Consider the following 144,179-nt stretch of genomic DNA (forward strand, 5'->3'; position numbering starts at 1 on the left):
AAAAAACAAAAGCTCAGGGCTAAGTCAATAAATAAAAAGATGAAAAGAAAAAAAGCCCAGTCCCTGGATTCACATAGGTAATGGAATGGGCAGGCTCTACCCTTCTGTCTAAGGCTGAGAAAAGTTGAAACTACAGTCAGATAGAAGGGGTTTGTCTTGGCTTCTCTTCTGAGTAATTTCTAAGGGAACTCCCACCCAAGTTTTTTTTCCCCCTATTTTCTTGTCTCTTGAAAGTCCTCCAACTGAAGAAAGCAAGCCTTGCCTACACTAAAATACACCAGATTGTTTGTTCTTCTGGTCAAAATGCCTTTGAAACATTTTAGGAGAAAGTGGTTCATAAGAAACTCTCAGCTTCTTAAGGCACAAAATACCCTGTTTATGAAAAGGGACACAGGGCTTTTTGTCAGGAGACAGCAGCATTGCTGCACTGATCTGATCTGCTGCTGAGGTTGTAGCCACTCAATTTTGTAAGAGCTTCTAGTGATGTTCCTGCTAAGTTTGGCTATTGTGTACAGGTGCAAGGAGGGATGTCACTATAGAAATTTAAAGGAAGGTCCATGTAAAGCTACAGTGACAAGGGTAAGAACCTTTGCAGAGCTCTTGCAACCTGATGTGCTGACTAAGCTGCCCCAAATAATTAAAATTGCCATATGATGAGAGTCAGGAATTAAGTAGGGTTTGAAAGACCATTCAATTCACCTCTCTCAGATCAGTGAAAAAGACTGTAAAGCACTAATGTAAACAACAGATAATGCACAAATTGAAAAGGTTTTAGACATGATTTTCATTATGGCAGTCTAATAGTTAATAGAATTGGTTCAGTGAATGAGGTAGGACACATCATGTACCTTTTGTGGTGCAAGTGTCTGCATTCACCCATGCTTAGGGACACATACATGCCATCTTGCCACCCACTACACGGAAAACTCTTCCTCAGATGACCCTACAGCCAAACATAACTCTGTGCCACACAAGACACAGAACTCACTATCTGCAGATCCCTGAGAAAGAGTGCAAGAATGATTGGGCCAGAAGATGTGTCTGGTGTGTGAAGTGCAGTTTGGCTACCCTGGTGTTAACACTTCAGTTACCTAAATCACATCCTGATCTTCCTCTTCCAGCAGTAACTGCAATATACATGGAGAGAGCAGAAAAAAAGCAGATTGAAGATGCTGTACAGTTTCCTTATAAAAATCACAAAATTGCTTTTAAGTAAGTCTTCTACCTTCCCAAACAAGCCAGTAGGCTAAAAGCCAAACCAAGTCTGGTCAGGCCTTGGTTTAGTCAAGAAGGCATGTCTTAGATAAGCATGTCACAGAAAAGGTGAGAGAGACAAATTGTTCATGATCTTTTATACTACAAGAAGTAGCAGGTTCAAAATGAAGAGAGATTTCTTTACTGGAAACTGAACTCTGGATCTCTCAGCCATAGGTGACCATGGATGATAAAATGTCTACAATTCAGACAATGGAGTAACAAAGTCGTTATTACAGTGTTACACTACCATGTTCAAAGGGAAGGATGTCAGCGCACCCAGGAGTGGGTGTGGTAGGGCACACCAGAGGGCTCTCAGGCAGATCGCCCCAGGCTTCAGGACCGCCCTCAGCACTTGGAGCTGGGAGGGTGCTGTGGGAACTTAAGTTTCACCTACGCTGGCTGAGGAGCTCTTCTCCTCCAAACACTAGAGGGACATACTGAATATGCAGAGAACTACATGTCAGTGGCAGGCGCCCCACTGTCTGCAGCAGTTTTGCAGCATCGACTCACTTCTTGTCAGGTGTCCTTTGCTGATGTTCCCAGACAACCAGAAGAAACCACTCACTCAGGCTACTGCTTTGTCCTTTTACCTTGTCTGGTCCTGTCATCAGAAGCAGTCTCTGATGCTACAAAACAGGAATTTTGGCTTCTTTGCTTCTACCTGGAGCCTTCTCTTCCTCCTTCAAGAGTCTCACTGCTAAAGCCTGCTTTCTTTTGCCTTTTCCTGGAGAACATGACTTCCTACCTTAGCTCCTAGCATGGTAATTGGATGAGACTAGCTTTCTTCATCTACTTAACTTGTTTGGATTGCATCTGCCCACAAGTTAGTGTCTCTTAATGACTTTTTTATATTCTTTGCTCCTCAGCATATGGATCAAAAGACAGGGTACAGCAAAAGGCACTCATAAGACATAGTGACAACTCATGCTATCATACTGTAATCTGTAACAGCTGCAGCTCTGGAAAATAATTTTTTTTAAAAAAACTCCCACAAACCAACAGTAGAATTAGACTATTAGAAACAGAGGACAAGATTGGATTTAGATAAAAAAGCAGAATAGGAAAAAATTCAAATTGAACGTTTTCCATTAAATTGTACTAGAATTATGATGACTTGATTTGGCAGAGTAGTATTCTCAGAGAAATGTTGTTTCGTTGGATTTTAAAACCAACAGCAGTGTTACCATGGAAGGGCTGTGGCCAGAAGGTTTGACTCAACAACTGTCTGATCCCTGGCTAAGGCAGAGTGACCACTGAAATTCTGTAGGCCAGTGTCTGGAGTTGTACACTCTTCAGAGCAGAGACTGGCTCTTCTGTGAAATACCTGACATGCTGTGGGCACAAGTAAATACAAATATCAATACTCTGTTGGACTACTGATAACCCAGTTCTGGAGAATGGAAAATAGAAGCAGCAGCCTGAAATTGGATTAAATTAAAAACTGAACTCAAAACTCCTGCCTTAAGACAATCTCCCTAGATTATTAATACCAGAAAGCTAACTCATGCTCATCTATATTCATAAATGTTTCTTCTGTGGCACTGTCATTGCACCTCCTCTGGGACTACTGAACTCAGATACTAGTATTTTTGCTCTAGAACCCAGAAGTAGATCATTAGGTTTACAATTTTAAAAAAACCCATCTACTTCCAGAAGTTCAAGGGACTGCTTTTTTAAGCAGTCAGCAATCTGAAAGCACTGTTCCTAAGCAATCTTGAGCTTCTCAGTACTTAAAAATGAAAAAAGTCTAAAGTACAATAACCCTCTCTCTTCATTCAGACTGTCATTCTTAACATTTTGTGTATGAAACAGGTTGCACCACTCTTGTCCAGATTCCCTAAAAAAAGTCATAAAAACAAATTGCCTTCAAGTCCACTACCTGTCCTTTTCTGGCAGTCATTGCAGGAGAATCTTCTGTTTGCTCTCACTGATGACCAGCCACCAGACCTCAGCAAGACCACCACAAACTGATAGGAAAGCTTCATAATCCTTAGTGTTCAGAGACTCAAATACCCTTTTTTGAATCAATACTGGCACACTTGAATACATTCATTAAATAAAGAGGAAAATACCCCAAGAAAACCAATCCCATAAGTGAAAGTGACAAAGCTTACTTGTCAGGGACATTTCCTTAAGAGTCTCACTGACCCAAACATGGCCAGCTGGTCCTCTAAGAAATCAAGGTAACCTGTAGCACTCCAGGAGGACACATCTAAGTGATGCTTGAGATAGGATGACCCACGTGAACCTGCTAGAGAACATGCAGTAGCTCTGGAGAAGAGGAGGATCTTGCATTTTGTGAATGCCAAGGCAAGTTCTTCTAGAGCATTTTCACTCTTTCATTGCTGATACAGACACTATTAAACTCTTCCTATTCCCCGCTTCATAGGTTTCCACATTGGTTGTGTTGCTACTATTTGTATTCTCTGGCATTGCAACTGTTTCCCATAGAAATTTATAAACAGCAATAATTCCAGCTCCAAAAAACCCCTTAGGTTCTAAAAAGACATCAGACAACATGTGGGAGGAAGAAAGGTACAGTAAGGAGGGGAAATGCCTTGCCTGAAGTCATACAAGAGGACAGCAACAAGGATAGGAACAGGTCTAAACCCAAGAGTTACTAAATTGCTAGCCAGAAACGTTCATGGCAGATACTGCAAATAGTAGGAAGAAAAAGCATCACAATACTGCAACAGATCTAATTACCATCTTTGACTATGTCATACAATTCTTAGTGAGAGGTTAGAGGTTTGTTGTTTGCTTATAATCTTTTGCCAGTAAGAGGGAGGGAGGGAAGGCAGGGAAAGAAGATTGTAAGCTGCATCAGAAACCTCTTCTGATTACCATTTTCCATCTGTTAAGAAAATTTGCCATCACAGGTGATCCAAGGTGTCCACAAGTGAACTGTTTCCATTGCATTGTAAAACCTCTTGCTTGAATGTGATCCTTTGATCACCCTGGATGCCAACACAGTATTTTGGGGTTTCCTTTTTTGGTATGGCATCAGTGCATTCCTGACTAGTAACAACTATGACATAAACAGTAAATCAAAACCAGCCACTTCATAGATAGAAGTGTCTGATTCCTGTCCTGTAGGATTTGCCCTCAAAAGCCTCCAGCTGTCAGGAGCTTTAGAGACTATCTGTGAGGATGCTGAGGATTGTGGGGATGTTATCTGTGAACAAGTGGAGACTTTTTTCACATCTGTACCTAATTTCTCAGTATGTTCTGAAAACAACTGTAAAACCCCTTTTTTGGGGGGGCTGGGGAGGAGAGAGGATTTTGCCATTTCCCTGTGATTATGTCATCCCTCAATTAGACTACTTCAGTGATATGTTTAGCAGAGCCAGTCAATGTGAAATGAGTTACCAAGCCTCATTACTAGAAATCATACTGAAGTTCAGTTTGTCGAAGATATCTCAACAGTCAGTGGAAAGGAACAGGCAGTTCAAACAGGCAATTTGTCACGCTCCACAACAGGGAGGGTAGATCACCCTCTCAAGATAATAATCTTTTCAATTTATCGAAGACAAAGCCTAGACAACTATCTTAGCTTCTTTTAAAATGGCTTAAATGGAAGGAGATGATCCTTAAATAGCCAGCTGACCCCAGAGAGAATCACCCCTTTGCTCCACAAAACTGACTGGCCTCCATTTCAGCATGCTGCCCAACTTGGCTGCTGTTTGGAAGATCAGCATAATTAGTTCCAATTGACTTACATTTGAACACAGTGAAACCACTCAAACCCACCACTTCTGGCATTTATATAGGAGGGTTGAAGGCATGGAGATGAGTGTTCCATTAGCCTTCTCCAAGGGCAGAAGCCAGCATTCCCCAACGGGTAAAATCCTTATAGCATTAGGTCAAGTTTACACTCTCAAGTAGATCTTTTTGCTTCCTCCCTTCTGTTTGATGTAGTGCTTATGCAGTACACATCTAGGACTTACCTAAAATCTCAGATAATACAGTAGAGTGAGAAGGATAGGCTATTTTAAAATCAATTTTACAGCAAAAAGATCAAACATTAGATAAATAGCAACAGAACACCTGTACATACAAATATTTTGGAACTAAGGCAGGACACATTAAAGTACTTAGCCAGGATTCGGAAAAAAATAAGTCAACTGCAGTTTTCAAGAACCATTTATACAATGCAAATTCTTTGAAAATACAGTATCATGCTATCTCCTTGATAGCAATTTATAGTATGGTCACACGGATGAAATTAGTCTTCCTACATTTTGTATGATGTCTGTATGCAGTACATCTTGCTGCATTTCTTAATGAAAAAAAAATAATAAACACTGGAGTACGGAAGATGTAAGCTGACATGTATTAATAGCCAGTTTTAAGTGCCCACCACTGTTGTCTATGAGCATAATCCTTGGTGATCCAGAAAAGGTCTATTTTAATTCCATCTTTTGTCAAAGCCATGGATGACCATCTGTGCTCCACATATTGCTGCCTTAGGGTTCTTAAGGACCAGCCTTACTTTAAACTGAAATCCTGGCATCCCCATCATCAGTGAGACAGATGCAGTAGAGTTCAGCACATGATTTGATTTGACCACGTGATACATTAGGAAACCAAGTTGTAAGGTACATCCTCTGTACCAAGGGAAGATTTTGCATACTACATTTTAAAATTAGCACATGAAATATTGACCAAATATATTTAAGTGACTGCCAAGTATTTATCAACCACTATAAAAGTAAACTACTCTAGTTAACAAAACAATAAAAGCAAGTAGCGTCTCTGCACATTGCTTTCGTTCAGGGAAAAGCCTTTGCTCCTCTGTTCTAGCTGAAATGAAAATTCTGTCCATTTACTTGCACCTGTCCATTTTCCCCTATCACAGCATTATGTGAGAAATCTTTAATTCATCATCCCTGTCCACAACCCTAATAGTGGTATAGTAGACCTTCCACAAAGTGATCTTCCTCTTGGAGTTTATATATAGATACAGCAATGCCTGTCTCGAGCCAACAACATTCAGCCTTCCAGTAGCCTTGGGAAGAGAGTAAAATTTGACATGCTGTTGGCAAAACTTTAACATATTCACCCATTTTTAATAAAAATCTACCCAACAGTAGCATTTGCTCATACCTCTGTCAAGCTTTCTAGATAAATGAAAATTACTTGCAATAAAACAGAGGTAAAATTTGCATTAGAACTGCTCATCTTCAGTCATATATAGAAATACTCAGGAATCCTTTTATGAAGTAATAAGTTACAGTATTATAAAAAATTATGTTGGTGTTCTAAGTTTCCACCACTGCCATACTTGCCTGTAATTTGCATTAATGAGAGAGAAAAAAATATTGGTGGGGGAAAAGAGTAAGTTCATAACATTTAAAAAAAGAATCATTAAGAAGCATGTTTAACAGTAAAAACTGGAGGGTAGGTTATGTGACAGACAGCTGATTTACTTAACTTCCACTTACTTTGCTCTGCCACACAGTCAGACATAGAAGTGCAGGGAATTTTCCAAAGGTATCCATGAAGTCATTGTCTAATCAGGAGTGTTAAAGGTTTTCTTGCCTCCCAGCTCTGTCTGCTCCCAAGGAAAGGCTGCAGCTCCTCTAGACTAGCCCAGACTCTTGCAAATGGCGCATGACACACACATGAGAGAAGAAGCTGTGAGTTGTTCATAAACAATTTATTTTATTTCAAATATGTGCCCTTTTTGATTCATCAATGATGTCTGGAGAATCACGTTCTCCACCAACTAAAGACAGAACTGATTCGGAAATCTTCCACCTGACTTATTTGCTGTTGATACCTTGACACTGTCTCCCTCCTCCTCCTCGGCAGCTTGAAAATATGGCTCAGAGCGAGCATAAACTTGCACCTTATTCTGAAATGGCTAGAAATACAGTGAATGAAGAATTAGTAAATCAACCACTCAGGGAGGCAGAGGGCTATGAATATATAGACAAATACAAAACATCTTATTGGGATTTTTACCAAATTTTCTTTTCTGCAAGTAAGATTAAAAACTACTTTGCCTTTAGGGTCCTGCTGTTTCCTTCTCCTCATTACCCAAAAGAAACAATTCCAAAAATGCTTGAGGTTTCTTATGTTTTTTATAAACATTTAGAAGTCTGTTCCTCTCCTTCCAAAATAGCAGGTAACGTGGTATGGAGTAAACAAGACTGAACAAAGCATGAGTTTCACATGGATGAATTGCTGATTATCTCTTCTTACTATTTGGTACAGGTACGTGCTTTGCACTTCCAGTGGCTTAGATTGTAAGACAGGAAGCAAGTTATTTTGGATGCTGATGCCAATCTGAGCATTAAGGAAAAACTAACAGTGCCTGGGTCCTGGTACAGGTGGTCATGGACTCATGGAAGTTTCTTGGTTTAATATTTACACAGATGTTTTAAAGTTATGGTCTGTGAAATATATTTTCCAAAGATGCTCCTATATTTGAGAAAAAAATAATAAAAGAACCCTTGATCCAAATCCTATCTCTTTTTAAAAGTCTTGTTAAAAATTTTGATTCCTCAATTTATCTTAGCACACTTAAAAGCAGAATAGAGAATAATGACATTTTTAAAAAAGAGAAGGATGCTGATCTCTAAGGAGACCGTCGCTCTTTTTTCGTAAGTAAGTGACACTGAATGGTGCGGATTCGATTCTTTGCTGGGGCAAACTCCGGCTGAAGTTTTAGTGTTGACTCATACCATTTCATTGCCTTTTCAAACTCTTCCTGCAAAGAAAGAAATAAGAGTGCAAAGAGTCAGATTCTAAAAACAGCAAACACATTTACTATGCCTTTCCCACCCTAAATAGTTGTGTAGTGTGATATGCACAAAAGTAATTGAATCAATCCTTGTGGTTTAGGACTTTTTTCCTGCTTTTTCCTTTTAATAGTACATCTTAGCATTGTTGCTGTAATAGTAACTTTTAAAAAAAGATTTCAGTCAGAATTTATATAGATAAAATCTTTAAAATCATGACCAGTGCAGAACCATTAACTTTTCTGAAAAGCCAACATTTTTAGAAATAACCTGAAATTATTTTAAAGATATTATTCAATGTAGAGAGTAAAAACTCAAGAAACCCTCAAAATTTAAAGAGCATACAATAGCTAGACAATTTCAATTGATAAGCTGGACTCAGATTGGTACTTAAAGGTATTCATGTGGAAATAGCATCTATTTTGATATAGCTGAAATCTCATTACCTATGCCACCCTGTTTTTTATTAACTAGGATAGCATGCCAACATCTGATAGTGCATTAGAAGAAAATGAGAGGTGAAAAGACCCAAAACATTCTGGGGTTTTCAGTCACTTTCAACACTGTTCTTGTTCTATTAGGTTCCTTTTCTCAGTAACTTTAGTTGTATGATAGAGATAATACTGATTTCTAGACGTATTACATCAAGGTGAGTTGTAAAGTCTTGATTTTTTAAAATGTATTTTAATAAAATGTATAGACAGTATGAAGAAGTTTGAGTTGAATCTGTAAATTACATTGGGCATTGATAATCCAGATACTGAAACTGAACTTCCCTTGTGTTTCTTCCATACAACTGTGAATTGGGTTTTACTTATTATTCTGAGCTTAGCTCTTCAGGATGGAGATCCCTTTTATCATTAATTTTCCAGTATTATAAGAATATCCTGTGTTTAGACGAGTAGCCCACACAAATTACCAATTGTTCGCTACTGTCTTAACAAAGCTTTGCATACAGCATTCTTAAGCCAGCTTATAAAAATGTTAGCCTTAAAGTACTAAATGAGTAATAGAAGTAAAATGAGTAATAGAAGTTTTTGTCTTTCACAGAAGATACTCCTTCTTGATGATCCTACCCCAATTTCTTGAATGCTGTTCTTCAGAATTATTTGTGAGAGTAAGATTTTTATATGCATGTAAATATTGTAACAAAGACAGACATAACTGCATGACAGCACACTCACCATTGCTACATAGACATTTGCCAGTGTGAAATGATTCACCACAAAGTGTGGCGCTATTTCCACTGCCATGGTGGCCACAATGATGGCATCATTCCAGAGTTTTGCATTGTGGAAGATGTTTGCTAGGCTTATTAGTGGTACATCCTGGAAGAGAAGAGCAAGCAACAGTGAGGTTCTTTCCACTGAAGCTGTTGGAAGACTCCACCACCAAGCCACTCACACTTGGTTCCTGCCCATTTGCCTCTCTGGAGACATTGAAAGTGATGAGGCAGACCTATTTTACTATGAAAGGGCATTTGGCACTGAGTTATAGACAAAAAACCCTTCACATCCACATCTACTCACAATAGCGACAAACACTATTGCTGGATAGAAAAACAACTCAAAAATGAGCTCACTTAAGTGTCCTAGTATGTACATTTAGTTTTTAGAAGCTCTTACACTAGTTTTCTTTCCAAAGATGAGATGCACTTGTCAGAGACAAGAGAAGCTTTTTTGTTTGAATACCCCCTCTTCAGGTCTTGCATAAAAGGAGAAGGAATATGAACAAAAGCAGGACAGTGAAAACATGGTCTAACCAGTAGTGCAACAGATGCACTATTTTTTGTCCTGCCTCTGCCACAGAATTCTTCACTGATGGTATGCTTTTATTTCCTGGATTTACAGACTGTAATCTTGTCTGACTGACAAAACTGTTTAGCCCTGGTAGCCATCACAGACTCTCTGGGAGCTGGGCTTCACACATTCAAAGGATGAAATACTGCTTAGTACCAAGTCTTAAGTGCTGTCAACATCACAATAAAACATTCTGGATGTGATCTCTGCCTCCTTGACCTCCACACGTCAAGGAGTACCTTTGGTGGATAAGTCATTCATGTGTGCAAAGCAGATATTATGCAAGTCAGAATTACAAAAGAAGATCACAGGAAAGTTAATAACCTTTTATTTACATGAGAAAAGTCAAGAGAAAGAAGCCAGACTGCATGAAAGCAAAAAGAAGGATAAAACAAAATACCAAATAGCTTTGAATTCAGTGCTAACTCTGAGTACAAGTTGCATCTTTACAAACAAGATCTGGAGGCTGCTTCAGATGGAGGACAAAAACAAGGCACAAATTCAGAGTCATCAAGTCTCAAGAAACTTTAATCATATTTTTATAAAACAGCACTACTGCACCATAATCTTGCCAAACTGTAGTTTCCAATCCATAGTCTGACCCTTACAAATCACACAGCTAAGGGCTTCATTTCTGAGGAACCATTCCCCCTTTCAAAGAAAGACAGGAAAATAAGTAAAAGCTTGATGTGTCAGATCTTGGTTCCAAACCTGTTTTAAAAGGACAATGCAAAGAAACAGACTTATTAGGAGACATAGACAGGATGTGCATGGGGATGTGCATTTCCTAGTTGAGGCATTTTTGCTGTTAATGGCTAAATCTTCCTAATAATATCCTGAAAGTGTAATTACTTTGTCTCCCAGTTTTCAGAGAAGAGTTAAAGACCAAGATTCAAAAAGGAGTACACATTTTTCAGTGCTGCACAATTTGTTGCTGAGGTCCCAAAGGAAAATTTACAATGTTGAGTAAGGAGCATTTATCAGTTTGCAAGGGGGCGCTTGGTGTGTAAGAACAGACACTATAACACTCAGCATAGCACATGGCCAAGGTGAAGGGTACAAAGCACTTCAGCCAACTGAAACATTAAACAGATGATATCCAAAATACTGCCTTTTTTTTCTGAGTGAAGTACAGAACTGCTGCACAAAGTCGAGCACTAGTGTCCAGCTGAGATTCACAGCTTAAATGCTTAAGATTTAAACATTTAAGTAATTCCTTCAGATACAGCCTCCTGTCCCCTTTAAAAGCATAACTAGAAGACATACTCCCCTCTTTAAAAGCGTAACCAGAAAATATACTCCCACATCTTAGGTTAGAGGACTTGTCCAAAGGCTGACTAAGACTCACAGTCCTGTGCAGAAAGAGGAAGTTCAAGCCCAGAGACACCAGTTCAACACCAGAAGGGTTGTCAAACACGCTGAACTGCGGGAAATACCACTGAACCTTTTGTTTTTCGGTTTGTCTTTTTTTTTTTTTAATGAAACAGTCCATACTAAACAGGTGGTGAAAGTCATGAGGTTTCACCTCAGCTAGCTAATATCTAATACGTTATAGACACTTGATATACACAGTGTTGGCCTTAAAAATAGACTATGAAAGCTCTGTTGTGACAAAGCATTATTTCATCTGTGTAGTGGGCACATGTGTACACACCTTCATGTGATGGGGTGCATAGTGCAATGCTTGCCGTAAACAATCAATTGCCTTCTTTCCTTGGCCTTTCACCCTCCAGTATAGAGCTGCCATGCTAGAGAGGACCCATGAAGTCTGATTCTGGCAAAAGAAGAACAGGAAAAATTGTCATTTAAACACCTGTCGTGAACAGTCTTCCTGTATTTCACTCTTACTATTTATTTGATACACTAAGGTAGAGGGTGATACACTTAAAAATAGCACTGAACAATTCAAAATTGGCAAAAAGTTTCTTATCTGACAACACGTATGCATTAGCCAGGTACATGAAACTGCCGAATGAAACACAATTTCTAAATGCAAGGTCATTTTCTCAGGAAAGGAATAGCAGTTAAATAGCTTTTAACAGTAACACCAGTTTGAGCAGCCACAACAGCTTCCAACCAGCTGTCTGATGCTGTGCATCTAGTTGTGTACACACATTACCCAACCTGAAGGAAAAAACTTAGTTAAATTAGCTGATTGGACTTGTAGGCTCCCTGCAGTCACTGGAAAGAGAAAGGATGCCCTGGGATGGAGCTTGGACCAGAAGCCTGACAAAGGCCCACTGATAATGTTTGGTGCCTCTAGCTGGCTGACTCCCATGTCCCCTGTTACAAAGCAAAATACTACGTGTTTGAATTCTGTGGACTCAGATACAGTAAATGAATGTTTATGCTCACATATGCAATTACATAAGCAGCCATCTTGATTTGTTTGATTAGCTCTTGTGAATACTGAATGAGACTGGTAGACAGAAAAACTGCATTTTATTTCCAACACAGCCAACACTAAGAATTCTGTTTCTAGTCTCTGCACTACATTTTCAGCTTATTTGGATAAAGCTTGGTGTCTGCAGGGGAAACATAAGAGAAAAAGCTAGTATACATCTACAGTGAAAAGAAACTTAAGTCTTTTAACATGAGGATAAGAATAACATCCTTTCTGAGAATGGACAAAGATATATTAGCTTTAGTTTCACAGCATAGTAAGGTTGGTCCTCAGATGGCTTTTGGCAGAATAGGCTAGGGGAACCAAACTGTTTTGACAGCAGCCTTCAGCCAGGAAGCTTGGGTTTCTCTAGGGAAAACAGCAAGTGCAGTCTTTCATATGGTACCACACCTCTGCCTGAACACTTCTGACACAGCCCAACACTGCATGAGGTAAAAGAAGCAGACTGAAACAGCAGAAACTTCCTGCCTATCAGGTGACTGCTGCATGCCCCAGGAGTGTCACTGAAGAGGTGACATATGGTTTAACTCAACTTTCCATAACCTTCAAATCAGTGAAGTGTAAAAAGAAAGAAGGGGGTTGAGAACTGTTGAGATAGTTTACTCTATCAATAATCAGAAATGCTGCTCACTACCATACAGGAAACACTGGGAAATTCAACAAGCCTAAATTTCAGTAGAGAGATACAGAAGACACTTGATGGCATAAGCACAGGATATACCTTGACAAAATACCTGTGAGGGCATTACAGATGCTAAATAGACACAAATCCCTAGTCCAAGTACTAATACATTCCTTGACTGGGATTTTGGACAAATGATTTGAGACCGGATTGACCACTATGTCAGTCATTAGCACTAAGCCCAGACTTCTCATTTTTATCATTTACACACATACCTTTTCCAAAGCTTTGGCTATTCGAGTACCAACTTGTTCTAGTGACTGTGGTGAGTACTGGTCTTTGCCAAGATTCTGTAACACCTGCAGAAGAGGAAATACAAGTGCTTACATGCTGGTACCTAGTAAGAGATGTCCCTTGCTTGTTGGTTGCTTTTTCTTCTTACAAATGCTGTAACCTGCTTCAACCTAAACACTATTGCCATTTTGAGTTAATACTATCTGTATCATCACACTGTAACTTCATGGCACCGAATACTAAGAATGCTGGAAATTCTGAGTATAGTGAATTGGACTTTTCATTCACTTATTCATCCATCAAGAGCTATAAATACAGACACACTACTGGTGTTTTAGGATTTCCCTCAGGCCAGACTGTAGATGGCTGGGAAAATATTCTGGTAACATTTCAGGTTGCATTGTTCTTACAGTTTTATCCAGGCACTCATTTTCTGAAAGTCGCCTCTGGAGACAGGGCACTGAACTAAATGTACCTTGAACCTGCCATGGTAGGGCCATTTTTTTGCAGCATCCTTCAACTCTGGCATACCTCTTTCAGTTGACTTTCTCCAGTGTAATGCAAGCTGGCCCGACTAGAGACACCTTGCAGGTGGTCCAAAGTATGCATACTGGCCGGTAGGTTTGGGTTACAAAGGGGTTCCATGGCTGGTTCTTGCAGCTGTGTGGCAAAATCAATGTGTTCTGTAATGCTACAAATGTAATAAAAAAGTTGAACTAGTTAAGAGAAGAAAACAGAATAGTCATTACAAAGTTCTCTAGGGAAAGTAAGCTGCCCAGAACTTGGCAGAATCTCATTTGAGTAGCTAAAGAAGCAAAAGAAACTGGATCTTCCATCTGCACTTGCACTTTTCTTTCCAAGTCTATTGATGAAATACCACTTAATGTTTCCAAACTTCTTTGAAATTCTAACAGTTCTTTCTTACTAACAAAAATCTTCAATTTATGCACACTGAAGGCCATGTAACTGTCTTGCTTTGTGTATGTAACTTATTTAAGGATCATATACAAGATACTTACTCAATGTTTTTAGCAGAAACAGCAAGCCATGTGCTGGCTACAGTTGTAAGTTCCAGCCTGCGGAGTTTCAGGCATTCATCAGGACTTGGCCAGCCAAGGCTACGATAGTCCCGCCTTTTTCCTTGAGAAAGTAAAACAAACCCAGAAAAAACTTTCTTGAAGCAGAAAGACATTCTACTTCAGTACAATGATTTATAAAATACTTTATACCAGAGGATACATTCCCTGCGTTCTAAAAGTCACCATCTTGCAGTCCGATTTCTTTAAGAACATTCCCAAACCTAAATGGACCGGACTTGCAGGATTCAAAGACAGAACTGGAGTGTATGCAAGACAGTTTAGGAGATTGAGTTTCAAAACCTGCTTTATTACACTTTTTCTGAAACTACAGATTAAAAACAACTGCCACTCTTGTTTACACTCTTGTTTACAAGTAGTATCTCTACTTAAATGCACTTAAAGAAAGTTCACAATAGAGTCATCATTTATGTTCTACAGCTACAATAAAAATGAATAAAAGTTGGTAAGTCTATCTTTTGACAGTCCCAGATGAAAGATACTGCCCTTTCTGTTCAAGGTGTAATGTTTAAGAGAGTCAGTAGCTTTTACTGCATTCTTACACTCAATATAGCAGCATTTGTGAAACTATTAAACAACTACACCTTAACTCTCCCACTTTTTCAGAGAAGTTAAGGAAGGCAGGGAGGGGTTGAATAACTTGCTTTATGTTAACAAATACATCACCAGGAGAAACAAGAACCTAATCTTCACATATGAACCAAAGTCTACTGAAATCTTACATTCTCTTACATTTGGTGGATATTGCATCAAGTCCTAGGAACTCAGCCTGTGTTAAATGTTAGGCAACATCTTTCTCTCAGTAAGAAACATCCAAACTATTTGGAACACAAAAAAAAAATTCACTGTAGCAGTAAGTTTGCACAGCAGGAAACCAAGTTCAACACCATGCCAGTCTATTGCGCCAGCCAGGTAGACAGTATTTCAGTACTTATTTCTAGTTACCTGAAATTTTGCCCATTTGGATGCAAATCCTGTTTCTCATCCAAATTATAGTAAACCACTTCACCATAATTTTGCAAAATAAGGAAGGTATCTGTAACACCATGTGTTTTGTAAAGTACTGTGATAAAAGGAAAATTAATTTCAAGATACTCTAGGAAACTTAAGAGAGAAATGATCAGTTCTCATCACTACCACTGTGAACTATGTGGTTGTGAGTTCTTATTGGCATGAAGAGCAGAAGACAGCAAGTGGTATGGAAATGCTGCAGAGATAGGCCAGTAGTCTGGGAGGCAGCCAAACACAGGACAGATACCACCCTTTCCCTGTTCTACCACGGACTCCCCAAGTGACCTTCAATATGTTACTTAAATTTTGATGATTTCGTTCTTGCAAAGAGGATGTCAGCAGACCCTCACAGGAACATCAGGAACATAACTACTTTGCAATTACTATGTAATAAATCCACAACAGTAGATCAGAGGGAAAGAAGATAAACACTGAGGAAAGGACAGATGTGTGCTCACAAATGATAGTCAGCTTTCATGCAATCCTTCCACCCTTTCAAATATGTAATTCAATAACCTACATTTGTAAGTTACTACAAAAGGAGCTTGTTAAAGTTTTCACGTAAAAGCCTTCAAAACATGAAATCACTTTCCAGGTCATCAAATCATCTAGGACTAAGACATTTTGTAGAACATACCTTTCCTTACACACAAGTCCCACGACACTGATATTAGCTCCATTTTGTCTTTAAGACAAAAAGTATGAGGGTCAATTACTTGGGTTTATTCTCTGGCACCATATTAATAGACTATTCTCCATCTCCTGTTACTCTCTCTCCAAACTCAGCTATGTGGTGCAAACTCTACTTTTCTGTAGCTCCAGTTTTCTGGAAGACAGTCTCTAAGTTTTCTTTTATAACATCACCAAACAATTACAGCAGAACACTTATTTTTTATTTCATTTTTATTAGATCAAGTTTTCTGCTTTTTGTCTTTGATAGTCAGTAATGAGTCCATGCTCTTATTCTGCACCCTGATAAATAAGCTTGTCTGCTCATTCAGTTTTTTCAAAAGAGATCATGAAACACCCCTTTGTCTTTTATTACTTCTATTCACGGCATCTATTGCTTTCATTCTCCACTCTTACCACCTCATCCCCAGAAGTTCTGGGAATTAACTACAAAGTTTTCACTCAATAGATAAAGTTATGCTACACTTCATCAAGTAGGCGCAGAGGGAGGAGATTAATTCTTTTTCCATGTACTCATCTAGAAGGTACATTTCACTATGTATTCTTTGTGATACTTATTTTTAGTAATAAACAAGTGTAATATAAAGGCTGCAAAGGAAACAAATCATAGTAGTAAAAATGATTTGCTTTCTGTAGAAGCAGCAGGTTACCTATTGGTCCAGGAGAAGGTATTTTTGGTCCACTGATCTCTAGAGCAGTTTGGTAAAAGTTTTCATTTTCTCCGTTAGTCCCTTCTTCCACATTTCTCCCAGCTGGCTCCTGGAGATCTAAGCTTTCAGCTTTTGGTTTCTTTAAACGTTTGACCTGAAAAGTGATCTACCAAAAGAACAGTATTAGCAAGGATAACAGTAAGAAACACCATGGATCTTATCAACTCCAATGCACTACTTGTTTCAGCCCAAAGATGTTACAGATGAGATTTTTGTCTCTCTCCTTCCCTCCCCATCTTGACCCATTGCCTAAGCCTGCTCCCTTTACATCCTGCCATGCAAGCAAAACACACAACTTCTGATCTCTAACACAGGAGAAAACCGATTTAATTGCTGAAGAACTGAAAGGCATTTTTCATTATGGATTTTACTTGTAACATAATGACAGCAAGGTATTTCTTTGATTTCATGCTAACCAGAACTTTTGCTTAGAATATTTTTTCCTTTTTAACAGTTTGAAGGCACCCAGTATCATTCAATGTGTAAGAAGCTCTTGCTGCTGATTTTCAGCACTTAAGATGTCCATTAGTGACAGATTGAAAACTACTTGATCATTTTATACAAGCCATCAACCACATCTGTTAGGTCCATATCCCCCAGCGTTAAACCCCCTGAACTGTCCTCATCTTTCCCTCCTTCACAATAGTAAGCTAGTACAAGACTTAAGTAAACTCATTCAAACTTACCCATTCAGCTTCATCATCATCACCACAGTCCCCAAAACAGGAGCTAGCCAAACCATCCTGAGATCCCTTCTTCAGGACTCTGATTCCCTGCAAATCCATCCGACGACCTTTTACCTCCAGTGCCCCTTCAAAAGCTTCCTGAGGCCAAGAGTTTTCAAACTCATCCACCAACGCCAGCATCTCTTCAGACATCTGATTATCTTCTAAACCCTCCACTCCTTCTGAACCATTGCTTTCTGCAGTGACAGGGTCTAAGAGGGAATACCATATAAAAATCAAAATTATTTTCCTGGTGCTTTCACAAATTGTATAAAAAGGAATCTTTTTTTCTGTGACCTGACTTTTCCACTTGCACAAACCGAGTATCACTGACTACTCACCACACACTGTAAATAGAGAGAACTAGAGAATGCAGACTTCCCCACTACAAATAACCATCCATGTCAGGCTTGGTGAAAAGCAACAGCAAACAGAAGAAAACTAGTTTATGGGTTACTTGTTACTTTGTGGACAGAGAAGGAAAACATAGGTTCTTGAAGGAAGACAGACAGCTCTTTGTAAAACCTAGCAACCAATGAATTAGCCAGCACTGATTTTCTAAGGCTGAACTTACTTTCCAGTCTCAAGAAAGAGGGATCCCTTGCTGAGCTCTGGGTAAGGACTTGTGGATCTTCTGTACCTCCCTCAGAGTGTCCTTCTGTCACTGCTGTAACTGACTCATAGTGGTCATCAAAGTATTTCTCCTTGCCATAACTGCCATCTGTACTTTTCTCATGACAGTGGCCTGAAACAGAAAAATTAATGATAAACCATGCACGAATGCTCCTCCTGGATATAAGTGCAGAAGCTGTACTGCAGAAGCAACCATCTTCTAGTTTTCTACATATGATTTAAAAGAATAATACTACAAGGTATCAAAAACTTAATTAAGTGATTAAAAAGTTGATCTGCTTCTTGACAAAGCAAATAATGTAAAACCGTTACAGGAAACTATATTATTAGGCATTTTCTGTGAACTACAAATGAAAGAAAAATCATCTGTCTTTCAAGGGAAAGTTGCATAGTATGTGAGAAATTACTGTGTACTGGTAGCCACTCCAGTGAGCACTCCAAAGATGTATTTTTAGTGACAATGTGCCGTATATGGGGGGTTGCCTGCCATATGAACTTCACTTACAACACCATAATGCTCACCATGCTTACATGCAAGTGAAAAAGGGCAAAGGCAGACTGGTCTGGGATTGCCAGACTCTGACCTTCTATATCAGTAACAGACAGTCTGTTGGCATGACCAGCTCATTAAACAGACAGACAAAAGCTATGACTATTAATATGTGCTAAAAATCAGAAGTTTATTCAACTTCAAATTAACATCTGTAATTCTGTGGTCAGGTTACAAGGTCACATTCCACCAAATGCAAATATCTAGGACTAACATTGGAAAAAATCCAAACGCAGAGTCAGCAACGAGCAAAAACAAAAAAGAGAAAAAGAGCAAACTTGCAACATTAACCTTGAAGCATCCTTCAGTGCCACATTGTTAAGTGTTCAGAGGGTTTAAAGGGTAGCCAACTGAAAATCTGGAGCAATATTTTTGATAGTAAATACATTTTAACTCCAGATCTCAGGTTTTCTAATAATAATTCCTTGCCAGTCTTCCAGGGAAAGAGGTGTTTAGGAAGCTGCTCCTGTAGTCGATCTGCACAGCTAATGACACAATTCTCCACACATGAGAGGCTGGGAGCTGCCCCAAACCCTACAGCTCAGCTATGGGGCTGAGACACAGAGTGGGGCACCTGGCACTCATCACATGGGAAGCCTGTCACCACAGAGAAAAACATATTCCATGTACAAAGCTATTACTCTCAAACCCCTTCTTCCTTTATTTAAATCACTTATGAGTGAAAATAGCATACATATATAAACGAATTAAGAAGCGCACAGCAAATAAAAGTAAACTTAAACACACGATTCTCAAGTATGTTCCCCATTCTACCCTCCTGAGTGTAAACTGTATGTCTCCATGCATATGGAAAGCATTATTTTTTTCAACAAGCAGCACAAACTATCAAGAATGTGAATAAAGTAGATCAGTGACTCCTTTCTACTTCACACAATGAACCTATTTACAAAGGAATAATTTTAGGTCTCACTCTTTTATTAGGCCAGAGGGTTGAGAGGATGGTTCTAATGCTGATGTTCCACCACTTCTCCACAAAGTGAAACGACAGCTTTTAGCTGTGTGCTCTCTGGTTTTGCATCTGGGAACACTCAGGTGGCATCTTTGGAGGAGAAAGAGACTAGTATTTTCTGGGGGCTGTGTGTGTGACCAAAATCAAACAAATTAAACTATATTCATAAACCCTCTGGGAAAACTATTTCTTGTCTTTTCTGCTGTATGGAGAAAGTCAAACAATCTCATAAGTAAATATATAGGACTCTTCTAACATCTGCCATACAGTTAAACTCAACCTTTCCTATTCTATCAGTCACCGATTCTTTCTTCAAATCCCCTTCCCATCCCTGCCATTCTGTCAGTAAAAACTAATTTCATTAAAAAAATAAATGGAACAATCACTTCAATATATGGAGATCCTCATGTTTAGTTTATGAGAAATAGTGTGCACAGAACCCTAAAGCTGAAACTAGTCTCCCTGCCTGACATTAAGCCCACTTGATTTTAATGCAGGTCAGGTGCTTCTCAGTAACACCATGACCACAATTCCCTTTGCAGATCTGCTCATTATGAATATAAAGAAAAATTTAAAGGGGCTGAAAAGCAGACAACTATTTTCAATTGAAATAAAAATGCAAAGAAGGAAAAAAAAATAAGAAAAGCTGGAAATTCCAAGCAGAAGGAAAAAAATACTGGCACTTAAAATTCTACTTAACACCAACCCTGTTAGTATTAATTTACAAACATAGACGGCTAAAAACAGACTAGATGACTGTACTGCCTTTCTTGGGATGTGGGAGCTGCTATATATAGAAACCTGAGTGACCTAATTTTTTCAAATTGCTGCTTTCAGTTGTCTGATGTTGCTGGAGAAAAAAAATTGAAGATGTCTGATGTCTGTACCACAAAGCTGCTGGTATTTAAACACTGCAGGTCAGAACTTGACCATTTGTATCAGCCAGATGCCTGAAACCCAGCCAGGAAAACCACCAGGCAAGAGCGTGGGACCAGCAAAGTAACAGCATACATAGTCCCAAACTCCAGGCACATTCACTGTCTGCAGAACATTAGTTGTATCACTGCAATACTTAGAGCACCTAACGGAGAGAAGGACAAACATGAATGCTGACCTGCAAATGCTCAGCTATGTATTATTTCACACATATTCTTGTTGCCTAAATCTGCACTGTGAATTTTAGGTTTAAAGTCCTAACACAGTGATATTGCAGCTACAAAACTTGGAAGTTTAAAACTTCTACATAGCACTTGATCAGTTCATCTTACTCCCCCCTGAAAATTTACGAGAGAAGGATCACTTCCTAGCTCATTTATTTTTCTGAGAGCAGATGTTGTCACTTTTTCTATTGATTTTGCAGAGGTAAAAAAACCTCAGAAGGAAGTGGATCAGAGTCTGTCCTACCTTGTATATTAGTAGACCTGGTTACCATGTTCCAAGCAGCGAAACAGAAAAACGATATAGTGATGATACAAAATGTCTGGGCCTTTATTTAAGTAGTCTGACTGTGCCAGGTTAACACAGAAATTGGCAGAAAAGCCTCCACAGACTCATTTCTAACTTAGAAACAAAATCCTTTGAAGAAAAAAAGCAAATACAAACTCTGAAGCATTGAGCCCTTGGAGATCAAAAGCAGAACACAGAATTACATATTAAAGGACTATTTCCCATATTGCAACTTGCAATTTTTGGGGCCATTGTCAATACACTTGTACAGCATTAGCAGAAAACAAATTTTAAATCTAGAAAAGAGCTGCAAGATAATCCATCTAATCTAATATCTAATAAACCTGCTTTGTGCTTTTCAGGTCATCTCTTGAATATCTACTGAAGCTGTAGTACCTACTGCAGTTGGTAGGGCTAAAAAAATCCTAAATAAAAAGTCAGGCTTAAGTTCTTTAAGAACTGGATGATTCCCAAGTCCTAAGCTGAAAACCACCTAGGCAAAAGGAGAGAAGCACCCAGAGTGCTGACACCTGTCACAAAGAAGGAAAAATATTAGAAAGAAGTGATGCAGTAACTGACATTGAAGACTTGCTCCATCTATGAATAGATAACAAATACTTATTCTGAACCATACTTAGTGTTGCCACATTTCTCAGAAGTCTCACTTGGAAACAATCATATACTTCCCTTAGTACATATGAACTTTTCTGGTAGTGGTTTTTTTGTTTGTTTAAGAGCAAACTTCTATCAATTTAGGTGACCCCAGATCATCACACTGAAAACCACTTACCTAAAGCAAGGAGTATGAAAAAGAGGCAAGATGAACAAACAACACCCCCAGTGTATCACATGGAAGTGCTCCACCTTGAGTAAGGTCTTGAAAGCAATCAAACCTCACCCTTGAAGTGGGCACTGATTGCTTTAAAAATGGAAATTAACTGCCACTGTGGCAGTGTGTGTCTTGTGGTACATCCTGACAGAGAGAATGAGGCCTCACTAAATATTTTTACTGTTTGACTCCTATATATCAACATAAGATACGTGATTTGGTGTCTTCAATAGCACTAGAAATAAGCACAAAGTTTTTTACTGACTTTTTGTTATTTGTCAGGGTAGAGCTTGCAAAGTATGGCATTCCTAACTCCACCATCTATGTTCCAACATACTAGGTTTATGAAAATTATGGCTCCTAACTTCTTGGGATACACAGACTAATTCCCTTAAAATGTTTTGGCACATAGTTATGGATTACAACGGCAGAATAATGCTTCAGAAATAAAAGTCAAGTAATTTAAAGTTTAGGTACTGATTCTTTCCCCTACCACTTGGAATAAGCAGACCTGGATTACCTCCTGAATGACTACGAGAGTCATGGGCTATAGCAGTAGTCAGTGACTTGTGTTAGGTTAGGTAAAATTCAACTTATCTGTAGATATGTGTCACTTAAATGATTTGCCTCTTTACAGTTAAACACAGCAAAGAGAGAACTGTACTTAATACATATGTCAGTCTAATACCTGAGTTGTGAGAGAACAGAACAAACTGAAACCAACTTGCTAACAGGAGTTATTAACTCCATATTTATTTTTTATGCATGCTTAAAACTAGTATTCCCCACAGTGAAATTCAGAAATCTAGTAAAGATATGTTTTTTTTTTTTTAACAGCTGGAATGACATATCACTGAGCTCACTGGAAATAAGTTTCAATCCCTGCATGCGGATGAACAGTCTCATTCACAGACATCTCAGGAGCAGTGCATCAATAAGCAATTTTCTTTTACTTTTGCTAATCACTGGCTACCCAGATGCAGAGACCCAAGTCGAAGGGGTGGTATATTACCACTTTACACATGAAAATGCCCAACAATTAATGTTGCTCATAGGTCATCTGAAAAATTTAGGTGTGCTCCTCTTGGGTAACACTGCATATTTACAATTAGGATAAAATACATAGCAGCACATTGTCACCCATCACTTTTATAGAACAAGTCTTGTTCAGTGCTTTATGTCACAGGCAGGATTTACAAAAATACTTTGGAATGAGTGAACTCACCTATTAGAAACCTTTTGTGCATCTAAAACTACTGGGATCTCACTCATCAAAATTTCAGCTAAACTAGTGCCTGAAGAACTGTCTTACTTTCTGCACCACAGTGACTTCACCGTAGTATGACATTAACAAGCCTGGGCAGTGTTACAGGGAAGTGCTGTTTGGGAGACCATCCTTTAGACAACATATAAAACATGAGCTTTGACTTTCATGGTAATGTTAGCACTGGTGATTAACATGCTGCACACTTTAATTACCTTGATCTTTCAAGGTGAACATGAAAATTTCCTAAAGATCTTCTGAGATATTAACAGCAACCATGTTATTTCAATCACATATGAACAGATAGATATTTGATTGCAAAACATTTGCTAAGGGAAAAAATCCAGGCCACTTATTTTGAGATGACTTTTAAAAGCGATAGGACCTATCTTTAGCAGCTATTGCTGCTCTGCTTACCTTAAACATAAATTAATGTGGTCCTACTAAGATTTTGCTCTAAAATTAATGCATTCATTTTCTTACAGTTTCCAGAAAAAATGTATTTATGTTTAAAAATGCATCTCATGATTGAACTCTGAAAGCAGAAACTGCACAACACTTATAACTGAACAGGACTGCCTTCAAGATGTTACAGAAAGGTCACCAGCCATAACTGCTGAACTGCAAGACAGCACTGTACTCCAGAAGCAATACCAAAGGAAATTTGCAGCTTTCCACACACACAAGCATAAAAAAAATACAACTAAAGAATTCTCACTTCATTTTTACTAAAAAATGATCAACAAAGTGACAAATAGAGCAGGAAAGTAAAAAAGGAAAACTACAGGTTCTTAATTACAATTACATGTCTATGCAATACCAACCTGTGAATGTTTCATAGGTCTCTGTTCAGCTGAAGAGAAACACACTAGTTCCACTATGTATTCACTGCACACTACAGGACCCAGGAAGGATACAAAGCAGATGAGCAACCCACATCTGCAGATGCACAAAACAGTTCAAAGCCCTGTTGCAGACTTGAAAAGTCAACCAGCCCACCCACTGGTCAGTCTCGCTCTCTCTGAACCCAACAGTATCACTGCTGCTTTCAACGAGGCTCACATGACTAGGGGCTCCACAACAGTAACACCAGTGTGCCTCCAGTGCCTTTTACAGTTGTAACACATTGGATAAATCACTAAAAAGATGTATCTACTATCCAAATATCATCATAGCTTTTACTCTGGAACAACAAAAGACAGACTAGTAAATTCCCTCCCTAGTCATATTATCAGTATGGTGCAGACAAAGAATGAGGAGTGCAATGCCCAAATTTAGATCAAGCTTTTGGTGTGACTTTTCCCCACACAGAAAACACTGTTCATTTTTAGCTTCTTCCTTTAATATAAACCCTCCTTTGAAAAACTGGAAGTTACAGGACAAAACCAAACATTTTCAAAGAACAGGACAACTGCTGATTCAAAAAGCTAAGTATTGGAAAACAAATAATGTAAAACAAAATGAAGTATTTTGAAAGCTGATTTCCTTAAATTCCTCCTTAGATGGTCAACAGCCCTTCTTCAAAGATGGTGAGAGTATGCTCCAAACAGAGTCAGAAAAGCGCTACATAACAAGCTTTGGTTTGATGCATAGCAAACAACAGGATGATAATTTATGTCATCAAAATTTAGGCTGAAGCACACCAAATGAAGCATACAAAGTTCTTTCTTTTTTATTATTTATTTCAACAGCAGTTTTTCAACTAAGAGGATTATAAGGTAAAATTGTTCTCACTCACAGAGGGTTTAAAAATCTGATTTGTAGCCAGAAGAAGCCTCTAAATTGGCTGAGATATAGATTAAAAGGATATCTATTTCTCTCATTACAGCAGTTCTGATTAAACCTTTAAAAACACACAAACGTCAACAATACATAACCAGATTTCTTGATCATACTGAAATACCTCACCACTGAGTAACACACCAGTCCCTGATGAACAGACACAAAAATTCTCCTTATAAAATATAAAGAAGTGATAAATAAAACATGGAGGAAAAAAAAAGAGAAAGGCAAACCTATTTAAATTAGAACACAATACAGTTTAATAAGAGACATGCATGCAAAATATCTTGAAGAATTCAGCATGCTACCACATAAAAGAGTAGAAAATAACAATCCCTCCCCCCACCAACAACAGGGAGGGGAAACTCAAAGAAACTGACTATCTAAAGCCTTCATTCTCCTCCTATACCATTCACTAAAATAGGAGCTTGCTTTTTTCATGATGCAGATCCAGAAAACAGTAACTTGATCTATGATGCCTGGGAATAGGCCTAAAACAACGAAACACCTAAAGATCTAAATTTAAACTCTCTAATCCTGTGAGTGGATAAAAGAAGACTAGAAAATGTCTCATTCAGAGGATACTGTTCCTATACAGAGAGTAGAAAAGTAAGTAACCTGCCAGTCTGAATTTCAGCCTGTGCCTCAAGAATAATGAATTTTTTTATTTGCTTTTTGGGTTTTTTTTGTTTTTTTTTTTTTTTTTTTTGGGAAAGAGGGAAAGAAAGCAAGAGAAACAAGCACATGTAAGTTCAGAGGAGAAATGCTTGTCCTCAGTGACTTCTCTATTTATCAGATTTTATTTTTTACTGTAGATAAGAAAATAGTTACTTATGAATTTCTTAACAATAAACACTCACCCACAGTAGAACACAGTATAACATATGCTATGAACATCGAATGACCAATATTTAGTTCTCTGTACACAACAGACTTCTGAAATCTGCTTAAGATTAAGCCAAGGAAATTTTTAGTTTAAGGACCATGAGTATAAACAAAGGCAACAGTGCCCTTTTTTCTCTCTAATCCTTCCTCTTTTACACGTACCTCTTATTATGCTAAACATCACATATTCTGTAGATCCTGATAGAGTCTACTGTACCTATGAACTCAAGTTTAAAAAGGACTTTAATTACAACAGTAACTTATGAGAGATGGCATCATGTAGTTGAACTCTACGACAGTTAAGTAACTCCACTATGATTTACTGTTGGCTTTTCACCTCTCTCGGTGTATGGGGGTTGACACTCTAAAGCCAACTTAAGGCCTTAAGTGTCTTTTGATTACCACTCTGCCTGAAAGGTTTATGCCATATATTGGAATTTTAAACAGTATACCACAGGGACCCAATTCCATGTTTATTTTGGGAAAGTATTTTGATAGGTTGCATTTACATTTCCTCTCCAGGGACACCCCCTTCTTGCGGGGGAGAAGCTTGCGTGCCCTCATGAGGTTGAGAGCTATGCTGGAGGTGGTTTGTGCCACCGGTAGGGTCTCCCATGCCAGACAGGTCTCAGCTGAAGGGTCAGACAAAGTGTGTCCATGGGCAGGATGGGCTCGCTAGCCGTCTGGCAACCATGCTAGGAGAAGGACAACTCCAACCCCAAACCCGGGCAGATGGAGCTCGCTTAGCCCTGTAAGGCCATCCATCTAAGAGAAGGATACTCTAACCAAACCTACGTCCTGAGGTATTCGCTGTCACCGTCCAAGCTTGCTAGGCCGTGGCAGATGAACCTCAGGAGTAAAGGGTGGGGCCAGTTCTGCGCATGCTGTGCCTCACCTAAATATCCATTGCGCAGGCTTGAAGGGTTCACCCACATTGCAAAGCCCTGTAGCAACAGGTGAGGGTCGAAAAAGGCAGGTGATAGGAAGCAGCTGGAAGCCGCAGACCCAACCCTGCATGCAGGCGGTTCAGGATATGGGTCATTAGAGACTTGACCCCAGAGATGACAGTCTCTTGCGGCAGCATCCTGAATGACCAAGCAGCCTTTTCTAGGGACAGCACTGCTTGCTCCACACAGAGAGGGGCCTACCAAAGGTGGCCTAAACAAAGCTCATCTCCACACCCGGCTGGATAACCGCGGCCAACCGGCATCTTCCATACGGTCAAACAAAAACAAAGAGATTTCAAAGGCATACACCTGCCTGCAAAGGTGTGCTAAAACTAACACTCGCATGTTGGAACATCAGAACCATGCTTGATACTGGGGATAGTGGACGTCCTGAGCGTCGTTCTGCTCTAATTGCCCACGAACTGTCATGGCTCAACATTGACATTGCTGCTCTCAGTGAAGTTCGTCTTGATGAGGAAGGCAGCCTTAAAGAACATGGTGCTGGCTACACACTCTACTGGTCAAGCAAACCCAAAACCAAAAGACAACTTTCAGGAGTTGGCTTCAGGATTAAAAACTCCATTGCCTCCAAACTTGAAAATCTGCCGATAGGTCATTCCGATCGCATTATGTCCTTACGCCTCCCTCTACACAACAAGCAACATGTTGTTCTTTTTAGCGTATATGCCCCAACTCTCCAAGCTGACCCAGCGGAAAAAGACAAATTCTACACAGACCTGCGCCGCCTCACCCAAAATGTTCCTGCACATGATAAGATCATAATCCTTGGTGACTTCAACGCCAGAGTAGGTAAGAATTCTGAAGCCTGGAAAGGAGTCCTGGGCAAGCATGGCGTTGGAAACTGCAACGACAACGGACGCCTCCTGCTAGAGTTTTGTGCAGAACGGCAGCTCACCATCACCAACACTGTCTTTCAACAGAAAGACAGCCTGAAGACAACCTGGATGCATCCTCGATCCAAGCACTGGCACCTCATTGACCATATCTTAGTACAACAGAGAAATGTCAGTGATGTCCGTCATACTCGAGTGATGCCGAGTGCAGAATGTCAAACAGACCACCGCCTTGCACGCTGCAAACTTAACCTCCCCTTCAAGCCCAAACCTAAGAGAGGCGGCATTCCAAGGAGAAGGCTCCAAATCAGCAATCTTCAAACAGCCACAGTGAGAGACAGCTTCCAGGGAAACCTTTAAACTAGACTTAAAGATAATCCCATAGATCCCTCTCCTGAAGCGCTTTGGCAACATATTAAAAGTTGCATCCTGCAGTCCTCTGAAGGGACTAGGAGAACTAGGGTTCTCCTCCAAGAAAAACAAAGACTGGTTTGATGAGAACAATCAAGAGATCCAGGAATTGCTGAAGAAGAAGAGAACTGCTCACCAAGCACACCTTGCTCAGCCATCTTGCCATATAAAAAAAGCCGCCTTTCATCTTGCATGCAGCAAGCTCCAACAGAAACTTCGAGACATCCAGAACAAATGGTGGCTCGACCTAGCAGAAAAGACACAACTATGTGCAGATTTGGGTGACCAAAGAGGATTCTATGAGGCCCTGAAAGCAGTGTACGGACCCACACACCAAGTTCAAAGTCCCCTACTCAGTGCAGATGGTCAACTGCTTCTAACAGATAAAACCTCCATCCTGAACCAATGGTCTGAGCACTTTCAGACTCTCTTCAGTGCCAACCGTGTAGTCCAAGGCTCAGCAATTCAGCACATTACACAACAACCGGTGAAACATGAATTGGATGCAGCCCCTACTATGGGAGAGATACTCAAGGCCATACAACAGGTGAAAACTGGCAAGGCAGCTGGGGTTGATGGAATTCGATCTAAAATCTGGAAGCATGGAGGTCAAGCACTCCATGCCAAATTCCACGAGCTCGCTGTGCGTTGCTGGGAACAAGGGGAACTACCACCAGATCTCCGTGGTGCAGTCATCATCACCCTGTACAAGAAGAAAGGAGAAAAATCAGACTGCTCAAATTACCGAGGTATTACTTTGCTCTCCATTGCTGGTAAAATCCTTGCAAGAATACTTCTGAACAGATTAGTACCCACTATTGCAGAAGATCTTCTACCTGAAAGCCAGTGTGGTTTCAGAGCCAATAGGAGCACCACAGACATGGTGTTTGTTCTCAGACAACTGCAAGAGAAGTGTAGGGAACAGAACAAAGGTCTCTATGTAACCTTTGTTGACCTCACCAAAGCTTTCGACACTGTGAGCAGAAAAGACCTGTGGCAGATCTTGGAACATTTAGGATGTCCCCCCAAGTTCCTCAAAATGATCATCCTGCTACATGAGGATCAGCGTGGACAAGTCAGATATGGCGATGCACTCTCTGAGCCCTTTCCAATAACCAATGGTGTGAAACAAGGTTGCGTTCTTGCACCAACTCTATTCACAATCTTCTTCAGCATAATGCTCCAAAGAGCCACAGTAGACCTTGATGAAGAAAACGGCATCTACATCTGATATCGTACCAATAGAAGCCTCTTCAACCTAAGGTGGCTGATGGCCCACACCAAGACCCTGAATCACCTTGTCCGTGAGCTGCTTTTTGCTGATGATGCCGCCCTCATTGCTCACACAGAAGCAGCTATGCAGCGCTTCACATCCTGCTTTGCAGAGGCTGCTGAGCTTTTTGGGCTGGAAGTCAGCCTGAAGAAGATGGAAGTTCTCTACCAACCTGCACCTCAAGAAGTCTTCCATCATCCACACATCACCATAGGCAATTCAGAGCTTAAGTCAGTCCAGCAGTTCACCTATCTGGGAAGTATCATTTCCTCAATGGTAAGATTGACAAAGAGATAGACAACAGGCTAGCAAAGGCATACAGAGCCTTTGGAAAACTCCATAAAAGAGTCTGGTGCAATAAACACCTGAAGAAAAGTACAAAGATTAGTGTCTACAGAGCCATTGAACTGTCTACTCTTTTATATGGGTCTGAATCCTGGGTCATCTACCGCCACCACCTGCAGCTTCTCAAACGCTTCCATCAGCGCTGCCTCCATTCAATCCTAAACATCCACTGGTCTGATTACGTGACCAATGTGTCTGTTCTTGAACAGGCAGGGATCAGCAGTATCGAGGCCATGCTGATGAGAATGCAGCTGCGCTGGGCAGGGCACATCTCCATGATGGAGGACCATCGTCTCCCGAAGATTGTGCTCTATGGTGAACTCGCCACCAGCTGCCACAAGAGACGAGCCCCGAAGAAGAGATACAAGGACTCCCTGAAACAACACCTCAGCCTTGGCCATATTGACTGCCACCAATGGTCCACTCTGGCCTCCAATCGGGACTCATGGAGACACACCATTCACGACGCTGCTGCTTCCTTTGAGAATGCACGGAGAGTCAGTCTTGAGGAGAAAAGACAACACAGAAAGAACCGTTCCTTGCCAATATCACCTAGGGAGACGTTCCGCTGTGCCTTTTGTGACCGGACCTGCCTATCCCGTATCGGCCTTTTTAGCCACGCTTGCAGCAAGCGTGGGTAGTGCCCTTCTCAAATCTTCGTTCGCGAAGCCTAGCCATGATGGTTTACATCTATCTGCGTGCTTCTTTACTAGGGTATACTGTTCGGCAAGAGCAGATTAATAGTCAGACTTGACCCATGACAACTTATAGATTTGTTTGGGATAGATATCCATGCAATTTTCATCCTAATCAGACATCAAAGCAGAGATATTGACACACTCAAACAGGAAACTAATGTGTTAACTGGTCAGGTAGGCATGTCCCTTATTAATCTAAGAGAGCTTTTAAGTGCTTGGCAGTTTGTCTGACAGGGTATGTTCTATGAAATTCCATTAAGAAGCAGAACAGTTGCTGTATATTAGATTAAAAAAAAAAAGTAAAAATCCTAGTTTTGATGGAGTGATGATCAAGAACCAGATTAGTCTTTTCTTGAGTGAGGAATATCTGCAGAAGGTTATGTTTGACAAGAATACTGCCAACTACCCCAGATTAGAATTCAACAGGAAAATATCCTCCTTACACTGACAGAACAGTACAAAGCTATAGAATAATGACTGCAGAAAGACTAGACACTTTTGGAAGAATGTCCCTGCTCCCCAAAACTGCTGCATTCAAGAACCTTCAATCTATTGGGAACTTTCAACCTTCTAGGGAAACTCTGAACTGTCCTAGTTTCAGTCACTAGTAGCCAGAACAGATGATAGATTTAAAGCTTTGAGGACAGTCAGAGCGCAACACAAACTCACATGAACCAGGCAACCAACCTTAAAAGGAAAAAGAAATCAATAAAGCAGACAGATCAGGGGTAGTTAAGTGCCTAGTACTCCATGGCTCAGTATGTAGTGCTCATTTCAATCTGAGCATGTGGCATTGCATGCTGCTTTGAGACAATCTCAACATGACTCATTACAGGCTAAGGCTACACATCACCACTTTACAAGTTCTCTGATTTAAGCCAAGTGAACACAGCCTTCAAGGTCTTGGCAAGTTGCTAATGACACCAAACTACATATTGTCAGTTCTCCCGTATGTGGGGATAACGCGTTCTTTTCTCTTCCAAACGTGTTTTAACCAACCCATTACTTCAGTCTGTACAGTTCCACTATGAAGGTGTTCGTGAAACTACATCTTCCTGGAGATGTAGTTGGGGAATTCCTAGTCCTCCTAAAAAGGTTACTGAACATATGCAGTTGTTGGACCTTTTCATAAAGTTCAGCTCTAGCCAGAGAACACTGATAAGGTTCAGTAGGAATTTTTAGCAGCTACCTGCAAGTAATTACCACTGGCAAATGCAGCCTCCTAAACACAAAGACACAGAGTCATTTTCTCTCCATTCTTGTCATAAAAAGCACCAAAAATATTGCAGAGAAACATTAATACATCTGATAACTAAAGTTTTGAAATATTTAGTTGGAAAGAACCTTTTCCCTTCCACTCAGCCCCCAACAATTGCCTCCTCCTACATGAACATATAGCTATTGCTCAAGTAACCGAAAGATCTAGACAACATATGGGAAAGAATCTTTTGCACTATAAAGGCAGATAGAAAAGGGGAATGTCATATTCTGTTTAATACTGTACTGCTTTTTCTTCATACTGCATGGTTTTCAACAGTAACCTCTCACTGAATTCCCCTACAATTCTAAATTCCTTTTCACAGTGCAATTCTCATTTCCTCAGTTACTCCTGCAGCTGAGGCCATAATTTTCTCCTTCCTCATTTGCTAGCCTGTGGCCTTCTGAGCCTGGTAAAAGACAGAATGGCTACAGAACACTAAATATTGCAGGCATGCCATTCTTAACAGAGCATGACGCAAAGCAAGACTGATGACTGTTGGGAGAAGCTGTTAGGTACATTGCCATGCAGAAAATAAGCAGACTAAGTACATAAGCTAGCAAGATAGACTTTGCATGATGAAAGAAGCTGCAGACCAAATTCACCCATTAGCATATTTAACACATGCAAAAGGGAATGACATTTGAGCAACAGAAATACACTTAAGAAAGCACGCATTGTTTACAGAAGCCTTTCAGATTCATAGTGACTTTCCAGCAAGCAACAGCTTGGAAGCAACACGCATGAGCAGTGGGTATACGGCCTTTGGATACTGGTATAGCTAAAAATGCCATGTTTAACATAGCATCACATTCGTTCATTTTAAAATTTAAGAAGGTCAACCTAAATCTGTCTTTGTACAGTTTTGAGAAGAAAAATATGTGGAGCTTGGAAAGGAAAGACAAGTTTCAAAATGAGCTTGGCATAGTGGTGTTAGGGCAGGTCCTTCATCTTCAACTTCTTCAGCCATCCAAGAAACACTAGACAGAGACTTTTCAGGGAAAGTTACGATTCATAAAGCGGTCACCAAGGAGTGAAAAGTATCAAAAAGCCTGCATCAACTATCTTTCAGATTACATCACTAATATTCTAATATTACTGGACCAAAGGTGGACTGCAGGAACTACCTCTTCCCTTACTGGGCTAGTGGTTCAGAAGCAGTAGCACAAGCCTGAAAAAATAATTGGGTCACATTATTTCCAGAGAACATTCTCACATTATTTCTTCAAGATTGCTCAGTCACAAGCACGTCTGACACTTCCCGATACCCCCACTCCCTAGGGATGTTGGCCTCCACCAGGACAAAAAGCAGTCCTCATTCTCCACTACCTCTCCACCTGCCTGCATTCAGCAAGATGTTTTCATTCTACTCAAGTACAATTTAACCTTCTTTTACTCCTTTACTATTGCAGAGCCCAAATATGGTGACCTAGATTTCACTTGTGTGCCACCCACCAACCAGATCTTTTAGGTGGCTTAACACTGTATGATCTCCACTGTCAGAGATGCTTGACTGCCAGAGGGAGAGAGAATCCAGCTTGATTTTCAGATGCTTGGTGTAACTTGCAGGTGAATAAGAGGCACATGGGTGCACTTGTGCATGTATGGTGTAGCAATAAGCAATGGAGTATTTAACTTCAAAAGGTAAACAGTGATTTTAGAACTATTGCTGCTTAAGACAGAACCCACTTTATGCTACTGTTAAATGATAACACAAACTATTGCCACAATGTGTTTCTGAGAGCTCTGACACTGTTCGTGGGCTTCATAGAATTCTGCTTGTTTAAAAACCCTTCTGGCTTTGACTATTCTGTTCATACAGATGAACGTTCCCATAAGGCAACAGACAGAGCAAAAGCAACAGAGAAAAAATGGTCACAGATCCTATACCTTCCATGAATATGATCTGATAAATAAGAGTACTAGCCTACCTGGTATTCTTACTAAGGTTCAGGATCACTTCAATTCTGCCTTTATGTGATATGCAAATCAATGAAAGAAAAAGGTGAATTTTAAACATACAGCAGTGTTCAGTTCAGAATCCCATATAACTGGTATAGATTCTGGACTTTTGTTTCAACTAAAACAAGATTAAATTCTGAACTAAGCTTGATATCCTTTACCCCAAGAGTAACATCTCTTCTCTCCATCTATTAACACTGTTTAAGTGATGAGCATTCTTTGGAGGAACAAGCTACTGCAGCTTGAGAAGGAGGAAATTACTGTTATGATATAAACATCTAAAAGGACCTCATGCTACAGGAAAAGACAACAAAACCTAGCAGTCCATTGCTGGGACTATCAAGTCAGACATAACTTGTAGAGAATAACAAAGTGGAAGTTGCACTTAAAAATGCAAAGTATTTTGCATCCCTGTGTTTGACACACCACTGTAATGAAAATTATGTGACGCTTTTGCTTAGTGTTTGTGCATCTGAAATCACTATAGGGAACTTGAGGAGATTGCAGCTGTCAAACTACAGTCAGAGGCTTAAACTGTGATGTTGATATAAGGAAGTTATTCTGTCCATAAGCCTACTATTAGAGTTTCAAGTACAGATTCTCCTTTCAGGTCAGTATCTCCTCTTTAGGTCGATTTGCTTAAAGGTCTAAGCTTAATAACTTTAACTTGTAAGAACCCAGGTGCTGGGGCATAAAGGAGAATATATACAACTTAAAAGATGAATACTTTTCCCCATGTTTTAAGAGGAAGTACGTGAAATAAACCAAGACTTTTAACTTCATGTGGTACAGAGTATTTGTACCACAAGAGGGCACTAAAACCGCACCTAAAGCCTATCCTTACGCTGCTCCTGGAAAACATTACAGAACTCAAGTCAGTTAGAAGGATGACTTGCTTACACAAACATACACAGTCCATACATAAAAGTATTCAGGTTTCTTGATGGCATGCACATACATTCAAAATGTACCCTCAATCACTCTACTACCCTGCCAAGGATGAAAGACTGAGAGACTTGAATCTGAAGCTTGAAACAACTCGTACTTCATTTTTTGAATACCATCAGTCTATTAATAAGGTTTTGAATTTTGGTCTAGTCTAAAAGACTATGAAGTGCATGAGCTCATAACAAATTGGAACTGTTAGTCAGAGGTAGATGCTTACAGTCAGATAAAAATATTTTTAAAATTACTTCTGTTTGCTCAGGCAACAATTCTGTTTGCAGCACATACAAGGAAAAGTCTTACACAACACCAACTTACAAATCAGCATGCTTTAACAGCCAGCTGAGCATCACACTAAAAATATGGTTCTAGTCTTCTGTAAGCTATTTTTAATAAGGCTTGACAACATCTGAATGTTCACATCAGACAGGGAAGTGCCATGGGAACAATCCTGTACTTAGACAGTCCTCTACAGACCTTATCAAATGACAAAAGCTACTTGCAATATTTTAAGCCATAAAAGTTGCAAGAGAAATCCCAGCAATGCGCCATTTCAGTGTCACACAAAAATGATGCTAGTTTTCTCTACTAGCTTAATAAACAGCCCAAATATTTCATTTCTGCAACTCAGATAATGGCCATGTTTTTCACATTAAGCTTTTTACAGTCATTATGCAAGTCTCTTGGTCCTGTTATTTGCATGTCAGATATGGCTTATTCTTCATGCAACAAAGTTTCTGCTACACAACATGCTTCAGGAACTGACTTGCCAGTAACATAACACTTGTTTTAACAACACTCTTAACACTGCCAAGTCATCTCTAGAAGGACCAGTACCAGGTAATTGCATAAGAATGAAGTCTTCCAACCATTTGCTCAGGTACTTGGGCTGTTGCTGTATAGCATCTATATTAGATGCAACTGACTGAACTTCTGCAGCTGTCTAAATTACACATCACAGATGATAGAGTTGTAATAATTTCACACACCTCCTCCATAAGAAAAAACCCTACAAAAAACCTCTGTAGATTTAGAAATTCTTTTACAATGAAAACAAACATTTATATAAACTTGAATATAGGAGGCAAAAGCTAAATAGAAAGTGTTGGTATGAGGTTTTTAATTCCCATTCTCATGTGCATGAAGTGACTTAGGTTTGAAATATAAATTTTTATCTAGAACAGAGGTAAGTTACTAAAAAAAGTACCAGGCAGCAGTACAGAAAGGAGCATATGAACAAGCATCCAATAAGTCAGCTTTAGTGTGTCACACTTCCAAACTCCTGTGCTATCAGCAAATGTCCCAACATGCTTGAGAAAATGCCTATTTAATCTATTTGAAATAAACACCAAGCATATACTGTGATCAAAAATCACACCATAAATTCAGATTTTTGATCCCATATTCCATCCCATGCTAGCACATAATCCCCACTGACCATCTGCTGGATTCTGCTGATGGCTCACAGCAGCAGAGCAAGGAGTTCCATGTCTTGCTAGTTAGTTCAGTTTTCATGAAGAGAGGCTTTTGACAGGCGAAGCAAAAACACAGCTATCACATGGGCCTACAACCCAGAGCACAGGCAACCCTATGGCTGTAACTTTCAGAAATACTGAATGAATGCTTATCAAAACAAAACATTAAACCAGAGAAAACATTTGACATTTCAATTTCTTGGTAAATCTTTTAGCATACCATATCCATCTCAAAGGACATAAATAGTTATGACATGCCATCAAGGGCATAATAACAAAGAGGACAAACTAATTTTCTTATCAGAGGTCCCCAGCAGCAAGATCTGTCAGGCTGTGAGAATCTCCTGAAGTAATACTTGGGATTGTCAAGCACACATTTGATCACGTAATTACAAACGTGCTTTGTTAGCTCTATAACTAAAGTCCCATTCAGAAAGATGTGTGAAAGCAGTGTTCAGTTCGCACCTTGCTACCAGAATGTGCCTTCCAGTCTGTCATGGTGTTAAACAAGCACAGATTATGTTGGTTTATGAACCTTCTATGTCTATGTGACATTAACATTTTAACAAATGCTGTAAAGTGCAACAGGTAATGTTAAATATTAGCCTCTAAATAGTTTGCATATTTTTAGGTTCCATGTAGTGTCTGAATAACTGTATATACTATTGCATTAGTATGGGAAGTCAAAATTCAAACTTACAATCTCTTTTCAATTGTTTTCTTTGGACTGAAGGATGAACAGAAGATTCCCAATATTTCAGGATACTTGTAAGTGCGAAGTGTGATTTCTGAGTACGCATTCTTGAAATAATTCTGGTTTTGGAGACTTAACCTCACTTTCATACAGCCTGTCAAGGTTCCTCTTGAGTCAGTTGAAGTTTACAGTGGGGAAAAAAAAATATTTTCCCAAACCTTATGAAAATAAGATAGGTACAGCTACCTCTCAATTTTTCAATTTTGAGTTTTGACTTAAACAATAAATAATCATCAAGTTTGAATTAACCAGTATGTTTATTTTACACTCTGCACAAGAATGTACAAAGAACATTTACACTATTTGTCAGGTTTGTACTTTCAGGTTTCTTGCACTCAGACAAAAGATGACCTAAAGGATAGTATAAATAAAAATGAAAAATAAATATTAAGACAAGTCCCAGAAAAAGGCAAAAAGATAGAGAGCAAAATACTTAACTAGTGCAATACTGAAATTCAACGAGCACATTAACATGATGAGGCATATTTAGCAGCTCATGATTTAGCAGCTTCACAGACTCTTTAACAAAAAAACCAAACCCCAATATACCAGATGAATATACTCATGCTCACTTTGTTAACCTGTGGCCAAGGTAGCAAAAAAAGGGAAAGAGAACATTTTTCTCAGAAGCACTTTTAATATGGGTTTTCCCTCACATTCACGAACCAGAAACATCCTAAGCAGCATATGCAGTAACAGCTGACCTCAAAATGAACATCCTGTAACAGGAATCAATGCAAACAGCAGCCAAGAATCAACCAAACTAACAAGTTTAAGAAAGAAAAGCATCCAAACAAAAGAAAGATGTCAAAGATCACTGAATTCAGACAGACATTGCTTGTTACCATCTCCATTCTGTAAATACACTTTTAAATTATTTTCTGCTTATCTTCAAAATAAAGTATCTATCACTAAGATTTGACTGTAATGACTTTAGCCTTGTGAATTACAGACTATTTAAAGACCTTAATTAAAAGTAAACAAATATTTTTTTTCCTAGAAACAGTGAAAGTGTCTCTTGTGGTGAAATGCGCAAGTTCCATTACTGCTTACAGTATCTACTCAGATTTTTATAAGAAGGGCAATCTGAGGTTAAGAGATTCATTGAGAGGTACCAGCACAGGAGTTGACATTATGGGCATCACTTAAGAGACCCATCAGTTGGGCCATAACACCACCTACTACAGCATTAATGTCTCAAACAACTGAAGTACTGTCAATCAGAGCAAAATGCATAAGGCTATAAAAAATATTATTCTAATGGCATAATCCTGAAATTTCACTTACAATTGCATCATCCATACTGGACCAGGAGATATGTTGCTCTCTTGTCTATGTTTAGACAGCTGTTGTAGTTTGGGATTATTATGTAAATTCTCTCCCCTGCCACTTAACTGCCCAGGCCAGCGGTTAACAAAAGAAGCAGTTAACTGTTGATCGCTGGGGTGGGGGCAGGTTTGTCTCTTTTGGTTTTTTTTTGGATATTCTCCCCAGTCTTGGCTCGGCGGAACGGGGGAGTGGGGGCTCGAAGGAGGCAGGCTGCCCTGCTGGTTACTGCTGGGGTTTTTCCTGGCTGTCTTGCCGCTGCCCACCTCGGACTACTTTTCGTGCCGTGCTGTTGCTGCTGCCTGCCTTGGATTTGCTGCTGGTTGCTCGTACCTTTCTGCTTCTTGGACGGGGAACACAGGGGGAAGAGACTGAGTCCATCTGAAAGCCCACTGCTCGTCTGTTTCGCTGGAGAGGGACTGAAACTCACTCTGCAGCCAGCCGGGCTGTGACAAGGACACTTAAGTATAACCTTTTCTCCCGGAGAAAAAAACCTGCTGGGTTTTGTTGTTGTTTTGTTTCTTTTGGTTTTGTTTTTTTTTTCCTCTCTTGTGGTGTTGGGGAAGTGGGTTGCACTAGTCTGTTTACATATATATATATAGCAGTTATCCTTCTTGTATTAAAATTCCTTTTCTTAAATTTGATAAAGAGTGGTGTGATTATCGTGGAGGAGGCCCCTCCCCTGCTTGTGGGTAAAACATATTGGTTTTTTTCCCTCAAACTAAGACAACAGCACAATTCTAGATGCTAAATCAAAGGAGGTTTCTCCATGTGTTTTCACTGGAGAGGGAATTAAAAAAAAAACTCAGAAGAAATTCTAGCAATACTAAAAATCAGAAGCATTTATCTGGTGAGATTTCCATTTAAAAATAGAGAAAAAATTAGATGGAAGGACACCTTAGTAAAAATTTGACAGGGAGGGGATTAGAAAATATATTAATAAATGTTCTTCAAGATTGCTCATGAGCAACATAGTAGCCATATGCAAGTACAGACAAAATACTGAAAATATTCAGTGGAACTGACTAAAATGAAAGAATCCATCTCCAGAAGGTATCATTTTTTTGGATAAAAGTAGCCACTAATGACAATAAAGCATTCTATGTCAAATATTTTAAAATATTTTTTCGGGAGACACTAGATTCAAAGTCATTCTTATAGATTTTTGGAGGGTTAAGAGCAGTGATTGCAGGTCACATATAAATAAAATAATGTTGACACAATATAGTCTATTTCTTAAAAATTGAACACTAGAAAATAATAACCAAAAGACTGAACACACTGAAAGCATATGAATTAAAACTAAACTGCTCTTCACCAAATTCTTCTATTTTAAGAAAACAAATCCAACTGACTGTAAAGTTTGAAGGTATGTACAAGGGGGCTGTTGGGTAGTCTAGCAATAGTAGCTGTGCATTTCCATAAATACTGAATCCAGCACTCCTCATTTACCAGTAAGAGGTATTGGAGAGGCTGTTAAGATATTACTGACACACTCAGGAAGTAATTTGCACTCTAGATATTTAGGAAGTCATCCTCAAGCAATGGTTCAATGTAACTTTTTCATTAAAAAAGTAGTGTCTAAACCCTGATCCTTAAAGGCAGAAAGCACTGTAAAGCAAAAGGATAGATCCTTGGAAAAACGGGTGCAACACCCAAAGCGAAGAGACATTATTTGACCTGTGGTCCATCTTTCAGCAGCTGCTTACCACTGCACACAGGTGAGGTGATGTTGTATAGAAAAGGATAAAACTGCAAACAGCGGATCATCTTCAGGCTGCTTTCACACTCCAAGCACTTGGTTGTCAAATTCAGTGCATGTCTGAAGGCCTGCAGGGCTCCACTAATGTTGTTCAGAGCCAGGTATGTATTTCCTAGGCTCAAAAAAGTCAGGGGCTGTAAAGAGAAAAGCAACACACCGCAGCATAAGTATGTTCACTGTATAAGACTGGAGCCAAAGCAGGAAATACTCTTGTCAATCCACACTCTCCCAAACTTGGCTGGAAAGAATTTAGAAAACTTCTGAAACAGGGACTGCATGTTCTTCACATGGAGAACTAACAGCTTAATGCATCGGTGCTAAACAGAAGTTGTTTTGACATAGGGTTGTGTTGAGAATTCCATCTTCCTACAATAAAAAACCAGCTCTTAAATACACATAAACAGAAATGTAGCATTAAATACTTACTTAGAATCATCTGTGACACAATGACTACTGCATAGAGTACCAAAAGACCAAACTGAAATGCCTGAAGACAATAATGACTAGAAGTCAGAAAAGAAGTAAAAACATTCCTATGGTGTTCTAGCAGAACAGATGCATTTCATTTGTCAAAAGTATTCACATTTACCTCAGCAAAACAACGTTATTGCAAACATCAATGTCACACTAGCTTAGGGAGACACATTTACGCCTTTCACTTCTTTATAAAACAATATTTTTGAGGACTACTTTTGGGTAGTCTTGCTAAAATATGTATTTTTTAAAAAGTAAAGATTATTAACACCTTTTTCACTGGATAGAACTTAATTAGCACTTTAGTACAGGCACAGATTAAGGCATTAGATTTTATTTGTTGGACTGAAAAGTCTTTAACTTGCATGGAGTAATTTGGTGTAATTAACAGTATAGTGCTAGAATAATGACTATAGTATTGGAATTTAGCCGTAATTTTTCCCACTGACATAGTTATACATTCATTACCTAAAAGTGTGGAGACTGATCAGTAGCTTATAATTTTTTAAACTCATTTAGTTTGTATTATTAAACAGCATTCAGAGAACACTGCAAGTTGAGCAACAGGACCATTTTTTTTAACAACTTTTGCTAATACAGCAAATCCTTCACTCCCCGAAACAATAATTCATTTTGATTTCGTTTTGACTTTCCACTGTATTTCTGGAAATACTATTCAAGTATACAGTCTCCTGCTAGTTTTTTTGGTACAATAGGCATTACAGCACTGAGTACACCTGAAAAAAAAAAGGAGCAGGCATACTGTAATGAAGTAGGTTATGCTAATATTTTTGAATAGAAGCACTACTCACACAGCATGGTCCTAAGGAGCCCTAGGCTCCTCCCCTCCAAGGCCTTGCTTTCAAGTGTTCTTCCTAAGGCACATCATTTGAGCACAGTTTTCTGTAGTTCCTTTCTGCACTCTTACCTGCCACTCAAGTGGGCTAGATTCGTTTCCAACATTTGAAAATTGGGTTTTGAATGCTATATTGAAAAATCTTATTCTGTTTTTATCTTTTTTATGTCCTAGGTGACTGCTGGCCTGGCAGGTTTTAACTCAGTTAACTACAGAGGACAGGAATAAGTGACTTGAACTTCTTACTGAAGCATCTCAAATATAAGACCAAGATTACCTGCTGGAGGAAAGCTGTACCCCACTATGCCATGCCCTTGCTCCCTTCTTTCTTACAACTGTTCTGGCCAGTCCAGTAGTTCAAACAGTTTATATAGAAATTGTCTATATGACATAGGTGACAACCTACAAAATGTTTATAATGTTACTGTTCAGAAGTACAAAAACCTGGTTTGAATCTGTAGTTGGAAGTGAAGCCCCCAAACAACTAGAACACAAGTTTCCCTCTGTGTGTATAGACAAAATCGAGGGACAAATAAAACAGTAGAGCTAAAAAGTCAAATGTCACAGAAAGATGTTATACAAAAATCTTGGGTGACACACTTGCTACTTTAAGGGTTTTAAGAATGAAGATACAATACTGACAGCATTACGGATTTCTGTTTTAGATAAAAGCGTTACCAGACATCAGGAGTAAATTCCTTGGAGATACTGCTGACAATACAGTGTTTGGGAGGCTAAAAGCTGGTCATCCATTTACAAGAACTTCTCTAGATGTATACTCTCAGCAATGAGGATTACCCCGGTGCGATCAAGAATTTAAATGAAAATTAACATCTTTTGCAAATCACAAGCTGGAAGTTAAACTGTGTGCACAGGTAAGTAAGCTCATATATTTACAAAATAATGAAAGAAAACACATTCACTTTTTAATAAACACAAACTCCGTCATCTTACCTCAGAGGCATTGATGGCCAAAGCCTTTAGCAGGAGCCTGCTGGCATCCAAATGAAGACCATAATGAGACAAGAGGTTAGCAAGATTGACCAGAGGGATGTCCCGATACTCATGTGGAGCCAAATTATATGCTTTTTGCAAACAGGTGATAGCAAAGGTGCTATTTCCAACTGCACGCCAGTACAATCCAGCTTCATTAAGTACAACCCATAGAGGATCTTCTGGCTATAAGAGAGTCAAGGAAAAGGATAAAATCACCCACAAAGAGGTGTCTCAGGAAGATAAAATTGACTGCTATTTAGTAAGCAGCAAACAGAACTCACCCTTGCATACTATCTTATAAACCGGATACAAATTAGACTTTCTTGCGTCTGCCAACAGACTATTCAGTTCCCTCTATTCTACTCAAATTGACATCACTTACAGTCTGAAGTGTAAATTAGTAGCACCTTTTGCTCACACTCTACTCCCATGACTGCCTTATATTGTGACCACAAAATCCCTTAAAATATACAAACACTAATGGTTAGTTTACCTCAGGAAGGAACATTTGAGAGCCAACTCTGAGTCTTACAACGATACTAACAAAAATCAATGTAGCAATGGTACAATTTGAAGGTCAGGCAGCTCCTAAATTTTAGTTAGATATGCTTCCAGATCCTGTATTCAACATTACCTTTCTCTGACAATTTAAGGTTTCAGAGTTGTGTTTTTCTTAGTTGTCTGTCCTGTGAAAGTTGACAACTGACCCGCATTAGATACTATGTAAAGATCATAAAATAGTAAGCAGTAAGTGAGGGAAGGTGGAAGGAAATGTCAAATACACCTTGAATGTTCCTTCCTCCTCTTTTACCTGTAACACTAAAAAACAAGCATCCTAGAGAAACAGCAGAATTTTAAAATACTGGCAGGAGGACAGAGGTAGGTAAAACATTCACTTTCAGATGCACTTTCAAATTACTCAGAAACATGTTTTAGTTCTTAGTATTTTCAGCATTATGTGTTACCAAATTCTGTACAAATTGTCAACAGCGTAAAGGCAAGAATTGAAATTGATGTCCAGCCCAAGCCATCCCCGTTTGGAGCCCAAATGCATGCATGAGTAGGAAACATGCAACTAGAATTAGGGAAGCAAAACAGATCTTTACAGCAGTATTGTATCAATACAATGCAGCTGGCACTACAGTAATACTGTGTCGAAAAGTTAGTCAGTACAGTTTTGTTCCAGGTTTTAAAAAAAACCCCTAACACAGGAGAGTTCTAACTATGGTTCGAGATGAACTGGAAGATATCAGTAAGAAATAGTATTCTTTGTTTGGAGTATCTTACATAACCTGTATTATTAAAAGTATTTATGTCCCCTATTTTGCAATGTACATACATAACATTACTTTCATGTTATTCATTCCAAACTCCTCACTGAATTACACTCCATAACACAGGTCTCAATGACCTAATTAAATCCTCAGCAAGTTGTTAGCATTTTGTCTTTCCCAATACAAAGATATCAACTGTGGCATTCCAGCACTAAGGAGTTTATCATTAGCAGAACAGGCATGACACAACACTGTTCTTACATCATCATCTAAATGACCAAGAAGTTCAGGCTCTCAGCATAACAGCAGCAGAGTACTACAGGTAAACCCAAAATACTCATGCACTGCATGGTAAGACAACTCCTACTGCCTTTTTTTTTTTTTTGGTAAAACAGATACACATAGTAAAAAGAACTGATTTCAGACTAAAAAAATATACATACGTATACTGCCTTGACACAACTTCTACAAGAAAGTTAAATTGAGAAATACCAGCTTGACAAGTCAAAAAAGAGTCAATGTCTATCTCAATGCTTCCTGTCACTTGACTTGACATGATTCTCAAAGGCCCCACGCAAGATGGAGGTGGCATTCCACAGGGTGTTATACAGATGTACATTCTTTGCCCCAGAGTGCTAATTATCCTGACAGAAGATTGACAGAGGGTTGTTTTTTATGGAGGGAGAGTAGGGGGGAAAGCGGGGTAGTGGGAAGGAAAAGGAAGAGCAAAAGGCATGCATGCAGGGAAAGGGAGACATGGAGAAGCAGTTCCAAGCTATTTCTCTCAATTAAGCAAATGGATGCCAGAATTAGCTAATATATTGCTGCTCCATTTCCTGAAGTTGCAACAAGAACAAGTAACTACAGGGCTCTTTGGTCCACGTTAAGCTAAATGAGATACTTTTCTATATGTTTGTGCTTTACTTGTAAATGTTGATTTTTAAGCTAGTTTCATCTCAGTTACAGGCAGCAAATAAACTTATTTCTTGTATGTCACTAACTGACTGACTACTTTAGAAGTATAGAAACAAGTCTCAAGTAAGAATTCTGAATTTCTCATGCAACAGCTTGACATACCTTTTTCATGGCATGATCTAGAAACACTCCTATCTTTGCCTGTGTAATAGATTCATTGTTGATACGAGAATGCAAAACCTGAAACACAAAGATTTGTTTTTTCCCCCAAGACAACTGGATAAATTTTACAGTCTATATCTACATGGGCTATTCAAATCTTACTTCCTTAAATCTTCCCTTTAGCAAAGGGAAGAAAAGGATGCTGTTCTAAACAGAGGATATGAACATGTAACACTTAAAGCAGTCAATCTCCACAATGCCATATGAAGGACTCACTGCAGCCTTAAGCTACCAATTTGGTAGAATACAGTAGTTCTTAAAATCCCCAAGAAGATGAATCACGTCAAGCAACTGCTAAAAGATTTAAAAATTTCAAATAGCAAATTTCCTATTTTGTGTGCTTTTGGTGAGCATTTGAAAGTGGTCAGACAAGTTCTCCCTTTCTTCGTTCCTATTAGAAACTGCTTGCTCACCTTTTCTTCTAAGTACTGATTACAATGTGATATCAACGAATCCCTTAAATATCAGAATCTTTCATGTTCTGAGTAAGATTTTTAAGGCAATAAAGAGGAGAATTTTAAAACAGAATAGAACCAACAAGAAAACATCTCTTACTTGTCTTGCTTGATCATCTGGCATTCTGAATTTCAAATCTAGATTAGTGTCTAGTTCCTTGACCAGTATGTTTACAGATTCATTGTTACGAGCATCAGTAATAGAAGAACAATCTGGTGCCTGTGTTTCTCCATGCTCAACAGTATCTATTGGGACACTCAGGATTGGATGGATTCTAGAAAGGAGAATGAGGACAAATTAACAGCAAGTGCTGCATGTCACTATGTATAAATGTACGAATCAACTACATATCTATTGACAAGCCTTGTACTGTAGACTGCCATGAGATACCAGCTGCAAACCAGAAGAATTCAAGGACCACCCTTCCCATGAAGTCACTAATAAAATAAGGTCTTTATTTTTAAGCATAGAATACATGGAAGAATGGACAATGCAGTTGAGATAACAAAGATAAGGTTCTTCTATTATGCTAATAAGAATTCTACAAAGTTCATGGCTAAACAGGTAAGTGAAAAAGGTTAGTTTTTTTGAACTAAAACTTGATTTCAAAAACATCAAGATGTAGCAAATTATTTATGAAGTACATTCGAAGTTGAACACTGGCTTTTTTTTTCCAAAGGAAGCTTCAGGATATTTGTGGATGGGAACCTTGAACACATGCTTAGTACCAGTAACATACAGACTAGGCAGGAGAAGACAGCTTTTTCACTACCACTATTATAATTTAAGTGACTAAGGTACTATGACATTGCGCTGATCTATGTAAGACAGCTATTGCAATATAGACACATTTATCTTACCCTATGTCATAAAAAACATTACTGACGATTATTTCACAACTAAGCTGTTTTTCCACCTCTGCCCCAATGGAACATGCCAAAGTGTTTCACTCCTAATCCTTTTTTAGTATTTTTTGGTCTTGACCATTTTCTGTTATCATAACTAAAGCTAAGAGGATGTACATAATGTACAACAGTTAATTGCAGTTATTAAATAGATGATAACCTCATTCTTTTTTTTTTAAATTCTCCACAAGACATTCAGACTTGTGCTTAAATCCTCATTCTTTTAGTAATACTGTCGATATTTCATGTATTCAGGGAAGAATCACCTTGAAATGATCTGACTATTACAGTTATAGCAAAGACAACAATTAAGTAAAATGTCTTCCTTCTGCAGAACAGCCAGAGAAAGCGGTCTGAACACATCTGAGCTGATCATTACTAATTACATCCATCCTCTCCAGAAAGAAAATACTCATTAAGGTTATTAGTGTGAAAATTCATAAATACACTTTTTAAAAATCAACACTTACCTGAATCCCCTGTTTTCTGGAGGCAAGAAGTAAGTTGGCAGTTCTTCTGGGTCAGGAATTTTGGGGAAAGATTTAATGCATTCTGATCGCTGAGGCCACAGAATATGCTGTTTGTCCTAAGGAAAAAAGGAATTATTATTATTTTCTCAGCATTTTTAATATGCTAATTAACAGGCTAATGAGAAAACAAGGAACAGTCTGAAGGAAAAAAAAACCCTAGAGATCTTTAAAACTATTATTTCTTCATTTCTTCTGGAATATCAACAGTTCAAATTTCTATCTTTACTCAGCTGTACTGCTTTACTTGCAGCAAGTATTTACAGGACAATTCCCTCTGTGCTATAATAGTTTCAAAGAATGGGAAACTAGTACAGAGAAACTAAAGATGCTTACATGTTGAAGAAATTCAGGTTGCTACATTTTTCAGCGCTGTCATATGTCAAAAGTGTAGGCTAAATGCTAAGAAGTTTCATATGAACAGGGAGAAAATTTACTTTCATCACTCCTCCTTGAAAAGGCAAAGCTTATCTGCTTTTTACTCACTCTGTTGGAGTCTACGCTCCACACTGAAACAACAGAACGAGCAACAGGGGAAGACTGCAAGGACTGGCTGTGAATGCTTTGGTTTGCATGACGATCCAAATTCATGGATGTCATACTAGAAGTAGAAGAGTCTTCTCCAAACTAGAAACAACAGAAAAACAAAATTTAATACAGAAAAGAGATGGTACATTACTGGCTGAATTTCCGCATATTACTTCCCCCCCATTCATGCAGTTAAGCCCACTGATGAGCTGAAATTTGGGTAGTGGGGGAAAAAAAAGGAAATCTAGGTCTCTTGATCTACTCACACCCTGGAAAAGTAATATTTGTGTTGTAAATAAGTCAACAATGAAAATACAAGTGCAAATCAAGGAAAAAATGCTAAAAGGTATGGTACCAAGCAAACATTTCTAACAGCCCACAAACAAAATCTACCTATCTAGGCTGCATAGCTTGAGTTACTAAGTCAGAGTTACTAAGACTCATGGCTTTCAGAATTATATTTTTATAATTACTATAATAGGAAAAACAACCAAGAAGAAAACAACAATAATTAAAAATAATTATTCCTGTTTCTTAAACTAATCAGGGGAAACTCCAGAATATATTCCACATTGCAAAGTAACTGAAACCATAATCCTTATCTGTAGTTCTAATACAGTTGAGATTGTTGGTTGGTTAGCTGTCATTCTGGATTTTCACTACTGGTATACATCTTGCTTCCAAAACTTCTCAGTACTCTTGTATCTATTTTCTTGGTGTAATCATAGGAAACTAAGACCTTGGACTACACTTTTCAAACAATACTAATAGTTCCCTTTTTTAAGTAAAACAAAGCCTTGTACAATAAGCTCTCTGTATTTTCACAATTCAGAGTCAATCTCAGCTTGTATTAATTGAAAAAAGAAACTAGCATTGAAATGCTTTATACTCTGGAAAAGAGACTAAGATTTCTCACTATAACAACACCCAAAATGTGCCCTCTTTGTCAAGCCTGAAGAACTGTTTTGCTAATAAGGCATATGGGATGCAACTTAAAGCAGTGGTATCAATTCACAGACAAACCTGAACATATTCCACATTTTCAAAAATGTCTCCACGGTGATAACGAACAGGCTGGTCCCACTGGCAGTGCAAGCTATGCTGCTGGTTGCCCAGTCTACAAATCTGATGGTTCCCTGCAGAGCACAAGACACTTTTTTATACTACATAAGTGTGGTTTTTGAGGAGATGAAGATAGCATACAGTCACCTTCTCTACCTCCAGTTAAGTCAATCCCTTTTTTTTACTTCATCAGTCCAGAGGAAACCCCAGCTTCGTAAGACTCAAAAAACCCCTGTTCAAGAGTATGTTGCAATCTCTTTTTTTATAAGCAAAACAGAAGAGCCACTCAGGGCTATCTTAATATACGCAGAAGTTACGTCCTGACAGTAATCTGAATTGTGCAATACTTCACTGCTTTAATGAGCATGAACACTAAAAAGTTGTACCTAATTGAGCTTCTTTTGCCATCTGTGTCTCATGAATGATGTTCCTCAAGATTTGTTCCTCCTGGATGAGCTTGTACTTGTCTAAAACATCTTGTTGCCTAAGGTAATGGTCATGCTGCTTCTGATATTCCTTTAATTCATTTAATGTTCGCTGAAGTGATCTTGAAAATTAAACAACAGAAAAGATTTACTCTGAATACTTTCTAGAATATCAGCTTTTCCTACACTGCTGCATATTTTCAACTTTGGGTTTCTTAAAGTATCCTTACACTTAATTCTATTGCACAGTCAAAGAAATACAGAAAGGTGAAAACAATTATTCTTCTTGAAATGCAAACAGTTGCTGCAACAGAACAGGTGTTGGATTATTGCACTGCCACTGAGACACTTCTTTGGTTACCTATGCTGGGCTTCCAATTTTTGCTCAAGTTTTTGCTGACACAGGACAGCATGCTTCCTTTTCACAGCTTGCTCAAACCCTGGTTTGGCCTGTAGAGCATGATCATAACACAGGACTGAGTGATTGTACTCTCCAAGCATCTGAAGAATGATCGAGAGAGAGAATTAGCCATTGTTCAGTCATAATTAATAAAAAATATTCAAATTTTAAAGAAGTAATTAACTTGAATTTTAATTTATGGTAACAAGCAGCCTGTCATCTCTGACACTCAAGCTACTATATATGTAAATAAAAGGCAGTAGAAGACTTTTTCTGCCATTTATTTCCAAGTGCAGGTAAAAAACTTGCTGAAAGATAGACTTTTGGATGAAACTATCTTAGCAGAATCTTAAACATTAAGCATGAAATGCATGTAGAACACAAGATACATTGTAAAAGAGTAAAGCATTACAAGTCAAGTCAAAAAGATTAAATAATAGTAAATTTTCTTCAAGTCTTGGAAAATAAAGATCATATTTACTGCGTATATATTTCCCAAAGTGTAATAGCTGGTAAAGAAGTCACTGTAATCCAGAGCTGCATGAACCACAATAGCTGCATCTGCAGAAAAGTGAGCCCGGTGCAGAATATTTGCCAGATTTACCAGTGCAATATCTTTATTTTGCCTAAAAGAATAAAAAATGGACATCAAAGGAAGGTCAAACTGTGCAAGAATCATGCATATGGATACACTCAGTTATCAGTCACACACTAAAATATATCATTGAGAAAAATGTCTCAATTTCATATATGTCTAGTACAGAACACAGAGACCAAGAACAAGCAGCATGGATTATTCCTTAGGATAGTCTTAGAAACCAAAATCTGTTTACTAATTAGGATAACTAGAAAACCAATCTGAAAAGAAATCTGTATTAGCAATTCTTACCTTGAAGAGAAATGAAGAGCACGCATGGCACATTCTACTACTTGGTATGGCTCATTCTTTATTCGCCAGTAAAAAGAAGCCATATTATAGAGTACCCACGAAGAAGAGTTCTGTAGTAAAGAGAAACACATGAGCTGTACTAACTACTAAGACATGAATTAAAAGGTTAATCAGGGCTTTAATTACTATGGTACTAAAAACTGAGAATCAAAGTTGGTGCTCAGCTGCTTTAAGTTATCCTCTTCCACTGGAAAGCTGCCATTTGGCAAAGGTTGTGACTGTTCAGGAAGAATGAATTAGCATAAAAAAGTATTAAAGAAACAGAACTTTTATCTGCTTTTCAGGCAGGTAAAAATTCTAAGTGAGATGAAATGAGAGGTGATAGCAGTTTAACTGGAGTTCAGTGAGCATTCCTAGATTTTTCAGGAAGGGATTTAATAAAAACATACACATTTCAGTACTTTGTTCTTTAAGTACCTGTATTTTTGCTTAAAAGCTCTTATTATCTTGAAAGAGCAATGAATGTGGCTTGCTAGACAACAACGTTAGTCAATAAAGATGACAGTAAATATCTATTTATTGGCTTTGCTGATGCCTTCTCTTACCTCTGTTTGCCTAGCAGAAAATGGTTTTAGTCTCCCTTTTGAAACTGAAATGTAAACCAAAAATGTATGTGCAAAACTAGTAGTGGATCTGATTGCACGTATGAGGAGTACATAATCTTCTGAGACCTTTCTAGCACTTTTTCTGTGTATTTACAATAAAATTACAGTTTCATACCTTCATTAGCCCATCATAAATACGATGACCTATTTCCTCTATACTTTTTCCCAGCCTCCGTGATAAGTATGAGAAGATTGGATCTTCTTTAGGTAACAGGGGTGCGGAAAGATTAACTCGTTCTTGGACACCCTAAAATAAAAATTGAATACAGGTATTCACTGACATTTTAACAAAGCGTAGAGAAACAAACAAAAGCATGACTCTCAAGAAAACATACAGCTTGGTTATTTTTTAATCTTATTATCCCTTCAGGATCTCTGGGTATCGACAGAATAATTTCACCTCTGACAGATGAGTAATATATATTATCACAGACAGGCAAGTATTAGAAGCAGCCAAAAGCAGCCTCTACTTGTGAGGGCTACAGGAGAAATATTCACTTCTGGTAGTACTGTGTATCCAGCAGGTACTGATTTCCCTAATGACCACTAAAGCACTTAACTCATAGTTATCAGGTTACATGCACACAGTAAAAGTATTGCTACACCTCTTCTCTTTCTTCCCTCCCCAAAAACAAATGTACTTCTTTAAAATATCCAGATCCAGGAACAGAGCTAATAAAACTTCACTTCCTGTTTTATCTGTAGGAGAACCCTTATTTGTAGATGAAAACACTTGTAATAAAATAAATATCAAGATCTAAGTACTAAAGCTGCATCTGCATTAGAAAATTTGCTCATATCATACTGTTTACAAACAATTTTTGCACCACTCTTCTAATGTAACTTTCTTAAGCAGCTGAAAGAACAATTATCTCATCCTCTGAGTTAGGGTTTGGCATTCAGATACCAAACAGATAGTCAAGTATGTTAGAAGCTACCAACAAACATGCAAACCATTTTCTGATCCTAAGTCTTCATACATTTTAACGACCCTGTTCAGCATTCTCCAATTTTCAACTGGAGAAACAATTCACAAGCTAGTAATAGTTCCAATGAAACCTACCAATTTGCTAATGAAATGTTATGTACACAAAATACTCAATTTGCAAAAAAAAATCCTCTAAAATAAGGTAAACAATGAGAAAAGAAAAACTGTATGAATCTGATGGAACTGTCCTCCTATAAGCAGGTATTTAATTGAGGCACAACTGTGGTTTAAAAAAAGTGTGAAACAGCCTTGAAAGATTGTAATATCTTTTAACCTTGGCTAAGAACTACCAGATTTTCTGTTCTCTTCCTAATAGGAAAAACCACATACTTGCATTTGTTCACTTACCCGTAAGTGCTGAAAAGCATGAATACTGTATGGAAGATCTAGAACTTTTGTACAGTCTGGCTGCTGCAGGTCTGGAGGCACTGGAGACTTTGTGTCTATATAGTCTTCAGGGCTGAGGGCATAATAACATAACACAGAGTCTCTAGATTAAAATACTGCTGAAATTCTTACAAAACCGTATTACAGTTGACAGATAGAATGCTCTGATTTAATAATTACAAAAATCCCCTGTTTGAGCACATTAGACCATTTTTGATATATTTGCAGATTTCAGTTGTATCAGGATGTCATCACTATGACAAACTAAATAATGACAAACTATGACAAACTATGATAAACTAAATAAATTTGTCAGCTTTAGAGAAAATATTAACATTTGGATAGCCTGTAAAACGTATCAGCATCAACCCAGCATATCACTACTATGATAAATGATCTATCTGCCAGGCCAATGGCAACTCATGCAGATTCGAAGACACTTTCACTGAAACAAACCAACCAACCTCAAATACCTGTAGAACTCCAAATGAAGGTATATGACCATAAAATTGATCTTTTCCCAGTTCAAGTACTCATATGACTACATTAAAAAAATAAAACTACAAAACCAAAACAATCAGTCCAGAAGATGAATTAGCAATGAAGCCAAATGTCAAGCATACTGTCTGCTCATCCTTTACACAAAATATTACCAGAAGGTTCAACAGCTTGCTAATCAATGGAATTTCATTCAAATTTAAGTCAAGACAGTTCCCACTAAAATAAGTGTATCTAGCTTAAAACACTCAAAGCACTCGAGCAAATTCAACCCCCTTCTACATGATGCATTTCACTTTAATTTACATGTCTGGTCATATCAGTACAGAGCAACAGTGGTAGAACCGGGAATAGAAATGAAAAGCTCAGGATAGGGCTAACATGGGCAGTTTGAGGGGGAAACAGCATTTGTGTTGTAACCATTCACAACCAATGGCTGATGTTTCAGTTTTATTCCACAGCAACACAAAATAAAACAACTGCCATCTACAGATCAGTCAGTGCTAGTATTGTTCTTTTTACTTGCATTTAGAGGTATTGTTTATTTTTTTCTTCATTCAGTAAAAATCTTAGAATATAAAGCATCTTATTACCGGATATCTTTGCTCTCTAAGGTGATGTATGTGCCATCGTACAGATCTAGGTCCCCCAGGGGCACCTTTGCTTTAATGCAGTCTGGATCCTCTTTGTTATGCCTTTGTTCCAGCCCTGTGTCTCTGTCCTCATTTTCCTCTATATGAATCTTTTGAGCAACCAACTGTTTCTGTAGGGAAAAAAAGGAAACAGAAGAATAGATACTGATGAAAACAAACTCAAGAGTTGCTAGGAGTTCAACAGTTCAACGTTTTCCGTTAAACAACGTTCACTTAAAAAAAAAAATCTAAAAAAATGCTCATTAAATTTTGGTAATATTTTCCAATCTTTTATAACATCTGTAGCACTTTTGTTGGATTTGCATGGAATTTAAATACTCTCATTAGAGATAATACAACTCAAACAGCCCTTATTTCTTCTGTTGTAGCTAAAAGGAGAGCTAATAAGATTCCAAATTCATGGTATGTCAACTTTTTTATATTTAGACCCTTTTCCTCCTCTGTAAGACCTCATGGAAATAATACTAGAGATTGCAAACAAAGCCATCATCTTAAGCCTTCAGGGTGCTAAGGACAACTGAGGTGGCAGGCAAATGCAAGAAGTGTGACTAATTTCCACAGATCCATTTATGATGTGTCTTAGGAGCTACCTTTTGCCCCATAAAGCTCATAGGTCCAGCTTCCATAGATTAATCATATGTTCCAGCACAGTAAGCTGCATTTACTTCTCACCTATATGTGCAAATTGAAAACACAATAAATATCTTAAGGATCTGTATGCGTGAAATGAGATGAATTGCATTTTAAGACATACACATTTGATTGCATACTACTATGCAACAATACAGATATATACACTAGTAGAAACTTGTATGAGATCTTACAAAAGATAACTTCTGCTCAGTCACTTGTATGTGCAAGTTGGACATTAGTATCTTCCAAACCCACAACTCATGTCCTGAAAAGCTTGTAAGTACTATACTATCCATAGCTGCAATGTTCACCACAAAAAAAAAGAGTCTAACTTGATGAGAAAGACTGTCTGAATATAGTCACACAGGGCACAGTCCTGCTTATTTGTTCCCTTCCACTTCTCCTATTCACCTAAAGCTTCCTTTCCAGTCAGCTTGTCATGCTAATTTGACAAAACCGAAGCTGGCACAAGAGAGAAAGGAGTGCACGGCCACAAGGTCTGTGAGCTCTTTGCTTGCCTAACTCCTCTTACATTTAAACTTCAGTTTATCAGGTCAAAGTTCATTAAAGCCCTTTTCAAAAAGGTGGTCTCAGACCCTTTTCCAATAATAAATGGGCTTGAAGAAAAACACAGGTGACCTGCTCTGTATTCTTCTGAAATACAGTACTACAATCTAGTATCTGAATCACTTTCCTTAAAAATGTTAGGATTTATAGCTAATAACAGAGAATGATGCAACTGGAGACCAGTTAAGCAGACTTGGGGCAAAAAATTCTCGAGATCTGAAGAATTCTTCATCCTTTCATTGAAGCAGAATTTTACCAATAATGAATTCTTTTCTGTATCTAAAGCAATCACTATAAAGTCTGTGGGAAAAATATTTTCAGAAATTAGTTAGTACTTAATATTATGCTTTACCTCCAGTTCTTTGAGGTAGTTAACTGTTGTTTCTTGTCTCATTAGTATTACCAAATCATGTGGGTTTCTCAAGTTCATTGGTGAATCCACCTGCAAGACAATTTAACAATCCGTCATGTAAAACATTTCCCTAATTACAGTGATTTAAAAGGTAGGCAGTTATGTTCATTTAACTAGTTTGTTCAAAGATTTTCTGTCCAGTCAGCATTCATAATATATCCATAATTAAAATCTGTACTTCAAAAAACACTGTTATTTGAGAATCCAATTCAAACCATGCTTTAATTTTAAACTATTTTAGTTTATTCAAGCATACAAGTTCTAAGCATAAGAGGCAAATAAATTTCTCACAACAAACATTACTATGAGTACCTACTGCTGAAATACCAGATACCTCAGACTGCAATCACAGAAAGTTATTTTCTTTTATAACTTTCAAATTCCTCCACCATGTCCCTCAACAGGCATTAAGTACTTCAGTTTCAACTTCTCTGTGCAACTCATTTAACACACCAGCCTAGCATTAAGTTCTATTGCCTTCAGAATTAAGTAAAGGAACAAAATCAAGAGGGAAGCAGGTGAAGACTGAAAACTATACAGAAGACCGTGCTAAACTTCCACAGGTATGCACAGGAGTTGGCAGCTCAATGAAGAGAGGCATTAGAGGTAAGTCACATCCAAGAGCAGTTACACATCAGGCTTACTCTGAGGTCTAGCAGGGCTCAGCAAGCCATGGCTCTTCTCTCCATGGCTAAAATACCCTAGGCCTTGTCCTCATGCCAAATCAATTCTGCTGTCTGACCAGGTGGGGGAAAGTCACTACAGTCAAGAACCTGGATGAGCAGCTAAGCTGATACAAAGGCTCACCACAGACAAATGGCTCACTTCCAGGCTTCCAGCCCTGTCCAATCTGTCAGTGTGATACCAGCACACTGGCTGCACACCGGCTCAGGTGCCTGCCAGGCTCTGTTGTGAGCTAACCTAAACTCGGGAGCTGAATAGGACTTAACTCCTTCATGGTTGCTTTATCTGAGCCAGTAAATTAAATTAGTTCATGAAGGATTCAATGAACATGAGCACAGAAAGAAGGAAAGGGACAGGGTGAAAAAACAAGGTGACAAAGACAGTAAGATCTCACATTTTTAATATGACTTATGGTAAGATGGTCTACACCAGGATGTTTCTGGATCTGCTCAGTTTCCATTCAACCTTTCGGAATATACAAGAAGCTACTGCACAAAGATGTGAGCACTTACCTGTATGCATGGGCTGTTCACCCCCATGACATATATGAAAACTTGGTGATATTGCAATTTAGTGGAAGTGTTTGCAATACACACATATGCAGGAGGACTCCCTGAGCTCAATCTCTTCATTTTTTGTCAACTTTCCAAACAATTTGGGATACATTTCTGAGACTCTCTCTTATTAAAGAGAATTGCATCTCCAGCAGGACAACAGCAAATTTCATGGTCACTGTAATCTGTTCTGTCAACAGATTAAGATTTGGGCTGTATTCTCTCAGCTGTAAGTCAGATAAGAAGCTCATATCTACTTTTTTTTGACTACTGTCAAGTCTACATTTGACTTCTGAGTAAGGGCCTTGTCCTCAGAGATGTAAACATTTGTTCCTTTTATTAAACCCTAAGGGTGGTTTTGATTAAATCTGGCTAAGTATGCATTTCCAAATCAAAAGCCACAGTGCTTCTTCTAGTACAGAGCTATTTTGGCAGGTGCTATCTACACAGTCCAAATACTTACATGTAACTTATTTTCTGCCTTAGCAAATTAATTCTCTTATATCACAAGACAAATAGAAAACAATAGGAGCTACTGACACCAGTCTATTTTTTCACTATGAATTTGCAGATCATGGATTCAATAGTTGCCAATAAGGGATGACCCAGTACCTGCTATGATCCAGAGAAGGACAAAAAATATTGTGTGGAAAAATTTAATGATTTTGTTAGTTGCAGTATTAAAGTCTAAAGCATTTTATTTATAGCTGTATTTCATATTTCCTCCTATGGGGCCCACCTCACTTTGAACTGGTTGCACACAAAACCAGAGCTACGCACTGAATGTAGCACTTGTTCATGCCTTATTTCTTAGAGAAACTACTTTGGTATGAGCAAATGAATGACACATGAATTTGCAAAGAAAATAAGGAAAATTTTACTGCGTTTAAAGCACTTCATCATCCATTCCAAAACAGCACTGTACATCTGACATCTAAAGGCTGCTTGCATGATACTACACAGTCACAGAGCAAAATCAACTATGAGTTCCACTTTCAGTGACAAACTGCATCTGGGGAGTGATTTTTTGCAGAAAGTTATGCAGGCATCACCAGTTAGAAAGCATTATTCTGAAAGATGAAGGATCTTGGCTTATCATTCATTCAGAAACAGAATGGTATTCAGGGACAGCTTCTGTTTTTAACTTTTGAAAAGACAGTCTCATGAGTTAGGTCTGAATTTAGTGTTTGGGATTCTGAAGTGGTATGTTACCAACATTATGTCAGTCCACCAGGAAATCCTCTCAAGTTAAGCATATTTTAATTTAGGCTTCGGATTTTCACTTCTAGATTTCACCTCAGTTTGTCACCAGCAAATAAACTCTAATAGCAGAACCTTTCAGCACGGCAGAAAGTTAACCTCACCAGTGTGCAAACACAAAGATCTTAACCCAAAACTTCAGGAGCTGTATTGGGTTTGCGTGGCAAGGTTTTCATAGGAGTCACCTCTGTTAGAAGCTGCCAGAAGCTTCTCCTGTGTCTGACAGAGCCAACTCCAGCTGGCTCCAACACAAACCTGCTGCTGGCCAAGGCTGAGCCCATCACCAACTGTGGCAGCACCTCTGGGGTAACATAGTTAAGAAGGGGAAAACAGTTACTGTACAGAAGTAATTGTGGCCAGAGAAGGGAGAATATGTGACAGAAACAGCTCTCTATAGATGCCAAGGTCAGTGTAGAAGGACTGGGAGAAGGCGCTCCAGGCATGGGAGAAGAAATTCCCCTGCAGCCTGTTGCACAGACCATGGTGAGGCAGGCTGTACCCCTGCAGCCTATTGTGGAGCAGAGATCCATCTGCAGCCTACAGAGGAACTCACACCAGAGCAGGTGGATACCCAAAGGAGGCTGTGAACCTATGGGAAGCCCACACTGGAGCAGGTTTGCTGGCATGACCTGTGGCCCCACAGGGAACACACACTGGAAAAGCCTGTTCCTGAAGGACTGCATCTTGTGGGAGGGACCCCATGCTGGAGCAGTTTGTAACAGCCCATGGGAAGAAACCACATTGGAGAAGTACATGGAGGACTGTCCCCCGTGGGAGGGACATGACATTGGAGCAGGGGAAGGAGCACTCCCCCTGAGGAGATGCAGTGGCAAAACCAGTGTGTGATGAACTCAGCGCAACCCCCAGTCCCCGTTCCACTCTGCCACTGTGGAGAGGAGGTAGAGAATCAGGATTAATGTTAAGTCTGGGAAGAAGGGACAGGAGAAGGTGTTTTTAAGATTTGGTTGTATATCTCATTACCCTACTCTGATTTGATTTGTAATAAATCAGACTAATTTCCCCAAGCTGAGTCTGTTCTGCCCATGACATTAACTGGTGAGTGATCTCTCCCTGTCCTTAACTAAATCTTTGAGCCTTCTGTTATATTTTCTCTCCTCTGTGCAGCTAATGAGGAGAGTGACAGAGTAACTTTGGTGGGCATCTGGCATCCAGCCAAAGTAAACCCACCACAGCAGTAAATACAACTTTACATTTTTTTCATTTGATCATTTTTCTGAGTCTGAAAGTTCAAGACCAATTCAAGAATTTATCAGAGTAAATACTATTATTACCTACTAAAAATCCATTTTAGGTGCAATAATCTTGGAAAAAAATAATTTGAATAAAAAAACTAAGCAGCTACACTGGACAATCATTCAAGGTTTGCAGAGGTAACTTGAACCAGTTCATCCAATGTGTTCAGAGCACTTATGGCAATTTGTAAAAGTGAGCTGAAACCAACAGTATCAGTTCTTACACTCCTCAGTTTATATATTTACAGTATGAAGGCATGACAAAACAATGACTAAGAAAATAAAAAGCATTTTTTTAGTATCTCAGTGCTACATTATAACAAAAAGAGAACAGATTCTTAATAAAAAAGCCACAGGAGATCTTATGATATCATGCCTGCAAATGAGGAAAATAATGCCAACTGGCTTTCAACACGCTGGAGGGTAATGGTGCTCAAATTTAAGAATTTTATAGAATCTAAAACACAATTTCCTCATGTGTTTAGACTGATCCAAAAAATCAGCCTGCAGCCAAGTAGGTTAATCCTCCCTTTTCTTGCTATCTGTAATCTTATAGCTCCAGTGAGAAAGAGGCCAGCCAATTCAGCTGAAAAATAAAAGACTAAACAATTAGTTTTCAGCCCAATCAGCAGAATAGTCTGAACTGGCTTCAGGTGAGCACTTCATCACTCCACTCTCTGTAGTAACAGACACATGGCTTTTGAACAGAAACTTATTCCTCTCAGACCCAACCAGCAATAGTGTCAAGACTTATGGTTCATTATTCACCTTTTTACAACATCCCTCCCTAGATAAAGCACATTTACTTTACAGTGCCAGCCATTTCTACAGCTGGAAATAGACAAAGCTGTTGTACTCCGCTGTGGAGAGCACCAATACCGTGTTTGCCACTGAGGGCAACAGAATTTAGCACAACGAGTAGGTAGAAAAGGTACAAGATGCACATAACCTGCATAGCAGAGCAGCGGCAACGGTGAAGGTAAGTGGGAAGCAGGATATGCTGAAATCAAGAGCACACACTTGGAGTGCCAAAGGACTCATTATCTGGGTGCTCACACTTTTCCGTGGTGCTGCTCGTGCTTGAGTGCTACCTACCATCTTCCTGCTTTCCTGTGCAGCCACGTCCCCAAACCAGGAAAATTATATCCTGAATAGAAACATAAAACATACCAGAACCTTCCTGTGAGGTGCTGCTTATCAAAATTCATAGAGATGATAACAAAGCCCAAAGATTTGGAAAGACCCTCAGAGCTTCACTCACCTGTCAAATAACTGTTTAGTCAAAAACACAATAGTTTAAATAAAAGGTATTAGATGGATACCCAGAGCCTGTTCTCGATTACCCCCACTTCCTTCCCACAAGAAAAACATTCTTAAGACTCTAGGTAGATTTTAAAGGATAGTGGTTTCATTCAGTCTCACATTATGCTTGTGCTCTTACAGACACTTGCTGCCTTCATCCCTTCATGCAAAGTCTGTTGTGCCTCATCATTTGATTTGGAGAGTCAGATGAGTGAAAAATAAGACATATTGTGATTTAGCCCATCTTTTGCAAAATGTAAATAAGGATCTGCTGGGATGAAACAGAACAGAACTCAACCTACAGACAGCAACAACAGCCTCATGGGCAGGAGAGGGGAGATTCCTGCACCAGAACAGATCCGTGGCTCCAGCTTACTCATTTTTAACTCAAAGAGTGTTAGGCTGATGGCAAAGTACCAAATTCATTTACTCTTCCTTCAAAGTGCTGAAACTGTGACATTCAAGATGAAATGCCTGAAATGCAAAAATCTGACTTCAATTCAAACACAGTAAACAGGGAAAAAAACAGTGCTGAAAAACTTTCTTTGAACCTTTGATGGCAACTGTAGTTACACTGCAAAAAGCCTGCCAGTAAAGCACTTTTAGAATAAGTGTTCTCTGTTCAACTTTGCCCAAAGGTGAAAGTTTCTTTAAGCACAGTTCAAATTTATTCACTGTCACAAAGTACACCAAGAACCTGATTCAGCAAGAAACAGAATTTGTGTAACAAAAAAGATATCAGAGTTGAATCAAATGCTGAAGTTATTTGCATATATCAAAATCTCTGAATAATTAGACTCAAAAGTTTTGCCAAATCTTTCAGTATACTTTTCCTGACAATCCAGTTGTATTGTACCAGAAAATAAATTTTTAAAATGAGGGTCAATGAATGCCTCAGTCAACTATTTTCAGGTAAGGCTTTTTTAAGTACCGTGGAAATCCCACTGTTAACTGAGGCACAGGCACAGCAAAATCAAAACAGCTGTTAGTGCCTCTGTACATCCTAAAGGTGTTCTACTACATGCACAGGGCAGATCACTACAGAAAGAAAGTGGAAAGCTACGTCAAATGATGGCACACAGAAAAATGGGCTTCTCATTTTTGTTTTATAGGCTTGTTTCACAGTCAGTGGATCTTTTGTCACTGTGCAAAATAAAGGGAATTCCCACTCCACCAGGCTGGAACTCCTCGCAACCTCAAATGCAAGTAAACAATCTGAAAACTGGTGCTTGTCTTTTGGTATGTTCTTGCTGTCTGGAAATACTTTACACTCCAGCATGATGCTTCATGCTATTGCGGAGGAAGCCACAAAAAAATTTCTATGGGTTTCAGTGCAAGACAAGCTACAAAACTGCAAAATAAATTCTTTGACTCATCCAAGTGATGAGTAGGCAGTGTCAGAAGATACTTGTTCCAAGGGACGTCACTGAAAAATTCACACAAAAAATTATGTGAAATGAGTTTTTATAATAAGTATTGAGCATTTTAAAGCTTGCAGCTACAGAACTGGTTAACAAACAGCACTAGGTGTTTTGACATAATTAATCCTCCCTGTGCTACAGGAAAAACAGAAGTTTTACACACTTGTAGCACTTCAAACATAAAACCTAAAAAAGTAGCAGCATTATTGAATAGCTCTGTCCAACTGAGATCACACCAGCTACGAATATCGCAGATTAACACATCTAAGTATCTAAATACATCCAAGGAAAACAGGCTTTACTTGGAACACCACATGTCTGCAATGTGTTGTTGGTCATACTTAAGGGTACAAATTTCCAACTTGTATATTTATTCTAGGTAAGGTTTATATTCCTCAGTAGCAAACCAGATGACAACCATACATTCAGGTGAATCAAAGCAAGAGATGGAGAGATCACTCATATATACATCTGTAATGAACCAGGGTTTGGTTTTTTTCATAAAGGCACACTGGTTCTCGATGCCTGCTCACTGCCAAATCCTAAACACAGTAAGTGTTCTTCTAATTGTTGAAAATACAGACAGAAAAACAAGTAGTTAGGCTTCTAAGATACCTAAAAAGGTTAAATCTGAGCAATAATTTCTTCAGCAAATGAAGAACAGAAAACCCATTAATTTTTTTTTGTTAAACTTTGAAGGATCCAGTCATGTATTTTTAAAGCAGGCAGCTATATGAACTAACAGTGGATTTCAGTCTTCCTGATTTTGTTCTTTTGGGCTTTGACAACATCTTCATGCAAACCTGTGCTTGGACCACTTCTAGGCTACCCTTTAGCTTTGAAGCTCACAATATTGGGAAGGCATGCCAGGCACCGTGCACACTTTCACCACAGAATAATCGGGTTTGAACACTGATCCATATCCTCTACTCAGTATGTCCTACCCCTATTTTAAAAGCAGCAGAAAACAGGATGAGAGGCAAAGAAATTGAAGTGTGATGATGTTAAGAAAAATGGGACCTGGAAGAACACTGTGCCTGAAGCACAAAGGCTGTAAGGAAACACCAGGAGTGGAGGAATGAGCAGAACATGCCTACACAAAGTCAGAGTCACCGCTAGGGCATTCTGGACTTACAAACTGAACAAGCTCAGCACATATTACTACGCTGGGCTAAATCCAGATGTCTTTGCACTAAAGCTTTTCTGTTAGCATTCAAAACCTGGCATAAGATTACCTGCTAGACTGCAGCAGGTTTGAAGGGCATGGACACTAACAGCTGTATTTCAGCAGCCCTTAGGACCTGTCTCTTTGCTCCTCCACCCCAGATACAAATCTTACACTACTGAGTTGAGAACAGTGGATGCTACTTCTTCTCCATCACTGCCCCGATGAATGAAAAATTTGCATTTCTGACTGCACACAACACACAGGCTACCACAAGGCCTATTTTTATCAAATTCAATTCTAGTTGTGATGTCCACAGCGACACAGAAAGATGTAGGCTGTGCTCCCCTGTGAGCAGGCAGTGCTGGTAAAGTGCAGTTCTAGGCCCCATCTGGGACAAGGGCATTAAACATCTCAGTCATTCAATACCCAAAACATTCAGGTTCAAAATTTTCTCATACACTTCTGAAAAGGTAAAAAGTTTGAAGTGAAGAGTTTTTTGTTTTTTTTTAATTTAAATTACTATTTTTCACACTAGAGGAAGGCTTAAGTCCTACAGTCCTGTTATGGGTTTAGCCAAGTAGGCCAAGAAGTTAGGCTTTAAAGTTCAGATTAGGCCTGAAATTGTACAGCTGACTTCTTCTAGCCAATAATATTGTATTCCATACCATATTGCATCATCTCAAAAGGGGTAAGAGCCAGTGTGTGGGTGTGGCTTGGTGGGTTGCTTCCCAGTTGTGGTCCCAGCAAGACACTCTGCCGTCCCAGGAGGGATGGGGAGGCCCAAGACCAGAGCACTGGCTTACCATCATGTTATCTTAGGGAAGTAAAATGTTTGTTCTTAGCTTTTCTCTCTGCTTAAGTCTGTCTCTGAAGAATTGACTTCTCTATAATGATTTGTAGTTAAAATGGTAGAATTTGTGTTTACCGGGAAGTGGGAAATTATTTCTTGTTATACATAACTTGTGTAAGTGTGTGTTATATTGTAGTTTCCTCTTAATTTTCACTTTTCTGTATAAATACATGTAGTTAGTTTCAGCATAAACCTGCTTTGAGGTTTTTTTTTTCCTCTCCCTCTTCTTTTTCCCTTGGCTGGTTGGGGGGAGGAGGAACCCTTTTCACTCTGTCCTGGACAGTTGGCGTTTTGCCAGCTCAACCCAGGACAAGTCCTTTGGTGATCAAGAAAAGTTCTAAAGCATAAAAAGCTTCTCATTTCCTGAGGACAAGCCTCAGGACCTTTGCCTCAAAACTATCCTGCTTCAGGTTGTCACCCTGGGGTTGGATGACATCTGATGAACTACAGAACACTCAAACCAACCTCCAGCAAGGCGTGCTACCTTACACACTTCAGTAAGAATAAACAGGTTAGGTTGGTGGTTTTTTGTTGGTGTTGCAGATTTTTTGTTTAGTACACAACAGACCTGGAAGGATAAGAAATTCAGTCAAGAAAGAGGTCACACAGCCAAGCAAACAAACCTTCAGAGAAAGAGTAAAGCAAATATCCACCTTTCATTTTTAAGACAGGATTGAGTGACTGCTTAATATAAGACAGAAAATGCTTTTGTAAGCAGCAAATAGCTTTTTATTTGGCTGCACTAGATTTTCCACTTCACTGGATTTTCAGCTTTCCTTGGATTTGAATGGCTGCTTCTCCCACGTGCTTGAGCATATGGACCTCTGTTCTCATCTCAGCCTGTCAGCATACAGTGCACTGAATGGCAGAGTAATGCATTAACCAACTTTGAAGCCATCCATGAATCAACTTACCTTTCTACTTGAGATACACTTGCATTCAAATCCATAACCACATAAACAACTGTTAGGCACTGTCTCCCCACTGTAGTGTGCTAAGCCAGAATTAAGCACACTACTGCACTGCAGGAAATTTAGATGTTGCATGTATTGAGCATCTGGTAGTCCTAGTCCCAGTCAGGCTAACCAGCATTGCTCATTCACTCTCCTCTCCAGGCCATTTTTATTGAACTTCAAAACACATGACAACACATTAAAACCAAAGTAACTTTATGCCAATTCAGATTTCTTGCCAGAATCTGCCAGTACACTTTCCCAATCCTGCTTTGGACTGTCTGTTTGAAAGGTTTCTTTGCTTCTTTTAATTACTCTGAAATAACTTTTTCAGCATTTACTGTAGTCCACAAAAAGACAGTGCAGTCCTTTGAGTCCCCATGAGCTTGCTCAACTTTAATCGCCTCCACTAACAGATCTCTAGAAAGATCCTACCTCAGCCCTGGTATGCCAGGTCTCTGACTCACAGTAGCAGTTGGTCCCCACCACTAAAGTAATGAATGACTACAGAAACTGTATCCTGTATTGCATTTAATCTGTCAATTGTCTGTCCTCTCTTTATGCCAAGTTTCTCTCTTCTCTTCAATACACTAGTATTTCTGTAGAGTGACTAGTTTCCCTACTGGCAGACAAGCACTGTCTAAAATCAGTTATATATTAGCCTGAACTTTATACTGTGAGTTGTGAAATGAAAAGGCTTATTAACATGTGCACTGAGCAGCTATAATCTCATTAAAGAGAGACGATTACTCAGCCTCTGGCTCTGCAGGAACATGCATTTGAAGGTAGACTCAAGACTAAAAGAAGAATATGAACTGATTCAGAGAATGATGTCTTTGATCTGAAAACCAACTACTACAGCAACAGATACGGCCTGATGGTTTTTCTCTTGATGGCTGAGACTTTGAAGTGTTATATGCACTGCTAGGATTTAATGTTTCATTGTTCAGAAATGCTTAGTAGAAACTGGAACAGCAGTGCCTACTTAGAAAGTACTCCTATTTACTAGACGGTATCTTGTTGATATATGGAAAATTATTCAGTTTGTGTCAATTTGTTGCTGCTGCCAGGTTGTTGTAACTCTGGGAAGACGAGTCTCAGCCAGGGTACTGCTAGCAGTGTTATGTCACAGAAAAGTCAATCTCACTTGAATGTAGTCTCATATTAAATGCTTGCACTCTTGCTGCACTATAAGGAGAAACATCTAAGGGAGATTTTAGGTCAATAATATTCTCACCCTTCTTCCCTCAAACATATTCCAGATATTGTATTTTGTATATATAGGTCAGGATCTGTGACTCCTGCTTTTAGCTGCTCATCCATAGTGCACACTTTGGTAACACAGAAAACAACTCTCACAGCAGCAAACTAGAAGCTACAAGGAAGTCAGTTATCATTGGTGCTCATCTGCATATCCACCATTAGTGGCTCATTTAGCAGTGGCAATGTCTGGGTCTTACTATCAATTAAGTTTTGCCTACATCTTAATTATACGGGATTCATTCAGATAAACTGTGGTAGTCCCAGAAAAGACAAAGCTTGTACCTCTGCAAAAAGTTGACAATCTTTAAGTGTTTCAGACTTTGAGAATGCTAATATTTCCAAAACGAAGTAATATAAATGTCAGTTAATACCACCACTCTTTGCCACCATTAGCCTCTTCCTGTCAGAGACTGTTGTGCTGGAAGCAACTGTGATCAGCAGTGCAAAGTCCAACAGTGCCTCACCGCCAGCAGCATCCCTTGGAGACCAGTACAAGTCTTTAACAAGACAGGCTGTCACTAATGACAGTGAAAAAAACCTCTTTACTAATGACACACACACAAAAAGGAACCTCAACAAGCTTAGTGTCCTCTGCAAATGTTGGGCGGTGAGGGTGGCCATAGTGGAAGGCAGGGCTGCAGTTATGGAAAGGGATGGAGAAAGGGATTGACAAGGACCTACCTTATGAAGTCAACAATGTCAAGCACAGGGGACGAAACAGCCCCATGCAACAGGAAAGGCTGGGGCTGAACGGAAAACAGCTTTCCAGAAAAGGCATTTGGGCTCTGGTGGGGAAAAAGCTGGGGGTGAGCCAGCAGCGCACCCTTCCTTGCAGCTGAAGTGGCCAACTGCATCCCGGGCTGCAGTAGCAAGGCTACAGTCCACAGGTGTGATGATCCTCCTCCACCAGGCACCCATGCAAAGGAACTTCCTTTGGCTTTCTTTCCTTGGTTTCAAGGCCAGCAAAACCCATCCGAGGTGGTGAGGGCTCTGGAGCACACAACATGAAGAAGCTCCCATTGCCTATGAATCATAGAGTATCTCAAGTTGGAATGGTCCAACGAGTTCTCATGATAAGTAACAAATTAATGAAGACTATTCTGAAAACTTAAAGCAAAGGGATACTCTGCAGGAAAGTTTTAGGCTCGTGTCCTGTTAGTAAGGTCTTGGTATTAGCAGAAACATAACTCAAATATTCTGGAATAGGGGTTCCACCAATGAACTCACAAATTATCAATTCTCTCAGTGCTGTCCAGATGTTGATTGAACTCCGACAGGTTTGGTGCCATGATCACTTCTCTGGGGAGCCTGTTCCAGTGACTGACCACCCTTTCTGTGAGGAACCTTTTCCTACTGTCCAATATGAAATTCCACCGGCACAGCCTCATTCCATTTCCTCATGTTCTATCACTGGTCACCAAAGAGAAATCAGCACCTCCCCATGTGCTGACCCCTTTGAGGAAGTTTTAGGCTGTGATGAGGTCTTCTCTAAGACAAACAAGCCAAGTGATGTCAGCTGCTTCTCCTAAGTCTTACCTTTGAGACCTTCCATCATCTTGGTTGCCCTCCGCCAGACACAGTCTAATGGTCTGATGTCCTTACACTGAGGCCCCCAAAACTGATGCGGTACTCAAGGTGTGACTGCACCAGTGCAGTGCAGAACGAGACAATGACAATTCCTTCCTACTGCTGGACAGTGGAGATTATCTGCAAGTTTTGCTGCTAACTATTGAACCACTACTACACTTTGGCATTTTAAGCAACATCCAAGTTCACTGCAAAACTTGTCCACCCAATTCCTCAAAACAAAAATAAGTGGAAAGAATGAAATATGTGTCATGCAAAGTTGGCAGTGGCAATAACCGCAAATTTAAGCATAATTTTCTTAGGTACAATTTAAAGAGCCAGTGAGATGACAATAATAGCTGCTGAAATACATCTTATTACAAAAAACTCACGGGACAATTAGCAGCACTACGTTCCAGCAACTGAAGAATCCAGGTCTCCCTATGCCAAATAATATAATTCAAGTTCCCTTGATCAAAATGGGTGGATTAATTTTTACCATGGTGGTAAGAAAAGTTATTCCACAGATATTGTTTAATCACCTCAGCTACAGCCCTTGTGAACTTTATATAGGGAACATGGGAATCCCCCTGCTTAGAAAGCATTTGGATCTGTAAGAGAAAAGCCTCCTGCATGGTAATGGTACAGTGGAACCTTCTACCTGTATCATCAAGTTAGCTGACACCATAAAATACCATTTCTTAAAATCAGTACTGAATTCAGCTAATCAGATTTTCAAGCCAGTTTATCTAATTAGATTTCTTTCAAGACAGAGCTGCTTTTCATGCAATAATCAAAATCAATACTTGACCCAAAGTTATGACATACAATCAGTATACACATACAGATGCTCCCAGACCATTATCACATACTTGCAACACTACCGTACTATGTTAAGTGGGGAAAGGAGATGAGAGAGTACTGGAAGTGTTGTCATTCATTATTTTATGATTAACTAGGGCGTGTGAGTGCCTGGATCTACACAGATGGCCAAAGTGCCCCAGAACCATAAAGACAGCAGGAGCTTCCTGCAGAGAAAGTCTGTTCCACCTGTCTGAGGACCTTACTGCATTTTGACAGGAGAGACGACTAAAAATCCCGCACCAAAGGAAGGTGATGTTAATGGAGGCTCATTTCTCCACTCTTTTTACGGGGGGGAAGGCCATACTACTTGCCACCGCTATAAACTCTTCCATTCCAGAGGGAAACCTATCAGACCTGACACAAAAGAGAATTACTGGTGCTGTTCCACTTCCAACAAAGAGGGAGCTTAGCAACTAAGAAAAAGCCCAAACGTGAAACACCTATCGACTCTCAAGTCGCTGAGTGAATGTGAGGCACAGCCCGCTATTGAAACAATGTATTTTGACTAAGAGTACAAGATTACCGCAACACAGGGCACGCGTGTGCTTCAGCTCCGAGCACACACGCCATCCCTTCTCCTTCCTACTTCCAGCAGGAAGGAAAAGCGGCCGGGTCGGGGCGACGGGATGTGAAAAATCGCAAACTCACTGACCCCTTGGGCTGCGCCGGGCGCGGCGAGAAGGCCGGGCCTGTGCCGGGGCGGGGGGCGCTCCCGGCCCCGCGGGGGTCGCGGTACCGTCGCTTTCGCCTCCAAAGCGGGACCCGCCTCGCGCCGGAGGCTCCCCGGGAGGCTGCACGTCAGCACCGCCGCTGCTCCCAACACAGCTCCGGCTGCAACCGTCCTCGGCCCGCCCGAACTCACCGCCCGCCGCTCCCCGCCGCCTCGCCCCGGGGCTCCGGAGGATCCGAGCCACGTTTCGCTCGCCGGGGGAGACCCCCCGTGCCGGGGCCGCCGGGAGCGACCGGCCCCGCCGCCGGCTGTGGGACAGGCAGGGCTTCGCGCCGCCCGGGGCAGGCCGGGGCTGCGGGTGTGGGCGGCACGGGCAGGAGCTCTCCGCGCCTCCCCAGCAGGTGGGCAGCGCCCCGCGCCCCCCTGGGCGCTCACCTGCTGCTGGATCTTTCCGTCCTCCGTGACCACCCAGTGCGTGGTGGCAGCGACAGGCCGCGTCCCCGAGGCCAGCAGCGAGCACAGGCCCAGGGCCCAGCCGGAGAAGACCCACGCCCGCCCCAGCCCACCCCGCCCGGACGCTCCAGCTGCCGCCATCTTCCCCAATCCCGGCCTGCTCGCGTCCCCCGGAACCGGAACGGCCGCCGCCGCCATTTTGGGAGCGGGCGGTGCCTCGCGGTGCGGCCGGGGCAGAGTCAGGGTAGTCAGGGTCGCTCCCTCAGGCAGCCCCGGGATCCCAGGCCGGAGCGCTCGCCCGACCCCGGGGCAGCACTAGGGCAGCTCCCGGGTGGAGGCACAGGGATGGAGGCGTGGCGGGGGCTCCGTGCAGCACCGCGCACCGACTACCCCGCGCGGGGAGCCGGGTCCGGCCAACGGGGCCTTCCCGGACCTGTGTCAGCCGTCGGTAACGGCGGAGCGGCCGCCCGGAGCTCAAGGCCGGCGCTAAATGCCACCAAGCGGCAGGCGGTGCACGCCGCACGCTTCCATTCAAAGACAGTAATTTCTGTCTAGTGCATACTGGGACATTGCCGCGACAGCTCGAGGAGACAACTGTACACCCAGTGCAAACCAAAGCGCACCTGCAGCTCCCCACAGGTTTTTATCAGCAGCGCCCTGAGCAGCTGGGTGAAGGGAGCCCTGGAAGACATTGCTCCTTTTCCCTTCTAATGTTTTTCAGTTACACAGAAAAGTCTGAACTTTTTCATTTCAGTTAACAGTAAATGCCAACCCAGCAGTGTGAACGTGTTTCCCAGTCCCAAGTGATACCGAGAAGCTGCTGCATTCAAATTTTGTTCTGTTCTGTTTCTGCAGTCTTGCTTGGGGACACCAAACTTCCCAAGACCCATTAAACAGTAAAATCTGCCTGTAACTCAAAACTCACTAGTAAAAACCAGTCTGCAGATGGCAAGAGATTCAGTTTCTACCAGTCTAGAGAAAATAGTGCAGCACAAGCACGACAGTTCCTCACCGCTGCCCGTTTACATATCAGGAATATTACAGATTCCACAAAAAACCCAGGCTGCCACTCCAAGCCACTCTATCATTGGACACCAACAAATTGCATCACACTGTCAACATCAAGGAGGCTGAGTAAGACAGTGACTGAGTCCTTTTCACATGATTACAAAAATAACATGTATGACATACAGCTTTTCCTATTTAAATTGCTACACAAAACTTTGCATTGAAAAGTTGAATTACTTAAAAGTTCAAACAGCTACACACAGTCTTCCTACAATCTATTCCCTAATTGCAAAAAGCTCTAGACATCTACAGCAATCTAAGAAGTCAACTGCAACCAAAGGGTACCACAGAACCCTTTTACTAAGCCAACACAAAATGTTGCAGAGTAACTGTGAAACAATGAGCCAAACAAAATTACAAAATGAATTTATTCCAAAGCTGTAAGGGAACATTTACAATTCGACAAGATGGTAAATAGGTGTTTCCACAAGAACTCACTGCATTAAAACTTGATATTAAACTAGGGAAAAAAATAATCTGCTTCTGAGGCCACAAGAACTTTGCACATCACCTCTGAAATACGGGACTCACGTAAAAAAACCTGTCAAAATTCAGTAAAAATATGCTGCTAGCACCCAGCTACTAGTCTAAATACAAGCTATGTTTAATCTTTGAGATTACATTTTTAAATCACCTCAAAACACCAATTATAGTCACAAGTGCAAACTGTTTTTTTCCTCCTTTCATCCTCCAATGGAAGCTTATTACACATCTAGTGCATTTTCAGAGTGACATTTTGATCTCACACATTTGTCCTTGAAAGCTTTTTGCCAAATTTCATGGGTTTTGTGACAAATCAAAGTTTAGCAGCTTGCTTATGATCAGAAATCTACTCAGCTCACATGTCCTGGAATGTCCAAAGTTTGCTGCCTACAGTTCCAGAGTTAAGCAAAAACAGACTTCTAATATAGCATCAACAATGTCTCTAACTTTGACACAATTTTGGTATTTTCGCTGTCTGACTGTAGTGATAAATATCAAAGTGTGTTAATGAAAACACCTGAGTCAAGATTCACAAGCAAATATGAATGGAACTAGGGTGGGGAGACATCATCTTCTGTGGATATCAAATGGCTGGACAAAAAAGAAAAAGCAGGGTAAGAAGTATTACTCACTCTTCTAAAGCCTAAGGTATTTTACATCAACATGCCCTGGAACACTTAATTAAAATTCTTTTCCCATGTCCCAATTGCTAATTCCTTTACAATGCTGAATGACCTGAGAAGTAAAAATTTTGAGTGGTGAGAATAAAAAAAAAATTATGTGCTCTTTGTATTTTCTGGGTGTACATGAGTAAATAAGAATCTCAAGTTGCTATGGAAAAAAATAGCAAGGAATTTTAAACTTTTCCTGTACTCCCTAGATCTTGCACTGAACTCCCTAGAATTTTTCAATGTTACCTAAAATACAATTTTATTCATAGATTTTTAAATGCAACTATTGGTTAAAACAAAAAAACAAACAAAAAAACCCAAACAAAAAATCAAAACAAAACCCCTCACAAAACAAGAAAAAAAACAACCCACCCTCAAGTGCCAGCTAATCCAAAATCTGCAAAACACAGAAAAGAGCCAGGGACTACTATGGTCCAGCTCCAGCCTATGAAGCTTAATCACTGCATCAGTCTTTACGCATTCCTGGAATAATTCTAGTCATTTATTGTTTTGTTTTTTTGCTGTTCATTTACTTAGATTTCACAGCATAATTATAAGCACATATTCATATTAAACATTAAAAATGAATTTGCAAAACATCACTTTTGTATTACAATGCACGGAGAAGAGTAAGAGGTGCAAACCAAAAATGCCACGTTCTCCACATCGTTAAGTAAAAGGACTGCTTCATGCTACAAGCAAAACAGATTTCCAATCATGTTGCAAACTTTAAAAAAACAGCATGTATGTCATTCAATTCAATTAAAAATGTAAATCACAGCAAATTTAGCAATGGTACTCTTCTCCACATATTGCAAAATACAGTTATAGATAAGCAAAGGATTACTTCAGCTGCTAAGCTTATCTGACATGTACCTCTGTTGTCATGCCTTTCCTATTACTTAATGCATAAACTCAATTATATAGTTTCAGTTATGCAGTAGCTGACTTTTAGGTTATTTTACAAACTGTCAAGATGCAGCTTTTGATGAAACATCTATGCTCTTTTCCAATTTTGAATCCTGAAGACACTTCAAAATTAAGAACCCAAAACTTCTGACTGTAAGCATCCAAAAATACAGTTGTAGTTTCACTATGGACAAGTTGTAGTCCGTTAGAAAAGTAGATCATACATACAAAGGTATAAAGAACATTTAATTCAGTCTTAGTGGAAGGCAGTCCTTGAAGAAGACAATGCTCCAAGCAAACTTGCTGAGTAGCACGTTCACTTTGGCCCTTCAGGGGCTTGGAAGATAAGCAGTCTTCTCAGTAGATTCTTCCTCGGCTACGATTGCCACGTCCTCCCCAGCCTCTTCCTCGGCCACCCCGGAAACCACCTCTTTGTTCTGAAATAAGAGTTGAAACTTTTCATGCATGTTTTATGCTGTATACAGATTAAAACTGAATAGCAGTATCTGGATGTACTGAAGGCTAACTTCAGTTTCTGAGGCTAATCCTAAATATATACCATTAATTGCTGAGTTATGCTTTGATGGGAAACGGACTCCAGTACTTGCAAAAAGAGGTCAGAGCAATTAGCCTGTCTAAATTAAGTGCAGTCTTTCTGCATACTAATACTGTGATACAGAATTGTGCCTGTATTTTAGAACTGTATTTGGGGCAATCCATTACCACAGAACTGAAAACTGGCTGCCCAGCTCATTTTTCCGTCCAATAACAGAATACTGATATTTAGGTATTAATCTGACTTGTTACTAGTGTTTGATAAAATGATGGAAAAGCACAACTTCTTTATTCTGTCTGGTATTGTGTCATTTTATATTTTCTATCCTTAAATTATCAACCACCATATTAATTATTTTCTTGGATTGATAACTATATTCTATTAGAATTCTTAGCTATAGTTGGATACCACACAAACTATTTGTAATCTGTAGAAAATTTTTCCATTCCCTTTTTTAAGAACAAATTTGATCACAGCAAAAAAAAAAACCCATACCACTTTATAGTTTCTTTTGATTTGTTTTCTTCATGTACAGACTTAAAATACAGGTCATATTATCTACAGAAGAGAACTGCATGCTCATTTTCAGGAGTACAGAAAGCAGATGCTGCCCTGACCAGAGGCCTAAGCATCTCGCTAACAAGAGTAGCAAGTAATGAAACATTTCTGGTTGAAAACTTCCTAATCTTTACAACTGCAGGACTAAAAGCATACTCAAAAGACACAGATGTATCACCTGAAGTCCAGAGTAAGAAATTTGCAGATGTTTTCTTTTTGCTTTATATATCTGACAGCACTTCATATCAGTTTTTCAACCTCTGAACATGGGTGATAATTTGTGGTACCATATTCTTTACTTGCCATAGGCAGGACCAATGGCCTACAAGGGTTTATTCATCCAGTCTGAAACTGCTCTTGTGCTTCACTCACAAATATGACTCGCAGAGAGACAGAATCACTGTGACTGGGAGCATGAGAATATAGCTGTCTGCATGTACAGTGACATGGCAATTCCCAGAACTTCTGGATCAGGTCTGCAACATCAGCAGTGGCTGTAATAGGAATGCAGCATAAGTCCAGTCGTAAAACAGAAGGCGACCCAGCTCTGCCACTTGCAGCAACACTGGGACATTGGTGCAAGTGCTGTGTGTCATAATAGAGAACACAACAGTTCAATTACTAACTCTAGGTATTAAAACACTACTAAAATTAACTTGCAAATGACATTGTTTATAGGCTGGTAACAGTCAAAAACTGCAATAGCTCAAGAGCTAGGGAAAGACCATTACACACAAAAATTTGTGACAGTACAATTTGATCTCCCAAGAATGTTCCCCTCATCCCAAACCCCAAGATGCAACTGTCACTAGACAAAGTTCTTCCAAGCTGCCTAACTTACCGTAAGAAAAACTACCCAGATTACTGCTGTATTTTCCACTAGGAGGATTATATATTTGCCTGGCATCCCTTTTGGGTCCTGCCGAAGGTTTCTTTGGGGGTGAACTTGAGGTCGTATCTTCACTTGCTCTTTTTTGACTGACAGAAGAAAACAAAAACATGGCATTACACCCCTGTGGGGACAAGTACAGGAATAGTAGTTCAGCCTCAAAGACTAACCACTGGAAACCAGCAGCAACTAATGAAGGTGCTCTGAATAATAATACCTCAGAAGAAGAAGTAAGCTAGTCTCCAGTTCAATCAGCCTATTGTATCCCTAAGCAAGACTAAGATATTTTTCCAAATTATTTTTGAGGTGAAACTTTTACCTCATGTGCTGTGTATATTATATATACACAGACTGGAAGTTAATTTTTACTGTTTACAACCACCACCTTTTTTTTTTAAATGAAGAACTCTTACCTTGCATCTGCCTTTTGTACTGGTTTCCAGGACAGTGTGACTGTACTTTTGTAAGAAGGAGGAATGTGGAAGAGATCCTGTGGAGACAAAATTGGACAGTTTATTCTACAGTTAAATTCATGTTAATTGCACTTCAAAACTTTAGCTACTTACTGAGACTCCAGAATAGACATTAGTTTCCAACAATTTTAAATCCTTTTTGAAATCCCATGGCACAGGGAGAAGGCAATAGCTTACTGCCTTATCCAACTGCCTTTACTAGGAAATTCAAATACCATTTAAATTATCAAAATAGTGTCTTGTACTGACCAAGTACAGAATCATACAAGAGTTTGTGTTGGAGAGGCCTTCAAATACCATCTAGTTCAACCATCCTGCAATGAGCAGGGGCATGTTCAACTAGATCAGGTTGCTCAGGCCCCTGTCCAATCCAACCTTGAATGGTTTTCTCTCCCTCTCTATGCACACCAAGCATCTTATAATGAACTACAATGGCTCCTGCAAGGAAACATCTGATATCCCTATGATAGTAGGCTTTGCAAAACCAACAGCAAAGTCTTTGGTTCATTGTGTGAGTGAGAGTGAAGAAAAAGAGAAGGTGGTTAGAAGAAATCAGAAGGGTTTCACAGGTTCCAGATGCAAGGCTCTTTCTGCAGCCCAGGTCTTCTAGACTCTTTGGAGAAAAAGGTTCTGTACAGTAGCTTTCTTTGCCTCCTCCCTTCTTCTCATATCCTTGCACCTGTATAAACTATTCCTTACCCCTCACTGCCATTGTAGGAAAAGAAAATGACAAAGAAAAAGGCTCAGCCAGAATTCAGACTCCTAAAGCAAAGTGGTCTTCTTCTGGGGCAACCAGTGCTGCAAAAAAGGGCATCAAGACCCCACCCCAACAGCAGCAGCAACAGGAGTAACATCATGCTGCTTGCATGGTCAGCAAAATCCACTTCTCTTTAGAAACAGTAAAGCACTGGAAACTCTGAACTAGGTAACACCAACTAACACAGTACATGGTAACACAATACAACTCTGTTCAAATATTTTCCTTTCCTCTGCATAGATTACTCTGCTATAGGAATTTACTCCTTCATAATGTGAGGACTTACCTTGATTAAAACATTAATGTTATTGGTTATTTTCAAAGCAACCACTTTAATCTTGTTCTGTAAAAAAACAAAACACCACTGAACACCTATTCTAGCAGTTTTATGCATTTGATGAAGTCGTAACATTAAACTGGCTGCACTTCTGTTTTGGGTTGACTGGCAAAATGCTATAGCAATAGTAACAGTGAAAGGTGTGTACACTTCTGAGTTTTCATCACAACCACTCTTAGGCTTCTTGAAGTTTTACACTAACTAGTTGCTTTGAATGTTCCAGTGTACTTCCCACTGGTGTTTTTTACACAACATATGAAAACAAAGCACAGAGCACATTTAAACCAAATACACGTGGATGCAGAGAGTAGCTACCAGTAGAAACTAAAAGATCATCTTCACTTGCAAAATGCAGCATCAGATAGGATTCACTTGCAATAATGTTAGCAGTATTATTCCCTTAATCTATTTGCATACTTACAACTGAATGCAGTCTATTAATATTATTTCAGTTGGCACAATTAGAAAAATCAGAATTCTTGAACAATATTTACCTCCTCTGTTTTCAAGGCTTCTCCTGTTTTACCTTGAAGTGCCAGACGAAGCTGCCGAATATACCCCTGCAACCCTCGAGCAAAATACTGTAGCCTAAAATATTTAAAAGCAACCTTGTTAGCAAAATTTACACAGTCCTGTAAAACTGAAAGCATAAGCAAAGGGAAGCTGTAATCTCATTTTTCTTCCCTTTATGAAAAATGCTCAAATTAAGTCTTCCATTATTAAGCTGGTGTTGCTGGTGAACTTACTGATAATGCAGTCGAACTCCTCAGCTAAATTACTGTAAAGGCCCCAGTAATGAGCCCTGGGGAACTCCACAAACACTTTCTAACGCACACTTTCCAACAGAACACTAACATTTGCCTCTAAATGATTACCTGATTTTAAAGTCTTTCAATTTTTCTGCATTCAGCTTGGCTGTGAGGAAGTCTGGAAGTTTACGACCCAGCTGATGGAAACTATACAATAAACATTCCACATGACTGAATTGTAACTTGGGCTCTTCATTGCCAGCATTTTCCCCATTCTCTGCTTCCTCCGGAGGAAGGGGCATGTACTCCTGAACGACAGAAAGAAAAAACAAACGCATGAGACACATTTATATAGACTAACTGCTCTTCTGCAGTGTTTGAACAGGACAGTGTATTTATGCTGATAATTTAAGAAGTATCCCCAATCTCTTCACTGATCTGGTAAGTTGCTGAATGAAGCCCTGGTGCAGGTGGTTTGCCTCCACTTATGTGACTTCTCACCTTAGAGGAAACACTACTGTGGCACTACTACTACAGGAAGCAACAATGTACTGCACCAGTGCTTTTGAAATAGTGCAGAATTTACTTAATATTGTCAGTGCAGATATAGCCTTTAACAAGATCAACGTGATTCTCTGATGACTTTAAAATTTAAAAAGAAGAAACCCACATGACTCTACTGGATTAAAAACATTATTCAGGTAACAGCTGACTGTATCTACAAAGGCTTTGAATTGCAAAATCATGTTTGACCTCCTACCACGCATAGAGTTATCTCTGAAAGAGCCACTTCAGAAAAAGGATAAAGACATGAATACATAAAAATAACTTGTTTTGATGAAAACTTAATTTTTAGAAGTGTTTTACATGAGTAAGAAATGAACTAGTCTTACCAGTAATTTATCAAACAGCTTCTTCAAATTTGATTCAAGCTTTTCCATATCGCCACAGAATGAACTCATTTCAGCAAGAAGCTTTAAAACCTACACATAAGGATAGCCAGGTTTTTGTGTGTTAACTGAAAAGTACACAGGCTTAACTTTAAACCTAAAATGAATTATCACATCACTATGGCTGGCACAGTAGAGGCCAGCTATTACAATTAAACCAGTCTCAAAGATCAGGAAGGAATACAAAGAAGAACACGGCTAATCTGTTTTTCATATCCTCTAACAGAAATGCAGGTTTGTGTGCCTAATACCAACAACCATTAGTCAACAAGTAAACAGAACCTCACATCCCACATCTGCAGCACAGCTCACCTTCAAAGCAAAAGCCACAGAGATCAAACTGAAGCTGCAGCACTGATTAATGTGAGCAAAATTACAGACATTAAGCCACTCCCTTAGGAGACTAAATTAGCACAAGCTGTGCAACCATCATTTCAGTAAATGCTATGTGCTTAAAAAATTTATAGTAATGTAACAACGATTATACTGATCTACTTAATTCTAGCTTGGGACAAATGATACATGCTTTAGAAGGCAATACTCAGTCGTGCCTCAATAGAGAAAACTTTTTTCCTAGTGTAGCTAATTTTCCTATGAACCAAGAAATGAAAACTGCTTAAGAAAGGAGTCTGCTTATTTTTGCTATTTGAAAGACATTTTAGCTTTGGCTTACCTCTAGCTGGATATCAACACCCTCCACTGGAGCAGTCAAAGAACTGAGGTTTGGCAGAACATGCTCACAGAAGTAAGTAACGAATTTTGTGGAATGCACATTTTTCTGAAAACAAACCATTGCATATTATTCCTGCTACTCTGAGTTTGAAGGAGCTAAATGTTTTTACCCCATCTCTCTGCTACCTTTATAAATGCCTACTGCACAGCTATACTTTAAAACTGTATTAAACTTCCCTCTAGCTCCTAAAACAGAGAGCCCCCCCCTTGCAGGTAGCTTAAATACAGAGGCTGTCTGCAACAGCAGCAGACAAGATTGGCTGCAATCCAAGAACAGGCCTTTAAAAGTGTTGTGATTGCCTGGCACTAGACTGGAAATAATCAAACTCATGCAACCTAATGTGAGAATTGTCAAAATTCAGTGTAACATTCTAAATTTGAAAAGAGAGTTAATACAAAATATTTTCATATTTGGAGGCTTTAAGGATGTTTTCCAGCATTTGAATACAGTAGAAGCTGAAGGTGGAAAAGTACTGATATGCAGTCATTCTAACATAATCATTCAGAACACCAAAGACAAGTTACAGACATTAACTTTCCACAATACTCCTTATGCAAAGCAAACAAATACATACTGAGAAGAGTGGCACTGCCTGCCGAGTGCACTGTTGAACTCTATCCACACAATCTGGATCAGATGGATTGAATGTTTGTTCCAGGTCAGCTTGTTCGGCTACCAGCTCCACTAGCTGTTGCCTCCCACTTACTGTCTGTAAGCTTTTTAATCCAGACAATATTTTCATGAACAGAACAAATTCGTCTCCTGTCACATCTTCCAGAACCTTAGCAGAAAAACAGAGAACATAGTTCTATGGTGGTAATTTTTAAACCTAGAAGTCACACCCACTAGATTCAAAAAGGTAAAGTATGCAGATATTTAGCGTTTAAATTTACACATGAAAACATATGGTATAAGTGAATGTACCTACAAATTAAAGTATCTGCCATCAAGCTGTGCTTAGGAAACATTTTTTAACTCTAAACTTAAGAACAAATTTCTATCTAACAATATCATATGCTTCAGGCAGAATAAACATTAAATGAGTATCTATTCATTATTGGTTGTCTTGATATTTTTTGGACCTTTCTCAGTTTAGGGAATGCACAGGAATCTCATAAAATTCATCAAAGACAAAAGCAAAATCCTGCACCTGGGATGAACTGCATCAGCACATGCTGGGGAAACTGCTCTGCTAAAAAGACCAAGAGCTATTGGGAACAGCATGCTAAACATAAGTGACAGTGCCATTCCTTAGGTGATGAGCAGTGTGCTGGGCTGTCACAAGGGCACAGACTAAGAGAAGCACAGGGATAGAAGATTCTTCTTGTCTGTGATTTGACCACATCTGGAGAACTGCACCTAGTACTGGGCTCTCCTGTATGAGGAAGTGGTTGATAAGCTTTAGGAAGCCCAGCAAACAAGGTGATCAGTGTCTAGAGCACATGACCTGTGAGGAGAACCTAAAGTAACTGGGCTTTTCCAGTCTAAAAGAGAGCTGTGGCAAAATATCACTAATCTTCAATACTTAATAGCAAGTCACCAAGAATACGAGTCAGGTTCTTTGCTGAGGCAGACACAGTGAGAATGAGACAATGATGCAAAACTAAAATGGGAAGTTCCAACTGGATAAAGGGAAAAAATAAATTCTATTGAAGACAATTAAACACTGAAGCTGGCTGCCCAGAGAGTAAAGAACTCTCCTTCCTTAGAGGTCTTCAAAAGTCAACTGGAAAAAGCATCCAGAAATCTGATCTGAATTTAACTGAGTATAATTCACTGAGCTGATCAGTCTCCTAAAGACCCTTTCCAATGTGAAAGATTCTGTGACTCAAAGTCATTTTGACAAAATGAGAAGAGCCTAGCATGATTTCAACATTCCCACAAAAAATTGCTGTAAACTTAACAGTGTAACAGAATAGGTTAAGTACAACATCACATTTGTACAATGCTCAGCAGTACACATGGTTTAAACAGACCTCCAAATCAACGCTAAATATAAGGGATGGTTTAATAATACTTAAGTTTGCACTGAAATAAGACAGTCACCTTCTTTGATTCAGTCAATATGAACTCTTCCACGTCCTTTGTCATCACCTCCTCAGGCAAGGTTTTCAGTTTTGTAGAGAGGAACTTAATGGCTCTCTCTCTCACAATATCTTCTCCCTGAAGAATTTGACTGAATAAGCCTCCCAAAGTCCCTGAATGGAGAATAAACCAGGTAATGCAAATTATTTTAAGTTATGAGCTGAACAGTCTATGATGAAGAAAGAAGTTTACTCCTTTGAGACTCTATGACACATTTTAAAATAACTGCTATACTAACTTTCAAGATGAAACACAATTTTCATGTATCTTGACAGAAAACACATCCTTATCTGTATACTTCAGATCCGCTATTATTAAGTTCGGTATTTTTTGCAAAACCAAACAGTTAAGTGTATGTCTCAGTTTTGCATTGTACTAAGATACAAAATTGAGTCCTGTCTCATCCTATTAGAGACTGGGAAGTATTAATAGAAGATGTATATAGAAAAATGTGGCCTTTACCTTTAGCATCCATCTTAAAAATACTAAGCAAAGCATTGTTCACCAAATTGAATTCTGCAGAATCATCTGGAGAGAGAAAAAAAATCTGATATGTATATCCTTGAAATGACAAGAGCAGAAAAATGAAGAAAGATTGCTGATATAACACAGTAAGTATTCTGTCCTCAGCATTTAGTTATAAACAAAACAACCTATATTTTTAACAGCTACTAGATAAAGTTGAAAGGCACAATTATGAAAGATGGAACCAAACCACAAAGCTACTTGTCACTTTAGCCTCCCTGCCAAAATTTTAACATTACAAACTTGATAGGATTGAAAACCTGAAGGGAAGTTATTAACCAATACATTGATTTATTTTAAGGAACAGTTGTATAAACAAGCTGACCTTCACTAAGTTAATGTAAAATAAATAGTTTTTTCAACTCTTAATCTACAATAATTTTAGGTGGCAGAAACAATTTTCGTCTTGAACTAAATGGAGAAATGCCTAAGTATCAAAAAAACACCCCTCCAAAACAACTATCTTCTGAGAATCCTAGAGACTTAACCAGACATTTTTAATAGAAGTTAAAACGCCTAATATTTAGCACTCTATAACTTACTGAGATTAAAAGTACATTAAATTCTGAATTTATGTTATACCCCAGAAATATTTATTTTGTACCAAAAATACAGTGTATGAAAGAAAATGCCTTCAGGATTTTTCAGGCTTCAGAACCTGCATTAGAAATCCAAGAACTCTTTTTCAGAAGCAATTTGCTGCAGTCCATAACAGGAAGGTTTCCCCCCCACGCATTTTCAGATGCTTTCAGAGAACTTGAATAAAATAAAAATATTCTATTTAAAAGAAAGATTTGCAGTTTAGATTGGGATAATTAGTGACCTTTCAGCAGAAGCAGCAGCCCAACTGTAGTGCACATATAAAGAAGGCAAAAAAGAACAGAAGAAGGACAGGAATGGCACTGGGATAAATTATCAATCGATGTTTTACAGAACCAATATTGTATATATTTTCAGGTGTGCCATGAGGAGATCAGCCAGGAAACTACCAATGTCTCCTACCTGACTGTAGAAGCTGGGTCAGTATGTCTGCTACCCGAGGAAGATTTTCTTCAGTGGCAAATTGAGGCAATTCCTTGATTGCTTGACGCCGGATCTGTCAAAATTGTCAGTATTGTAGAAATAAAAAAAAAAGAAAAATGTTGGTAATTACACAAAAAAAATTGCAAACAACTATTTTCATATATTTATGAAGAACACCATGTATTTTAATTAGACCTAAGAACCTCTGGAGAAAAATCAAATTCAAACAGCAACTCTGTTCACAAAATCACTCATATGACCGACAAAGTAAAGGATGGAATGTGCATCATTCTGGAGTTTTATTTGCTAACAGGAAGGACAGTTCTTCAGTTGTGCATGTGGCAGGAATAAACTCTCCCAGCACTGACAAAAATCCTTGAGTGATCTGCCTAAATCACTTAAGACCAGATAAACAATGATGCTTCAAAGGTTCAGCTTCTATCAATACCGCAGAAGCAGCATGAAGCATCACAAACTTCTGCAAGAATAATACAGCCAGAATCATATCCCCTTGGTTCTCAGGTGCAAGAGATTTTCTCGCCTCCCAGCAGGATTTATCAGAACCAATTACCAGAGAGAGCTTTTTGATAGGAAAACATGTAAATGCTATTCAAATAAACTGTAGGTTTCTTTCTACAGAGCTATGCCTTTCGTCAGTGATGGGAGTGAAAAAGACAACTGAAAACCCAAACCACCACACAATTCTTTAACTGCGGGAATACAACTACGTTTAAGTTGTCCAAAGACCAACCCTCTACTCCCAAAAGACATAACCTATTACAAAAAAGAGAAAATAATAGCAAAATATGAATTCAATGTATCAACTTGCTACAATGCTAGAAGGTTCTTATTCTTACAGAAACATCTTCATCCTCGCAGAGGTCTAACTGGGCATTGATAGCTGAATCAGCGAGGTCAGGAAAATGCTTGAAGAACTTAGGAATAAACTGGGCTGCAAGTCTCTTCTCCTTGGCACTTCCTTTCACACCATCCAAAATCACTTGGTATGCCTTCTGATGCTGAAAACAGAATACATGAATGAAAAAATCTTGTTTTATTCTCAAGGTAACAAAAGACTTTTTCTCTCCCATTCTCTTTAATTATTTAAGTGAATTATATTACCAAAGCTTCTTAAAAAGGAAGAGATTTTTCTCTCATACTGATATAACTGCCAATTTCATAAAATTTGCCTCTGCTGCCTGGCTTTTACTGTTATACTGGTTCCTGTCTGTTCAGGTGCTCACAGTTCCAACTGCTGGCCCTAAGGCTGACAGCTGTTACACACTACCTGTGATTCAATTGGAAGGAATTATATGATAAGTCACTGAATTTGGGCAGTTTTCAAGGAGTTTATGCCTTTTGTCTCTCAGAGGTTCCCTTTCCCAACAACTGTGCCACTGCAATGGATCACTAATGATTGTTTATATATGTTGTGCTAAAGCATCTCTGACATCTATTCAAGTAGTTAACTTAATCTGAGATAAAACAAAGTGCTGACAGGACTCTTAACAGAAACTAAATACAAAAAATACCCCAGAAACCTCCAGCTGATGTATAGAAATAAACACTTCAGCAAGAGTAGAATGTTCTCTAGCTGCTCCAGCTAGAATCACATAGGTGTTTCCAATTTTGTGCCTGCAGGACTGAAACATTAAAATAATTGAAGTCTTTGTTGCAGTTAGCCACGTGTTTGTGAAACAGAAGTCAGCATTATTAGAATACTAGTAATAATCAGAATCTTCTAAGATTAATTTACCTCATGGTTGTGAAAAGAATGTTTTAGAGAGCTTATCCTATTTTGAACAGCAACATTTACAATGCAGGATGCTTTTTCCCCGATAATTTTCCCAGAGGCACATCTATCATCACCCCTACTCAGAGGGAAGTTCTCCCATACTGAATACAGGTATGAATTTACAAAACTGTAATATGCTGCATTACTGTCCTCTAAAGCAACCTGCATCCTTAAGCACTCCTTTCAGCTTGTTGGTGGCTCTCCATGTTGCCAGATTCTGAACTGGGGTGGGATACAGATCTGAATGAAAAACAGCCAATGAAAAAATCGGTTGCCCATCAGCTGATCCACATCCCCACTCAGTTTACTCTGCAGCTGAGCCAGCACAGAGCACTCAAGCAAAGAGAAGAATGAGCTAGCACAAACTAGCAATGAAACTCAGATCATTACAGACACAGGTTCTCAGACTACACATTAAGAACAACTTTTATGTGGAACACATTACTTAAAACTTAATACATATGAAAAAGCATTTAATCAGGAATGAAACAGAAGAATTAATATTCCTTCATGCTAGCTACTCCTACCATTTAGGCAAAATATAGTTCATGCAGAAGATTGTTTTATCCTATACCTGTCAGCACAGAATTCTCAAGAAAAAACATAGGCAACGACAAAAGCAGCATGATCCATCAGTTTTGCACATTTCCTCCCAATCTGTAACACAGGAATATCCTAAGCCATAGACAGTGCACCGACCGAACTGTCAATTGACCAATCACCTATTCACTTCTCTAGGTTAGTTCTTAATTCATACCCCGTAATACCCTGTGACCAGTTTCACAACGTGTTATGGGGAAGCACCCGTCTTCGTCTTTATTTTAAGGCTGCTTCCTAGTAGTTTTTCTCAACTTGTCACCTTCATTCCATTCACACACTCCTCATACCTGAGCCCCTTTCTCAACTTTAACACTCTTTTACAACCTCAATACTTCCAGTCTTTTAAACTACTCCTCTTAATACTTCTGGTTGTCTCCATGCTCATGTTCAACATTTATTTTTATAAGACAGGGTGACTGTGACTTTTTATAGTGAGAGATCATGTTCATAAGGTCGTTAACAGACAACAAAGCAGTAAGTTTGATAAAACTGATGAACAAGGAACAATTACTCATGACTTCTCAGAATGCAAAAATTGGAGACATCAAATAAGATTATGAAATGACAAGTTCAAAGGCAGTAACTCCTTCACAAAGGTTAATGAAGTAATGCAGTATTTTACCAGAGAACATTTATATGCCAAAAATATAATCAGTTAAACAAAGCATCAGAAATGTTCACTTAAGAACAATCTAGCAAGCTACACATCTGCTTCCGTGTCACAGGCTGCATTTCTCAACAATGCTTGAGTTTGTTTTACTTAAGATGGCCATTCCTACCTTACAAAAGCTACTCACAATAGTCAAAATGATGGCCCCTATTTGTAAAACAACACAGTACCAGGACGTTTTACTCTTCGTCTCTTCCCGTAGTTGCCAACATTTTATTTGCACTTTGTTTTTTGTTCTGAGGTTATGTTTTTGTTGGCTGTATACAAAGATACTTTGTTTCACTATGACATAATTAAGCAAAGTGAACAGCCTTGAATTAAAATGAAAAAGAACCTTAATTCCCCCCCAACCACCGTATTATTTGTTCTCTTAGAAGAACTTTCCAAGTGACCTTGTACAGTAGCATGTAGTTTAAAATCCATGGCTAGATATGTGCAAAGTTACTTTCCTACTTATGGACATTATTATAAAAAAAAAAAGAAAGGAAAAAATGAATCTATTTCTTTTTCAGGTGGCCGTTCAGTAAAATGAGGGCCTAACGCAACTCCAAAACTAGTTTTAACTAACTATAATATTTTCTATTGGAAATATATGCTCTTTTCTTTTAGTTATTCAGTGACTGTATAAACAAATGGCAGATCTGGCCAGGATTCTACAGAAAAAAAAAATCCTCAGTCGTGACAGTCGACCTGTCATTCTTGCCTTAAGGAAGTAAAAAAATAAAGGGCTACGGGCAGTTACTGAACATAACAGACTCCACCTTCCTCCAACAACTCCTTCAGCAAGACAGCCTGCCAGAGGCTCTCCGGATCTGCAAGTGCGTTGGATCAGATCTGTACAGATCTACAGTGTCTTCTTTTTAAGGCCTGAATTCGCCAGGCGAAACTCCCTCCACTTATGCAAACAGAAGCCTGACTAGCTAAGAACTAGTTAATATCCGCGACGCCACGTTTAAAAGGAGAGCTGCCGACACGCGCCGGGAGCTGCCGCCGCCTTTGCGGATCCGCAGGCGCGATGCTCATCTCTCCCCGCTCCGCGCCGCAGCAGGTCCTGAGAAAGCACACCCCGCGCACAGCCTCAGGTGCTAGTCGGCTGAGCAGCTCCTCCGGCAGCGTCCCGGCCCGCCCGCTGCCCGCCCCGCCTCGGCCCGGAACTCCCCGCGGCAGCGCTACGCAAGCCCGAGGCCTAGCTAGGCCTTACAGGCCGCAGCCACAACGCACCTCGTTTGCTATCTCGGTGGCGTCCGCCAGGATGCCGTAGTTGCGGTAAAGTTCCTCCACGGTGGGCATGGCGCGGCGGGGAAGGGGCAGAAGCGCCGTAACACCGAGCCCACCACCGACACCACCGCTCCGACCGCCGCTCCCGCTCGGGTCGCGTCGTCAGCACCAGCGAGGCGCTGGGCCCAGAGCGGCTGCGCGGCCGCGCCCGCGCGGCGGCCCCTGGCGGCGGGCGGTGGGAGCGCAGGGCCCGGCAGCGCATCCATCGGCGGGACACCGCTGCCGCCACCGCCTGCGCAGGGAACAGCCGCCACCAGGTGGCTTTGCCCGCCTGGCCCCAGTCCCGACCCGGGGCTGTGGTACGGGATGCGTTTGTCTGGTCAGGGATGTGCACATTTCGTCGGGAATCTGCCATGGCCTTTATCTTTAGCAGCCACCCCCCCTGCCGGGCTTTTCTTCACACTCCTCCTTTCCGCGATCGCTGCCTTCCTCCAGCGCTTGCTTTCTGTTTCCTTTTTTGTCTCTCATACACAAATACGATGAAAGATGCTCGGGAAGTGCCTGTTGCATGTTGAGTTCCTGGTACGGGAAAGCGGCTGCTTTCCTGTGATTTGGTGACTTTCATCTTTTCCTGCAAATGAAAATACTCTAATTCTGTCATATAGAAGCCAAAGTACCTGCAAGTAATGACAATGGAGGCAGCACATGTGCATTAGGCTCAAATGACCAAATAAAAATTGTGGAAAAAGTTACAAGGCTGTAGCAATGTCTTCTCATATCCCAAGATGCTTTAGCATCCTGAAAATCTCTCAGGCCCTTAAAATGAAAGAGGATTGCCCTTAAATCAGTCTGAGGCTGAGCTAAACAAAGCACTGGACCTTTCTTAAATATCCCTTGCAGCAGTGACAGCATCAGTCACCTTTCTCCCCCTCCTTGAATTGAGGTGCCTTTACCTGTCCACAGGTGAATTCTTGCCTGCTGTGACAGGGTCCGAGGGTGTGGCAGCTTGTGGCTGCGGACAGGTCCAAAATGACCTCTAAGCCCTTCCTGACCCTCGATGTGTTTGTGACTATCACATTTACCCAAAGTAATCTTAAAAGAATATGCTGGTTAATCTTAGTAGTGAGAGCAAAATGTAATATCAGAGAAAAAATATTTTTAATGCAACAAAAGAACTGCATGCTTCCCTGAACTTACGGTTTTCTACGAAGGGATAACTTCCTCAGGCACCCTGGTGCATATTACGTTGTGTCAGTCTCTTGTCCTCATGCTTTTCCCAGACAACATTACATCTAAATGCAGACTTTAAGACTCTTCCTAATCTTCTTTATCAGCACTACCATGGCAAGCTTTTGCAACTTGGCCTCAAAGGAAGAAAGATGAACGTCTCATTTAACTGCATTTTACCCCCCACCTCACCCTCCCAGCTGAGGCGTTTAAATAGATGGAGCCGCCTCGTTATCTCCTTTTCTTGCTTCTTCCTCAACAGCATGCTATTAAACTGTGATTACTACTAGAGCAAACACGGATAAATAGTAGCATTTATACATTATTGTATGTTTGACAGTCGTGGATAATAATAGGCACGAATGAAGATTGGTGTGAGAGGGATTGTGTACCTTCTGGGAAAGGCTGGCTCTGCATTTCATGGCAGAGCAGAAGCAGTGCTTGAGATACTGGAGAGTGATGGGAAATGAAGATGGACTCAAATGCTCAACTTTGGCTGCACTACAGGGAGATTACTGGGTGGGATGGAATGGCAAGCAGTCTCAAAATACAATAGTAACATATTTTGTTATAGCTAACTGTTTTAATCACATTTTTGTATGTTGTATCATAATATTTTTATATGCCTTGGAATTGCCCTTTTAACCTTTTCTGGCAGTGATACATTCAGCTGTGCTCATGATCTTTCTAACACAGAACACACAAAAAGAAAAGGCATATTCAGAGCCACATTAGGAAAATGTTTTCTCTGAAGTTCATTCTGTTTCCACCCTTTGATCGGAAAATTTTTTTCCTTGACTACTTTTGCTTTACATAATTCTTTTAGTTTTTTTCTCTCCTTACAACAATTGCCATTTCCCAGTCTATAGTTTTCACTTATATATGAAATATCTTCTATAATGAACCTGTTTTAAATTAATCACAGTAAGTTTATAGCATTTATACGCAAGGAACATGAGTGATGAACTGACGGTGTGACACATTTGGGAGACCTTGTCAGGGATCTCTTTGTTTTTTAATGTTGGGATGTTTTTGAAATTGTATCTTTAGAAACTCAAAAGCTTGAAATGCACATTTGAGAATGACACATACTCATTCTCAATGACTGACACAAGTCAGACTATGCAATGCAAGTCCCCTATTTTCACAAAATACAATTAATTTGGCCATCAGTCAGGACTTCTGTCTATTCTTTCTCATCAATCTCCTCATGCTCATGTACATGGAGATAACCCTATGGTAAGTTACAGACTCATTTGATAATGAAATGCTATCATTACACATCTGACTCCCATTCCTGCACACTGCCCATAAGACAAGCACTTGCAGGTTCTCCCGAGGAAAAATAATTTATTTGTGAAATTGATAAGATTTTCTTTTATCCTCAGAGCAAAAAAGTTCCTATTACTTCCCATACCTGCCCTGGTCTTCAGTGTAGAACAGATTTCAGACAAAGCCATGGATGGGGCCATAACATCCTTCTATTATGACAGAAGGAGAAGACATGTGTAATTAAGACTTCACACTGGAACAGTGGCTTAATCACATGAATCCTCATGTACCAAACCTGGAAGGTATCTGTGGACTAGTTACCCAGTGAATATTTAAGTGGCTGAAATAGAGTCCATTTGTTGGCTTACGCTAGATGAGCAATTGATCCTGAGTTCTTCTAATCTCGCTTTTTAGAAATGGATTTGTGTCACTAACAGAGTACAGTTTTACAAATGAAGGGATATAGCAGTTATTCCCCATCCATCTTAAAAATTTTTAAGTGTTTTTCAGAAAATGGTGTCCAGGTATCACAGGGGGAATACACTGAGAGCGTTACAATGTTCACAGATGTAGAGCCTTTTATTGACACACATTAAAGGCATCCCGCACGGTTATAAGACTCTAACTGCTGTCATCGGACAAGCGGAGATTTCCTACAGATTTCTTCTGGCGTAATCGTCATTTTCTTGCAAAATTTCTCCCTGGCGAGGCCGCGCGCTTGTTTTTCCCATGGGAACGGCAATCCCTGCGCCTGCGGCGTGGATGCGGATCCCGGGCCGCGCCAGCAGGTGACGCTGCGGCCCCGCGGAGGAACAGCGAGCGCGATGGGCCGGCCGGGGGCGGTGTCGCCCTGCCGCGTTCGCAGACGTGACGCTTCGCTGTCCGGGTAAACCCCTACACCGAGTTTATTCCAAGTCGCTTCTCCAAATTCAGCCGAGAAAAGAGATTAGAGAAATAAAACTTGCTCCCCCTCCACTACCTCCATATTTTTTTCAGATTGTTGCCTTTGTACGTGCAAGGGCAGGGTACATGTACCCGTCTTACTGTTTACCAGCCGCAGTGTGTGGGAAATTTAGAACATCCTGTTAAATGGTTAACTCTCTTCCACAGTTCAGAAGCTCCCGCAGCCCCAGCAAAGCCTGTGCCTTGTGCCTTAACTGCCATTGCCCTTTGGAGCCCAGAATACTAGAATGCTGAGGTTCTTTTCACATGGGGAAATACAGCCCATTCCAGAGTCAGTTTGATTCTCTTGTTTGTGTGGAATATTCTTGCGGCAGTATTAGAAGGGAAACATCTTGAAGGATAGGAAAATGCACCTGTGAAATATAGTATTTGGCAAAAAGACATAAAAGTGGACATAGCATCTGCAAATGGTTTGACTCACAGAGCATCTATGGAAGAGGGGCAGATGACTGATTTGTACTGAGTTTATTCTACTTTGTTGAAAAGTTCCACATGTATGCAATGACAGTTAGGACAAATTAATGAGACAGATAATGAGTACTCCATCTTCAATTAAAAAATCATAAAATGATTGGGATGTTAATTTTCTATAGGCTGAAGTTTGGATGCATTGTACCTCTCTGCTAGCATGGTCATCACTGACATGCCTTGCCATGACTTCTGCTTCCTGGGGCATTTGAACATGAGCCCGCTTCTCCTCTGGACTCACTCAGGACAGGTTTCCTCTGAATTCTGGCTCCAAGCATTAGCATTTCATAACACTTCAGGGTCAGTGTACTGGAGCACTTGCAATAAATAGAAAGGCTGAGAAACATCAGAGAATTAGAGTGGGAGATAGACTGGTGGAACTGTGCTCTGGCCTCCATAAGATAGGCAAACAATTAAAGATCAAGGTGATCCTCTATCCATCTCCCAGCAAGGGGCAATACCAGTGGTGAAGCAAGAAGTGAATGGAGGGTAGTCAATACTCAGGGGGGCAAGCAACATCCTTCTTTGCCTACCTCACTGCCCTGAGGTGCCTCTGCACAACAGGTACAAGGCTTTGTATGTGGAAGCCCAGCTTAGGGATGAAGCAGATGAAGAGCTGGTCACGCCAGAGGTGCTGCCGCAATCACAATCAGTAAGGTCAACCCACTGTATTACAACTGCTTCTGAGAGGAAGAAAAGACAGGCTTTAGTTGTACAAGAGCCCCTTCTAAGGGGAAACAGAGGGCCTATTATGCAGACTGGGCTCAATCCATAGAGAGCTCTTCAGGAAGACTGTCAGTGGGGTCCCCTGGGAGACTGTTCTTGGGGACAAGGGAGCAGAACAAAACTAGTAGAAATTTAGAGAAGTCTTCCATAGAGTGCAAGAGCTAGCAATCTCCAGGAGCAAGAACTCAGGCAAGAAAGCAAGACTGGCGTGGCTGAGCAAAGAACTGCTGGTCAAACTTAAGGGCAAGAAACAAATGCATACGCAGTAGAAACTAGGACAGGTAACCTGGGAAGAGTATAGAGAAGAAGTACAATTGTATAGGGAGGGGTTGAAGAAGGCCGAGGCAAAACTGAAGCTGCCCCTGGCAAGGGATGCAAAGAATAGGAAGGACTTCTACAGGTAACATTAAGCAGAAGATTGAAGAAGGTGTACCCCCTCTGATAAACAATGCTGGAGAACAGGTAACAACAGATAAGAAGGCGGCTGAGGTACTTAATAACTTTTTTGCCTCAGTCTTCAATGACAGTCTCTCTTCCCACACCTCTTGAGTCGATGGAAAGCAGGGTGGGGACTAGGAGTGCAAAGTGTCTCTCACTGTAAGTAAAAGTCATGTTCATGACCACCGAGGAACTTGAATGTGTAAGTCTATGGGGCCTGATAAGATGCATTCCAGAATCCTGAAGGAATTGAATTACGTATTTACCAAGCCATCCTCCATGATATTCAAAAAGTTGTAGCAGTTAGGGGAAGTCCTGAGTGACTGGAAAAAGGGGAACATAGTCCCTGTCTTTAAAGAGGGAAGAAAGGATGACCCTGGGAACTACCAACCTGTCAGTTTCATCTCTGTGCCTGGGAAGATCATGGAACAGATCCTCCTAGAAACTCTGCTAAGGCACATGGAGCTGATTTCTGCCAGTCAGCACGGCTTCACCCAGAGAAAGTCCTGTCTGACCAGCCTACTGGATTTCTATGATGGAACAACTACATCAGTGGATAAGAGAAGACCTACAGTTGTTCTGTATCTAGACTTCTATAAAGCCTTTGACGTGGTACTCCACAACATTCTTCTTTCCAAATTGGTGAGTGATGGATTTGATGGGTGGACTGTTAGGTAGATTAGGAATTGGTTGGATAGTTGAATCCAAGGGGTAGTGGTCAATGGCTCAGAGTCCAAATGGGCATCAGTAACGAGTGGTGTCCCTCAAGGGCCAATATTGGAACCAGTCCTATTTAATAGTGACATTAGTGACAGTCAGAGGGACTGAGTACACCCTCAACAAAGTTGCAGATGACACCAGACTGAGTGATGCTGTTGATACACTTGAAGGATTCTATGATTTTATGAGCTTCTATGATTCTATGACCTTCCCCACCACTTGTGTCTTGCTTGATAAATTTAGAACTAGCATTTCAGCTGTGAATGCTGACCAGGTTACGAAACTGAGCAGTCTGGTGTCCTGTGCCTTGCGGTGCTCCTGAGGCTGCTGCTGCTGACACAGCTGTTGCCACTGCTTGCAAAAACATGTAAGAGCTGCTTCACAGCACAGTGACAGATTGGAAGTGCTAAAGCCACATGGCAGCAAGCTGTGAAAACTTCTCCACAGCTTCTGTGTATTTGCAGTGGCATTTGCAATGGCATGGAGCACTGTTTTCATCTCTGCTGGCTGATAAGTGTGAAAATTACACTGGCTATGCAGAAGGAACTAGACAGTGACAAAAGAGAAAGAAGAATTTTGAGGACTGAGGTTTGTTTTTGGCTGGTTCTGGCAATGTTATCCAGGCATACTTTAGAAAAATCCCAGCAGTGTGGGCTAAATACCTGGAATACTTGGAATAGAGGTTCAAGTAGCATTTAAAAATGAAAAGTCCCTGCCACCTGGATGAAATACTGTGAGCTTTAGCAGACTGTGCAAACATGGCTATGGAAACCACAGTCTGAAGGACTTGATGTGCTCCAAACTGTAGTTTGAAATAGGATGTCTAATCAGCCAATTCCTTTTGACTTGAAACTTGACTAGATTGGAATTCAATAGTATTCCTGTAGCACTTTTGAGCTACTTCAAATCACCCAAAGTAGATTCAGGCCTTTGTTACATTCAAAAACATTTGATGGCAAGTTCAATCTCCAGTTATTCTAAAAAAGAAGCAAAATATTCTTTTCCTTTCCCCCATTTTGTGAACTAGAGAAATTAGACTGCCAAAGAGGTTTTTTATGGCATAGTTCTAAGACTTTTGTTGTCATGAGGATGTCAATTAATGGGGTTGTTTTTTATGTTCTTAACCTAACTGTGCCAACTAAGCTTTTCCATGCAAACCAAGTCTTACACTAATCTGAAAACTCATAATAATAGGAGCTGGACTTTCTGTTTTATAAATTGTCTTCTGAAGACTTCACTGTACTCCTTAATGTTTTTTTTCCTCCTCCATACCATACTGTATAAAGTAAATTAATGTATAGGCATGTATTGCATACATACAAATTGAAAAATGTAGTAAACAGGGGTTTTGTTAATGAACACAAAAATAAGTAATCTGAGTTTTATTGGTATGGCTGGCTGTGTGCAGGTCCTGCAGCTGTGTGTTGTAAGGTGAAGCCTGTTCTTGTGTTTTATGTGATCTGAAAAGATACTCTTCTATAACATAATGCACACATATGTGCATATACAAAATATCTGGCATCTTGCACATGTCAAATATATAGGCATGTGTGTAGTGCATGCCTGATTACATGACTACATATTTTGTTGGGTAAATACAAAATGTTTTATACTTTGTATATTCATTTGTCATAAATGTGTAGAAGTGTATAGAATTCGGTTCTAGAAATTTTAAGAGTATGCAATGTGATGCGTACATGAGACTTAAATCTTGGAAAACATCTTTGTGATCACATCTAACTCTACTGCATAGGCGATTCTACCTTTCCCATGAAAAATATTTTTAAAATTATTTAAATATTCAGTATAGTTCTGTGCGTACCAGGGAGTTTAGGATTGCTAAAGGATTGCAAAAAATGTTGAAAAGGAATAGCTATTACAATTTCCTGGATCTTTTGCACTGGAGCTCTTCAGCTGTCTTCTTTAGCTGAAGAACCTGTGTTTCTTGGAGCACATGAATATTCTGTGCTGAGTAGAAACCCTTGCTGTCTGCCAGCAGAATGTTGGTAGTGCCCTTTGTTGGCTTCCTAGGGGAGTTCATGCAAATCACTTTGAAATACAACAAACCATAGGATCCCTAAATTCTTCCAAACAAGACCAAATTAGTAAAAGGCTTCACATTGAAAACATAATTTTCAATTAGTGTCTATTCAGTGGGAGTGAGAATGGGGTGGAGGAGAGCTGGCATGTGAGATAAGCTGGATTTGTTAACATATTTTGAAAACACTTGCTGGCCAGCATGCTTAATTTCCCTTGCAAATACCTTGCTGTAATTTGGTGACATTTCCATAGTCACTCTGCTCTTGTACTTTAGAAAGAAATTAACTCTGTCCAGCAGGAGGTACACTTGAGACAACTATAAGCTAGCTGATTGTGTTTAGGCATCATGCAGACAGATGAGTATTGCTGTACTGGCTCAAAGTTGGGTAAGTAACAAGTGATTGGTCTTCTCAGTCCATACGATTCCTATTCATGAGTGCATATATGAGGGCACCGAACAGGGAAGTGAATGACTGAATGGCAGAGACCAAAGTGATATCTCATTCCATCCAGAAGAACTCAATGTGTCTTTGGTAAAACTAATGTGGGAGGTGTTTTTATCATGGATAGAGAGTCTGCAGGAAAGGCACTGAGGACCCTTCACCGAATACATTTTGTCAGTATTTCTCCTTCCTAACAGAGGGAGATGAACAAGTTAGTTGATCCTGCAGTTGCCAACTTCTAGAAAGAGGAGGATGAAGTACAACGTAATTAGCCACTGTTTCTTTTGCCCCTTACTCATTTATTCTCCAACATGTGGCAGCACTGAGCGTTTTTCCTATTTTCCTTTGCATAAGGGTGAATGTACCTCGTCCTTTTCTTCCTGCTTTAGTTTGCTTACATTACTTTGTCTTGGACCTACTTTAGAAGACTTCCTTGCCTTATCTAATTTTCTCTTTCACTTCTCATCTTCTTTTGTTTCTTGTTGTTACTCTTGTTAGAAGTTATCCTTTTCTTGCCTTTTTTTTTTTTTTAAATCTCAGACAATACTAGCCTTGCCATGTCTTGGCATGGCTGTGTCCTGTTATCTTACACAGCATATGGAGTGGCCCATCACTGTGCTTGTTTGTATGTGCTGTGTGGGTTTTCTGCTCTCTCTCTTGCATTCCAAGGCATTATTATGCTTGAGGTGCTCTTTCATTTCTGTCTGTGTGTCCCTTGGACCACAGGTCTGACCAGTGTCTCTCAGCTTATCACTTACCCTGTTGCTTGTTCCTACTCACCTCACCACAGCCTGCCCCTGAGATGAGCAGTGGTGCCTCAGGTCCACGGCCCTTATTTACTCAACTTCATTTTCTCTTATGGCAGCAGAGACTGAGACATTGATGGTATTTATAATGATCAGGAGAATCAACACAGCACCTACTGGAATAAGACATCTAAAAATTTCTTTATCAAAGCAAAAGCCAGTAGCTTCTGGTATATCAGGTTTTTTCTGTCAGGACACGGAAGTTCTAGGGCATTCACTTTACTGGTTGCACCTGCTATGGTGAAAGTCTGAAGATTTTGTCATGCTGTGATGAAGTCTGTGCATAGGTGAGTTTCCCTGCTTATTCAAAGGGAAAGAACAAACTAAAATATGGACCTAAGCAAGTGACAGGGAATATGCACATAATGTTTATCAGGGAATGAAAGGACTTTTTTGGGGAATGTAATGAATATACTTCAATGAAGACAAAGGTCTGGCAATTTTCAATAGTGGAAATGGGAACAAGAGAACCTTATAATAAAAAAGTTTCTAAGGAAGTAATTTTAAGTTTATAAAACTTTTAAAAACTTTTGAAAAAGGACATAAAGATATATTTTAAGGATTTCTAAAAGAAATGTGAATATCTAATAGGCTTGACTGCTGACAAAGCCTTTCCTAAATTTTCCATGTGCATTTGCACTCAGGTATTCTTCCTGCAGTTAGTTTGACAAAAATTGGGATATTTTGCTTTAGAAATATTTGCCTGTGTGCTTTTTACTTCTATATTTCTTGACCTTGCTTAAAAGCATATGCTTTCTGGTTTTTGATCAGTTGTTTGGGTCATTTTTTTGTGGGTTCTGGAAACCCATAAGGGGACTGTTATCTCTCCATCCAGTTCATTCCTATGAGAAAATAAACTAAAATTTAACATTCAGAAGTAGATAGGAATGTTGCAGAAAGGGTAGTCTGCTGATGATAAATATCAAGAAAATATTGTCATACACATACCCAGAAATATCAACATTGTATGTGAGTAGAGGAGGAATTTTATGGTAAGTAAGGCCATTACTGGAATACTTCAGGTAAGTTTAGCACTAAACTTCACTTTTCTTATGTCTTTTATTCCCCTGAATTTTCAGTTCTGTCATTTTCCTTGGTATATCTGCCCTGTAAGGACTGTTGAAACTAGGCTAGAAGTTGTTCACTTATAATTTTGTGCCAATGCTTTAACTCCTAAGTTACTTCTCTGTGCTGGTTTTGCCTGGTATAAGTAACTTTCTTCATAATATCTAGCACATGGCTGTGTTTTGGGTTTGTGTTGGAAAGAGTGTTGATAACACTGGAATGCTTTTGTTACTGCTGAGCACTGCTCACACAGAGTCAAAGGCTTTTCTGCTTTTTGTGCCACCCCACCAGTGAGGAGGCTGGGACTGCACAAGGAGTTGGCCCGGGACACAGCTGGGACGGCTGACCCCAGCTGACCAAAGGGATATTCCATATCATATAGCACCACACCCAACATATAAAGTTGGGGGAAGAAAATGAATGAAAGGAATACTCTTAGTAAGCCCATAGGTCTGAGGCTGGAGTGTTGCAGCATGCTGGTTGTTCAAATCAAATCAAATCTCAGATATCAAAGTACCTCTTTGTATGTGAATCTCTTGCATTAAATGTTTACATGTAAACCTCTCCCACCTGCATGCCAGAAGATGGAACTGAACTAACCCAAAGTTTTTGGTTCATCCCTTTAAAAAACCTGTATAACTTCAATTGATCTTAAACTGTAAACAGGCTGTGGGTTTTTCTGTGCTCTTCTAAACAGCTGCAATGTTCTCCCCTGTGTTTCCTGTATTTCACTGGCAAGTCACAGGATTTATGAAAGGGATTAGATGATATTATTGCCTGTGATAGCAGAGAAAGGGACTCAGTGACCCAGGCAGTCCCTGCCAATCCTATGTCCCTATTTTCTAGGGATTCCTGTAGAATATGTAAATGATATTAGGACTGCTGGCATGAAAGCCACAATGCTAATCTTTTTCATTATGGCTTTATCCATTTTGAGCTGGCATATCCATATCACAGTGTTTGGTTTTCTGTTGTCTTGCTGCTTATGCTATCTTTAAACTACCCTATAAAGGATGCCAGAACTCAACTGAATCAGAGTGGAAAAGCTTGAAGTTTATTTTACACAGATGTAAAACGATTACTTAGGAAGGGGGAGATCAGACCTCATGTATATTTTGATACACCAAAGCTCCAAAGCCATTTTTTGACTGTTGGTCTGTGAAGTGTCCTCTTTCAGTGATTTAACACTTCCAAGTACAGACAGCCCTGTGCAAACAGAGGATTAGGATGTTTCAGGCAGAGGATTATGAATGCAGGAGAACTTTCATGCAATGAAGAGATTCTTTAGAAGAGGATTGCCATAAACATGTAGTTCTGAGACCAACTGAACTAATGAAGTCTGGTTTCCTATGGTTTTGTATATTGTGGTTGGATTTCCTAGTGTCTGGTAATGTACACACTGCAGGTGAGTCGTTTCAGACAGCTTTCTTCATGTGAAGTCTCTAATGATGAGTAAGGATTATCATATCTCAAAAATCTTCATTTTCTCTGATAGGAAAAATGCCCGGTAAGAGCAAAATTTATTTCCAAGCATTGCCACTAGGGCATACTAACCCTCAGAAAGAAGCTGTAGCCTTTCCTCCCGTAGGTCCATTTATGTGGCCTGGTGCAGTGCAGTACCACTAGATTTAGTGGTACTCTGTAGCCCATTTGTATCACGGGCCACATCCAGTTCTGCAGCTGTTTAGCTGTGAGAAACTAATAATTTAGAGACAGGACTGTGCATACTTTCTGTAAGATGTTGGCTGCACCTGCAAGTGCCTCGGCCTGCTTTATGTCTTATCACAGAATAAGGGGTTTTTTTTGTAACAATGACTGTATAATAAAGCACCCATGACCTGCTCAAACATGAGAATCTTCAGCTTGGCTCTAAATAACTCTGCTGCTCTTTCATTTTATTAAGGTCCCAAAGTGAGCATTTTGTTGGCCTCTGTGGAGTAGAGAAAATTAGATTGCTTTGCACTGCCTGGCTATTTTATGATAATAAATGCATTGAGGATTGAGCTCTCTAATTAATATCTGGAAAAGAAAGGCAAGGATTGACTATTGAAGCCCTTGAGGCCTCTCAGAGAGAGGGTGAGAGTTAGAATAAACTGGAGAAAAAGAAATTAAGCAGCTTCCTGAAAAAAATTCCTCCTTGATACTCATTTTGTGTCCAAACACCATGGGAAACAGGATGTTTTTTCAGTGGAGGAGGCATCCCAGTGCCATCACAGAGAGAAAATGCTGGTGTCATTTGGATCAGCATCACATTTTGTCTTTCCTGAGTCAATTTCTCCAAAGCAACTTAAAAATGACAGTTTGACCTTCTGCCCTCTGGAAATCTATGTGTAAATATTGTAGTTTTTTTCTACCTGGTGAAGTGAAGCGCTGGAAAGTGACAGAGCAAGATGACGGCAAGGAGGTCAAGAACCTTTGAAAACAATGTTCCTCTACCCTCTCTGCTTCTGTCTGTGGTGTGAATGCAGTTTGCCAGCTATTAGTATTTTCAAATTTAGAACAAAAATCTACATTGTTTATCCTGAAGCACTAGAAATTTGGGTTGGCATATTTCACAGCTTCAAGTGAAGAGTTTGGGAGGTGGTATTCTTCTGATGCATAAAACCTTTCTCCCAGGCTGGGGGGCCAGAACTGGAATAGGCCTCTCACAAATCTAACACACACAGCTCAAACACACAGAAAATTGGGAAGATTAAATAGCAGCTTTTACAGGCAATACTTCCCTCATAAATATTGAGTTTGCATATAACATAAAAGTCTAATGGAAGAAAGGACACAGCTAGTCTTTGGCAAAATACAACAAATCAAGTCAAGAACATGTGAAGGATAAATACAACACAAACTCTTCAGTCTCTTTGGCAGCTGTTGCTCATTCTGCCTCCTAAGTTGCCAGCATAAATACTTAACATTTAAGAGACTTGTCTATTCCCCTGTTCCTGTGGCTGTGTCCACTTGATGTCAGATATTGTAATGTAAGCTCCAGGGATGCACCTGGGTTATTCCCCTTGAGCTAAGATGACAAATGCTGCCTGGCTTTTAAAAAGAGATATTTTAATGTCAGCAATACATATTCCCTTACTGGTCTCACCACCAGGCTCTAAAGCCACTCATCATTTCACTACTACCTCTAGTCTTGGAGCTGTTGCCACATAGAGCCCCTCTACCCACTGTTTGCCTGCTGTTCTGTGTCAGTAGCACTAGCAGCTAGCCAGCTTTTGTACACCACAGTCCTAAGATGCTGGCAGATGTATTCCCCTTTTGCTGCTGCCTCAGAATTAATGAATTCATGTAGCAATGCATTCTCAATACATGGCTTGGAGAATGTCATGTCAGAAATGGGCTGATGAAGAAAATACACCAGCCACTGAGAATGCTTTAACAACTGATGTTTTTAATGTGGTTTGAATGTACTGAATGTAAAAACTGCATAGTCACTGTCTTCTTCCCATAACTCCCTGCCAGGCCAGGAGGCTGGGAGAAGGACAGTGACCTCATGTTACCTGAAACCCTCTCCCGTTGAATGTAAATCCCCTTGCTCCTATTGGCACAAATTCAGACTCCCCCCTTGTCCCTTATTGGTGAGTTTGAATCCCTCCAAAGTCCATATAAACCTGTACCCCTGACTAAACCTTTTCTTTGTTCCTGCCTTCGCCGGTGGTCCCTGTGTGTCCTTTCTGGGGGGCTCTCAGAGACCACATGGTCAGGGTGAGCATAGAGCACACATTTCTCCTAGGTTAATGGACTCATAATCCAGGACCAGGAGATTCCATATTGTTGCAGATTCCTTCAGCACACAGCATAACAAGGCTACAAGAAACCAACCCTCACAAATTCAACTATTATTGATTTTCTGAATGGGAAGCCTCCACCTAGAATCATAGAATATAAAGGTTGAAAGTGACCTTAAAGATCATCTAGTCCCAACCTCACTGCCATGGGCAGGGACACCTCCCACTATACTAGGTTGCTCAAGGCCTTATCCAACCATTTCAGATAGTGGAAGGTTGCCATGAGGTCTTCACACAACCATCTCTTCTTCAGACTGAAGAGCCCCAACCTTCTCAGCCTGTTTTCATAGGGGAGATGTTCCAGTTCTCTTATCAACCTTGTGGACCTCCCCTGGACTTGCTGCTACAGTTCCATGTCCTTATGTTGAGGACACCAAAACTGTATGCAGTACTCCAGGTGGAGTCTCAAAAGAACAGAGAAGAGCAGGAGAATCACCTCCTTCGACCTACTGGCCACACTCCTTTGGATGCAGCCCAGTCTTTCAGGGCTTTCACCTCATATAAAGTTTTTCATCAACCATCAACCCCAAGTTCTCCGTGTGGCTGCTCTCTGTCACATCTCTGCCCAGTCTGCAGGTATGCCTGAGATTGCTGTGACCCAGGTGCAGAACCTTGCATTTCACTTTGTTGAACTTCATGGGGTTGACATTGGTCCACCTCTGAAGTGTGTCAAGGTCCCTTCTTCATCGCTGACTCTAGAAGTGTGTCCTCATCAGTTCAAGAGATATTTCACTTACCATCTTTGCTAGTGGTTCAACACCACTAGCTGTTGGCTGGTACTGTGAAAAGTGGTGGTGGGGATGAGGTTCTTACAGGCTTTTAATTTTTGTATATATTTCATTTTTAACCTCTACCAGGAAGACAGAACAGCTATAGTGCTTCTGGTTTTGGTGCCAGCTGGGTCAGCATTAGTGGGGGTCAATGCACAAACCAGCATTGGGCAGTGCAGGCAGAATTCTGTGACTCTCATTCGTAATGTCTATGGGCTCTGGAGGAGCTGTTTCCACTTGGCTACATTTAAGACAGGATCAACCAAAAAATGTTCATGCTACCAGACTGGATGAAGTGTAAAAGGACTGTGGCCCAGCTCCACAAACTTAATTCAGAAGAGCTATTCCAAGGAATCATTCACCCTTGGGAAAGAAAACTTGCAGCTCTACAATGGACAGTGCAGTAAAACACAGCTCCTACTTGTCTTTTTTCCAAACTTGTTCCAGAGAGGCTTAGGATACACAGGACTGACTTGAACTAGCATCCTGTAGTAATTAAGATCTGACTGGCTGAATGACTCTGATGAATTTGTGAAGCATTGAACTGAAAAAACAGGAGCAGATTCTCTTTTGGCATGTTAATACAAGCCTGTGCTATGAGCCGCTCCAAGGAACCATGTAAATGCAAATGAATTCAGAAGATGAGTTTATGAAACAAATACCAAGTTTGTCTCTCATTCTCTTTACTTTGATCCCTGCTACCAATTAAAAGATAAAAAAATTTTACAGCACATATAAGTCCAATTAGATCTTGTAATGAAATCCTCAAGTACTACTGAGGTGGAACTTACAATAATTAGTTTTGATACATAAATAAAATTTTCAGATGCAATTTTGTTCTTTTAAGCTCATGTTCCACTTTCAGTTCATAATGTTTTATTATTTCACTGATGTGTAAGAAGTAGCTTCCCATGTTTCTATTCCCTTGGTTCTTATAGCCTCTATCCTAATGCATTAAAAAGAACTAGAATTAATGACGAATCTAAAAAGTAATTATTCTAGAGGTAATGCTATGAACTGAAATTCTAACTTCAGGAACAGCTGAAAAATATTCATAGCCCCTTAGTTTCACACCTTCATCCATCCAGAGATGCATGAATAAACTATGGATCATCAAGGCACTGAAGGTTTAACATAGATTTTACAAGTGAACGGTCAGAAGCTATGGCTGGCTAAGATGCTGTGCTTGAAGTTATGATGAGTGTTGTGAGCAGTTAATAATTTTGCAGGCTGAAGTAAAGATCCTCTGCTTAGTGAGATAATTTGTATAAAATCCCAAATATCTGTCCCAAGTCCCCCTTTTTTTTTGAAAAAGATTAATGTAGCTATGCAGGTAGAGCTTTTTTACTTGGTACTTCTTTACACTCCTTTAAGACTTATGTCCATTTAAACAAAGTAAGGCACAGTCTCATAGTTTGCACTAGGACAACAATACAAAGCAAGGATGGTCTTCTGGTTAAGAAAGATCACAAGAAGAGAAGATCATGAAAACCCTCTTCTCCATACTGCCCATGTCTCTGAATTAGTGTAGACTACCATGTAAGGTGAATTTTTTGAGCATTAGCCTGTATCTTCAGAAGATCAGAGCCTATCTCCTTTGTCCTGGTAGTTTTTGTCATTCAGGTGCTTAATCTCTCTTCCAAAGGAGCAATAAGGGTGAAAATAAATGCATGAGTATTTATTATAAACATATGGAAATTCAGATAAAAGTTCATTTAGTCATTCTTAAACAGTAATTTTTTAGGGTGTTTGTACCATTGCACTGCAAATTGGGTGACTGCACACAAAAGATAGGGAGATGCTGATTACCATTGCTCACATCTGGCTTATCTTCAACAGCCATAGACATTCAAGTGACAAGAGCTTTCTGAGTCTTGCAGGATTCAAGGAATAATATTGCAGATTCTACCAGGTCTGCCTCTTCTAAAATGCTCTATGCCCAAGCTGCTGCCTTTCCACCTCCAAAGACTCTTCTCTGGACTCCCAGTTTGGCTGCCTTATCAGTGTACTTACTTCTCATGCTGTCTTCTTGCTTTCTCCTGACTGGCACTCCGGGCAAGAAATCTTAGCTCTGTCAAAATAATTTAATGCTACAGCCTTGCTGTGTGTCTTAGGTTTTATCTCTGCTGCCAAAAAGGAAAACTCAGGTAAGGTTTGGGTGTGTGCATTTCAGAACTAAGTCATTGCAGACAATAGAAGGGAGAAAGGCCAGGCTTATTGCCCCACAACACAGTCTCTGGCCACAAAAAACCATTCTGAGTAACACTATGTCAGCCTGCAAGGGGCTGAGAGTTGGGGGTGATGGTAGAACAATGTTTCTTATACTCCTTGAGAGCTTCTGTCGATTAAAACACTTTCCTGCTCTAAATACCACAGAAGTCCATACAAAGGACTTCTCGACTGATTTGTTCTTTAAATATGTCTAAAGTTAACACAGGCATGCCAAACCACCTCTGACCTGGCTACAATGTTTGTTCCAATGGGAATATTTTCCACATCACAAATTGTGGATCCAGCCTGATACATGCTGCCTGCTTTAGCAGTTTTGCTAAAAATCACATAGCTTTATATTTCTGACCATGTCAGGATTACATCAACTTCCATGGATTTCAGAGGGAATGCCCACAACTGGCTTTGTTCTACCTAATCTGGGGTGTTTAAGTACTTCTGCTGGGGATCAAGGTATAAAGTTATCTGTAATCAAGGGAAAGAAAGAGATGCACTTCCAGAAGATAACTCAGATTTAGCTTGTGAGAGGCTGTTTTGTAGTAACATCCCACAGATTAAGAGAACATGACAACTAAGTGAAGTTAACACCTGTAGTTTGGAAGCCATATGGTTGCATTAACATGGCTCTGTATCCCAAATTTGCAAAAAAAGTGGGTTTGAATGATATACACTGTTTACGCAGTTCTTCCAAAGTACAGCTGGAGCCAAGCCAATTTACAATGTTGTTTCAGTACCTTGCAAATAACTATCAGGAAACTCCCAGCCCAAAGTACAGCTAGGTTGCAAAAGTCTGCTTTCCTCTCCGTCAGCAGACAAAAGTAATTTTTTGTCCCAGGACTATTCAGGCAGAGAAGGTATGAGCCATTTGATGGGATGCTTCTTCATGTAATTTGCAATAAGTTAGTGAAAACTAAAGAAAAAACTTGCTTGTGTGTCACTCTCAGCAATCATGACCATAATAAAGGGCCTTTTATAAAACAAATTAATCAAAATCTTATTTCTTTAATAGCCAAAGAAATTTCTGAGTACCAAAAATACTGAATCCTGAAAAAAATTATGTGTTAAGGACATGTTACAGGATACCATCTATAGGATAAGAAAGTTTAATTACCTCGAGAATTGTGAGGAATCTGAATATTCACTGCATGTCATCCTCAATGAATCATTTTTATTCAGCAAAAATAGGTGAAATGTCCTTTTCAAAACATCTGTCAAGAGCCAGGCATCAGAGCAATCACACGTATCTGGTCTCAGTGCTTATTAGAAAGTCTGTAAAAACAAGCCAGCATGTGGGTGAAGCCTCAGAGCACAGAAGCAGCCCATCAACACCTGCTCAGTCCACACACAGCCCTGGTAATCGTCAGGGACTTGGTGGGTGGATTGTGATCCCAGATCTGCCAAACTGAAGCAGAGCATTCCTCAGCTTGGAAAAGCGGAGGTACAGCAGCAGTGGGCATTTCCAGTATCCTCAGGGAAGAAAAGGAACTGGATGATAATATTCCAGAGCAGAAATACTTTTTCCCACTTGGTTTTTTTTTTTTTAATGCTCAGATCTGTAGTGACACTCAGCTTCCCCGAGTTACCCTCACTAGCCAGGCCCTTAGAGAATGATAAGATGCGTGACAGAAGGCATCAAGAACAACAGTACATTCAGCCCTTGTATGACAATGGCACCATCTCAATTAGCATGGTGAAACATCCAGTTCACACTCAATTTCCCCATGTCCCTGGCAGGGTGCTGTGGACACTGTTTTCGAGTGGAGCTGGATATTACACATCCAAAAAATGGCAACGTGCTGTGGTACCTTGTCCCCCTGGTCAAATAATGACAGAATTTAAAGAGGAACAGAGGTACTAACAGACATAAAAAAAGGGCTTTCTTCTTCACACACACAGAGCTCTCCCTTCTGCCTCATCCCAAAGATTTCCTCAAACCTGCAAACATACTTTTGATTGAAGAGTATGAAACATTGATCATGTAAAAGAGTTTTGCCACATTCTGCACTGCTTGCCACCTGCTTGTGAGGGAAAAATAGATAGTACCAAAGGAGCATATGAATTGAATTGTATTGAAAATTTACTCAGTCAATCTTTTGGGACCAATTCTTGTCTCTCAGAATAGATTTCACTCCACTATTTGTCTTGGTAATATAACCAGAAGTGTTTTCTTCCTTCTGGGAATTGAAATGCCTCTTGCTCTAACCTGCACAGCTGTTGAAAACATAGGGGCTTTGTTATCTACTGAGCAAAGTTCCAGTCAGTAGAACCTTTCTATTCTCCATCGTGGCCCACTTTAAAGTACCCTCTGAAAAGACAGCTGTTGAGCCCATTAAAGCAGTCCTTCAGAGATGCTCAAACAAGTGTATGCCAGAACTAGCCTGCCCTACTGTCCAGCAGTGAAAAGATTGTGATGAGCTACAAAATAGCAACCTTTGCACAGAGTTTGAACACCACACCATTTAAATGTTGCTGATGTTTTACTCTGTTTCTGAAGAAAACCTTATTTTCTTGTGGCTAAAGCCTCTAATAAGAAATGTAATTGAGCAGCCTCATATTTTTTGTTACTGTTAAACAACAGGAGCAGGATGACAACTTCTGATTTCAGTGTGGTGCCTCAGTCAAACTGAACTCAGCTGTGTGGACTCCGCAGAAATCTGAAGATTGTATTCCTATATTTGAGCAGTACTGGTGTCTTGCATCTTTGGGCTGCTTGCATGGACTGTTCTAAATTATATTCAGAACAACTGCTTTGCTGTTTGAAGAGTGAAAAGGGGAGGCTGGATTGGCTTACAAAACTCAGGAATTTTACTGTATATGTAAGAATAACTTTTTCCTGATGAATATATCTCTGGTGTGGCAAAGATCTTCTCTGTGGCAGAGAGAAGAGTGAGAAAGAATAAGGCAATCAGATCACAGAAGCAACATAGAGAAATATGGCCTGTGTGAACCAGAGAATGCAGGTGCTTAAGACACTAATAGGAATGAAGCATTAGAAACATAGAACTACAGAATGGTTTGGTTTGGAAGGGACCTTAAAGATCACCTAGTTCTAAGGTCACAGACATTATCAGGAGTACCTTCCACTAGACCATGCTGTTCAGGGTCTAGGCCTTGAACAGTTCAAGGGATGGACATTCATAGCTGTTCTGGGCAGCCTGTTCCAGTGCCTCTCTCACCACCCTTACAGTAAAGAATTTCTTCCTAATATCTGAACTAAACCTATCCTATTCCAGTTTGAAGCCATTCCCTCTTGTCATGTCACTACATGCCCTTTTAAAAAGTCCCTCTTCAGCTTTCTTGTAGGCCCCCTTTAGGTACGGGAAGACAAGTTAAAGCCTGGTGTGCAGGTAAGTTTACAGTTACCTCTCAGCTACCAGTAGCTTTGCAAAGATATATCTTCTAACATGTTTGTATTGATCTTTTAAGTACAAGAAACCCCTTTTGACAAGAACCAGGCTTTCTTCCTGTCATAAATATTCCTCACAAAGGATCTGTTTCCAAACATCCTTGGTATAATTTCTTGGCTTTTCCTGATACTTCCTTCAACTCTTATTCTAGAAGATTGATTTGTCTGTAGTGTGCATGTGAAATCCTCACATGTCCACTCTACACAAGCCTCTAGTCCAAGCAATTTCTCACCTGCCACTACTGTGATCTATGGGAACAATATATATTGATTAGTTGCTGGACATGAAACTGTGCAGAGCTGAAGGACACTTCTTTTATTGAGAACCAATTCCCTGCTTGCTCCATTTTTCTGTTATGAGCTCCAGAAGCAGAGATTAATGACAGCTGTTCCACTTGTTTAAACAGCTGATATCTCAGGCCTAGATCCCACCTGGGGCTCCCATCTGGACAATAACAACAGACTGAGCTAAGCAAAAAAACACTGTAAAAAATAGCAAAGTTTTAACTCCCAGGTTGGCAAAGAAAATAATTTCGTCAGGAGGAGAAAACCAGTTGGAGGACAGAAAATGAGAACCACTATTGGCAGCAACAGAATTTTTACAATAGTCCATTACTGTTGAATTTTCATAGATGTGGATTGCAAAATGCAGACATTGCTTGTGGTGAAATGCAGCTGTTGGATATGAAGAGACACAATTGCCATAACTGTATGATGGATATATTTACAGTGAATGAAATGTAGAAAATGACAGGGTCAATGATAATAAATGTGTACATTCAGAGTAAGAAACTGGAAGAATGTAACAACCAAGAATAGAAAAAAGCATATGGAGCTATTTTAGGCACCTACAGCAAGTCACAGAGAAGAAAGAGGATATAGACAATAGGCCAGTAAAGCTGGACTATGGATAAAACCCAGTGCATTAAAGAGAGGCAACCTAGGAGCAAACCTGGCATTTCTTATTCCACACCAAACGACCTTGTTGAAGATATATCTATGTATGGCTAGGCTTTGAGAACGAAGATTTGTGAGGGCTCTACTCACGTGGGTGTGTCCTTTGAGCCTGCACAGTGTATTTTTTAGGTGAGGCACAGTGTGCGAGGAACTGGCCCCACCCTTTAACTCCTCAGGTTCATCTGCCATGGCCGAGCGAGCTTGGATGATGACAGTGAAGTCCTCAGGACTAGAACCTACAGCCCCCCAGTATTCCCAGGAAGTCTCCCATCCAAGTACTAACTGGGGCTGATCCTGTTTAGCCTTCGAGGTCTGACGAGATTGGGCATCAGAGTGGCATTTAACTGCCTCTCAAGATATATAAGACCCAAAGAAAGACATAGGTTTCTTTGCTTCTTTGGCAGCAAGTGAAAGAGGATGGCAATATTAATGAAAGATAGAGAGATTGTGTTGCTGCTTCACATGCTACAATTATTCTTTGTTTAGAGGACTTTGGGTTCCAAGATTCTTGTTCTGATATTTTTTACCAGTACAAAATTAATTTATTGGTAGAAGTGTTGAAGAATAACAGCTAAGTAAAAGGACTACTTGAAATAGTCCTACAGGTGAGTACTAAGAGTTCATTGCTTTCTACTTCTTTAAAAGCTCCATATCCAGGAGCTATATTACTATAACGTATTTTTTAAAAAAATACATTATTCCTCACTTAACTATCAGGTAAAATGAGACATAAAAATAGACATCATGCAGCCACCAAGCCTTCTGATTATGTTTTCATGCCTCATTCCACATGACAAATTCCACCTGAGTCTTGAGTTACAGTGAATACCACTGTTATGGCCTGTAGCCCCCATTTTACTTGGAGAGAGGAGGAAGTTTGGAGAGCATTATTTGACTGCCATTTCTTTGACTAAGGAGCAAAAACGGAAAGGAAATACTGAGGCCTTAACTCCTGTCATCAACAATTTGTCTATCTCCATCTGTCATCCATGCAGGCTCTGAGTGATTAAATTTATAAGCATTTTCAGACACATTGAGTGAATACTGCTCAATCAAGAGAATCTACTCTCAATAATGAGTTAATATTTTAAGCCTTATGTTAGTTGAAAGCACTTTTACAGATCCTTGGTAAAAACACAGCTGTTATTTCCAGAGAATTTGTAAGCACCAGAGGAGAGGATCTAGGTCTTAGATGCCAGTTTCTGCACTCTGAGGTTTTGGGGAGAAGTGATGAAGAAATGTTCTCTGTCTGCTGTGTCCTGGTTTGTCTCCTTTTCCTTATTTTGGGCTAAGAAAAGCTACTGAACCTCAGCAATGCAGTGAGGAGACTGGGCTGTTGGGATGACAGTGTGTGTGTGGATCTCTTAAGGTCTGAGGTAACTGATGAGTGCATCCTTATGGACCAGAGAGGCACCTGTAGAATGTGAATGCTTTGTAGCCAGTAGAATCTTTCCATGTATGTTAGGTGAACTACTGACCAATAGTGTACTGGCAGGTTATATGTAGGAGTAGATAAAAGTGAAGCTGTTACTAAAAATAAAGTCTTTTATCTTTGGTGAGCCTTCTGATCACACTGCAGCCTGAGTGTCTCTGCCTCCTCGACTGCCACTAAGATAATGTACATTACCCCAGTAAAGGGTGACCACAATAGGCTGTCTTGGCAAAGCTGCTCTGAGGTGTTCAAATGGACAAACAGAAAAGTCTGGAGGGGCTTTATTCTGCAAGGCACTTTGGCCTCAGTGAGCTGCAAAGATGAGCTGCTGCTGCTGTAGTGGAAGCTCTGGTCTGCTGACCTGATTGCCCTACTCAGCAGTGATGGGCAGTGGTGGTCAAAATGACAGTGTTATTCTTGGTATTGACATCTTGATAAAGGTTGCCATTGCCTGGACTGCTTGGAACATAAATATAGAAACTTCTTCCTGGAAATTTTGTAGTTTTTATTTATATGTCAAAGAGAACCCTGGCTTTTGAGCTTGCTTAATATTGTTGTTTTGGGCTTTTTTGTAACTATCAAGTGTCTCTGTGCATCCTGACAAATCAAAGAGGTCACCTTCTAAAATTCAAATAATATATCCTCAAAGGCTGAAATTTTGAGATGTCAAATAAAAGATTTTAAGGAGAGAAGATGGTGGCATGCTGCATAAAGCCCACATGTATTCTGGTGAGAAACAGCTTAAGAGCAATTTCAAGGAAAGGAAACCTGCCCCTAAAATTGGGACTATATGAAATAAAGTTCCATGGATCCCTCCTGAACCACCTAACTAAATCTAGTTTGACTCTTCAAATAACTCCTGATAAAATGGAAAGTCAACCTCCAGTGTAAGTCTTTACCCACTCCTTTCCTTCTGCAAACAACATGTAAATGTGAGAGTGATTTTACTGACCTCAATAAATGCTTTTGGGCAAGCAGGATGATCCCAGATAGTGTCAGCAGAAGGTCATTAAGATTGATGTTATGTTTCCACAGCCCTCGTCAGCCGGGAGTATCTGTGGTTTTACAGTTTGGTGCTAAGCTTGACTCTGGTGGTGTTCAGGCAAAAGACCAGGGCCGGGTGGAGCATGAGAGGGGAAGAACAGGAGATTGTCTTGCTGTACTCCATGTCTGGTAAGGGCTAAGCAGCTCTTGCCAGCAGCTCCCATACAATCATGTGAGATGGTGGTTGGAAGAAAGCAAAGCGAGAGGGAGAAGCAGCAGAGATATTGTTCTACTTCATACTCAGTACCAGCCAGCAGAGCTTGCTTGTTGTGTGTGGGTGAGAAGAATATGTTCTGTCCCAGGAAGAATTTTAGGAGTAGGAGCATTCTTTGCATGCCAGTATTCGTCTCTGACTGCTTACTTTGGAGTCCCGAGGTGCAAATTTATCTCTAACATGAGCTAATGGATTTTCACTAGAGCTGAACAAACTCCACTCTTTTGTAAGAGGAATGTTTTCAGAAGTAGGAGAAAAAAAGAAAAGGAAAAAAATTATGTGATAGCTTTGAAATCAGGCATGCATCCAGTATATTTTTTCTGAATGGCTGATACAGGTGTCTTTCCCCTGTATTTTACAACAATTTCTCTCTCAGAGGATGCTCCAGATGTGGCTGCTCTGCAACTGAAAATTCTCTCAGGCATTTTAGAGACAATCAGACTCTGGAATGAGATATCCAATACATTCTGGCCATGTTCCTTCCCTTGCTAGGGAAAGAACCTTGTAGCATTTATTACTTGTCCAGTTTCTTGGTGCATACTTTTGAAGCCTCCAGAGGGGAACTTTGCTTTGCTAGTCTCTTTCTAGGATTGCCCTCTCATTTTGTATTTTGTACTGTACTTTACAGATTACCAGAAGGAAGGTTGAGCAGAAGGTGAAAAAAGAGGATGCTGGCTCACATTTATTTGCGAAAAGAGGAAATCTGACCTCAGCTGGAGAGCAATGACTACAGTAGTGAGATAGAATATAAACGTTAATGTTTCAGAAACCTCAGATTATTTTTCGTTTTCCATTCCAGGAACAGGAATCCCAAAGTGCAAGTAGAGTCTCCCTTTGAAGATGCTGGATCAAACAGAATAAGCACACAGATTTATAATGAAGACATTTTGACCAGTGCTAAATAAAGCTGGATTCTGCTCCGAATCACAGCAGCAAAAACTGGAATAGGAATTCTGATGCCAGTGGCATAATTTTGGATTTGTTCCTTAACTCAGCCATTCTCCAGCCCTCAGTCCTCCTTCCTTTATTTTCACAGGAACCTTCTATTGAGAGTATGCATTAGTTTGTATTTCTATTTTCATCTTTTTTTCAGCATGTAAAATACCAGACACAAAGTAGAGCTTAGAAGTAGTGCCCCAAAAATAGATCCAGTGAAGATGTAGAACTCTGAGGATGATTTTATCTATACAGATCTCAGCATACAAATGTTGCTGATCTTGGTGAATGTTCTTTCCAAGTTTCTTTCAAAGACTCCTGGTACTCTGTGGAAAGCTGGCTTTGGTCATCCCTTCCTTCTTACATTGTGTTCCCTTGCCATCCTTTGAAACTCCTCACTGTTTCACAGGAGTTTTCTCAGCCTACAACATTACCTTTGCATTTTTGAACAGAGCATAGACAAAGTAGAATCAATTGCCGTTTCTTCTTCTAGTGTCAGAGTGAAATTTGCTTTCTAAGCAACTGTCCTTTGCTAGCCAGGCTGTGGGTTTGACAGGCCTGAGGAGTTGACTTTCCTGGGGAGTAGAGTTCTGTGTTGAAAAGCAGTGACTCTTCAGAAATCTGGAAAGAAAGATTTCCCAGAGAGGCTTTCTCTTGCTACCTCTCATCTTTCAGCGAACTCCAGCTATTTTATGTTTTCTCATTTCTTAATATTTTTCTTTTTTGTTGCTTGTTTTGGTTTTTGTTTGTTTGGTTTGTCTGTTTTGTTATTTCAAAGAACAGCTACTTTGAAGGAAGCATCTACTTCTTTATGTTTTAATCTGTTTTAAGTCAATTCCCTGAACACAACACACCAGTTATACCATGTTTGGTGTATGCTCATTTCAGATTGTTTTCAAAGACCTCCAATATTTTGAGAAACTTCTATTTCAGACATATCTTTTGTACCTTCTTTCCTCTTTTTTCTTTTATACTTTATTTCTATTGGTTCTCTATCATCTCAAAATGCCATATTTGAATCTCCTTTGCATTGGCCCTTTCTCTAACAGTGCCCTGAAGACCTTTGTTGTCAGATCCCTTATTCATCTTGTTTTTATTTTTAACCTCTCTGGAGATTATGAACTTCAACATGTCTGGCCCTATTTAAATGACTTTGATAAAACCATTCACATGTGAAAAGGTGCTAAATGATTTATCTCAGTAGCATTATGCAGTTGCAGCACTTTCTCCCTTTCCTCAGACAGAGTACCAAGCCAACAATCCCAAGAGGGCCATAGACAGCCAAAATATAAACTCACATTCTGGGGAATGTTAACAGCTGTTACTCATGGGGAATGTTATTGAGACTTTGGAATTTATCTGTATTTTAATTAATATGGTTGTCCTACACCCTCTTTTGGAAGAAGAGCAAAAGAAAGAAATATTAATGAGCTTCCATAGGTGTTTTTCCAGGTAAGTGATAATATCCAAAGACAAAATTCAATGAATTAAGTCAGGGGAGTCATAAGAAACTGTCTGGTTAAGAGATCTGATTTTGTGTAACAAGGAGCATGGCTGATATATGTGGGAAAACTGTGGTAGAGCCTTAAAGACAAAACATTGCTTTGTGTCTGGTTTGAAAGACATTCTGGCAGCAGCAGGAAACAGAAAAGAGCTATCAGTATGAGATTAGGAAATGTATGTGACTGGAAAGGTAAGGGTTTTCAATGATGACGTCAAGAATATAGGAAGTAATGGAAGGAGAATGGAAATGTGTCTTGAACAAACTTCCGCTAAGGTCTGAAGATGAGGAAAGCAGGGGTGAAGTTGGTGTAAAGAAGGAGAATTAAGGTTGATGGAAAACACTGTTTTTTTGTATGTTGGTTTATTTGAAAAGCATATTTTCACTTAGATTTTAGTTTATGTTTTTGTCAGATTTTCCAAGGTAAAATATTTTTCCAACAGAAATTGGAACAGAATGAAGTTCTTTACAAAATATACTACTTTTTGGCTGCAAAAAAGAGAAACCTTTTGTAAACATTGTCACTGAAAACAGTATGGATGTAATTTCCTAACAGAGAAAAATGGTTTGAAATCGAGAAATAAACTTTGTCAAGGAGTGAAGAAGAGTTTCAGCTGTACAGGGGTATAAAGGAATTGTAGCACTAGGAATGGGACTTGGGACTGGATGTTGGGCACAGGGCACAGGTATTTGGTCCCCTTGCTGAGTGGAATCAAGCATTCAAAAGTCCTCGCTCTTCAGTGGCAAGAGGACAGAGGGCATTTTGTTGCGGTGCTAATGAATCAAGACTTATTCTGTAGTTCACTTCGGAGAAATTGTGGTTTTGAACCAAAAGTCTCACAGTTTCCAATGTCAAGTTCAATGCTGGCATGCACAAAGTATTAATACCAAGTAGCAGCTTGCTGATGTGGCTAATTGTTTGACTAACAAATTGTTTGCTAACAGCAAGGCACAGAAATCAGAAGTAGGAGATGGAAGGATGCTGATGGAAAAGTAACAAATTATCCAAATCAGTCATTTAGGTCTGCATGAAGAATCAAGATCATAACTCATATCTGAATATTTTGTGTCTCTTTCAAAACCTGTTCTGATTTCATATATAAATTTCTGCATAAAATGTGTGATGTATTTTGAAGTCGACATTGTTTTACTTTTGATTGCTGTTTACTATATCTGAACAAAGCCAATGAATGGTTCTAGTTCAATCAAAACCTCAGGTATATTAGTCTAAACAAAGAAATGTAGCTAAAACACAGGAGTCAAACTTGACAAAATTGTGGCTGGAAAACAAGATGTTAACATTGTCCACCTGCTGACAAGTTCTTGCAGTAAGTGAAAGAAAGGGTTTCCCTCAGTCCTCTCAGTTCTGGTTAACCATACTTTGTCTGGAGTGTCTCTATTCACTTCCAAAATGCAGAGGCAATAGCTGCAAAATGCAAGACCTCAGGAGTGAAGATGACATCTGTTGTTCCAGAGAGCAACCAAGGAACATGGAGGTCTCCAACCACATCTTCTTCCCTTCCTCTTTACATGCCTTCCTAATGTTTAACCAGAGTTTCAGGATTTAAAAAAATGAAGATGGTCAGGCATGATGTTTCCGAAGCAAACCATGGTTGACTGAAAGATTCATAGATGCAGATCATATAATTTAAATATTAATAAATCGAGTTGCCTTACTGGATTGACTCTTTCCCTCATTCATTTTAGAGAGCCTTTTGGATTGAAATCTCCAAACCCATCACAACTTCCACTGTAAATCAACCTGACAGTCAATTACAGGATGGACTATGTATTTTAACAAGCCCAGGTTTGAAACCCCAACTATTTCTAATATACTCACAAGACCTGCAAATGCTCTTATTTTGCAGGACACAGGGATGCCCACTGCATGTGAACAGCTGGGGTTGGAGTGTGGTGTAAAAATCAGCAGAACTGTAAAAGAAGTGTTATTTAACTCCCTAGGAATAAACCTTGGTTGGTGAGGGTGCTATTTTTACAAAGCTTTATTGTATCTGATGCATTAACACTTTCACTGATGACAGACAGCAGACAGGTTTGAATGTACCAAAATGCATTTCAGAAATAGCAGGGCATATATTACAAATACAGAGGCAATGGAGTATATAGAAAGCTTGTGATCCATGAAGACATGCACAATAATGCATCTTGCATCTCTTTTAGTTTTAGTGGAAAAACATTGCAGCAAAACAGTTTGTGATATGGGTGTATGTGTCTGTGAGTAAACTCCAGATAGCACTTGGCATAGTTTAATTCCTCTCCATTTGGCAATTCATCTGGTATTCTCCCTTCTGTTGTGTATTCCAGAATAAAATTGAAGAAGCTGTCTTCAAGTGTACAAAAAAAAAGAGGGGTCTTTGGCTGCACAATGGCCATGTTACTAATTCATCAGATGTGAAAGTTGTTCTGTTTGATTTATTATTCTATTATGGTCACCAAAAATCTGCAGATATGTGGAAACAGTACTGGCAGGATAATTGCTGCAGAAAGCATGCCATGGCACTCACTATGGGCTTTCCTCATGACACCTGCTCCAACAGGGTGGTATGTATAACTTTGCGTAATCTTTCACTGAAAAAAGTCTGACAAAAGAAAGAGAAACAGTTCTTACTTCTGAGAGGATGCAGTCAGTCTAGCCCAGGTGTGGCTGTATATACAAAATGCACACTCTGTGCAAGTCTCTCTGTCAGTCTTCCAGTTTGTGGTGCCAGCAAATCTGTTACCTTGACTGAAACAACAATAAAAATAATATACAAAAGTCTAAAGAGAGAATGACTTTGTGACATGATGGAAGAAAAAGATTTATTTTTAAAAAATGTTATTGTTGAAGCAGTCGAGAATATCTTCCTTTGGAAATCAGGACATATTCTATGACTCAAAGACCTGGACTAGAAATAAAGACAAAAGTCAGCTCACATGCTGTGTTTATGTTACAAGCCATCTTCTCTCCCTTGCCTGTAAGAACTTTAACAGCTCAAGATAAAGCACAGGGAATTATGTTGTGAGGAGTGTACCAGGACTAGCAAGGAACAGGCCTGTCCCCATCTGCTTCTATGGCCCCTGCTGCTCTCTGGGAACATCCTGTCTCTGTGTTGGCTTAGTCTGGGGCAGAAAAAACCCCACCAGGGTGTCAAAACTTGATAAACTGCAGTAGATCCATATAGTGAAATGGCCTAGTAAAAATCTCTTGTTTCTTCATTAGCATTATGACATTATGCTCAGTCACAGATGGAGTATGTTATGTGATGTGGCAGTGGACTTAAAAGACTCAGATGTACTTTCTCATTCTATTTGATCTCTTCTGCTTTTCCCTTCATGCTCTGTCTCCTAAATCCACCGCTTTCCTTCTGTTCTCTTGTTAAGTTGGTAAGTGGCCTTCTTCACAGGCCAGAATAATGTGACATCTCACAGTTCAAGTACTTCCTTTCCTACATGAACCTTGTTTCATGTGACAGCCAAACCCACTCTTTTCCATCACATTTGTAAGAGAAACTTAGAGAATCTTTCATATCTTCTCTTATTTGGTTGTTTTAAGAGGTTGTAATTCTTTAACTGCCACACTGGTAGAGAGAGACAGGAATGAGCTGAGAATTGCCCATGTAAAATTGTACATATTTGTTGCTGAATACTGCATGGAATCATAGAATGACTTGGGCTGGAAGGGGCCTTAAAATTCATCTAGTCCAACCCCTCTGTCATAGACAGGGACACCTTCCACTAGACCAGGTTTTTAAGAGCCCTATCCAGACTGGCCTTGAGTATTTTCAGGGATGGGGCATCCACAACTTCTCTGGGCTACCTGTCCCAGTGTCTCATCTCTCACAGCAAAGATTTTCTTTCTTATAACTGATCTAAACCTATCCTCTTTCAGTTTAAAGCCATTACCTCTTGTACTATCACTACATGCCCTTGTAAAAAGTCCCTCTCGAGCAATCTTGCAGAGCCTCTTTAGGTACTGAAAGGCTGCTACAAGGTCTTTCCAGAGCCTTCTCTTTCCCAGCTCAACTCTCTCAGCCTTTCCTTCATAGGAGAGGTGCTCCAGCCCTGTGATAATTTTTGTGGCCCTCCTCTCGACTTGCTGCAACAGCTCCATATCCTTCCTGTGATGAGGGCTCTGGACCTGGATGCAATACTCCAGGAGTGATCTCAAGAGAGCAGAGCTGAGGGGCAGAATCCTCTCTGTTGACTTGCTGGCCATGGTTCTTTGATACAGTCCAGGATACAGTTGGTTTTCTGGGCTATGAACACACATTGCTGCGCCATGTAAAGCTTCTTGTCAATAAACACCCCCAATCCTTCTACTCAGGACAGTTTTCAGTCCTTTCTCTGCCCAGCTTGTAAATGTACCAGGGATTGCCCTGACCCTGTTGTAGGACCTTGCACTGTGGGGGTCACCCTTTATTGGGGTAATGTAGATTAGCTCAGCAGCGGTCGAGGAGGCAGAGACACTCAGGCTGCAGTGTGATCAGAAGGCTCACCAAAGACAAAAGACTCCACTTTTAGCAACAACTTCACCCCCAACCACCCACACACACAACACACCAGCACACCATTGGTCAGCAGCTTACCCCGCATACTAGGAAAGATTTCACTGGTCACAAAGCATCCACACTCCACAGGCGACTCCCCAGTCCACAAGGATGCACCCATCAACCACCCCAGACCTCAAGAGATCCACACACACACTGTCACTCCCACATTGCACATGGCTTTGCTGAACTTCATGAGATTTGCACAGGCCCACCTCTCAAGCCTGTGAAGGTCCTTTTGAATGGCATCCCATCCCTCCAGTGTGTTGGCTGACCATACAGCTTGGAGTCATTGGCAAGGTTGCTGAGGACGTCCAGTCCCACTGTCCATGTTTCTGACAAAGATATTAAACAGTGCTGGTCCAAATACCAATCCCTGAGGAATACTTCTCATGACTGATCTCCACTTAGATATCAAGTCATTGATGCTTTGAGTGTGACCATCCAGATAATTCCTTATCCACCAAGAGATACATCCATCAAATCCATGTCTCTCCATGTCTCTCCCTTAGAGACAAGGATGTTGTGTGGGATAGTGTCAAATACTTTGTACAAGATCAGGTCAATGATGTCAGTTGAAATTCCTTCTTCTACCAATGCTGTAACCGCATTATAGAAGACCTCCAAATTTGTCAGGCATGATTTGCCCTTAGTGAAACCATGTTGGCAGCTGTCACCAATCACCTAGCATAGTTTCCAGAGCAATATGCTCCCTGATCTTGCTGGGCACAGATATGAAACTGACCATCAGGTGGTTCTCTGGATCTTATTTATTTTCCTTTCTGAAAATGGTTTTATGTTTCAGTCGATGGGAGCTTCACTGGACTGCCATGAGTTCTCAAATATGATGGGTACTGGCTTAGCCACTTCCTCTGCCCTTTCCCACGGGACCTGCCCCCCGTCCGCCCCCCCCCCCCCCCCCCCCCCGTCCGCCTTCCCCCCCCTCTTATTTTTTTAATTTTGTACAGAGCCATTTCAGCTGAAAGAAGGTATGGTATGTTTTGATATTAGATAGCCCCTAAAGGGCTTGGCTGCTTTAAAGATATGGAAGTTAATGATATGTTGTTGCACAGCAGGGTGACTTTTTAATGTTTATTTTAGATAATTCAGCACTATGGTGATAATATTGTAGATTATTGCATTACCTTCCAGAGTCTTTATATTGAATGAATAAATGTTCCTGGGCAAGTAAATTCTTCTTCAGTTTCAAAGATTTTTTCTCCTTGTTCTTTATGGCAATGTATTTCGATTTGAATGACTTCAGTGACTGTTTTTTCTCCTGAATTTTGGGAATGATTTTTTCCTGTGGAGATAGTAACATAAAACCTCTGTGCCCAATACTGGAAAATGAAGTAAGACATAGACCTTGAGGTATGTATGGAGCCAGAGGAGCTTGAAACAGAACAGAAACATCTCAGCTTTATCAAAGGAGTAAAACAGCCGTGTAAGCTGAACATGCTAATTGCTCGTGCAAAGTAGCTTTTGTATGTGCGTTTGCTACCTAATATACAGTTTCTTACATATGGAAGAAAGATATGGAAGGTATGTAGATATGGAAGGTCATATACCAAAGGGAGGAACACACAGTATTCCTATTTTGAAACCAGTTCATCTTTTATGCAACACTACTTTTAAGATTCAGACACTTCTAGTGACAGTGAAGACAGCAGTTGTACTGTGTATGAACTAGTAAAGAATGTGAAGTGGCAGGTGGGCTTCATCTGGACAGGCAAAAAACAGATGCACTAAAACCAGTCTGTTTCCAGAGTTACACTTTGGACAAAATCTGTGACTCACTTGCCATGTTTCCAAATGCTTTTCATTCAGATTATAAGCAACAGAAGGCTCAAGTACACTATACTGGAGCATGGGACTGAAGTCTTTTCATGCCCACTAAGTAGGCTGTTACATATAAGTAGGGCCATACGTCTGCCTGAAGATAATAGTTTTTATCCTGTAAACAGCATGCTCATCTTAGCAAGAAGGTCTGTACAAGTTGTAGCTGATTCTCTCTGGACTTGTGGTGGACTGTACTGCCTGGGGAGCTCTCTGCGTGTATATGCGCTGATATATGGTGCAATACAGCCATGCAGACAAGTTGTATGAATGAATAAAATCTTTCACCCTATCCTCAGAGATAACTTGATCTATTATAGAGACATGCTTATGAAATTCCTGATCCTTCTTTCTGAATTTCTGCAGTGTTGTATTGGATTTCTTATTCATGGACATGGCAGCCAAGTTAGGTGCTACCTGGTGTATGAAGACCAAAGATTTTGATGAGAAGGAGACTTTAGAAATGGGAATCCTATCCTGACAGCTTGGGTCCTGAACCTGCATACAGCCTGGCATATCTCCAACCCTAATGCAGACTGGGAGCTGAGGAGAGAAAAAAGTCCAGTTTTGCTGTGTTACATACCTGGCATACCTACAAAAGATCACAGAAACTATCCTCTGCTTTGAAAGGATAGATGCTGACAGTCTGTACTAAAGAAAATGATTTACCTATCTGAGCAGATAACAGTAAATGCCTTGCAGAAAGCTGTACAGCTCCAGGTCTACAGATACTGCAGCTATAATAGAGGAATGAAAATGCATGAGGTATGTTAATTGAGCAATAAATGAAATGTATGATTAAATGAAAAGTAGCCTTTTAAAGGAAGTCCCTCTTAATATGTGTTAGTTTGCATTGTGCCTTTGGACTTTTCTAAACTAGAAAAATAAGCTGAAGTAAGGTCTTGTTTGGTTTGGTTAACTCTGACCTAAAGATGGCTGCTTTGTTAGTGTAGTTGAGCTGCAATATTTTATGCCTCAAATGAGCAGGTGAAGCCTTGACTCCCTGCAGACTCAGAGTGACCACAACAACAGTGTTTTGTACAGTCTGTGCTTCTGCCTTACTCCCTAACTGCATGTATCACCACAGTCTGTTAGATTGTGATGGGTGTCTAGTGCTTGGGTAAATTATGTAACTGTGAGCAAAAGCAACAGCAGGTGGTTAATACTCTCTCATGGGATTCCTCCCAGGAGAATTGGGGCATGGCTAGGAAACATGTAGGGAAATCCCCAGCCTGTTTCACCCTGCTGAAGGTCAGAAAAAGTTTGTGAAAAGCAGCAGCTGTAAACTATTCATGTCTAAAATACACAGTACTGAAAAACAGGGGGTTGGCTGAGCACATTGTTTCTCTTTTTGAGGGTTGTCTGATATTATAGCTGTCATGGATGTGTGGTTTTTTGTCAGACAGTAGTTTCATGACCTTCTGAGTCCACCTTTTATTGCTTTCTGGCCCTGTAAAAGAATTTTTGCCATTTGCTGTTCAGACTTAATTAGAGGTAATGCAATGACCTTACCTGGACCACAGACAGCATGTCCTGTTTTCCCCAGTTTGGAAGGAAATTTTCTTCTTTCTGCTAGTGTGGTCCTCTTTAGCTCTGTGTGCTTTCCCATGCTTGAATGGGTAACTACTGGGATCCATTGAATATTGCTGGTGCAAGTTCAGTCTGTTCTGCTCTTCTCTAACCAGCTATCTATAGGTACCATTGTACCTACTTGTAGTAAGTCAGCCATTGGCCTTAGTGCATGGATAACTCAGTGAATTCCAGTTGTTTGCTCAACCTGATTTGGCCACTGTAGCTCATCTTACGTTTGGCAGTTCTGCTTCCGAAGTGTGTATGCTGACATGCTCCACAGGCACTCCATGGTAAGAGTGAGGAGGATTAGGGTAACTCAATCGGCAAATCCAGTTGTAATGTTGAGGAGAAGCCAAGACAGATAAATATAGCAGTTTCCAATGCTCTGTCATATCAGGTATGCACCCTTTGTAGTACTTTTAGAAAGACATTGGTAGTGCTGAGGTGGCAGTCACTGCTTCATGCAGATACTTAGGTCTTGTAACTGTATGATTTGTACCTGATCTCTCTGCTTCATGAATCACAGATGCCTTCACTCTGCCTTTCCTTTGCTATATCCAGGGATCCACTTTAGCCTTCTCAGCTGCGAACCCACTTGGTAGCAGGTAGGTAGCCTGAGGAGTTCAGAGCACCACGAATGTAGTGAACGCTGGTGCAGCTGGTCATGCAAACCTTGCTGACTTCTACTGACTATTGTGCCTCAGATTTATGCTGCATCAAGGTCAGTCAGGGTAGCTCAGCTGGTAAGGGAGATCAAACTGAAGGCAGTAAAAATTATTAGAGTGCTGTCCTTTGAGCATATATGAAGACTGTAATTTACAGCCAGTAAGGGGAGCTAAAGCTCCATGAGAGGTTATTTATTTAGAAAACATATGGTTAAAAACTGCTGATGGAACTGTTTCCTCCCCATTTCCTTGTATTTATTTAGTCTTTTTGTTGCACATAAACAGTTACACTGCTGGGAGCTCATGGTGTGAGCTCTTAACTTTTTTATTTCATTCCTTGAGTCATAGACAGAACACAGGATCTTTGCCACATTGACCGTGCAATTAGCTCTTTCCCATGCTATTTCTTTGCTTTGCAATAGTTTTTCTTGCTAATTTCAGACACAAATTTCCCCTGTCAATTAAACACAAAATATTTGCATTTGTGTGTATGTGAGTAGTTATGTTTGCAAAGAGACTTTCTTATTAATCTAATTAAATTAATTTACTCAGTGGAAATATTGTGTCCAAGCTTTTAGGGAAAGCTGCCCTTTTGCTGCATTATTGCTCGGTATTGCAGTTCATGTACAACATCTAATTTCTGCATCTAGAGCTTCATCTTGCATCCATGTAGAGGTTCTCCACTTTCTCCCATAATTAAAAACACTTTGCAATTGCATTTGCTGCTCTTCATTTTTGCTTGGTCTGAATCACTTTATGCTTTTATTCTGCTTGTCTCCTGTTTATAAATATTAACCCCTCATTTGAAAGATTTAGGCAGGAAAGTACTTAAACCTGTGTGTACCTTTCAGCATTTGATCTATGCAATAGATTTCAATGGAACTAGTTATAAGCCCAAAGTTAGGAATGTGATTGAGTGCTTCCGTGGACAAAGATCATTAACACTTCACCTTGACTTACATGACTATGTACCCAGTTCAACAGTGGATAACCAGAGAAGCTCAGGCAGTTCTCCTACGATATTTTTATCAAAATTCACTAGCAATATAGAAGTCCTTTGTTGAATAAATGCTTTTTTTCCCCCTAAACTCTAGAACTATTTGGAATTCTAAACTATAGAACTTACTGTTGCTTCGAACCATAAAATATATTTCATTGAACTCTGCTCAATCTCTACTGATTATGACAAACTTATTTCACTACTTCCATGATTAGCCATTTAACTCAAGTTCTTGCCCTGTAGTCTGAGAAACCAATGATCAAAGAACAGCTCAGATCTAGCATGTGCTTTTGCAGCAATTCATGTCTGGCACTAGTGGATCTGTGAGCCCATTGGATCTGTAAAACAAGCATCTGCTGTTCTGCAAAGTTTCAGTGGGAACCATTAAGCATATTTTGGTGACATGTGATGGGAAGGAGAGGTCTGTGCAAAGTTAAACAAGAGAATTTCTGGCAGATACTTTTTTCTTTAAAGGTGACTTAATTCACCAATTGTTGCAGACATTCTGGATCCCTTCCTTCTTGGTGCCTTTCCACTGTCAGTAGTGGAGATATTCCAAAAAGCATTGCGCACACACACACACACACACAAACACACACACACACACTTGTTTGTATCCCTAAAATTTCTCTAATGTGGAAAAACATTTTTGGCATTAGAGTAATGCTGGAGTGAGCACCACAGCTGTTTGTGAGATGTTGGCGGATAGAAAAGAGGACTGGCATTGCACAGTAAGGCTCTGCCAAAGACATTTTTACACTGGGATATATTTCTGCCCATAAAAATACAGTATTAAATCAAATCAGAATATGCCCATCCCTGCTGTGTGCTCCATCCACAGCTGTGAATATACCAACATAGAGAAAGGATGTGTGTGTGCATCTTTCCTTTGCCATTCACTGGAGAGCCCTACAGTGACAACTGGATAAGCTCAGTGGAGATGACAGCAGTTTCAGAAACACCTTGCCAGAGTCATCAGAACAGAAATAGTTTTGGCAGGCCCTTGTTTAATGAAACCATCTCAAGAAATAGTTTTTCAGGATAATCAAGTAAAATTATGAGTTGTTTTAGAATCAATAAAGTGGTAGTATTTAGAACAATAAGGTCTGAAATTTTGTAGGTGGATTAGAAAGCATAATTTTATTTTGAGAATTAAAATTCTTTCTTTCTCATCTATTTCTAGAGAGTGAGAGAACCAATGATTTAAGGGTTGATTTTCATGAAAAGATGGAATTATGTCAGATTTGAAATGCTTTAAAAGTTTGTTTTATTTTGCAATTAGAGCTTTGAAGTCATGTCTATGACTTTAATGGTTTCCATCTTCCTGATGTGCTTCATTTTCTTCTGGAAATTTCTAATACAAGCACTGGCTATGAACAATTTCTTTAAAATGTGTTTTGACTTGTTCAGTACACCTCTCAAGCCCTCAAACAAAACCTTTTTCCCTAGACCAGTTTTATGTCCTAGAAAATGACTGTGCATTTAAGGTTTTTTCAATGAGAAAAAGTGATTGAGGCATCATCTGATCGTCACATCTATCACACAGTTTTGTGCACTGCAAACCCTTGAAACACTCTGCCAGGTCTGAACTGGCATTTCTTTTATCTCTAAGGGCTGTTTGGGCAGGCATCAAAACCACTTCTTAAACTGCTACTCCTACATCATGAACCTTTGTCCGGTTTTGGGCCATTTCACCTAAATCCAAAAGAAAGGCTGATTGTTACAAAGCATGAGAAAAGTGCATCATGTACTTGTAATAAGTGAGCATTTGTAGATAGCGGCAGGCAAAATGTCACCAGCCTCCAATGACTGCAGTTTACTCTGCCAAAATATGCCACTTACAGCCAAAGATACTTGCTACCTTATGAGCAGGTTGTGATTTTACAAGTGCTGGGCATATACTAGATCATTTGCTCTCAGCCTGACATTGGATACTAGAAGGCTAGGTCTGGGGAATTAGAGTACCCTTCCACTCATCCAGTGAGGAAATATTATGCAATAGCAGAAGTTAAGAAGCTAATAGGATCTGTCAGAGCCTGGTCAGAACACCTGGCCATAATATGAAGATTCTGAGGGTGAGGCCTAGGGCATGAGGATTGTTGTGTCTTACCTGCAGCAGGCTGAAGGGCAGATCAACACCTAGACCCACACTACTGGATTGAAAGAAGATGCTCATTATATATTCCAATTTTGTACAAACAGACTCTCCTCATTATTTTTAACATGCTATCAGTATATCACAAACCCCTTTACGTGGCTGGGCAAGGTACTACCCTTTTTGTCTATGGATAAGTCCCCCTGGACTCAGTTGCCCCACTGCATGCAGAGGCATAATTATTACCAGCTATTTCTGTGATAAGAATTTGTAGACTCCTAAGCCTCCAGGCCATTTTCTGCTCTCTGTTCTATGAACACACTGATACCATAGAGAAGTTACAAACTAAAACACAGGGAATGGAGGACAGGAGGAACAGGAGACTCTGATCCTGCCCAGCAGCAGCATTCAGAGTTTGTATGCTCAAAGCTAATTTTTAAACAATTCAATCAAAGTGTGTTTTTACAGCACTCTATCCTGTACAAAATGATGCTTGAAGAGCTACTTCTTCAAGCAGGAGAAAAGAGTAATGATGTTATGGATTGGATCAAGATCCTAAGAAGCAGGTTGGCAAACTTGATGAATCATCAGTCTCACAGGAGATCTGGCCTTGCCTCTGCAGAAATCAGAGAATTTTCTTTTCAGCTCATACTCTTGGGTAGCATCTTTTTAGGAAAGCTTCACACAAAACAGGAAGAACATTAAGACTGTGAATTCTCCTATCAAAGAACAGCAAATGATGTATTAAGAAATGTTACGTTTTTATACTAGTTCAAAGGGCTGCATGGGCACTCAGAATTTCCATGCTGTGTTGTGTTTACCAACCTTTTCCCTCTAGGTTTTTACACCATTGTCCTAGTTCAGTAAGCCGGGACCAGTTTATCACTGTGTGGGTATGACCAAAGCTGTGTATTCTAAACCTTCTTTGTCATTTCTCATGAACTGTTAGCAATGGACCATTTACAGCAGCTGCCAGGGCACACCCAGCCCCTAAGGATGTAAGCTGGGCATTAAAGAAGTCTGTGAGTTAGGAGCTGTGATAACTCCCCTCCGGGGAGTTGTTAGCACCCTCACACCCAGCCTGAGCGTCATGTCTGCTAATGGGCCATGAGCGATTCCAAAATACCCCATGACTCACAGAGTTAGATCACCCATTGTGGAACTCCCTGCCCTGGGAGAGGTACTGTGTGTTCCCACCTGCACCTGAGAGTATATAATCTTGGGGGTTGGGGACTTCTGGGTCCATTCATTGGATTCAGAGGAGTACCAGAACATTGACAGAACTGCAACCACCACTCTCGACCAGACTGACCGTCATTTACACCAACAGGTTTTTCTTTCCCTTTTTACTTTGAAGTCAGGGGACCTATATGGGGCTCAGCACAGGGGCTAATGAACACCATTTTGTTTGTGCCCCAGGATGCTGGGTCATACTTCTGGGTTTTGTGGGTTAAAACCAATTTTTCTGTGTCATTGCATTTATTGTAATATTTTTATTAAATTGTAACTCTGACTTATAATCTCTCCTGAGCTGGATTCATTTCTCCTGCTGGTTTACCTTTAAACCAGCACAACCATCTAGCAATATAAGTAGGACAGATTGGATAATGGGGTCTTAGCCCCAGCAAGAAACGTAGATGTGACCAAAATTACCCTTCAAATCTTAGCCATCCTTTTATGCCTCACAGTGTGCCTTTTGATGATGCAGTGGTGCACCTTTTCTTATGGAGCCTCATTCACAGCACAGCATGAGCCCTGCTTTTGGACTGAGCCAGGCTTACACAGGGTATGAAATCATTTCATGTGAGATGCCTTTGTTGTGCATCAGAGATGTTAAACAACGTGCAGTTAGTAAGACAAGAGAGTCAAGAAGAAAAGGAAGTTCTTGTGGGTTGACAACTGCCTGACGTATTACAGACATAGATGCTATGCTTGCTTCTCCATTTCTTCCTCTATTCTGAAAAAAAAATCTTTGTAGGAGATTTCTATTAGGAAGCTGGCAAGTCATTTAAAGCATTTTTTTTCAAACACAGCATGTGTGTCTTTCTCATTTTCTGGGTGTCTAGCTTCTAGCTTATTTTGGCCTCAAGCCATTGAACATGTTGAGGATAGAGACCGAGACTAAGAACTTAATTTCACATCCTCTGGGAAGCTCATGTACAGAGCTGAAGACTTGTAGGTGCATTTGCCATAACTTCTGCAGCTGAACTAATGTACTGTATCTTTCTTCACTAGCTGGATTTTCCTGTGAAGCACTGTGAAACTTTGCCATTGAAGACTGAGGAACCTCATCTATGCACAGCATTGACCAAATGGGCTTTTATTATCAGTAGCCTAAGGTGCCTGCACCATAACTGCCAACTCCGTGGGTAGTGCACTCTGCCAGTTGGCCTAACTTGCTTGAATTCCACTTCAAGCATCTGTTTTTTTGTCCATGAGCTTTGGTCGAATATGGCGAAAAGAAACAGAGCTGCTCCTGTGATTGTTGCTGGCTATGACTGATCTTTATGTGCAGTCTAAACTCTCCTTGAATTGCTTGAGCAAATGAAGAAACATGATGGATACTTCCGAAAAGGTACTGCATTGCTCATTATAGCAATACAACTTTTTTGTATCTTTGGAAAGAAGAGGAAGAAACTTGACAGCTCATTTCAGTATGAGTGAATGGGGAGGGAACCAATTCAGTATTTCAACACTGTACTGTATTTTCACATTTCAGTGAAATTAGAAGTGAACTAAGCATAGATGCCTATGAATGACATGAAATATTTGCCACAGGCATGATTAAACTGCTCTGGACAACTTTTCAGCAACCTAGACAAAGACACTTTAGCAAGAGGGCAAGTGCATTCTGTGGTTAATTTCTCATCATACCAAGGACTAAGCAGCTTTGTACAGCACTTTGAATGTGCCTTCTATAATGTTTGATACTGCCAGTGATAAGCTAATGTTTATTTGCATGGTCTTTCACATGAGATTTTGTTCACAACCAGCAGCTGGGTGCTTTTCTGTGTATCACATTGTTGCTCCAGGCCTATATTTCAACATCATAAATGCTGATCCAAATCTAGTCTTTCCCTTATGAGTAGGTGAAGCATCTCTTTTACTGCAAGTGAAATGTAATCTGAGCTATTGGTTTTGATCATCATATTAGCAGAGGCAGCTGACACACAGAGAGTTCCCCTGTTAGCTACTCTCACAGTTTAAGTCAGTATGAAGTTTGCTTAAATTGAAGAGAAGTAGAGTCAAGATACACAATTGCTTTCTATGTGAGTTTTTGTTTGTTTGTTTGTTTGTTTGGGTTTTTTCCCTTTTGAATTACTGTGGAACACAAAGGGAATAAGCAATAAGGGAAAGGGCCTTTTTTTTTTTTTTTTGTAAGGGGCAGATTAGGTGGACAGTCCTGACTCTACTATTGTAAAACCTCCCAGGTAACATAAATGATCCTGCTGTTGTGGCACCAAGTTTTATCTTGACTTCTTCTTGGCTGTAGCATTGAAGTGAGACTGGAGGTGGTCTCTGAAGTTTTATGTTTTGTGTTTGGCCACAGATTTGGCGACAACTGCTGTCCAGTGCTGCATTATGCAGGTGCTCATATCTTTGACTTATTTGTCAATCTCTGATTCAAAGATGAGCTCTTTAAAGGTAATAGTGAGCCACTTTCTGCAGTTCTGTCAAAAATATGGGAGCTTGAAGGTGCAACACATTGAGGATGAAAAAGACACTAAATATTTAATATCAAAAAGTTAAATATTATCATAAAAGTAATTTAAGATAAATGACTTTCAGCAAATCCTTATCCATATTTCATGACTGAAATGGGTGTCTGGCTTCTAATGTTTGCATGCAATTAATTTTAATGGGTGCAGCACATTACTTCCAATCCTCTGCCCCTCAGAGACCCTGACCCTATCGAGGAAAGAAAATAACAGGACATCAAATGTCAGTGACACTGAGGGTGATGCGCTGCCCTGTGTATAGATCTGGAAATAACAAGTTAATAGGCTATCAGTAGTTCTTGAAGTGTATTGAGACTAATTATTCTATGCATCTGGGGGTAAATGAGGAATGGCAGGAGCTCCACATGGTAAAGATACCTAGAAATATGAATACGCATTAGAAACACATAAAACTTTCATTTTTCATGTCTTTGTAAGACATGGGCTGAAGACCCTTTAAATAGGTTTAGAAGAGCTCTGCAGTGAATTTTGTATATGTATCAGGGATATCATAACCAGCTTTGCTTTGGGTGATGCCAAATCCAAGTTCTTTAATCCTTCAAACTTCTTCATGACTACTAAGATCTTGTGGGAAGGGCAGGACAGCAAGAAGCAGCACTCTGTGTGTGTTGTAAATGATTTAGGGTGTGGAAATTACTGGATGTTCACGTGTCCCTCAAGATTGCATGAAGATGTGTAAGGTGTCTGATGACCTTTGAAACAATAGCAGAGATTTTGAAAGCTAAACAAATATGTCTCAGACCATTAAACTAGTTGACAGACAAGAGGTATGACACATTTGATTCCAGAAGGAATTTCTGAAATGGTAAAAGCTAATAAAATACATGGTGCAAAACACATTCTAACACTAAAACTGATTTCATTGTGGACTTCTGGGGAGGGAAGTCTCCAGCTTTAGTTAGCATCAAACTTAACTGTCTTCTATTTCAAACCTGAATATTAATTAGTGATGCCCTTGGGGTAATCAACCTTTGTGGATCTCTGAGAAAAATGAACTGATTAGTAGATTGACCTTGAGAGTTCCCAGGGAGAATGATGAAAATACAGACTGTTAAACTATGCTGCACTGTAAGCTTAGTGTAAACTAGTGAACTGGGAAGCCCAATGGAAGAATGAGGAAAACTTAATGAGGAGGCTAGTTACAAAGGGTGTCATTCATTTTTCCACTTAAAAATGCAATTTCTTTTTGCTTTTGCATTCAAGCCATGAATGCAAGTTAAAGGGCTTGTTATCTGAAGTTCTTCAATATTTATATATTTATTTTATTTAACCAACATTCATCATCTATTATCTTAGATTTGTCAACTTGCAAGTAGAAAATCTGGAAATAATTTCAGAAAAATCTCACTTTAATTCACAGAAGATGCTGAGTTGAAAGGGACACACAAGGATCATCGAGTCCAACCCTTAGCCCTGCACACAACCATTCCCACGAGTCACACTGTGTACCTGAGAGCATTTTCCAAATAATTCTTGAACTCTGGCAGGCTTGGTGCTGTGGCCACTTCTCTGGGGAGCCTGTTCCAGTGCCCAACCATGCTCTGAGTGAATAACCTTTTTCTAATATTGAACTTAAACCTTTCCCACAATTTCATGCCATCCCCTCGGTTCTTGTTACTGGTCACCACAGAGAAGAGATCAGTGCCTGCCCCTCCTCTTCCCCTCACAAGGAAGTTGTAACTGCAATGAGGTCTCCTCTCAGTCTCCTCTTCTCCAGGCTGAACAGACCAAGTGACCTCCGCTGTTCCGCATGCAGCTTCCCTGCAAGGCCTTTCACCATCTTTGTTGCCCTCCTCTGGAAACTCTCTAAGAACTTAATATCTTTCTTATATTTTGGTGCCCAAAACTTCACACAATATTCAAGGCGAGGCCACATCAGCGCAGAGCAGAGTGGGACAATCCTCACCCTTGACCGGCTGGTGACGCTTTTCCTGATGCTTCCAGGACATGATTAGCCCTCCTGACTGCCAAGGCACTGCTGACTCATATTCAACTTTCCTCTGAAATACATCTCAGTCATTTCAAGTTTATTTTTTACAGCTTCTCAGCAAGTATGTGCTGTTTTCAGGAAATAGAATTTTTTAGAGCAAATGAAGAGAGACCTAGTGAAGTATAACACTGTATTTGGAGTCAGAAAAATCTGCCCCTAGCTCCCTCATGCTATGAGTTCTTTGCTCAGATCTTCTGCCTTTGTCATTAGTTGTGCAATCCTGGACAAATAACATGTGTCTGTTTACCTTTTCTGAGTATGAATGAATAATAAAAATCTCCATTGTCTGAGATACCTTGTCATCTGTTGATCTGAGATACTCAGAATGAAAGGAAAAACTTTGAAAAATTTATATCCCTTTCTAACCTTTTGTATTAAACTTTGCTGCTTCTCCTTCCTAAGGCCTCATTCTTATATAACAATTTATCCTTGAAAAACTGTGTTATGCCATTTCCAACTTTCTTGTCCTCCAAGTACATCTTATAAAATGGAGCAGTTCCTCCGTCTTTGTTGTGCCTTTCAGCATCCTGAAGACTCAGTTAAGAATTCCACTGCATGGGCACATGACCCAAAGTTGCCATTAAAATATATTTTTCAGTTTTGATTTCCCCAAAGTGATCAAAAGATGTGAAAGTGTCATTATTGCAAAGCTGCAGGTTTGTATTTCAAAGCACATTTGAAGCTAGATAAGCTGTAAAAAGTACTTTAGGCAATGAAAGGATCTCAGTCTTACACAGTAAAATAGAAAAGATAAGTCGTGATGTGCTCTTGGCACATAGTTAGGTGGTCTGGATTTTTGTTTTATTGTTATTGTTGGGTAAAAATCAGATAACATCACAATGTGCATTTCCTAATAGAAATTTCTAATATGGGACATATATGATACTGAAGGGTAGATAAGAGAATTCTAAACTCCGTAAAACTTATTGATGTCATATTACCCCTAAGAACAAGTCAAACAAAAGGCATCTATTTATAGTACTTTGAGAAAATGTGATGCCAGTTGAAGGTGCTAGCTTTTTTTGATACCCTTGAAGACTCAGATTCACACTTTATCAGTTCAGGTACAGCAGAGCTTAAAGAACTTCGAGGAGGTAGCCTGCCAGGGTGTCTAAAAAGCCCCATCTGAAGGAGATGGGCTACTCATGCCATATGGTGCTTCAGAAGTAGAACTCTCCAGTGTAACTGCCACCAAGACAATTGACTAGTGTCTGCTTCTTTTGATGATTCAAGGCAAACATCATATATGTTCAGAGTGAGGCTTGTTAACAGTAAGAACAGAAATGTCTACTGTTGAATGAACCAGAAGCACACCAAGTCAAACTTCAGATAAGACTACTTGATGGTCAGACTGTGGTATAGTAAAAAGGAACTGGAATGGTTTTAAATAGATGCAGTTGGATCAGGAATTAGAAGATAAGGTGATCAAGACAAGCTATGGTGTCAGCCATGTCCCATTATTGCCTTACTTTGGAAAGCCAAAGAGCTCCAGACAGCTGCCACTGTGGGAGCAGGGCTGTAGGTGGTGGCTGCTGTAGAGGATAAGAGAGAGTGATTCCCCACCAGTAGTCTGTGAGTCTGTCCGTTTAGACACAAAATCCTGCCTAGTCAGGACTGTTCAATGTGCATTTTGTTCTACCTCTCCCTGGACCTGTTTCTTGGGACTGCAAATGTCAAGTTTTTTTCTGTAAGTGCTGCATCAGAAAGAGTGATCCTAATGCAGCAAAGATTGCCTGGGTAGAGTGTAAATTAACCTAAATGGAGACCTCTGTTGCCATAGTTAAGCTATTTTTGGTACTTAAGGTAGTTTTTTAGAGCCAGCTTAGGTTTTTGTATGCTATGCTGAGTTCTTCAGACTACAAATATCCCTGCCATGTAATTAGAACTAGATTCAAAATATTAAAATGCATTGAACATTCTGGGATGGTGATTTTAGTCCTTTGTACCTCTGAATGTCTGCCAAATTTAAACTTAGTGTTAGACCATTCCATTGCATAATATTAGCAAGTCAGAAATAATCTGAGCTGGATGAGAGACTTTAATTAACATTATGTAGACTGAATTTTGAATTTTCTTTGCTTCTCTCTGTTATATATCTTCCTGGTTGTAAGTGGTTTTGGAGAGAAGTTGCATTTTTAGTGTTACTGAATACAGGGATTCCAAATCCACTGGAATACCTCACAGAAGTGCTGGAGGTCTGTTGGCTTATACTGAAACACAACACTTTCAACCTGAGATGTAGGAACTGCTAAAGCTGGCATCACTCTGGGAGGAATGTGGTGCCTGGAGCATGGGAGGCTGCTGTGAAGAGATTAGTAAAACAGTGAGGGGTGGCTGTGGACTAGAAAGTCAAGTTGTAGAGAAGCACAGTTCTGCCCGTTGATTGACTAGTGTGTGCCTGAGTAAAATTTAAGGAAGAAATGCTTAGGGACTTAAGAGAAATGAGAAAGTATTTAATTCTAGCGAATGTTACCAATTCCTTATTTCAACCAGCATTTTATGATTTATTAATTCAGAAATACATCTGAATTTTGCTAAGAATCTGAAGGAAGTAAGGTGAAAGCCCCAAAGATTTTCTTATAAAGTGCTGTTTCCTTTAATTCCTTCATGACAAAGGTCCAGATTACTACATAGTATGGCAATTGTTACTGTGAAATTTTCTTGTGCTTAACTGTAGTTAAAGTAAAGCCAGCTGTTACAAGAATGCTGTCAAGCATTTACATTTACAATGCGTTTATGAACTGCAGACTTTTGTTGAAGAAGCATCAAAGATCAGAGGTCCTAGGGACAGATCCCCAGAAGCAGGCTCAGCTCAGTGGTGCATCCTACAGTTATTCTGTTAGTGGCAGGGTCAGAGGCTGCAGGGTTTTTCATGGTGATGTGTGGATCAACATTTCCTTCTGTGAACAGGATTCTAATTTCATACCAGCTGGTTTCATGATCTGGAACTACCTTTCATTGTGTTGCTCTTAAAAGCCAGAATCACTTTTAGGATGCTGGACCTCTGCCTAGCCTGGTCTTTCTAAAATGTCCTCCTCATCTTAAAGTTTGACCCTTAGAATCTCAAGTTCTTGAAGTTGTTTTTTTTTTTTTTTTTTTTTTTTTTGGTTTTGTTTTTTTTTTTTTGGTTTTGTTTGTTTGTTTGTTTTCCCTCCTAGGAGATAGAAAGAAATAACTCCACCTGGATCAGAATTACTGGCAATACTGGCAAACTGCTAATTTCTGATTGCTCTACTGGAAATTTTTCAAGGCAGTGGTGATAGTCTGTTTAAGATATCTGCATTAGGAAGAATTCGTAGCCATCAGTTTCCGACAATGAGGAAAAGTCCTAATATGCTGCAAGATTCCTGGCTTTGAAACAGCATCCAGGACAACACAGGCAGGCATGTTGGCTGCTTCTGCACAATCTCCTGTCAGGTTAACAATTAGTTAATTGGTGCTGCTAATTACAATGTTCATTAAGCAATCCCAGGTGGCAGGTTTGCGTTCCTATCCATATCACTGAAACATTCTGAACATGATTTCATTCACAAGTGGAGGTAATGGCACTTTCTGTCTCTCTTGTGCACAGGCATAGCATGGTAGCACAAACAATATTCAACCTCCCATGTCATGTACTTCAGTTCCATCTGGGATTACTACCTGGCCTCATTTCAAAGGAAGAATGGCATTGCTCTGTTACAGAATTGTCGCTCTGTTTTGGTTATTAACTTCTACATGCTTTACCTGGAAAAATAAAGATGTTTGGTTTCATGAGGATGATACCATTAATAATGCATGGGACTTACAAAGAAACAGTGATTTACATTGCCCAAGTACTGTAAAAACAGCAATGCATAACAATTTGTAATAAACCCCAGGAAGGATGAATTAGGCTCCATGTAACCGGTCCTTTCCATACTGCTTTCAGAGTGGCTGCAAGTACTTGTTCAAAGCAAATCACCTGAGTTTCAGGTTGTTGTAGGGGTACCCCACTGACTCCTGCTCCTCCGGACACCTATTGATATTTCTGGGGTTCTGTGATTCTGGTGCACTCTTTTCTTATCACCTCCCCAGGAAAGAAAAATTCATCAGTGTTTTTCTATAACATTCTGATTTGTGCTTCTACCTAATCAGTAACTTTTCTCATATTTCTGGTAAAAATCCCCTACTTTTTCTACACTTTTATCTCTCCAGATTTTTTTTCTCCTCTCTTCTGCTTTAACTGCAGGGTGGATAAAAGCACTGGCTGTAACAGGTAATATGGATTGTATTTCTGACTGAGTTACATTGAGGAATAAGGTGTCACTATCTCAGTTTCCCAGACCACTGAAAGTTGGTCTTCCCAGCTAAAAGACACTGTTGTACATACAGAGTACCATTACACACTCATACAACTCTTCTGTATGTCTCTCTATATATTTGATTGACTTTCTTCTGTGCTGCTAGCACAATTTGTTTAATTTTCTCAGTGTTCTTCAGAGTGTAAAGCTCTTTCTGATACATTAACATGAATGATGCTACGTGAAGTTGATGATGATGATTCCAGTAAAAATGTGATAATGCACTACATGATCCAGTCTGTGGAACACAGACACTACATTTAATTTCCTTCCTTTCTTCAGAGGAAAAGACCATGTATGTTTTCCAAGCACTCTGTGCACTCTTTACTCTTTTGGAAACCCACATTTTTTTTTATTTCAGTGAAATATCCATGCTGTAAAGGTGAACACTGTGCAGCTATATTTCCTTTTGAATGCATTGCAGAAAGAACTTTTATCAAAGCCTTTCAGATGATGCCCAAAAGAAAGTGTGTACAAAGCTATTCCATTTGAAGATGTTATACAAATTCTCTAGCAAGTGTGTCATACGAATGCTTACATAGATAATTTTGGAAAGGTAACCAAAATGCAATCAGACCTAAAATTAAGGGAATATTAAAACCCCCAAAGACTCCTTTCTCTTTGATTCCTTACAGCACACACTCCCACAATGGTTTTGCTCTTTTTCAGGCTTTTATGGAAGCTGCAGGAAGGCCCTTGAAAAAATCTCATTAGGATAAGATGATCATTTCTGCCAATCCTTTATAAGGCATTGACTACAACAGTTAATGTATAGTTTCAATGTACTCCTTGGACAGAAAGCTCTATGCAGAGGCAGCTGGAACCAATTGCTGCATGGAACGTGTATGGCCTTGGTATGGTGTTCAGCTATAGAGAACTGAACACTTCTGAGTTCAGCTGGTGAATGATTCAGGCCCTGCTCTGTGTTGAGCTCTGAACTACGAGGCACCTGAAGTTTGCAGCACATTGACTTCCAGAGGAGACTGGGGGTTTGGCTGGGATGTCTTGTCTTGAATAAAGGACACTTTTTTTTTTGCCAGTGTTTCAAAGTCTTTTTGGCCCCAGCAATTTTCATTTCAACAGGTTTTTTTTTCTTTGTTTGTTTGGATTTTTTTTCTCCTTAGTGTTTCAGTTGAACATTCATTTCCTTTTTAGCAGATTTTTAATTACCCCGGTATCATACTGAGATGTGACTGAGACGAAGACTCCAGCTGGTTTTGAGTCACATCTGCAGATCATGGAGGTATAATCTCTATGGTAACTGACCCATGTTAAGAAGAAGACAAAAATGCCGAGAACTAAAGGTTAATTGCTGTTTTATTTATACATGCTTTGTGCAACTCCAGTGTTACAAATTGAATATTCAATTAGAATGGGGTTATTAACAGATTGAGTATCTTTTTTGTTTCTTGGATATCTGTAGAACTACTTGAAATACTTTAGAAATAGTGACTTCTCTTTTATACCATCTTGTGCATACAGGGATTGTATCCCAGTCAACATCTTTTTTTTTTAAAAAAAGAGGGAAGGAAGGTACTTGCCACTGGAAAGGGAAACCATTTTCTTCTTATATATTAGAAAAGACCTACCTGTCATTCTCACCCTGTCCAGAACAAGATCAACTCGGTGTGATCATTGTCCTAGCAGGAAACTAGAAAAAAAGCACAACCAACTAACTAAACAAATCAAGAGAAAAAAATTCCCTCACTTCACCCATGAAAAGTTAATATTCTGGGCAAAGGGTTTGGAAATTCTTTTCATGCTCAACCTGTACCCTATACACTCAAATGGAATAGCTCAGGTCTTTAAAAATGTGCTGTCAAAGTGTCTGGTTTCTCTTTCAGGGGATTTCCCAGATTAATTTAAGAAAGTAAACAATTAATTTGATTTAAGAAATGAAAGACTTACTGAGTAGTTTTTTCTCCTTACAATGGTTTCAGGCTCTATGAAAATGCTTTTAAAGTCATCATCATCATCATCATCATCATCATCATCATCATCATCATCATCATCATCGTGGCTAGGCTTCACGAACGAAGATTTGAGAAGGGCACTACCCACGCTTGCTGCAAGCGTGCTGGTGGCTACAAAGGCCGATACGGGATAGGCAGGTCCGGTCACAAAAGGCACAGCGGAACATCTCCCTAGGTGACATTGGCAAGGAACGGTTCTTTCTGTGTTGTCTTTTCTCCTCAAGACTGACTCTCCGTGCATTCTCAAAGGAAGCAGCAGCGTCATGAATGGTGTGTCTCCATGAATCTCGATTGGAGGCCAGAGTGGACCATTGGTGGCAGTCAATGTGGCCAAGGCTGAGGTGTTGTTTCAGGGAGTCCTTGTATCTCTTCTTCGGGGCTCCTCTCTTGCGGCAGCCGGTGGCGAGTTCACCATAGAGCACAATCTTTGGGAGGCGGTGATCCTCCATCCTGGAGATGTGCCCTGCCCAGCGCAGCTGTGTTCTCATCAGCATGGCCTCGATACTGCTGACCCCTGCCTGTTCAAGAACAGACACATTGGTCACGTAATCAGACCAGTGGATGTTTAGGATTGAACAGAGGCAGCACTGATGGAAGTGTTCGAGAAGCCGCAGGTGGCGGTAGATGACCCAGGATTCAGACCCATATAAGAGACTAGACAGTACAATGGCTCCGTAGACACTGATCTTTGTACTTTTCTTCAGGTGTTTATTGGACCAGACTCTTTTATGGAGTTTTCTGAAGGCTCTGTATGCCTTTGCTAGCCTGTTGTCTATCTCTTTGTCAATCTTACTGTCTGAGGAAATGATACTTCCCAGATAGGTGAACTGCTGGACTGACTTAAGCTCTGAATTGCCTATGGTGATGTGTGGATGATGGAAGACTTCTTGAGGTGCAGGTTGGTAGAGAACTTCTGTCTTCTTCAGGCTGACTTCCAGCCCAAAAAGCTCAGCAGCCTCTGCAAAGTAGGATGTTAAGTGCTGCAGAGCTGCTTCTGTGTGAGCAATGAGGGCGGCATCATCAGCAAAAAGCAGCTCACGGACAAGATGATTTAGGGTCTTAGTGTGGGCCTTCAGTCGCCTTAGGTTGAATAGGCTTCCATCGGTACAATATTGGATGTAGATGTCATTTTCTTCATCGAGGTCTGCTGTGGCTCTTTGGAGCATCATGCTGAAGAAGATTGTGAATAGAGTTGGTGCAAGAACGCAACCTTGTTTCACACCATTGGTTATTGGAAAGGGTTCAGAGAGTGCATTGCCATACCTGACTTGTCCACGCTGATCCTCATGTAGCAGGATGACCATTTTGAGGAACTTGGGGGGGACATCCTAAACATTCCAGGATCTGCCACAGGCTTTTTCTGCTCACAGTGTCGAAAGCTTTGGTGAGGTCAATGAAGGTTACATAGAGACCTTTGTCTTTGTCTCCTTGTCTTTAAAGTACACTGGAGGTTAACTGTGTCACTGGAAAAATTAGTTTGGGGTTTGTTTTTTTTAAACTTTTTATTTTTCATTGTCAAAGGTTATAGACCTCATTTCTAGAGATAGATGTATCTATGATGAAATATTTCCTGAAATGCTGAGACAACAGGTAATTATGGATTATAGTAATTTTAAAAATGGGACTGCCTAATATGGATTATCATTTTAATTTCTGAAGCTTGTGCTTTTGGGTTGTACTGTTCATGAAAATATTCTTTCTTTTTTTTTTTTTCCAGTATGTCCATCTTGTTTATTAGGCTCTTTGAGACTGGTATTTTTGGCTTTCCATGTGACCAATGCAACCCGCTAAGAAAAACTTGTATCTTTTGCATTTATACACACGAAAGTGACTCTGTTGTGGCAAACAATTGATATCCTTATAAATGAGCATCAAAGTTTCTAGTAACTTTTCATTATTTTATTTATTCTGTAGGAAGAAACATTTCTACATAACCTTCTTACAATTAAAATTCTTCAAATATTTCTTAATGAAATCCAGGGATCTCTCTCTTCTCATGAATCTTAGCAGAGTGAATTGATCTACATTCAAACAAAATTAGAGATGTAATTAATATAACCTTTAAGGGAATAATTACATTCTTAGCATAATCATCCATGTTTCAGGGACCCTATTGCAAATACTCACCCCTGTTGCAGATCTGCTTCTTTCCCTCATACTCCCTAACAGAATAGTAAAACTAGACTTTTGAGTCCCTTGATTGAAAACCAATGACCTGCAGGTTCACAATGTAACATTTGGTATTTCTGACTCTGTTTTTCTTATTGCTTTGTGAACTGCAAGTTAGAACCTATGCATGACATTTTGAGTGTAGGAAGTCTGCCTAAATTGAATGAAGAAAATGTTGCTAAGGATGCTCAGGTATAACACCTTTCTAAAGAGTAAAATAAATATTTGCTGTTTCTTTACATCAGTAAAATGAGAAATATTATGAAACATCAGATGCTTGAAAAATATTCTCTTTCAACATACATTTCTGAAAAAATGTCGTAAACTATCCTGGAGTCCTGTATTGCCTTTCTGTATTTCCAAATTAAATCTGCTCATCTGACAAATACAAAAAATGTTTTGCTTTAAAACTAAGTCCTAAATCTGTGAAGCTGCTGCTTGCCTGCATGCTGCTAACCAGAAAAACGTGACTTTTTGAGTACTGCAGTATTACTGATGACCTATGTGCTAGCTTCTGCACAAACCTCAAAGTCCTGTATGATTATGAAACAAATTGTTTCAGTTTGCAAAATCAGCAAAATGATACATACCCATGATAGAAATATTGAACTCTAGTGCAAATGATGGCTATCATAATTTACATGCAATGTATATTCATCAGGCATTTAAATAACAATGCAAAATGTTTAAAAAATTACATCTAAAATTGCAATGTGGAATAAGTTTTAGGAACACTGCTAAATCCTTTCTACCTGGTTTTGGTATCTCAGTGTGCTGGTATCCAGCTGTTTAAATGTCTTTAGTCAACTAAGGATGTATGGTAGGGCTACCTGCAATTTTTAGAAACAGCACAATTTTATCTATATGATTTTAACAAACACATAAAAATATATATACATGCAATCAGAATATAATTGTATGGGAAAAATGCTTGGTTACCAAATTACTAGGAAAAGATGCAACGCCACAAGCAGTGATATAAACCTAGGCACATAGGTACCAGATAGATAAATAATATGGTACGAGACACGCAGCTAACATATCTCACAGGTGCTAGAGGTGTCTATTAGCTATTCTTTGGGCATTCTGAGCTGTCTGATCAACCTGGTTGGAGAGTATTGAGATCCCTGGATTGTGATCAAGACAGAACCTGTGCTTTCCTACAAGGGAAGCCTGTATATCTTAAATACTGAACATTTTTGTCCGATCAGCTGTTTAACTGGGTTAAAACATAATATACATAAGTAAAAAGACTCACATCCATGTTTACTGCCCTTCTAGAACCTATTTCAAACCTTAAAGTTAAATGGAGTTTTATAGTTTACTCTGATCAGAAGGCCACAGTCAAAAAAAAAGCTTGATATGAAGACACTGGAAAGAGAATGTCTAAACTTTTGAAGAATAATTTAACTGTCTGACCAAATTCTGGTAGCAATTACTACAGGATACCACTTCCTGCCTTGAGTAGCCATGTAATTTGTACATGAATACTTGCAGAACCTCATATCAAGATGAAAATATTTATGTAGCTGGATGTGCCTTTGAAGATCATTTGGGATGAAAGTCATTATAAAACTAAAGCACTGATAGATGAAAATGTCCAGCAGGACACTGAAAGGAATGAAATTAAATGTTTTCTCAGAGATAGACTTTCTTGAGTAAAGTAGGTGATTTCATGTCTGTACCTTATCACTAGCTGATAACTAAAGACTCATTGCTGCCCAGTTGTTTATATAAGATGCATATCAGTCTGACTACTTGACTAATGGTCTGAACACAGATAAAAGAGAAAGAAAGGCTTTTGTTCTGTATAAACTGGCACTTTCTCTCTTGTGGTGGAAATGTCTAACATGTTTTGAATATGATAGTTGCCTCCCATAAATAAATATCCACTGAGAAATGCTAAAGAAATTAGTTGAAAGCCATAATGGCCTTTTCTACTTTAATAAGAGCTGCAGGGGAGAGACTTACAGTCATTGTAAAGATGAAAGAGAAGGATATTTTGAATACTGGTCACATATTCTCTGAGCTGATGATTTATGTTATTGAAACATTTGGTAAAGAAACATAAATTCTCACCATTTAATAAAGAAAATGATTTTGTTGCTAGTGCATATCCTATAAAGTGGAGTTGAGTACACACCTCCTAACTTTTGTGACTTGCAAATGAAGACAGGCCATGATATGAAGGTAAAAGAATGTGTCTGTTTCACTCTCTGCTTTCCTTCGAAATTTTCTTGCTGTTACGGTTGTGTTTTTATTATATAATGTAATCTGGTTTTGCCCCAAAAAAAGTGTATCAGTAGTAACCAATTCTGTGGTCCTTTCATTTAAGGCGATGAACACAATTAGCATTTATTATGGCTTAAGACTTGAAGTAGTAAAGTGTCAGGATGATGACATATTGGAGGCAAGTCAGGCTCAGGGCTCAGGCCATGCAGTGATAGTTCCTGAAGTGCTTCCTAATCTTATGAAAAAATCTTGCATGACTAAGGGGAGGTGGCATTGTTTGTACCAGGAATTTTGGATGCCTGGCCAGGGATGGGGACAGGACCAGTCAGCTCCTGACAGCCCTGGAACATTACTTGCCTGACTCACAGCCCAAATGGAATGATACCATTGTTACTGGACTCTGTTTAAATCTACAGTAAGTACCATCTTGGATTATGGCCAGGATGCAGGTAACTAAAGCCAATCATCTTATGACCCTATAAACAGTGGTTATTAGTGAGGCCCTTTGAGTTCTCCTGGACCACAGTAGGCTGCACCAGCATCTCTCTTTGTGAGCGGATCACCTCTTAGAGCTTGCAAACATTCAATTTTGCAATACTCAGAACTTACCAAAAGCTGATACTCGGGCCTGGGCTGATACCCCCACTCCCAGAGGCTCACCCTTGCACACTGAGAAGTTCAAAGGCATTCAAAATAAGTACTGCTCTGAACTTGAGGGAAACTTTTAGCATGTATACCTTTGTACATTTATGTATGTACATCTTTGTGTCTCTGTGTATTTGTGCGTGAATCAAGTTAAACACCCTGTAGAAAGTGTACTATGTGTGTTGCTATCTTGAACTATACTTCTCACTGTTGTAACTGTAGTAAATTCTATTGTATCATTTTGTAAATGTTAAATTAGTCAATTATTTAAGTGCTGCTAAATCCTTTAGATAGACACATCTGTCCAAGACTGAGACTAAGATTGGACCTAGCCACACCTAATCTCCAACAGGAATTTAGAGAGCAAGTAGGAGGGTTTCCCCCAACCTTTTGCAGATTTACTCCTTTGCACCTATAGTCTCTATGTAAATCCTTCTCCGTGGATTGTAATCTGATTTTCCCTTGTATTTTTCATCCATATAGTAAGTAATACAGTGAACCTTTTGACACAGAACTTTGTTAAGTCACACTTTCTCAAATTTGTATTAAACATGATTTTGCTAATATTTTTGACAGGGATCCTTTAAGTGACCTAAACCACTTGTTCACGACAGTTATAAATTCCCCAATTGCTTTAATTTTCCTGCTCTGAATAACAAGAATATGCTGATTGTGTTTCTGGATGTGTCCATTATATTTACTGTCCCATTTTGTGACGGGATGCAGGATGAGAAGAATAATGTTCTACCTCCATTGATTGACACTCTCAATTTCTTTGGCTACAGATCTTTTCCACATACTGTCAATATGCAACCTCATAGTAGTGGCATAATTTCATAGTAATATATAATATGTGAAAAGTTTTTGAGGTTTTTGAAACCTGACTCAGCAGTCTGGTCCATGTCCACAGCCAACTCTCCTTTGAGCAGCTCATTGGACTGGAAGCCTCCAGAGGTCCCATCCAACCTGAAAATGATATTAGCCTGTATTTCTATGATATAGATTCACAATTTACAGGAACTTTTCTTCACAAACTATCCACATGTATGCCTAAGTCTGAAGTAGATGTGAGGTACTTTGAAGTTGCTTACCATTTAGTGTATTACTAACTATAGGTCTATATCATTACCTGTCAAATGCCATCTGCTTCATTTGCTCAAATCCTTTGCTGTAAAATTGAGCAGAATGGCTAAGGCAAATTCAGGAAACATGGAAAACCAAGGCCGAATTTGAATTTGTTGATCCCAAGGGTGTGGCATTTGCAACAGAAAAAGTCACTGTAATCACAAAGATATTGGAGGATAGCTTTTTAAGTTCATCAGTGTTTGTTTGCTGGCCAATCACCAGCTGTGAAAATATAGTCCACCAAGAGGTATGTGAACAACAGCCCTTGTTTCACAGTGAAACCTTAGACCCCAGAGAAAGACTTATGCTTGGGCCTAGACTACAGCTGATGACATAAGATGATGGACATCTTGGAAGAGGCTTCATCTTCAGAGATTTCCCATGTAATATGATTCACTCTGCTTAACTTTGGTGTTGGGTAACCTCAAACACTTCCTAGTTTGGCAGAGGCCGACTCTGCACTTGGTGCCCTGATGAGATTTCTTTTCAGAGGACATGGAGAAGGGACTGGTATAGACATGGGTGATTTAGTTCTCTAAAGGTGACATGGTCTCACATAAATACAATCACATAAGCATTTGTCTGGGAATAAAACACTTCCTGCTGCTAGCGTGCAGGTTTGTAGTGGCAGCTTTGGGTAGTTCAGCCATTTTGTAATTTATTAAGGGTTGTCTTTAGAGTGGACATTTTAAAATAGTGGTCTGTTCATCACTGTGAAGTATTTACAGCGAGATTTTCACATGAAAATCATTTTTGATCCATTCACCAATATTTACAGTCCCTTTGACTTTTAAGTCAAATACAAAATTATTGTTCCTGCAGGAAACCCTGTGTGGAAGTCACACATGCCCTGACATCCCTCTCCTGCAGAGCTGGGCACAGGTGTAAATAGGGCAATAAACTAAGGAGGTTATCACTATGGTCTTTTCTTGACTGGATAAAGCTAGTACAGTGTAGTCATAATCCATGGCTGTAGCTCTTAAAAATTATGGAGATAGAAATAAATAGTAGTTTGTTTAATAGCAATGATATTGCTGCTTATAGTGATAGTGATGATGATTTTAACAACACCACCAAACCCAATAGTAATAATAATTATAGTAATGCTTCTTTATTTTTATGTATTGTACAAATGCCTTCTGCATAGGTGCAGCTCAAATAGGCAAATCAAGGCTCAAGGAATGAAGTCTATTAGGTATGTTTTGAACATGCTTTGGCTTGCTGAATGTTCTAGTTAGGGAAGATCAGCCTGCCCAGGAAGGAAATGGACAAGTGCGATCCTAGTGCCTTGCCTTCCCTTGGCTTCCCCCTTCCCTTTCTTCTTCTTTTTTTTCTTTTCTTTCTTTTTTCTCTCTTTCTCTCTTTCCTCTTTACTTTCTCCCTCTCTCTCTCTCTCTCTCTCTCTCTCCCTCCCTCCCTCTCCTTCCTTCCTTTCCTCCTTTTCTTTCTTCCTTCCTTCCTTTCTCTTCTTCCTTCCATTCTTTCCTTCCACTGTCTTTCTCAGCCAGATGTTTTTTTTCTTCACTGATTGGCTTTTGTTTGTGGGTTTTTTTACCCAACTGTTTTTTTTTTGAGGAGTTGTCTTAATGGACATAATTCAGCTGGTGAACTGCTTAGGTTGTTCATAACAACTACTCTTTACAGTAATCACAATAGAGAGCTCATAATTTCCTTTGTCTGACTGGTCAGCTGAGTTATTTAATGTGGTTTCTATTTTTTATGTGTTGTCCAAAATAATAATTTTTATGCATCTGCAGCTTTTCACAAATTTTCATTCATGAAAAAATCCTATATTTGGCAAAATATAAGCTGCTAACAAAGCAAACAAAGATCAGATGTTCTACTCTTCACAGAAGTGAAGCTGGACAGGTAATCAGAGCAACTTGCAGGTCCTCACAGTTCACTGAGATTTGCATTTGCAGGACTGAACATGTGGTGAGAGGACTGTGACAGAAAAGGGACAGGAAAATCTTAGACAGATACTCTTTAAGGATCTCACAGGAGAGACTGAGCTAGCTGTGGGTACACAGGGAGTTGAATATGTGTCTCAATGGTAC

The 144,179-nt window shown here is 39.8% G+C and overlaps 2 protein-coding genes across 3 annotated transcripts; both read right to left on the reverse strand.

Annotated features, from left to right (window-relative positions):
- Positions 1 to 6,897: 6,897 nt before the first annotated feature.
- On the reverse strand, positions 6,898 to 68,915 carry TTC17 (tetratricopeptide repeat domain 17). 2 transcript variants are annotated; one of them, XM_071558638.1, is made up of 25 exons: positions 68,700 to 68,915; positions 54,397 to 54,486; positions 52,785 to 52,954; positions 51,655 to 51,766; positions 50,434 to 50,565; positions 49,654 to 49,763; positions 49,246 to 49,390; positions 48,726 to 48,865; positions 48,326 to 48,486; positions 47,901 to 48,013; positions 46,836 to 46,976; positions 46,293 to 46,408; positions 45,017 to 45,191; positions 44,402 to 44,479; positions 42,009 to 42,233; positions 39,672 to 39,858; positions 17,930 to 18,100; positions 17,317 to 17,567; positions 16,571 to 16,736; positions 14,142 to 14,262; positions 13,654 to 13,813; positions 13,104 to 13,187; positions 11,457 to 11,576; positions 9,188 to 9,331; positions 6,898 to 7,972 (listed from the first exon to the last, which is right to left on the reverse strand). In XM_071558638.1, exons 1-25 carry the CDS (start codon positions 68,913 to 68,915, stop codon positions 7,841 to 7,843), a joined length of 3,660 nt encoding a protein of 1,219 aa, XP_071414739.1. In that variant the 3' UTR covers positions 6,898 to 7,840. The 2 variants fall into 2 exon arrangements, with proteins under 2 accessions (XP_071414739.1, XP_071414740.1); XM_071558639.1 differs by lacking the exons at positions 6,898 to 7,972; positions 9,188 to 9,331; positions 11,457 to 11,576; positions 13,104 to 13,187; positions 13,654 to 13,813 and adding an exon at positions 14,952 to 15,037 and having other exon boundaries at positions 14,174 to 14,262; positions 68,700 to 68,859.
- A 1,220-nt stretch (positions 68,916 to 70,135) lies between these two features.
- Positions 70,136 to 85,960, reverse strand: API5 (apoptosis inhibitor 5). Its single transcript, XM_071558640.1, has 14 exons — positions 85,770 to 85,960; positions 82,341 to 82,502; positions 81,463 to 81,556; positions 80,398 to 80,463; positions 79,897 to 80,048; positions 78,425 to 78,631; positions 77,791 to 77,895; positions 77,061 to 77,150; positions 76,294 to 76,475; positions 75,913 to 76,006; positions 75,368 to 75,424; positions 74,265 to 74,341; positions 73,804 to 73,940; positions 70,136 to 72,285 (listed from the first exon to the last, which is right to left on the reverse strand). Exons 1-14 carry the CDS (start codon positions 85,836 to 85,838, stop codon positions 72,206 to 72,208), a joined length of 1,572 nt encoding a protein of 523 aa, XP_071414741.1. The 5' UTR covers positions 85,839 to 85,960; the 3' UTR covers positions 70,136 to 72,205.
- Positions 85,961 to 144,179: the final 58,219 nt, after the last annotated feature.

Source organism: Pithys albifrons, chromosome 6 (assembly GCF_047495875.1).
Source record: "Pithys albifrons albifrons isolate INPA30051 chromosome 6, PitAlb_v1, whole genome shotgun sequence".
Taxonomy (NCBI): Eukaryota; Metazoa; Chordata; class Aves; order Passeriformes; family Thamnophilidae; genus Pithys; species Pithys albifrons.

Excerpts from the sequence above, each read along its gene's own strand:
- TTC17 (XM_071558638.1), bottom strand. The coding sequence starts at position 68,915 with ATGGCGGCGGCGGCCGTTCCGGTTCCGGGGGACGCGAGCAGGCCGGGA. Across the intron at positions 44,480-45,016 it reads CAGATGATCAAGCAAGACAA|GTTTTGCATTCTCGTATCAA; the intron begins GTAAGAGATGTT and ends TTTGTGTTTCAG. Across the intron at positions 42,234-44,401 it reads TAGATCATGCCATGAAAAAG|CCAGAAGATCCTCTATGGGT; the intron begins GTATGTCAAGCT and ends ACTCTCTTATAG.
- API5 (XM_071558640.1), bottom strand. The coding sequence starts at position 85,838 with ATGCCCACCGTGGAGGAACTTTACCGCAACTACGGCATCCTGGCGGAC. Across the intron at positions 80,464-81,462 it reads GACCCAGCTTCTACAGTCAG|ATGATTCTGCAGAATTCAAT; the intron begins GTAGGAGACATT and ends TTCTCTCTCCAG. Across the intron at positions 75,425-75,912 it reads AAGCCTTGAAAACAGAGGAG|AACAAGATTAAAGTGGTTGC; the intron begins GTAAATATTGTT and ends GTTTTTTTACAG.